At 38.7% G+C, this 144179-nt stretch overlaps 5 protein-coding genes across 12 annotated transcripts; 1 reads left to right on the forward strand and 4 right to left on the reverse strand.

Annotated features, from left to right (window-relative positions):
- Nucleotides 1–11485: 11485 nt before the first annotated feature.
- LOC111142237 (WW domain binding protein 11) lies at nucleotides 11486–27061 on the reverse strand. Its single transcript, XM_022495279.1, has 12 exons — nucleotides 26929–27061; nucleotides 25062–25177; nucleotides 24566–24597; nucleotides 23640–23733; nucleotides 21004–21200; nucleotides 19410–19543; nucleotides 18996–19195; nucleotides 18392–18583; nucleotides 15750–15851; nucleotides 15025–15318; nucleotides 13850–14032; nucleotides 11486–12517 (listed from the first exon to the last, which is right to left on the reverse strand). Exons 2-12 carry the CDS (start codon nucleotides 25123–25125, stop codon nucleotides 12084–12086), a joined length of 1926 nt encoding a protein of 641 aa, XP_022350987.1. The 5' UTR covers nucleotides 25126–25177; nucleotides 26929–27061; the 3' UTR covers nucleotides 11486–12083.
- A 2348-nt stretch (nucleotides 27062–29409) lies between these two features.
- On the reverse strand, nucleotides 29410–63535 carry LOC111141978 (single-pass membrane protein with coiled-coil domains 3). 8 transcript variants are annotated; one of them, XM_022494871.1, is made up of 8 exons: nucleotides 63485–63535; nucleotides 44375–44544; nucleotides 38572–38703; nucleotides 38249–38444; nucleotides 33991–34073; nucleotides 32334–32432; nucleotides 32034–32245; nucleotides 29410–30454 (listed from the first exon to the last, which is right to left on the reverse strand). In XM_022494871.1, exon 8 carries the CDS (start codon nucleotides 30436–30438, stop codon nucleotides 29761–29763), a length of 678 nt encoding a protein of 225 aa, XP_022350579.1. In that variant the 5' UTR covers nucleotides 30439–30454; nucleotides 32034–32245; nucleotides 32334–32432; nucleotides 33991–34073; nucleotides 38249–38444; nucleotides 38572–38703; nucleotides 44375–44544; nucleotides 63485–63535; the 3' UTR covers nucleotides 29410–29760. The 8 variants fall into 8 exon arrangements, with proteins under 8 accessions (XP_022350579.1, XP_022350583.1, XP_022350581.1 ...); XM_022494875.1 differs by lacking the exon at nucleotides 63485–63535 and adding an exon at nucleotides 45749–45779; XM_022494873.1 differs by lacking the exon at nucleotides 32034–32245.
- Nucleotides 39306–42152, forward strand: LOC111141977 (chromosome unknown C12orf60 homolog). Its single transcript, XM_022494870.1, is given in 2 exon segments — nucleotides 39306–41004; nucleotides 41006–42152. Coding segments are annotated over 2 exon segments (741 nt in total). The 5' UTR covers nucleotides 39306–40962; the 3' UTR covers nucleotides 41705–42152.
- Nucleotides 55426–67765, reverse strand: LOC111141976 (ADP-ribosyltransferase 4 (Dombrock blood group)). The gene is made up of 3 exons (XM_022494869.1): nucleotides 67348–67765; nucleotides 63485–64193; nucleotides 55426–55917 (listed from the first exon to the last, which is right to left on the reverse strand). The coding sequence occupies exons 1-3, from the start codon at nucleotides 67426–67428 to the stop codon at nucleotides 55826–55828; spliced, it is 882 nt and encodes a 293-aa protein (XP_022350577.1). The 5' UTR covers nucleotides 67429–67765; the 3' UTR covers nucleotides 55426–55825.
- Nucleotides 67766–111336: 43571 nt separating this feature from the next.
- LOC111142097 (matrix Gla protein) lies at nucleotides 111337–114679 on the reverse strand. Its single transcript, XM_022495048.1, has 4 exons — nucleotides 114541–114679; nucleotides 113082–113114; nucleotides 112162–112237; nucleotides 111337–111717 (listed from the first exon to the last, which is right to left on the reverse strand). The coding sequence occupies exons 1-4, from the start codon at nucleotides 114599–114601 to the stop codon at nucleotides 111576–111578; spliced, it is 312 nt and encodes a 103-aa protein (XP_022350756.1). The 5' UTR covers nucleotides 114602–114679; the 3' UTR covers nucleotides 111337–111575.
- Between the last annotated feature and the right edge of the window lie 29500 nt (nucleotides 114680–144179).

Raw genomic sequence — 144179 nt, forward strand, 5'->3', positions numbered from 1 at the left:
CCTTTCTCTCTGAAGATTCAGAGGAGTCTTTCTGTCTAACCCTGTTACCTGAAGAGCAAGACAGACATGATAGAAAGTACAAAGACCGCCCCCTTCACCACACCACCTCCGCTGGCCCAGGGATTCTGTTTCCTCTCAAATCCTTTCCCTGCTGCAGATTTCTGTCAGTCTCTCACCATTTCTGTTTCACCATTTCTGTTTTTGAGGGGTTTCTAAAACCTGAATAATTTATTGGCAGTTAAAAATGCATACCTCCTGCAAAATCAATTCAGCTTGTGATCCTTGATGAACAAATAGTTCTTGCCAACAAATGATTGTTAATTTAAAAGGACAATATTTCTTCAAGCACAAGACCACGTAGAAGACGACTTAGGACAGAACTGGGTGGGACCTGGATTCTGATTCATAATCCATAGTTGTATTTATAGACACACATAATCTTTCCTGCCAAGATTAAGCCATTTGGGTGGCAGCCTGTGAATTGGGCAGGTTTCGTGTTTTGTTTTTCCTGTAGGGCCAGTCTCGTCTTTGTGTCTCTGAGAACTGGTCTGTTCAGTTTTGTTTGCCTGGAATCAAAAGGTTTAGTCTGGCCCCATAATTGGAGATCCCTGGCCTACTGTATGCAAACTTTTCACAAATGCCCTTGGAATGACATATGCCGTGGTGTCTAAGGACTCCAGCTCTCTGGAACAACACTCAAGTTCAAAGCCATTCTGTTCCCTTACTAGTTAGATGATTTTGGAAATACCACTCAATTTCCTTAAACCTCAGTTTTATTTATAAAGTGGGCATAATAGTAGAGTTTACATCAGTGGATTTTGCAGAGGATTCCTTGAGTGAATGTGAATGCGAACACTAGAGTTTCCCATGTAGAAACATGCTCAGCAAATAGTAACTATTCTTATTTTTATGTGCAAATGGATTTAGAGTGGGTTGCAACAATTCTGGGACCTACTGAAATAGAAAAACATGGCATTCTAGCAATCCTGTGACTTTTCTGGTAGCAAACCATAAAAACAAGTTTAGTGGCTGTTCTACTAATTACAAGATATCCACCACTAATCTGTAACAATAAAGAGAGTAATAAATGGTTTGAGCTTGTTAACCATTCAGGTTAAAACCTTAATTTGCATTTCCCCCCTCCCTAAAGATGACCTAGTTTGGAATTAATGGCTTACCTACACCCATGCAAATTAAAAACGGAAACTCTTGGTTCAACAACGTATTGAGTATATATTATGTGTGAAATCTGTGATGGATAACCAGCTATTTAGAAAAGTGATTATAATAAAAAGGTGATTACAATAGAGCGGGCTACATGTAAAGAAAGGGAGATGCCCAGGGTGTTACAGTGACAGGGAATGGAGGCACCTGTATCACTCGGCCTGCTGGGGAATGGCACCTGAAACAGGTCTAGGTGTGCGAGTTAGCCGAACATGCTAGAGTCTTCTGGGCAGAGAGGCAGGCTGCACCAAGGCCCAGGAATCAAAGGACAATAGGGGCAGTTGGATGCGAGAGAATCTAGGGGATGAGGTCATTTGGGAGTCATAACTAAAAGTAGGCATCCAGAGGGAACATACATACACAGAATATATGTACAGATACGTAAGCGGAGGTGTAGAAAACAGCCCCGCTGCACAGGGGCTGTGAGGATCTCCTGTGATCTCATGGACTGGCAGAGGAAGAGGAACCACTGAGGACATGGAGGGAGGACACGGCCGAAGGAGAGGGTCTGCCAAAGAATGGAGATTTCTCACAGTTTGGATCCCTGCACTCCTGGACACCCCCTAATTTGCTTGTATTGCCGTATAATTAGAAAATGTTCTTTAAAAGTTATTATGTTCTCCGGTCCAAGAAACGCTGACTGGCTGGCTCAGCTTACTAACGGTGTTGGAATGGATATGCATTTTTTTACCCTTTGCATTTTCACTTTGCACATGGAGAAACTCTGGGGAGAAATGGTGACAAGAGCATTTTTTAAAAAAAGCTGAGAACAATGTTGGTAAAGAACCCTTTAAAAATATGTCTTTTATTATCATTCCATTCAGTTGAATAGTTTCTTTTACATGTTTTAATTTTAATTAATTAAATTAAAATTTAATTTTAATTAATTAAAATTAATTTAATTTAATTTTAAAGAAGTTATAGAAACAGTAACTTATTAATTCATAAAACCAATGTAGTTATTTAATTAATTTATTTGCCCTCTCAAGGAAAAATACATTGCTTGTAAATATCATTTGTAAAAAGTTATGGTGAATTTTATTGAGGTGTAACTGACATATAACATTTTCAGGTATATAATATAATGATTCAAGATTTGTTTATATTTCAAACTGACCATCACAATAAGTCTAGTTAACATCATTCATAGTTACAGTTTTTTTTCTTGTGATGAGAACTTTTGAGATTTACTCTCTTAGCAACTTTCAGATATGCAATACAGTATTATTAACTATAGTCACCATGTTATACTCTATATCCCCATGACTTAATTATTTTATAACTGGAAGTTTGGACATTTGACTCTCTTTACCCATTTTGCCCAACTCTCCCAAGGTACCCCCAGCTCTAGCAAACCACCAATCTGTGTGGTCTGTATCTATGAACTTCTTTTTTTTTTTTTTTAATTTCATACATACATGAGATCATACTGTTTTGTCTTTCTCTGTCATATTTCACTTATTATAATACCCTGTAGGTCCATCCAGGTTGTCAGAAATGGCTAGATTTTATTCTTTTTATGACTGAATAATATTCGTGTGTGTGTGTATACTACATTTTCTTTATTCACTCATCTATTGATGGATGCTTAAATTTTTTTTAACATCTCAGCTATTGGAAGTAACACTGCAATGAACATAGGGGTGCATATATCTTTTTGAGTTAATATAATGTAGGTATTTTCAAATTTTAAAACAAGAGAAATTTGACCTGAATAAATAAATTTTTTAAAAATTAGCTAATATTTAGTTTTCCAAGGGAGGTAAATGGATTTAAGAGGAACAGAAAATAACAAACACAAAAACAAAAAAAGGGGAAAAAGAAAGGAAGCCAGTTGGCTTCAGACAGATATGAAATTACCACTGTAAAGCTTTATTTTGTCTTCTCTGTAAGGAGAGGAAAGAAAGTTTAGGTGTTGAAAACAGATTTTAACATACACGTACAGAAAAGAGAATGGCTGCACTCTTGGATGGTAACTCGGGTCCTTGATAATTTTATCAAGCCATGCAGTTTAAAAGCCAGTACTGCTTGACTCTAATTTATGGAAGCGAAGGAGGGTTAAGCCCTATATTCAGTTATCTATTTTTTAAAGACAAATCAGACCAACCAGTCTGCTCATGAGGGTTTATTTGCTTTCTGTTTTAAAGTACTTCTCAGTGAACCGTCTTGTTCATGCCAAAAGCCCATGTAGCAACTGCAACTCTGAAATATCCCTGGTGAGATTGTGTTTATTAGGGAGAGAGGTGTACTAATTCCTATGAAAATGTGAACACATGAAGGAAACAAGCGGTTGGCCTACAGAAGGTGCAGTTTTAGATTGTGATGGCTAGGAAAAATATTCTGTTTTATAAAAATGGATAATTTCTGATCCCCACAGCTTGGCCAGGGGACAGGCATCCCTGTTCATAGGTCCAGACAGACACAACTAAATGGACCAGTTTTCAGGGACACAAAGACAAGAGGGAGGCAGAACTCTTGCTCTGATTTAGAAATGGTGACCCAAAGCCAGCCCCAGGGTCGCTGGTCTGAAGAGCCCTAAGTGTCTCAGCTCTTGGGCGGGGGTGGGAGGGGATGTTAGCTTGAAAACAGACTTGTCAGACTTCTGTCCGCTCTCTCCCTATGGATCGTGTCTCTTAGGACAACACGGAATATCAAATAAGCTAACAAGCAACAAAAGCAAAGGATAGAAGACTAAAGACAAGCTTATCAAAGAACACTAATGTGATCAGACAATCAAAAAAAAAAAAATTCCAAGAGCTCTTCTTCCAGGGGAAACAAAATTAACACTGAAGCTTAAACAAAATATAGGAACTCAGTTCAACATGAACTCACCCCCCAGCCCTGAGCAGGTGGCACCTTACCCAGATGGAATCATGGGAAGTCTCCGATGGGCACCATCTTACTGAGTTAAGTGTCTTGGTCCAAGCAATGGGAGCTTTAGTGGAATCTATACTGCACTTTGGAATCAGTCTGCACTTTGGTCTGTGCCCTCCAGCAGACACCACGAGGAACACACCTGTAGTTGAACAAATTGGGGTTTTGCTCTTTGCAGCTTGGAAGACACACACTGCGGGGGAAATGTGGGGTCTCTAACTAAGAGGATGTCAAAAAGGCTTTATTACAGGTTTTCGGTTTGTGTTCACTGGTTTGGGGGCATTGACTAGGACTGCGTGCTCCTGTGAGTAGGGATTAGTCTATGATTTGGTAGCTTTGTGCATTTAATAAGCTGTACAGAATGAGGTGAGGCCGTAGCTGTGATTGGGGACTCTGACTAACGCACATCAAACTGTTTGGGCATTGCTGTGGTTTGGATAACATTTGTGCTTTTGGGTTCAGAACATGACTCCAGAGTAGTCTTAGTTTTGTTTTGATTTTTCAGGGTCACAGAATGGCCTTGTCTGGTGTTAATGTGCTGTGACATTGTTTGTGTTCCCCAGGACGGCATGGTGTAGCTGTCAGGCCAGCTCCCAGAAGCACCAAGGCCTGGATGATAGTCTGAGCTGGTTACAAGCTGTCATGGGCTGCTCTCCCCTCTCCCAACAGCCAAAAAAAAAATAATGGGACACCCAGAAGAGTGCTTGCTGAGCTGTGGAAGTAGACAAGGACGCCTCAAGACAAATGTTGACAGTGTCCAAGCACCATGCAAAAGAGGGAGCTACTGCCTATAGGTATTTCATTTACATACTTCCAAAATCCAAATCCTCTAATGACATCCCCTTGTTTTCATGTTCATCAAGGAAATTTTTGTCTTGAATTTCTCTTTTTGTGTGTCTCTTTATATAGGGTGAGACTGTTCTGGTTTCTTTAACATGATAATCCATGTATTGCTAATCATAATTGATGTTTTAAATGTAAATTTATGTTATATTTATATATACTTATATATAATTTTTATGTATTTAAATGTATATATTAAGTAAACACCATGATCTTACTTTCCTCCTGTCTTCCAATATGCTGCTGCCCATTGCCCAGCCCAAATACAAATCAGTAAGTTATTCTGATTTGAATTCATGTCAGAAAAAAAAAAAATTCAACCCAATAAAAATCTAGACATTTATCTATAAACTTGCTAAGCCTCTGTTTTCTCATATATAAAAATAGGATGATCAGATCTATGCCTATCATGAAGCAGTTGGTGATGAGTGTATGGTAAGGGCTCAGTAAATTACTGTGATTGTTATGATCATTACCCTACATTTTCCATGTGGCTTTTCTCTTTCCCTTTTGTGGTGCCATGTCTCTGGGTCAGTGTTGATGATCTAGACCCCCAACCTGCCCTCTAAGCTTCATACTTCCTCTGGTTTCCATGAGGTCTTTCTCCCAGGGACCTCAGCCTGAGCCTGTTCCAAACTAGCCCAGTTCCTTTCGTGGTATTCCCCCTTCCCTTCTTGCTACTCCCCCTCCCTAGGTCTGAATTTCTTCTCCATTCACTGTGTACTCTGGACAATGACTTAATCCTCCCATGCCTCAATTGACACATCTGTAAAGGAAAGGAAATGACAGAGCTGCCTCACCAGGTTGCTGTAATGACTGAATACGTTAATGCACTCGAGGCAGAAGGCATTCCAAGGATGCCTGCCACAACGTGTTATCATACGTTTCCTAATAACCTAGCACCACACCCTTTGTAAGTCCCCGGAATAAGGTCACTGCCGCGCAATCAGAGCTGTCAGCTAGGGACTGTGTTCTCATTTCTCAGGCTGCCTCATCCCCTGTACCACACGGATTTTCCAGGGTTGTGCTGTCTGTGAACTAGATCTTCAGCATCTCTCCTCCACTCTCCTGTGCTAGTCCAAGGGGTCTCCTCATGGATCTCCCTGCTCTGGTCTTTCACCCTGAGGCCAGCCTGTCCCCTGCATCACAGCCCTGGTCTCATTCTGAAACCAAGTGTTATTCTGGAAGCGTGTTCTATTTACCATGTGCCAGATGCTGCTCTGAGAGTTTTATGGTGTTACCTCGTTTGTTATCTGTGTTCAGGGACTTTTCCCTCTTTCATATAGTATTTATTTATTCCATAAGTCTATCCAATACATCAGGAGCTCAATCAGCCAGGATCCTGCCAGGAAACAGATGGCATGGCCAAATGCGGTGATTTGAGAAAAGTGTAATAATGGGCTTATTTATAGTGATGTACATAGTGTGCAGGGAAACCACTTGGAAGGAGGTTAGGGACAGCTGGGCTCCATGACCACGCCTAGGTGTGATGGAGTGAAAGGAGGGAGTGCTCACCAGACCTGGTAGGGGAAGGTTGTGTGGAGGGGGCCTGCTTGACTAGAAGAATCAAGGTAGTCTAATCTAAGAGAGCCAAACAGCTTCCCCTGACCTCATTTTCCTCCCTTCCTCCAGTATCTTGCTTCTCACTGGCCAGCTCAAGGGAGAGCCAAAAGACAGAAAAGACCCCCTGATGCAATCTCGACAATTCAGTCTTTTAGGGCTTTCAAACAGAGTAGATACATGTAAAGAGGGGCTCTGGAGGGCCAGAGCTCTTAGTCATCCAAACACTAAGTGAGCAGGTGCCCAGTACCATAGGGGAAGAAAGTAACTGGGCTTTGCTTGGCGTGACAAAGTTTATCCCCCCACCCCCCAACAAAACCCTTGACTTACAGAGAGTGCTAGCAAGAGCAAACAGAGCAGATGAGATCCGCGTGTTCCTGAACCTCTCACAAGAGTAGACCTTAAATGAAATCTATAAAACTTAGAGATCCAGACTGTTCTGCCATTTTTTCATGTACATACCACTCAGCCTTTTGTCCCTTCCAGCAGCAGATGCAGAAGCATAGGAAACTTGCCCACTCTTCTTTGCTTCAGCCCCTTGAGTAGAGCCAGCCCCGTTTCATCTGACTGCAGAGAAGGCTGGAAATTGTAGAAGAATCGTTGGAGGATTTTAGTGAGTACCACTGTCTGTCAGTTTCTCAGAGCAGCTTTTGCTTACCTCCTAGTTCTTAGCTTTGTTCTAGTTGACGGACTCCGGGGCTCTCTTGCAATGTTTTAAGAACAAAAATGACCACCCAGAAAGCCTTTTATCGTTCGCTGGTACACGTAAGCTACCAGCGCCTAACTGATTACCTGGCAGAAGGAGCTTGAGAAATACTCCATTTGTTTTTGTCAAAGGAATTGGTACTATAATAATTTTGTAAGTAGGTTGTGACAGGATACTGGATTCTCTTTGCACTCACGTATGCCAGTTATAAGTTTCTTGCCTCTGAGGCCCACTTTCAAACTTCAGTACCTGCTCTGAGAAAAGAGGCAGAATTCCTTTAATCATTTTTCCATTTTGGTAAGCGTGTTAGTCTCTCAGTAGAAGGCACTAGAAGGACTTTGCAGGAGGAGGGGACAGCTCTTGCTGGCTCAGGCTGCCAGTGGTAGTGGTGGGAAAGTGGTGAGGTGTGAGGTCATCAGATGGCAGTCTACCCCAGCCATGTGTCCAGAATGCGCAGTCTCTCTGTGACCTGGCAGCCCCCACTCACTCTGGGGACTACCTTCCTGCAGCCTCCTACCAGGGAAATCACACTCCAGGCCTCTGGGCTTCAGCAGTGCCCAGACCCCCTTACACCCCCACCTCCCGGAGCTGATCTCCTGTAGTCCTTTCTTTGAGGTCAGGGAGTGTGACAGGCCGCCTGCCTGCAGTGCAGAGTTCACACTATGAAAGCGGTATTGAATCGTGACAGAGACTGTAGGGCTTACAAAGCCCCAAGTACTTCCCATCTGGCTCTTTACACAAAGTTTGCTGATCCCTGTTCTAGTCTAATAGTGGAAACAAATAAAATACAAAATAAAAAGCCGAGTGAACACAAAGCATCTTTTTAAATCACTGAATTGTTCTACTAATTTTTCTTCAGAAATATGGTATTAAGTTTTTTCATGAACATGTATTTTATGATTGAACTCTCAGAGTACAAATACAGATTTTACAATCGCTCCTCCTGTGATGTGGGTTACTCAGCAATAGGAATGGTCATAGGAGATGCTGGATTTGTCCTCTGCCTGCATTTTGATTCTCTTAGCACTCTAAAAAGCCGACTATTATTTGAAAGTATGAAGTTTTTTGTTTTGGTTTTTGTTTTGCAGTAAGTCCCTAAATAGGGCAACCTTTATTAACTCCCAGAAAAGAAGTCCCAACTTTCATAATAGCACAGCCTTTTCATTTGTGGGTAGTGCATTTTATAAAATCAGGTAAGATTTCAGAGCTATCTATATTCATGTTTTCCCCTTCCCTGCCTGAACTTTGGCTATTACCATCTTTCTCTACCTCATTCCCCATTTTATTGGAGCCAAGTTTGCTGGGTGCAGTGGTAAGGATGGACTTAAGTCTGTTTTTCCTCAGACTCTAATTTTTCTTGAGATTCTATGGATACAAACACTATTGGATTCTCATTTTCCTCTGCTATACAAATCCTTAAAACACTTTTTTTTTTTTGCATCTCACTGCATTCTTAAAGTGTTAATTCTCCTATTTCTGTTATCTCCTGTAAATGCAATTCTTAACTAAATTCTTACTAAATAAGGATTCATTAGGGTAAATTGCAATAGTAGACAGCTAATTTTTAGGATTCAGATGCCTAATGAGGGGAAATAACATTTGAATAGGATAACAGGTCAAGGAAAAACAGTGTCTTGGGGGAATCCCTGGTCTTTTCTTTGCAAACTTATTTTTTAATGTTTTCTCTTTGGTTGCAGCACCATTAAGGTCATCGGTTGATATTTCAGAGAAAACATTTCCATTTTTTAAGAACTTTTAAAGGCTTTTAAAATGTAAAAAGACTATAAAGTTCTGATGAATTATGTCTTCACTGGCGGATAGCATATAATGGCCATCAGATTATTATTTTTCCAAATTGTTCACTAGCACAGGTTAAATGAATTAAATTCTTTTAAAAAATTAGCATTGATAAATACTGTATTCAAGTTATGAGACAGAAGTAATATAGACATTGATGCTTATGTCTTGAAATTTACATAAGGACCCTGAGGGTAGGGACCTCATCTGATTCTGCTTGCCACTGTTTTCCCAGCACCTAGCTCACAGCAGGTGCTCAGTGACTATCTGCAGAATAGTTGATGACTCACATGGCTCCCCAAGCCCTCAGGTAGCTCATTCCATCCATCACTCTTTTCATTCTCCAACCTGTCCCTCTCTCCTGGCTAGTAACCCTCAGCAAACTTGAGCATGTGACCAACCAAAACCTCTCTGCTCACTCAGTCCTTAGCCACCTGCCCTCTGTCCTATATACTTTCCTTGACAGCCAAACTCAAAGGCATCCTTAGAAAGAGAACTGTGGTAGGGAGAGTAATTTTGGTCTCACGGAAGTCCTAGCTCCAACCTTTGCTAAAAGCCCTTAATTCCAGGAAAGTAAAGAAGAGGAAAATTTCCCCACAGCTCGTTTATAACCTCCTGAACCCAGGACTGAGTGTGTAGACATTTTATCTACACCTCTGCTCAGTGACAGCTTTGAGTTCTGGAGTTCTGTAAGAAGGCCTGTCCTCCGAACTAGTTCTGGCTGAGGAACATTTTCATGTATTAGGCCTGCTGTAGTTGGACTAGAAGACATGTGTGCAGTTCTGTATGGGGTGGTGATTGTAGTATCTTGTGGCCTGAAGAATTACTTGAAGCAAAAAAAGTTTAGTATTAAAAAGTGTCTTCCAACTATGTATAAATAAAACAAGTTTATGAAGAGCACAAACTAGAATATGCAAGTAAGAATTGAATCTAAACAGAACTTTGGAGGTCATCTAGGGCTTTACGCTGACTCCACACCATGGAAGAGTATTTTTGTGGATCCTTAATTCATGTTTTATACCTTAAAGCCCAGGAAAAAGAGTAAAAGGAATTTTAAAATGACTTTAAGGGGCAATTAATGCATAATAAAGTGACACCTTGAGAAGCAAACAGTATTGATCCATATTATCTGATTAAGGATTTGTATCAAGCTTAGCAGTGATCCATTTTTTTTAAATCATAATGTCAATTACGATCATGACAACAAATGCCTACTCAGAATCTACCCAAATTATGAACTGCTGATTCCCCTTTCCTGTGAATACAGCTAGCATATGAAAGTGTCAGATTTTACAATTGACTTTTCAGAAAATAAAACAAGCGATACTAGGAAATGACTCTATGATAAACCGTGAACAGCTTTCTTAATGTGAAACAGAAATCTCAGAAAAAATGTAAATTTCAGGCAGGAACATTAAAAATATTGCAGACCAAATACCAAAGAATGATTGTTTACATTTAAATTATAATATTGACCTGATGATGTTGTAATTGTGTTCCATCCCTACATCTAAATGGTAAAAAATTCAATTCACTTACTGTCCTGTAAGGATTATACTAAAAAAAAAACCCAGAAAAAAAGAAAAAAATCCAAAATGACCTATAGACTGCTTTGACAGGACTTGCTTTAATCTCAAAGAGTAACTTCCAAGAACAGTCTCATACACAAAGGATCTTAGCACAGAAATCTAAATATCCATCAAGGATAAATAAAAGCAAGAAAGTAAAAGCCTTATTGTGTTATGTACTATCTTTTTAGGATACCATCGATTTTTGATGACATGGGATTCACATGACAGGTGTTTAAGATACAATGGAAAGTAAGACCAGGTAAGCCTCGTCTAAAGCCAATGCACACATTGGCTCGTTGTGCATGTGTGTATGTCTTTGTTCATAAAATATTCACTTTGGGCCACTGGATAATCCACACAAACCATTAGCTTCAATACTTTCATCTGTAAAATGGGGGAGTATCTGTGAAAATCATTTCCCAGGATTACTGCCTAAATGAATTAGTTATTAAAGCACTTTCTAAAGAAAACGGTATCAATGAAAATTAACAGTACTGAGCATTCTTCATTTCAGGTCTTTTAATAAGAAAAGCGTATACAACTGACAAAGTCAATAAAGTAAAAGTAAACTTTTCTGGCTATCCAATAATTTACACATGGTTTAAAACAAGCTTTCCCTGTTAATTAGTGTCAGTTTATAGAGCTCTGGAAAAATAAACAATCTTTAAGGAAAAGATTCATGTTCTATGCAATTAATAACCTCTCAATTTCTCCAAAGCCAGTATGATAATCTTGAAGGAAAATAATTCTCTTTATCCCTTAAAATTTAAAACTTAGTTTTAACCATATTTTCAGTAAGATTCTCATTGTGTACCAGCAATGGTAGTTCCTTAAAACACAATTTTTAAACACTTGCTTTTCTACCCATAACGCAAATACCGTATTTACATATTATCAGTAACACAGAAGATATCTTGGTGTAGAACATTTATTTATTTATTTCACGAAACACTCAAAGTTTAGGTCAGTGGGAAATAATTTTAATCAAAGAATTGTACATTTTCTTCCCACATATCTTGCTTTGTATTAGGAAATGACACTGCGATCCATTTCACTAAAATATTACAAAATATTTACAAGAAAATATTAAAATAACTCAAACACAAAAGGCAAGATGAGATAAAATAAACTGTTTTTTTTTTTTTTTCCAGAAATCTCTACTCTAGTGCCCACTGCACACAAGAAGAGAATCAAAACAAGTAAGTAACAAAGATCCCCCTGATCACAAGTTTCCAAAGAATTGGAGAAGGGGAACAAACGGGATGAACACGGTGGTATGAAAGGGAATGGATATTAGCAGCACTGCTTCAATAACCAATCTATTCTGAATGAAATAATCCTCTCTTATATGTAATAAATTCTGAACAAGGCTAAACTTTAGGATATTCCTTGAACTGAAATTTAAAAATACCCTGACAGTGAAAGCGCTCTTTCACAAAGTTTAGAAAGAGCCTCTTTCCCCACGAACCACTGATATGAACAGAAACCTGCTCTGGCATTAAAAGCTGTTACAGGAGCCCTTCCATCTCTTTCATGAAAGCTTCATAAACATCATCCTTAGTCTGCACTGAGACAGGAACAGATGGACCAGACTTGGGAGCTGCTTTGGCAAGAGGCACAGCAGAATCATCCTCTGACTTTCTTTGGGGAGCAGCAGTGGCCCCTTTATTCTCCCGGCGTACCCTCAACGCAGTGGGCACGAATCGAGTGATCTCTGCCTTGGGATTAGTGATCTGTGGCTTGGCACTGATGGTTGCTGTTGCTTTCTTCTCAATGGTGGCTGCACTTGTATCATCCGCCTTGGGTCGTTGAATCAAGTTGGGTGGAGCACTTAAAACCCCTGGGTTCGGCAATGGAGCTGGTGGGAAAAGCCCAGGTGGGGCAGGTCCAAGTGGAGGCACCAAAGGTGGGCGCATCATGCCGGGACGAGGTGGAGGGATACCTAAATGAAGGAGAAAACGGGCAGACTATAGAAGACTATGAGGATAAATTGTAACTACTATAAAGGATGTGAAAAACAGGTTGACAGTTTTTTAAAAATTGATAATTTACAGAAAATAAGCTAAAACCATGCTGCTTATTACTATCTGAAACTAAGGAATATGTTTTGATACTAAGGAATATTTTATTATGAATTAATATTCATTTTCAATCTGTACCCCTGTACTTAGGTTTTCTTCCTGAGTAATGTACTAAATAAATAGAAAATTAAACAGGGGAGCCTGGGTGGCTCAGTGGGTTAAGCCTCTGCCTTCGGCTCAGATCATGATCTCAGGGTCCTAGGACTGAGCTGTGCATCAGGCTGTCTGCTCAACAGGGAGCCTGCTTCCCCCCCTCTCTCTGCCTACCTCTCCGACTACTTGTGATCTCTATCAAATAAATAAAATGTTAAAAAAAAAAAAAGTTAAATACAAAGTTGACAATACCAACTGGTTTCAAGTATGATTTCAAATTTGTCCAATTTCAGATCTGACAGCCCAAGACTTTATTCTAGCTGTATAGTGCAGATGCCATCAAGGCCAAGGTGGGGGGTTTGATCCTCCTGCATTATTTACTGATTTCTACACCATTCCTCCCCTGAAAAAGGTAACCCAACAGGCAGGAAATGGAATTTTAACCATTAGAGGACACGAATGTAACTAATCATAGTATGTTACCACTACTGGAAAAGAATTCATAACCTTTGATGATTCCGCCATACCACTGTCATTTACCCAGAACTGCAGATTTAATTTTCTTCAAATGCCACTTTTAAGACCAAATATAAAATACTAAATTTCACTGAACTTAAGATACTACTGCTTATACAGACTCATTATTACTCCAGATACCACTAAAAGTCCAAGCTAGGGAGTTTAGGAGGGGGTTTTCACATTAAACTGGGACAGTGTAATGAACTGGAAATACACCTACCACATGTAATAAGAGCACAAGGCAATCTGCCTTTTATTTTCAAACTTTAACTCTGTACTCATGCAAATATATGGAAATATGTGGAATAACTTCACAATTGCTTCCCCTCTCCCCAAACGCTCTACTCAAATGGCGAATTTTATCCAAAGTGGTCTCTGCCTGGGAAAAGTCCCTCACAGGACAGGCAGAATCCAGTGCACATACCCTGTAGAAGAACTCAACTTCAACCTAGGCCAAAAACAATTAAAAAACATCATTTTAGGATACCCCTTGATTTTAGGAAACTAAAATGTGAAAATATGTCTTAGAGCAGATGAAATATATAGTGTCAAGTTTTTGTACTAGAAATCAAAAGGTTCACCTGGAGGAGCAGGGGGAGGTAGCCTTGGTGGGGGTCCCCGAGGAGGAGGGCCAGGAGGCAGACCTGGAGGTGGCCCTGGGGGAGGGCCGGGGGGTCGGCCTGGTGGTGGGCCTGGAGGCAAAAGTCGGGGTAAAGGCCCTCGGAGTCCCGGCATTCCAGGTGGTCTCAGGAATGGAGGAGCTCCTGAAAAGAGAAAAATGACAAATTAAGAGACATACATAGGAAGTCATAACTTGGTATAAAGGTAACTCAAGTGTGGTCTGACTTGGCAACTTGAAATCAGGTAAATTCAAAAACTGATCAAAACGTAGGTGGAAAAAGAATTCATTCAACAAATATCTGAGCACCAGAGACATGGAATGGAATTTGTTACAGATCATTTCTCTTTATTTGCTGGTACTGACAAAAAGCATAGCTGCTGCTGCTGCTACTGCTTCTTTTTTAATAGCTCAGCTCTGCTGGGCTAGGAACTGTATAAAGAAAATAATTCTTAAACGGGCTCTTAAAAGCTGAAAATGGAATATAAAGCAGGGTGCTTTAAGGATTCCCCCTGAAACACAGGAAGACATAGCAAGGATGACTGAAGATGACTTAAGACTGGTAACGTGCTTTTGCAAGACCAATCAGAAAATGATGAACTCAAGTGAAAAAAACCTAACAACAACTATAGGATGAAAGACTATAAAATCGTAAGTAACCAAGAAGTTCAAATTTCAAATAACCTTTTCATTCTTACATGCCAAAGATTATATTAATACTGATTCCTTTTGTTTCTAAAGACCGACATCCAACAACTCCCAACCAAAGAAGGATGCCAGTTAGTATTTACTGTGCCCTCGTCCCATTAGCCATCAATTTAGAATTGGGTCATCTTGTCATATTAAAAAACAGTACTAAAGAAAACACCAGTTTCATATCCAGTTTCTGCCCGTTAACCTCAACTACATGACCCCGAAAAGAGAAGAGCTTTGGAGAAAAAGATGGCTGTCGGAAGTACTATGGACTGTGAACAGTGCTGTAGGAAAAAATGAACTGTACTTCCTTTATCTCTTAGTGACTTATACTAGGAGAAGAAAAAACATCGATACCAATGATGTGTATTTTTGGAATGACTTCATCACTCTGATCACAGGTAGACTTGGTTATTTCCTCACAATGCAGCAGTGCCAACTTACCGGGAGGTGGTCCAGGAGGAAGGCCGGTGGGAGGTCCAGGAGGCCGTAAGGGTGGAGCCGGGGGTGGTCCAAGAGGAGGCGGTCCCGGCATGGGAGGTGCTTGAATCTGAGAAGGAGGAACAGACTGTGGGGGGGCTTGCTGCTGTGAAGAAGCAGTAGATGTGCCATCAGAAAGAGATTCCTCTTTATGCTGTTTTTGTGATTGCTTTTCTGCTTCAGAATCGTCAGAATCATCTTCATCGTCATCCTCTGAAAATTCTTCTACTTCTCGTCCCTCCTCAGGGATTTCCTGACCTAAGAGAAATATTAAACCAGGTAAATGGAGTTGATTCATTTTTTACAGCCCACAAAATAGTGATGCCTGAAGACATGTGCTCAATTAAGTGCTTCCTTAAAATGAACAACTGAAGAGCCTTCTTCAATAAACTACTTGGATGTGGAGCAATCAAACAATATTCTACTCATCTGTGCTAGTGGAGCACAGTGAAACACGCTGGGGCTTTAGAACAAGAAGGACCTGGATTTAAATGCCAGTTTAACCACTTACTAGCTGGGTAACTTTGGGCAGCTTAGTCTCCAAATGTCTCCAAACCATAACTTTTGTAAAATAAGGATTTATTACTCACTTCAGGGTTGCTGAGATACTAAATGGGAAAATGTACATAAAGGAACTGGCAGGAAGAAATACTGGAAAGGTGATTTGATTACTCTTCTCCCTGTCTCACCTGCCATTCGAAGCATCATGGCTTGAAGAGGAGTCAGCTCCTTCATGTTCTTCTTTTTCTTCCTTGATTTTCCAGGCATATCTGCAAATCTTACACTCAGACCTAAGGGGTGGAAGGAGAGAATGGGGTGGATTAGAAACAACAAAATTCAGCAAATGCACACTATATAATACTAGAAAGCAGTAGATAGGACTGCTGCCCACTATTTGGCAGAAATTAAGTGCTGGGAAGAGTCAGCCATATAAAAGATAGTCTAAGAAGTGCCAACTGGTTGGTAAACTGCTATTGTGATTTAAGATCTGTAAAATTCAAAGAATACTATTAATAATTTTATGCCAGTTAAATTGGAACACCCAGATAAAATAATAAGACATTTAGAAAAATATAAACCACAAAAATTGGCCACAGAAGTGATAAAACCAGAACATATAAAATTGAAATGGTAGTTAGAAATCTATTTTTAACCTGGCCCAAATAATTTTATAAGGAAGTTCAGCCAAACATTAAATAGAAATTTCCTGTAAAAAGGCACAGAAAATATGGAATGCAATCCAGAACTAATGAAGCCAGCACAACCTTGATTCCAAAACTAACCTACTGTAAAATACAGTTGACTGTTGAACATGGGTTTGAACTGAGGGGGGTCCACTTACACATGGGTTTTTGTGATAGTATAGTACCGTGACTGTATTTCCTTATGAATTCTCAACATCATTTTCTTTTCCCTAGCGAAGTTTACTGCAAGAATGCAGTATATAATACATGCAACACACAAAACGTGTGTTAATCGACAGTTTATCTTATCTGTAAAACTTCTGGTGAACAATAGGCTATTAGTAGTTAAGTTCTGGGGAACTTGAAAGTTATACATGGATTTTTGATTGTGTAGAAGGTTGGTGCTCCTAACCCCTGTGTTGTTCAAGGGCCAATTTTATAACCATATTGAATCCAACAGTGTTTTAAAAGAAAAACACATCATAAACATTTAGGGTTGGTCCCAGAAATGTAAGATAAGGTTGAACATGAGAAAAGCCATGAATATAGTTCATTATAATAAACAACTTAAAAAAAAACCATAACAGCATCTGAACAGACAAACATATTTACAACAAAAAAAACTTTAGCAAACTAAGACTGGAAGGGACCTTTTTTTTTAACCCGATAAATGAAGCTATCCGCTATTAAACATCTTGCTAAATGGTGCAATATTAGGAGCAGTCTTAGTTGGTAAACATTTACAAAGTTCCACGTGGGCAGGGCTTTAGTTTTCTTTACTTTGTACCCTTTGTCGAGGAAAATTCCTTGCACATAGTAAAAACTCAGTGTAAATATTAGAAAATGTCAAATCCTAGTAGGAGAGCCACATTAAGCACATGTACATTGATGAGTACACGTAAGTAAAAGAAGGTGGCAGAAAGAGAAAAATGAGGCAAAGGATCACACAGTGCCAGAGAAAAACGAAGCTGCTGTGGCTTTAAGGACTTTCTCTTTGTAGTACTGGCTTCTACGTAAGTCCTAGATAATTCTTCATTACCAGCTCTATGCACCCTGTTAAGATAGCTTTTGTTTTGCAACCATGACTCTTTTTTTAAGATTTTATTTTTTTATTTGAGAGAGAGACAGAGCCAGAGCGGGAAGGAGAGGAAGAAGCAGGTTCCCCACAGAGCAGGGAGCCCAAAATGGGGCTCTATCCCAGGACCCTGGGATCATGACCTGAGCCAAGGCAGACACTTAACCAACTGAGCCACTGAGGTGCCCCTGAAACCACGGCTCTTAAGAAATAGCAGGACAAAGATTTGTCATCATTACAAATATGAACAACAGTAGTATTACAAACATAAGTATGGTGGTGCACGCTGCAAAACGAATTTATTTTTTTTTTTTAAATCTTATTTATTTTAGAGACAGAGAAAGCACACACATACATGCACAAGCAGGGGGAAGGACAGAGGGAGAGGAACACTGCGTTGAGGGCAGAGCCCAATGAAGGGCTTGACCCCACAACCTTGAGATCATGACCTGAGCTGAAATCAAGAGTTGAGACACACAACCCACTGAGACACCCAGGCACCCTTACAAAAACAATCTTAAAAGAAACTCTAAGACTACCAAGGTGTGACAGATCATATATTTTGTACTGTTCAGTATCTATTACGAATCTTAAAAATTTTCTTGATGAATGTCATAATGACTTTTTAAAAGTACAAGTAACTCAGTCTGATCTTGTAATAATCAAATGGACATATATCATACATTATGGATGCTTCCATTAGATCATGATTCCACTCGCAGGTGTAGCTAAATTATAATTATGGTCTGGGCTGATGTGAGACACAATGAACACAGAAAATTTAAATGGCTTCAAATGTAAATAAGCAGACTTATCAAAAAACAATAATGTGACTATGGCTTTCTCAATATGGTTATGTGGTTATTCTCCTTTTTTCTTATCGAAACCCACAAACGTCCACGAAGTATTACGTGTCTGGAACTTTTAGAGACCTCTGATGTAAGAATGAACAGAGCTGTGACGCTTCTTTTCAAGGTGCTCAAAATTACTTTCAAAGATGCATTAATAAATCAGAACCTTCAACTTGTGCGCTACTTATGGATCAAGCCATGGAACTTTCATCTGCACATACCTGACTTTTTTTCTTCACTGTTGTCTCTCTCGTTATCATCACGGTGCACAAATTCATCCCCTTCACTTTCTCCATCTGATCGGTCGGTGTCGCTGTCATCAGTGCTGTCGTCATGCTTATCTTGATCCATGTCTTCAGGATACCCGTCATCTTCACTGGTGCTGGAAACATCATCATCATGGCCCCGTTGAGCTGAAAAGGAGAAGGGATCAGGAAACAAAGATGACTGGACCCTGCTCTATATGGTATACCAAAGCAGAGAGAATTGTGCTATTTAAGTCAGAGTAACTTCATTATGTAAAATGATTCTGTATATGACAGTTCGTCACAGTCTGACAATATTTCCATTTGGTAACAGTTTTTTAAAAATCTTTTCTAAAAAAAGAAAAAGCCTAATTTAAAACACAATAAACACTTCTGTACTTCCTTATGTATGCTGCTTTTACTTGGGTGAATTCTATGATTTATCCATCTTGTTAGTATGTGCATGTAAACCTCATTTACTTCCCAAGTTCTGAGGACAGTGAACCAGATGTTAAACAGGACCAACAAAAAAAAGGACAGCGGAAAGGTCACAAGAGCAAAAGGAACAGTCACTCCTTACCAAGTTCCGGGCTATATAACATGTCTTCATCCCGCCTACGAGGGGGAAGATCTAGGGCAAAGCCCACTTTACGGCCATACATTTGCAAGACTTGAGGAGGTGGTGGACCGGGGGGAGGACCAGGAGGTTTTCTGCCAGGGGGCAAACGTGGCACACCATGTCCAAGAAGAGGAAGTATAGAAACTGCCCGTGTTGGAGGTCTGAAAGAAAATTCCACAATAATCACATTCACAGTAATGAGGTATTTATTTCCTCTTCTAAAAATATTCAAGGGATTTCTTACTCTACATTTACTCAAGTGAGGCATTGCTTACGTTCACACTGCCTTTTAATTCCCACTGCAATAATTTTGGCACTGGACAGTTAAAAGGTACTTTTAAGAAGTGTTATTTAATTATGCTACCGCTTCCTTACCCATAGGCTGAAGTCTTTTTAAGGATGGAGGGTGGCTGGGCACCAGGAAGTGGAATGTCCTGGATCAAGATGTTGGAAGGAGCATGTGGCATATCTGGCAAGGGAATGCTCTCCACTTCCACATGCTGAGCATTCTGAAACAGAGAAAAAAGTTTAATAGTATCAGTCCAATCCACAAACTCAACACTAAAAATTCAGTATCTGCTGTTTCATAACCTGGATTTTCTTCCCACCTAACACAAGTATCAGGGAAAAACAATCCAAAGTCAGTCAATGAATGGAAAAAATCCCTATCACCTTTAAAAGAAACAAAACTCAGCTGTTTTACTTCCATCATTAACTTTTCCTTTTGGGTTATGGTTTGAAATAGCTATTTATAGAAATCCAACTGTTAAAAGTGTCTAGGACCAAAGCCACTCTATTAAATATTCTGGATGATAAACAGCATTTATCAACTGACTTAGAAATAGTATATATTCAGTAGCAGAGCTTGGGTTTCTAAAATTAGTCTGCTGAATTTCTGCCACATACTGGCTGTATGACTAAGCAAGTTCCTTAGTTTCCTTATCCGTAAAATGGGACCTATACTACTTACTTTGCAAAAAATGATACAATTAGGTTTATTTTTTTTTACTTTTTTGGACAAATTCACAATCAAATATAAACTGGGTTTTTAAAAAAAATATTTTATTTATTTATTTGACAGACATAGAGAGATCACAAGTAGGCAGAGGCAGGCAGAGAGAGAGGGGGAAGCAGGCTCCCTGCTGAGCAGAGAGCCTGATGTGGGGCTCCATCCTAGGACCCTGAGATCATGACCTGAGCCGAAGGTAGAGGCTTAACCCACTGAGCCACCCAGGTGCGCCTAAATTCTGAGTTTTGACAAATGCATATAGTTCACACTTCTCAATCAATCCCCAAAACAATCCCAAAGCAAATACTTTTGCAAATACTTTCATGTGGGGCACCTGGGTGGCTCAGGGGGTTGAGCCTCTGCCTTTGGCTCGGGCCATGGTCTCAGGGTCCTGGGATTGGGCCCTGCATCAGGTTCTTTGCTCAGCCGGGAGCCTGCTTCCCCCTCTCCCTCTGCCTGCCTGTCTGCCTGCTTGTGAACTCTCTCTGTGTCAGATAAATAAAATCTTTAAAAACAGAACAAAACAAACCAAATGCTTTAATCTATAGTTCTGCCCGTTCTAGAATTTCATACAAATGGAATCCTAACTATGAAAGAAGTTCAACATGCTTTGAGATTTATGTTAAAAAATTTTTTTCTTAATCCCATGTTTTGAGTATTAGTAGAGCATTCCTTTTCATTGCTGAGTACATACAATTTTACAAATATACTAGTTTGTTTATCCATTAGCCTATTAATGGACATCTAGGCTATTTCCAGTTTTTGGCTATTACTGTGTTGGCAGATGGATTAATTGCTCTTTTAAGTACGTATTAAATTTGCTGGTTCATGGGATAGGTTTAGTTTGACAAGAAACTGCCAAGAGGAAGAAGTTCATCATGACCAGTTCTCCCATTAACAATTTTAAGAGCAAATCGAAATATAACATTTTAGTTTATCTCTCTAAAGAAACTTGATTACCTTGACAGCATCAAAATATTGGCTAAGTTGTGCCCTTTTCTGTTCATATTCTACTTCTAGCTTTCTCAGTTCTTTGTAAATATCTGGATTCTCTTTTTCATAAAGTCGTAGAATACGTTCAAAGGTTTCACGTAGCTTTTTACGCTTGTCTTTCAGCACCTTCTCGTTTAACTGTGGTTGCTGCACCGGGTTAAACTCTGAGAGAAAAGAGCAGATATTGAAATCCAACACAAAAAGTCACTTCATTTAGTTATCAGCTCTATCATTTAATAAAATCTCCTATACACTAAAACTTCTAAAAAGGCTTCAGACCAGGTATACACTTTTAAAGTTTTATTAAAAAGAAGTGTAATGGATATTTATTGATACTCCACCCTTTTAAAGATAAGCCATTAATTTTTCTTTCTCTTCTAAGAAAAGTCTAACATTACCTAATTGATTTTCATCATCACTGTAATAAAAATCAATCTTCATTCCTTTACGCTAATAACTTGGTATTATTGTGAGGCTTCAGTCAGACCTGTCATTTAATTCTGAGATCTTGGGCATTTGAATTCAGTGATCTTTAGCTTCTTCATCTGGGAAATGGGGATATCAAGTACTTCACAATGAAACTGATGACTGAACGTGACCACAAAATATCCAGAGGTGTCTAGCTCACCACTTTTAATTATTTTTTTATAACAAACTGCTGTCCTCTAACTACCATACAATCTTTTCTTTTTCCATGTGTTCAACACGGGGCTTAATTTCAGGTCTTTTGCCCCAAAAGGGATTGCTAGCACAACACTCCCAAGCTTGCCTGGTCAATTATACCTTCTTCCCTACATTTCCCTCCCCAGTGACTGACTCAGAGGTCAACTGGCGCACGATCCAAATTGAAACCAGATCCTTTCCTGAGACTTTAAATGTGGATATAAGAGTGAAGTTTTATAGGAGGAAGAAAATAAACCTCAAGCTTGACTTCATTTCCCACTAATTCTTTACCCATTTTCCACTTCCAATCCCAAGAAGTTCATTAGTAATATGCTGAATGAAGCTAATAAGAGATCAGACAAGACAGATGAACAGTCTTAATAATGATACCCGTGCTTGCTAGGAGAGTTTTCCTCTGGGATTTGCCAATTATGGGAGTTAATGTATGTATTTTTTTTTGCCTTAACTAGTTTGAGTTTCATAAAATGTATAAAGTTTATGCAGTATAATTAGAGCCCTGATGAACAGCGTTCCCTTCTCCCTTTTCCCTTTTTTTCTTTCTTTTAACAGATAACAAGTTTAATTATCTTCTTCCCTACCTCCTTCTACTTTGGTGATTTATTCCAAAGGTAGTCTTACATGACATACTATTCTTAGTGTGATTAATAAAAATGTTGAATGCCTGAGTTTTAATCCCAGCTTGCCAATTCCTAATAGCATGACCGTGAGGAAAGTTTCTCTCTCTGTGTCTGAGTTTCCTCGCCCACAAAGTAAGGATAATACACCCATCTAAAAATTGTAACATGTGGAAAAAAAATGGTGCTTAGCAAGACAAGAGCTCAATAAACCCCTGTTACTCCTATTATCTCCTTATAAAAACCACATGAATCAATCTGAAGTCATTTACTAGGTCATTTAATGTCTTGACGTCCCAGGGATAACAACTGCCCATAGTAATATTTAAACAAGAGGCAACAAATGGGATCAGTTACAGCAGAATTGGGAACGATTTGGGATCATGCAATCTGACCCAGAACTCTTGCCTAGGCTAAATGCATGGGCTGTGCTACATTATTTAAGAGAGCACACTATATACTATACACTATAACCCCACATAGCTGAATTTTTTTTTTCAAACACATTTAATATATCACTGAAATCCACTGTACCTCTTTCACTTACTCTCTGATTTTTGGCAAGCCACTTAAACTGAGTAACTTCTGAAAACAAAACTTGCCAAAATCATTTCGTTATGCAAAAAAAAAAAAAGGCAGAAAAAATAAAAATTCTAGTATTAAAAAATGGGTATTTGTGGGTTGCGGTAAAATTTCCAGCAGCAGCATCACACAGATAATTCTCAAGCAACTCAGATGCAAGGAAAGATAACATGCAGTTATCTTGTGATTCCAGTTATGACAAAAGCAGTGATACTGAAAATGCATATGAAGAAACTGAGTAAAATTATTCAAAGAAACGTGAAAAAAGACAAATCCCAATATGATACATATGATATTCTATAAAATTAGATTTTAAGTATTTCATGATTTCTTCCACCACCTTAGTGGGTCAATTGTCTTTGATGTTCGCACAGGAAAAAGTGGGGAATTGATAAATTCACAGTAGTCTAATATTTAGATTTACACGGTAGCTGCCAACATTAAAAAAATAAAACAAAAACTCCAGGTTTCAGTCTTCCCTCAATAACTAATTCAAGCTAAATAACGGCATTCATCTAACTCTAGAGGAGATCCCCAGAGTGCAATTGCTCCCCATCACTCCATTTTGTCTGACACTAAAACTAAATCCAAGTGTCAAACGTTTTCATGCTTTTTTCTGTTTTTCTCATGCCTATGCTGCTTTGTCATTACCTGCTTGCCTGCCTTTGTGTATCAGACTGTTAGTCCTGCTCTAAAATCTAGTCTTTTAAAACAAATTTTTACCCATTTCATCCAATTTCTCCATGTCCCGGATAATCTGCTTGGGATCCTTCATCTTCAAAACTGCAGCTCGTACCATCATGCGCTGTTTTTTGTTCTTAGGAAAAAAAGAGCACTATGTCAAGAAACTGGACATTCCTATGTTTTTATTTCGATTTGCATCAAGAATCTACTGAAACTGAAGTTGAACTTTTCCTTGGTTTCTGATCACTTGTTTCAACTACCATAAGCAAGGCTACATAATTTTTGGCTCTCAAAAAATGTTCTAACTTTACACAAAAAGATAAACACTAATATATGAACTTTCTCAGGCAGGTAGTTCTTTAAATTTTGTGGTATCTTAAGCAATTACTTAAAAAAAATTAAGATTTTTTAAGGGCTAAATTCTAAAATTATAAACTAAAGAAAAGTTTTGCAGGATTTGATGCTAAACAATGAACCAGGAAAACCCAGTTAAAAACTATTAAAAATCTGCAATCTTTCAGTGTTAAAGAATGATACTAAAAAGTAAATACTGCATTATTCTGGGAGAACACTTTGCCACAAACTCAATGGCTACATAATGAGGAAAATGAACCCACAGAGCCATTTAGAATCACATTTATTTCCATTCACTAATTTGGTTGCTTTTAACAAAGCAATATGCTTTAACAGAAAAAAAAAATTCCTTTCAAAGATATTTACTTAACTCAGTGGGAAAGATAAATATATAATGTTATGATAACCATCATGAGCTTATCTGCAAAATTATTTCGGTTAAGTTTCCAAGTATACCATTTTGGCTAAATAAATTTTATTGTTTGTTGTAAAAAGCATGAAGTATCTTTTCTGACAAATAATTATAAATATTGTTTGGAAATCTGCTAATCCCAAATAATAAGATGCGTCAAACATCACTTAAGACTAATAAGATGCTTCTGAAATCCTACCTTCTTTAATTCTCTCTTCCGGGCTTCTTTTCCTTTAAGAGAAGGAGAAAATACAAAACTTTTCAAATCTTGAACACTAGCATTTTGTCCAACTTAATACAGATAACAATAATGTGGGAGGCGATCCTGTGCACTGCAGAATATTTAGCAGCATCTATGGCCTCTATCCACCAGATGCCAACAGCAACCCTTAATTATGCCAACCAAAATCTTGAGATATTTTTGTTGTAAGCTCTCAAAACTAATCTGTCCAAAATTTCAAATACAAAAAGAAAGTTTCAAGCCAATTCCACTTTGCAAATCAATCAAATTAAAAAATGGGTCTTAATTTTTTCACATGCTTAAAGTTTTCATCATGTGCCCACAACAACACTGAATAACTTTATACAACTGACACCTAGAAATGCTGACTTTATAATTAAGACGTAACAGATTCTCTAGTGTTTGCAAATTTATCACTCCTCTTGTTTATCATTCCACACTAATGGACACTTACGGGCTTGGTCTGTGGGGTTCATAAATTTTCCACTCTTGGTGGATGATGTCGATCGCCGTCCCATGTTGACAATTTGTATGGTTTACTTGTTCATTAAAACAGAAAAACAAAAAAACCTGCAAAGACAAAGAAATAGCTATTCTTCTAAAATTTACAGAATTTCTTTCTTTTTATTTTATGAAATTTCTTTCTACCAATCTCTTGAAAAGTAACATTCCTTTGATTATTAACTTTTTTTTTTAATATTTTATTTATTTATTTGACAGAGATTACAAGTAGACAGAGAGGCAGACAGAGACAAAGAGGGAGGGGGAAGCAGGCTCTCCGCTGAGCAGAGAGCCTGATGCGGGGCTCGATCCCAGAACGCTGAGATCATGACCTGAGCCGAAGGCAGAGGCTTTAACCCACTGAGCCACCCAGGCACCCCTGATTATTAACTTTTTTTAATAGATCACGGACTGACTCTGAAATTGAAAAAAAAAAAAATCAGAAAATGCTTCAACAACATGGATAAACCATGAATATGAAAAGCCATTAGTCCTTTCCCTACACCCTGCCTTTATTTACACGTAGGGTGAAAGAGGAATAAAAAGGAAATGGAGGTAGTGATGTGGGTTGAACAATAAATGTCATCCTTGTCCCTCTCTACGGTTTTTCTTCACATGTATTCACAACATCTGTAAGATAGTGAAAACTCATTAATTTAAGCCTGCTTAATTCAAGTTTAGTTCTAATTCACATATAATTCTTGATTCTCAAGAGCGTAAAACATAACTAAAAGTGCAAATATTAAAAATCAAAGTATTACATGAAGGAGTGTCCAAAAACGTCCAGATGCCTATTTTTCTACTAGTACCTACTTGGCTCCCGATTTCTATTTTTTAATGGTAACTGAAAGGGATGACTGTCTGAGAAAAAATGCTTTGCAAGTCTAAATTTTTATTACCCTAAGATACTACTATATTACTCCTTTCTCTTATTTCAATTGTTTAACTTTTAAATACTTATTCTTCCCAATAATAAAGTTGACAAATTTACTTCCTTTTGAAAGTAGACTTTTAAAGGGTGTGAAAGGGAAGATCATGAGGTGTAGCCCGTACAATTAATTATACCTTTCCTTAACGATTTTTGTCAGAAAAGTTCATTAGTTAATGCCTCTTTCAGCAAGCGTTCAAATGCCTTGATTTCTGCTAAATGCTTCGGAGCTGTTCCAGGGGCAACTAATTTATCCTGTCCAGGGTTTCCTTCTTAGAAAACCCGGGGAGTGGGGGAGAAGGGAGACCGAAACACGACTGGTATAAATACAGGCTCTCCTGTCTTTGATGGCCCGTTACCATTTTTGCTGTCCTCTCTCAATGACCCTCGGGCTCCTGTTTTGACCCTCTTCTCCCACAAGGGAAACACAGGACAGACAGGAATTACAGAGAATTTCTACAGAAGACCACGGAGCCTTAGTCTGCACAAACTACTTTTTGCCCAAAAGCCGAAACGGCAGGGAAATCGGGCCACAGAACCGAAGAGGCTGCAGTGGGACGGGGCCCAGATCCACCAAGAGAAGCAACAGCAGCAGCAACTGCCGAAACCATAGCGACGGTTGACCCGGACTCGAGGTACAAGAACACGTCAAATCTAAAGCAACCGGTCAACGAGCACAGGTAGGAGGCGGCGCTAACCGACTCGGGAGAACAGCTGCTTAACTGCTGGAAGCCGCGCGGCCCCAAGATCCCCCGGTCCGTGACCGGGGAGACCCAAGCCGCGAAGAGGAAGAACCGGGCAGAGGGGCCTGGCGTCCCCGAGGCAACTGCGCGGGCCCGGGGCGGCGCGGGAAAAGATGAAGAAACGGAGTGAAACAATTCTGCACACTCACACTTCTGCTGGACTCCTGGCACTGCGAGAAGCGGGGAGGGGACGATTCTCGGCCTCTTTTACCTCGTAGGGGCCTTCACCTCTGTGTGCCGGTCAGCCACCCAGCCACCGCCATCTTGAAAGCTCGCGCCCCTCCGCCATCCTTACGTCACTTCCTATGCCTAGGGACTCAGATCTTAGTGTTTCTCCGCCCTGGCACCATAGAGAGTAACCAAGAACTCTCGGACCAGAGTCTCTTCCGCTGCAAATCAGTACCGAATTAGTTGATTCTCGGCTAAGATCCCGCCCCGAGGGAGCGGAACCACGTTGATTGACACTTCTTGAGATCAATAGAAAGAAGAAAAATGAAGCGGGTCGGATAGGTGATTGGCTGGTGGGAAGACTGCCCGAGACCGTTTGACTCAATTTCCGGAAGTTGAGTTTATAGGGCTGAATGAGTGGCCGATCCCAGTTCGGGAGCGGTTTTGCAGTCTCTGTAGGCTGGAGTTGTATTAGTTTTTGATTTTGTTTTTTTTTCGTGATGTAAGCGAGCGCGATCTCTATCAAACAGATAGTGTCTGTTTGAAAGTGGATCTCTGAATAACATTTGCTACTGCACTTGTTGCGCTTTCCCAACGTCAAGCCCGTCTGGAAGTTTACGGGCACACAGAACATAGGTAGACCTGAGCGAAGAGATCAGGTCCCGTGTTGGAGTCCGAGATTGTTCATCTATGAGAAATTACCGTAATTTCAATGAGTTTTTTTGAGGAGGAGATGTGGGGATACACGTGCAGTCAGTTTTAAATATACGAGTGGCGAGGTTGCTTTATATTGGCTGCTTTTCCCTTTTGGTCTTTTCACCAGCTAGAAGTCCTTTATGATGTCACTGTACGTACATACAGATGATCACTTAGGTCTAGTCTTAGTCCTTCCCTTCTCTTCTGTCCACTTTTAGTCTAAGACTCTTATCCTGTCTTTTCCCCTTAAGGGTAAGTTTAATATTTAAACATTATGCTTTTAAGAGATACCCTTGGTTATTTCTGATCTTAATATCCCTTCTAGGAAACTATGTTAGGTATCGGTCAGTTCTTACTGTCAATTATAAATGCTCCAAAATACTGAAGGAGATACACATTAATTTTTAACAACAGAATATTTTAAATGTGCACTTAAACATTTAAGGTGAGTTCCTTACCTAAACTACCCTTTGTCTTAGAAAATTCTTGATTTGGTTTTAGACTGAATTTCGAGTCCTAGAAAGAGCAATAACAAGGTCTTGTAGTTTAGAACTTGTAAGTTAGGTAATAAAATTTAATTTTGGAGATGAACTAATTTAGTTTTGCAACTAATTTTAAGAAGCAGTGATGAAAGAGAAAAATGAAGAGTACATTTGAAAAATTAGAGTCTTTGATCTAGCTTAATTTTTGAGATATGCTGAGCTTTTAAAATTTCAGCACATTTCTTGTACTAAGATGCAAGAATCAGTTATAACAAACACATTCTTACATCAGCAACTTATTAATGATTATGTAAGTAGAACCCAAGAGTCACAATGGGGAGTCATTAGTTGGTGAAAGATTTAGAAAACACTGTGTCTGCAGAAATTAACTGAACCATTAGGCCTCCTTAGCCTCTGGATTCTTCTGAAATCAGGTATTTGATGAAATGAGGCACCTAAAGTTCTATGTAGCAAGGACAGCTTCATTATGCTAGTGTAGAAAAGGAAGTTTCACTTCTCTGAAAACTCATATAATAAATTATGACTCTCTTTTAAATGACAAATTCCTAAAAGAGTAACAGCTTCCTCCCCTGCATCCCAAATGTATTTTATATATGTGTAGCTGGGATTTGCATATTTGTTTTTTTTTTCAAATGTTCCAGGGTGTTCAAGCATGTTTGTTTGTTTGTTTGTTTGTTTTTAATGTTGCAGAGTGTTCAAACATTCCCGTGAGGAATATTTAAGCATCACACCACAGTTGGTCAGGGTTGATTGCAATTATAGAAACAGAACCTTTATCTGTTCAGTTTTAACTTTTATCTTTTTTTTAAAAGATTTTATTTATTTATCTGACAGAGATCACAAGTAGGCAGAGAGGCAGGCAGCAAGAGAGAGAGTGAAGCAGGTTCCCCGTCGAGCAGAGAGCCCGATGTGGGGCTCCTTGTGGGGCTCAATCCCAGGACCCTGGGACCATGACCCGAGCCGAAGGCAGAGGCTTTAACCCACTGAGCCACCAAGGCCCCCCTTAACTTTTATCTTTTAAAAATCCATTTGCATTTATAGGATGTAATCAGTGGAAGTTACAGAACCCTTGCGTCCTTTGATCATTAAAATAAGCTGTTACAACCCATACTTCAGTCTCTTCTAGTTTATTGAAAATTGAGCTTAAGCTCAAGGTCAAAATTATGGTAGTATTTCCATTTCATTCAAAGGTCCACAGTTTGTGTCTAGGCAGAAGTTACCAAGTACATCCCCTTAGAACTAAATGATGTCTGAAGCTAGTGGTAGGAATGAAAGTTATTCTTTATTCAGAGTAAATTTTAAGAATTTAGGGGAAAAGAAAAGGAAGAAGTAACCCCTAGACTTGCTCTTCTACAATAGCATTTAATGTAATGTTGATCTGGTAGAGCAGAGTAAGAAGGTATCCTGGGATATATCTTTTGCCTCACAGGGTCTAGACCCAACTGATAAAAAACTCTGTGGAGTCCTCTAGTTTTAGCATCTCTTAAACCACCTTGCCAACTTATTAACTATATTTCTGTCCATGTTGGAAACTTAGCGGAAAATGAACCTAATCCAAGAGGCAAAACACTATTATAGAGACATAGAAAAATATTCCAGTGGCACCGTGGCTGTTCATTTCATTTGGTGTTTCACTGTGTTGGTGACCTCAGTAATGGCATGATGATACTTTTCTGAAGCTGACTTGAATTCCACCAGATGCTTCTCATAACTTTTAATGGCTGCTTCAAGCTGCGTTTTCTCCACTGCTCCCAGGATGGCACGGAAGATCATATCTATGCCAAGGCCAAGAACGGCAACTCCTATACTACCAAGGAGAGAAGCACCAATTTGAGCTAACACAGTGACCAGCTTGTTAATGATGCCAGTTGTGATGTTTGAGCCCACAAGTTTAACAGCTACTGCACTGGCTGTGGAAGTAGCTTCTCCCAGGATGACTGAAATGACCTTTTGTACTATTGCAATTTTCTCTGTTTCCCTTTCTTTAATATCCTGAAGTTTTCTGTAGAGGGTTGGCTCTAGCTTATCTTTTAGTGCTTCATCAACCTTTTGTAGTTCTGTTTGGATTTTCATCATGGCTTGGATGATGATATCACAGTTTTCTTTGATGGTCCCATCTCTTTTCATCTCGATGGAGGCCAACTTGCACCCCAAGTGCATGTTTAAGACCTCAATCAGCTTATTAGTAGCATGGAAGCTATCAGATAAACAGTCAAGAAGCTGCTGGTGAAGACGGTTTACTTCCTGCCTTCTCCGTGGATTCTCTGGGTAGAGGAAGTCACTCTGAGACATGTTTCAAATATAATCTCTGAAAAATAAAGTAGTAAATCTTCACTAAAATTTTTGAAAAATACCTGCTGTCTGTGTGCATTTGACCAAGAAATCTTTTACTTTATGAGTAGAAAAATAGCACTGTGCTATCTAAGGAATTCCTCAGAAAATTCAACAGGTTCTTTAAAACAATTATTTTTATGAAACTTAGAGTCAGTGTATGGGAATGTGGGTGACAATGCCACGTACCGATGCAATAAATGAGGCATTAGCTTTTTTTCGTGGTAGAGAGAAATCCTAGATAAGAGAATCTGTGTTTATCAAGCATCTGATTATTAGTAAATAAATGTGATTATTTCTAAGTTGTATTTAATAAGGTTTGACATAGACTACAGTTTGATATGGTTGATTCTTGATTACCAGCACTCCTTAATTTTTCCAGACCCTACTCACCACACTGAATACACCTACCAGATTGATTTCTCTAATACTGGAAGATAAATTAGTAGAGCCAGAAGAATATTAAAATCTCTGAATTTACAGGGTTATTAATGTCTAGTTTTGTTTATAGACTGTTAACTTAATTTCTAATATTAAAGTTACTCTATATGTCTTTACAAACAAATTATTTGTTCTCTAAGCCTAGGGGACATCAAAGGCAACACACAGAATCTTTACAAAAATTTTTCATGTTAAGGGTATCTATTAATTCTTTAGATTAAAATCTCACTAGGGGAGAGAGTGGGCATGGTACAGGGACAGCGCAGTTATGACTACCTCTGTGGTCTCCATTTGCAAAGCTTAGAAGTTAAATTATTTAGACTGGTTTATAATGCACTTGGGCACAGTGAAGATTAGCTAGAATTGGCCTTAGAAAGGAAATAATGCCATTTCATGAAAGTATTAAGAGTAAGTGGCAAGAGTATGCAGTAGAATGAATACAATGAATCAGGCCGGAGCCTTCTTGTGTTTGTTCTTCTGGCTTAGAGTATTATGCAGAGAAAATAGGAACAAGCATGTTCAGAGTTTATTTGGTTAAAAAATTTGAGGACTGTGAGAACAATCTTACAATATGCATACTTCGCATAGTCTTACTATGTGCTTGGCACTTTAATTTTTAGTTGAAACTCTTAGAAGAAAAGAGAGAATGAAATCTCTGTGGTGTCTGGCACATTCTCTCTTGAGTAAACAACATCCTAATGAATTTGGGCCCTATCGACTGAGACCATGGCTTTTAGCCTAGATATGAGGAATCTCACAAGCATAGAATGAAGGAATGATATTTTTCTCTCAAGAAAGTAAACATTCTTTTCATGTCCATAAAGATATAATTTGGAAATAGGAAGGGGATTTTAAATGGATTGGGAACATAATCATTTACGATGTTTAGTTTAGAAAAATGCCTTGGTATCCCTAATAGAATAAACTTATCACAGTCAGAAATTCATTTGCATCTTTGATTCAAATCCAGCACACACACACACACACACATGTGCGTGCACACACACACACACTCACACCCATGTGTTACACAAACTTCCACAACAGTACTTAGAAAATATCTCAATTTCATTTAAAGAAATTGTTGAGGATTTATTAAATATTCCCCAACTCACCATTTGGTGGCAAAACTGTACTTTGATAACCATGAATCTGGACTTTGTTTCTCCTTTTTTCTTCCAGAAATTTTCCATTCAACCTTTATCTTTTTGGTTCCTAGTTTTCAGATATTATCATGAGGTGAAAACTCCAGTTTCTCACTTTGAATTCAGAAGAGCATCAACTACATTCCTATTCAGATATTTAGGTGAGAGGAGTCTTTCTTAGCCTGCAAAAGTGTAAAATATCTCTAGCAGCTATTCATCTGCCTTTATCTGAAGGCATAGCTTCCAGAAAAGGTATGTGGTTCTATTTACCTAAAGATAAACAAATGGAGAGATGAGCCTTCCTCCAGGATAGAAGGCTGAATGCTTCCAAGTGGTCAGTTTCTTCCTAGTTAACTTGTTTTAACACACCTTGACAAATTAATCATAAAAGAAAAAAATCAGGGTGCTATTTACTTGAGGAGAAATGTACCCAGGTCCCACACAGATGTAGAGGACTCCATTTTCTTTTTCTTTTCTTCCAAGAGTTGAAGCAAAATCAAACAAAACTAATAGATGAGATTTCTTTTTTTTTTTTTCAGGAAAGAGTAATGATGGGACTTTATCCTCCCCAAATATTAAAACATCATAAAAATAATATTAGTATTGTACAGGTTGCAGGAGTAGATGGAATCATAGAACAAAATAGTTCTGGAAACAGACTCTTCTATACATTTAATATATGATAAATGTAGACTTTCAAATCAATAATAATTGAAAATGTTCCTGGCACAATGGGCTAGTTTGGGGGGGTTAGAAATTAATTTTATTTTATTAAAAATTTTTTTAAAAAGGATTTTATTTATTTATTTGACAGACAGAAATCACAAGTAGGCAGAGAGGCAGGCAGAGAGAGAGGAGGAAGCAAGGTCCCTGCTGAGCAGAGAGCCGGCCGAAGCAGGGCTCGATCCCAGGGTCCTGGGATCATGACCTGAGCTGAAGGCAGAGGTTTTAACCCACTGAGCCACCCAGGTGCCCCTGTTTTTAAAATTTTTTATTTATTTATTTGACAGAGAGAGAGACAGTAAGAGAAGGAATACAGCCAGGGGGACTGGGAGAGAGAGAAGCAGGCTTCCCACTGAGTAGGGAGCCCAACGTGGGTCTCGATCCTAGGACCACAGGATCATGACCTGAGCCGAATGACTGAGCCCAATGACTGAGCCACCAGGCGTCCCTAGAAATTAATTTTTTTGAAGATTTTATTTATTTATTTGACAGACAGAGATCACAAGTAGGCAGAGAGGCAGGCAGAGAGAGAGGAGGAAGCAGGCTCCCTGCTGAGCAGAGAGCTCGTTGCGGGGCTCGATCTCAGGACTCTGGGATCATGACCTGAGCCCAAGGCAGAGGCTTTAACCCACTGAGCCACCCAGGCGCCCCTAGAAATTAATTTTAAAAAGTTAGTGTAATATTTGTAAAAAAAAAAAAAAGATAAAATAGAAGAAAATTGATAATTTTCAAATGTCTGTATGGAGGAAGGCTTTATAAGCTTAAAACCAAAGGAAAAAAGTCACACAAAAATTTGACAAACAAGGATGACCATGTAAAAAGAACTAAAAAGAAACTGGGAAAAATGCAAGAAAAATGAAGTATGAATTTCTAATGACTGTTGCTATCAATAAGAAAAACAGTAGCTATCTAACAGCTAAATGAGCAAGCAGCTCTGTACAGTAAAAGCATGGTAGCTAATTAACTGATGAAAAGACTTCAATCTTACCAGAAATCAAAGACCCAAGTACATTTTCAATTATATTTTCTTTCTTTTACATCCCCAAGGCCTGACATGTGCACTTTTATACCCTTCCTCCCAGTTTCCAGATAGCAGTCTATAATTCTTTGTCAGTAACAAGTTTGAGTAAGACGTCATAATGTGCTCAGAATTATTTTTCAAATCTAACATAAAAGGACTTGTATTTTTCTGAGTTGGGCTTACCTTCCTAGTTCCTTTTGTGTTGGGGAAGGACTTTGGGAGGATTCCTTACGCCTTCTAGATCTTCAGCAGGCCTGCCATCATACCTTCCCAGGATTGAATACAGTTCAACATTATTTTCATCCCAACAGTGAGATAAACAATAGAGAATTAGGTGAGGAAGAGGTAGGGTTTGAAGGTGAAACTAATGAATTATTTTTGGACAGGTGAAATTTGAAGAGCCTGGTGAAGGAAGCAGTTTAATAATTCAGTAACAATTTATCTAATGGACTAGTACCTTACTATGGATAAGGTAACATGCCGAGCTTTATAGAGCACACAAAATGAAAAGGACATGGGTCCTGCTTTTATGGCATTTTTAATCTAGTTAAATAGTTAAGCCAGACTTCAAACCACTTGTTGAGCTGAAACTATTATGTCATTTGAAATTATAGGGCTCGTGCTTCATTTGTGCAAATTCAAATTTTCAACAATCTGCAGGTTAATATGTATTAACATTAGGGCCATATGGAAACATTCAGTAATTTAGAGAAGGTTAATAATTTGTTCCCTTTCAAACTGTTATTCTTAGATATATGCTTGATACTTAGAGGAGAGGTTATACACCACGCGGAAAAACAGTTAGCAAAGTGCAGCATTTCCAGTATTGCCCCTGACAATTAAGCTAAGCTCTGACTTGCAAAGTGTTTACTTCACTCAGCAAAACAAAAGCCTTGCAATCAGTTAGAGCCACCCTCCTTGAAGATCCTAGTTGTTACTTTGGCAGGCCTTAAGGGATGTCTTACCAACAATATATAATATTTACCTAAAAGATGTCTGGGCCATACATACTTTTCTCTATCTTACAACATTTTCAGGCATGACCTTTTAAATATTGACTTTAAAATTCAGTCTTTTAAAAATCATTTCTTGGGGCACCTGGGTGGCTCAGTCGTTAAGTGTCAGATCCCAGGGTCCTGAGCCTTCCGCCTGGCAGGAAGCCTGCTTCTCCCTCTCCCACTCCCCCTGCTTCTGTTCCTTCTCTCACTGTGTCTCTCTCTGTCAAATAAATAAATAAAATCTTAAAAAGAAAACATTTCTTTTGGGGTGCCTGGGGGGCTCAGTTGGTTGAGTGTCTGGCTCTTAGTTTTGGCTCAGGTCAGGATCTCGGGTTCTTGAAATCGAGCCTTGTGTTGTGCTCTGCACATAACTCGAGATCCACTCTCTCTCTGCTCCCTCTCCCTCTGCTCCCTGCCCCTGGAATGAATAAGTAAAATCTCTAAAAATAAAATAAGAACCTTTTTTCTTTTTAGTTTGGCTCTGTGCCCAACACAGGGATGACTCATAACCCTGAGATCAAGACTCACATGCTCTACTGACTGAGCCTGCCAGGCACCCCTTATAAGTAATTTCAAAGTCACTTTATAAATAAATTTTAAAGATTGGCGCTTATAAGTAGCTAAATGTTATTCTTAATCCAGTTCTTAATACTTGCACCATTGGTGTGATAAATGTGATTTTTACATTGTTTATTATCAGATGATAATGCTCACTGTCTGTGAAAAGTTCACTCTGCACAGTTAGCATCCACTACTGAACTGCTGTGTTTCTACCGTTATTTGAGTATTTTGTTGCCGGGGTTCATGAGGTAGGTCCTCAAGAGCTGTAAGGCAGCCTGATGAAGAATTGCTGGCCAGCAGGTGGCGCTCTTGATCCCCAGCATCCTTATTTCACCCTAGCCTTTGCTGAAGCCCCAGAGCTTGCTTGTTGCTGTATTTGGACTGTGGGTGCTTAAAATTTAATTTAATGAGAGAGTTCTGTTGCCCTGTTGCCAAAGGAAGTTTGGAAATCACATGCACTGTTATTGTATATGTAACATTACTTGTTATTTCAGACAATAAAAGAAACTTGGAAATGCTGATTCCAGGGGTCAGCATATCTTCTGAAACTGTAATGGAAACAAAGACTGACCTGAAATGGATTCTCACTGAAACTAACCTTGTCAATTATTTTGAAATGAGATCAACATTCAAGATCAAAGAGTGTATAAGAAATAGTAGAGATGTATTGATGTATTGTCTCTAAAAGTTAAGATTTATTTAGTGATACTGTAGAGTTGTTTTAGTGTTTTGGGGAAAGGAATCAATTTCCAAAGTGAAAATGTATTGATTATCATATATTCAAATAAAAAATTCTCAGGATAATTTTGTGAATAGCAGTAGCTAAATGTCAAGTGTTATAGAAATTTAAAGAAGGAAATTATATTGAAATGATTAGAGGAAGCTTCGTGGAGAAAGTGACAAGTGATACATGTTTTGAGAGATGGTAGAATTATAACATGAAGAAATTATAGGTAAAAGATTTGATAAAAAAGTACTTTAGGGGCACCTGGGTGGCTCAGTGGGTTAAGCCTCTGCCTTTGGCTCTAGGTCATGATCTCAGGGTTCTGGGATCGAGCCCCGCATCGGGCTCTCTGCTCGGCAGGGAGCCTTCTTCCTCCTCTCTCTCTCTGCCTGCCTCTCTGCCTACTGTGATCTCTATCTGTCAAATAAATAAATAAAGTGTTTAAAAAAATTAAAAAAAAAAGTACTTTAAAGTATAAAGTCAGTTCAACTAATATATAAACACTTTAAAAATAAAGAAAGAAAAAAACCCATAAACCTACCATCTTAAATTTTTTCATTGTTCCTTCCTAAAGTTTGTTTAAATAATATTTTCATCTTACATCAATTTACTTAAACACCTGCCCAAATTCTTAGTTTTCTAATAATTTTATTATATGAAATATTCCATAAGATAGCAACCATAATTTAATAAATACCCAGTTGTTTCCCTATCACAATATTGTAGTGGGCATTTTAATACACAGTTTTTTCCCCGTTTCCAATTATTTTAATTATTTCCTCAGGATAAATTTCCAGAAGAATTGTATAATCCATGAGAATTAAAGTTTTTATTATGTTTATTGTTTTTTGATATGTATTGCAAATTGCATTCCAAAAAGTTTTATACCACCATCAAAAGTAAATTTTTAGAGCAAGGCACTGTGTATGTTTCGAAACCAAAGATAGTTCTGTTAAATATATATTGTTACTTTGGGAAGCACAGAGTTAAATTTCAAAAAGAAGAGTTTTTGCTTTTGTAGAAATACATGGTGGTGTGTTAATGATGATATGATACGCATGATCTCTGAGACTGGCTTCCAAAGAATCAGGAAGGGAGTGTGGAATAGAGTTACAGAGGAAATAAGATCAAGTTTGTTTTGAAAATTTTTGACACTAGGTTATGGGTATATGACAGTTGATTATTTTATCATCTCCACTTCTGTGCATGTTTGAACTATTCCCATAGCAACAATTAAGGGAAAAGAGACAAAGAAAACACATCTCAGCCTCCAGTGTTGAGTCATTCATGCTCTCTGGGTTTTTCCATTTCTCCCTGCTGTCACTTTCCTCACTATCCTAAATTGGGTCCAGCTATCCTGGGAAGTTCACTTATTTGGGAGTTTGGGAGTAGGGGACAGGTGAAACCAGAAGCTTTTCAAGAGAAAATAGCAGTTACTGACTAGTTCTGAGACTCCTCCTTTAATTTAAATCAAACCCCTGGCCTTTAATTAAAACAAAACAAAACCAAGAAGTTGTTGATGGTGGGATGACACTCTTTCTGATGTAAGTTCTAAAGAATGTTTCTGACCAGAAAGCAGAATATCAGTGACATTCATCAGCCTTTGTTAAATGCTCAGGGGAGAATCCTCTACTTCTATGCCTTAAGACATTAGAAAAAAAAAAGAAAGAGTAGACAATGTTCCTTGCCCTCAAGAAGATAACAGTCTATTTGGAGACAGACAGCATTTAAATGTAATATAGTTTACGAGGGAGCAGAAACTCTATAAATTAACTAGTATTAGATTGTACATTCCTTCTTTCACAGATCCTGAGTACTTATATTGATGTTAGAAACATAAAAAGAAATGCTACAATCCATGTAAACAATACACAGGTGTCGTTTTGTCCTCAGTGCTTTCTAAAATTGCTATCTTTACTGCTTTTTCTTCCCCTCTGACTTAATCAGTTACATAAGCTGTTCATTTTCTTCTTTATCTGGTGTCTTCAGAGAAATACTCAGAAGGAAGCTGCCATCGGATCCTCTTAAAACAAAGTTGTTTTGTGACTTTATTATATTTATGGCTAGGATTCAAGACTGACATGTTATTTCAAATACCCTTTAATCCGGAGAAACAGAATATCATACCAATACCAGTAGAAATAGCCATATCGCTTACCTTGCTGTGTTTCTGAGTTCAGTAGTCCTAGTGGTTGTTTAGGAATATTGTCAAAGGGCTTTTTCATCTGGTTTCATCTGGATGTTTCCATGGAATGTGATGACTTACAGCCTTTGCTGGTCTCTGCTGGGTCCCTCTGCCTGTCCGCTTTATTTACTATTTCTGCATTTCCTCATTCTCTGAATTCTTCTATTTCCTATATTAATATAAAATTAGTATGTATTAAGTCATCTAATTTGAAAGGTGAATAAAGCGGTGAGACATGTAACTGTCTATTCCTTAATGGACTTTATGGTTGAAAAGTGCTGTACGACCGAGCTCACCCAGCTCAGCAGAGACGATGGCTCTGCGCAGCTCCCAGGTTCTGCGGTTCTGTCTTGCCAGCTATTCCACACGTAAGTTTCCTTTACCTTCTGTTGCATTCAGACCTCCGTCTGTTGCTGATGCCTTTGTTTCTGTTCTCAAGAGATAAAAACCCAGATATTTGCAACCCAATGTGGTTTTTGTGCGTGCGCTCTTCTTTCCTGCTCTTTATCACCATCTCTCACTGTGTCGGTGAATTCCTTGACCATAGGAAAGCCTTAAAGACTAACTTGACTCCTTTCCCTTAAAGCTTAGAACAGAGTCTTTCGTGCTTTTCCCTCTACATTCAGTCCTCACCTCCATGGATTCCTCTACAGCAGGGACACCTCAAAAGCAAACAATCACCCCAGCCCCCATAACTTAATGGAAAAAAAAAAAGGGCTTTAGAATTGGACAGTCCTGATTTTGTATATCCAAATATCTCTTACTAGCCATGTAGCCCGGAAAAGTCACTTAATTTAACTTTTTTCTTTCTTTCTTCTTTTTTAAATATTTTATTTATTTATTTATTTGTCAGAGAGAGAGAGAGAGATCGCGCACAGGCAGACAGAGTGGCAGGCAGAGGCAGAAGGAGAAGCAGGCTCCCCACCAAGCAAGGAGCCCGATGTGGGACTTGATCCCAGGACGCTGGGCTCATGACCTGAGCCGAAGGCAGCCGCTTAACCGACTGAGCAACCCAGGCTTTCATTGTGTGATGTATTAGTTTGTAATTGATGGGTTGTCATATGCATTAAATGAGATAATGCATGCAAAGAATTTGGCAGAGTGCTTGATATATGGCAAAACCTTCCTAAATGGTAGCCATTTGTCTTAACGTTAACAACAGTCATTTCTGTTGTTATGGGGTGGGTAGAGGATACAACACTGAGAGTCCAGCTAGGAGATATATAAAATCTAAAGGGGCTGTTCTATAGTTTTAAATGAGGACTAAGTGGGGTACGATTTTACTTCCGTCCCAGTGAATCATTTTGCACTTGACATATCCTGGGGCTTACCAGGTACGGGGATAAAAGGGAAATAGGATGTGTGTAGACAGTGTATCTGAAGTAAGTATGGATGGACAAGTAGGATTTCAACAGATGTGTGGGGTGGGGTAGGGAGGAGAGAATGCAGGTAGAGGGAATACTATGAATAAAGGGGCTAGCAAAATGTTGGGAGCATTTTCAGGGCATAAACTTAGTCCATTACACTGGTGGCCCAGGATATACGCGAGAGCAGTGAGGGAAGGGAGTAGTGGAAAATTGAGAGCAGTCTAGATGATCTTAAACGCCATGCCAGCAAGTTGTATCTTATTCACTCGGCAATACTGAATCATTGAAGTTTTTTATTGTGAGATAATATGAGGAGGTTTGGATTTCAGGAAGCTTACTTAATATAAACTATACTAGTGGGTATGACAAGACGCATGTAGTTGAAACACTTAGTGTCAGACCATGGGGTGTAGATGGTAAAAGCCCACTTTGAAGAGGGCAGCTATAGATCTAGTCACTTTTTCTAACTCATAATGTGGGCTTTGTGCTGCCAATTAATCTCATTTTTTTCAATAAGCAATAGCAATCCAGATTTCTATCTTTCAGTTTTTAAATTTAGAAGTTGATACAAGCAATTGTTGGGTCAAACAAAGCACATCTGCTGGTTGGACTTTGCCTGTGGATTTCTGGTTTGGGACATCCTGGGGTTACGTTCGCAGTCCTATCTTTTTATGTCTCCTCCAGAACTCTCCTCGTGAACATTGGTTAGAGACATCAACACTCCTCTCTATGGCAGAAGAGGATGAGTTGTACTGAAAGTGCAGAAACATTCTCAGGCAAGACAGACGTCTTGGGAGTTGGTGTCGGATGGCCTTGATCTTCTTTGAAGTGCAGTACTCCACCTCTTTGGTCTGCTGTTACTCACCTTTCAGAGTTATCTGATGGTTACTTTATTTTTCTGTCCAGGATTTTTAGTTCTACTCCATAGGAAAGATTGTACCGCATCTGCTTGCTCTATCTTAACTGGAACCAGAGCCCTTCTATGTAATTTGTACAATCTTGTCCACTAGATCTGATAGTTATTGAGGATAATGCGTGAGAATTGGTTACTCCGTATATCAGCATATCCAATTGAGGGTCCAGTGCACGATATTCAATCGTGGCTTAGAATCTTTTAATTATTATCTTTGTTGTTATTTTTATTAAAGCACAGGATCAATTCCTGCTCCACAGCTGGTGAAGCTTTCCTACCCTTGACAGCGGTTATTTTCCACATTTAGATTTTAAGATCAGTCTCTTTGCGGTTGACAAATAAATAATTTAAGTTTTTATCCAGATTACTACTTTGTTTTGCAGTGCTGAAACTTTTGTGCTGGAGAAATGTCTTCAGAGTCAGAAAAGGATAAAGAGAGGCTGGTGCAAAGCTGCCAAAACGTTTTTCTTTCACATGCAAGATCTTGTTGCCTTCACTAACACATTTATAGAATCGTTTAACAGCACTATGAATGCCCAGATCCACTCCCTGACTGTGAAGGAAGATGCTAACGTTAAGGATGTCTTTGAACAACTCTTCACAGTCTTTAAGGAGATACAGTGTGTCCTGGAGGCAAAGATGCAAAACGACCAGATGCAAAAGGAACCTTTATGTTCCAAGATTGCAACAGCGATTTGCTCTATGGTTGAGAAGAGAGCCAATGTCAAGGAGCTGCAGCAGTCAGCTAGAGAAAAGTTCAAGAATGTTCAGACACCAGTCATCGTTGCTGCACTGAATAGCAGTAACATCCTTGGCACTTTGGACTCTTCTCTTTCACTCTTGATGACATGTCCTATCATGAAACTTCAGTTAAGTGACCTCTATCAAAAAGACACCGAAGACCAATCAGAGGCCAACACCTCTGAGAAAAACCAAAGTCCAGGTCCATCCAAAATCGGTACAGCAGACATCTTGAGAAAATTGCAGGATGTGTTAAAAGCTGAACATTTCAAGAATACCATGGAGTCAGTTGTAAATCAGTTGGAGCAAATTGGCAGAACTCTGGCACCAATCTTAGAGATCCTCCAAAAAGCCGTAAATATTATGGAATCCAAGATTCCTGTGCCCAAGAAAACCAATGACCAGTAGGAATGCAAGAGGGGCTCATTTCTGTCAGAACATCAGTTCATGTCCTGAGAATTTTGAGAGCATGTTCTAAGACCTTTGCTGCCAGAAAGGTGTTATATTAGGATGTAAGTGCAAAAAGTAGCCACCTGGAAGACCATTTACCTCAAGTTTTGTTTTATTCAAATAAAACTAATCAAAGAAAGCCTGCTTGTCATGGCAGTTACTAAAAATAACATGTTGTTCAGAAAATCAAGGTAGTGTATTACATTTGGGGATGTCTCTAAACATTACATATCATCTTAATGCATAATTAAAATAACTTTAATTTCCACTCTTGGTAAGTCTATTTCTGGATACTACAGTGTGAAGTCCAGGTAAATGTAAACATTATTGTTAGATAATCTGGCAGAAAGTACTGCTCAGGTGCAGGAAACATGTAAAATATCCTTCTGCATTTTTAAAAAGATTTTATTTACTTAAGAGAGGGCTAGAGAGAGAGCGAGAGAAAGAGAGAGCACGAGCAGGTGTAGCAGCAGAGGCAGAGGGAGAAGCAGACTCCCCACTGAGCATGGTACCCGATGTGGAGCTTGATCCCAGCATCCCTTGGATCATGATCTGAGCCAAAGGCAGATGATTAATGGACTGAGCCACCCTACCTTCTGCATTTTTGTCAATCCTATACCAATTTCTGTATCATCAGTGCCTTACCTATCATAGGTAAAGAAGAAGTTAATAAGAACAATGAATGAAGAGTAATAGTTTTCTTGCTTACTTGAATAAGAACAGAGCAGGTGATTTATTCTTGTCTGCCTCCTACTGAGGTCTTATGATTAGGAGCTATTGGAGGTTCAAAAATGGAGGTGTTCTAGCCTTTTACAAATAAAAAACTGCAACATTTGTAGAAGTAGGATTTCTGAGATGTGCTTGTATTGACAAAGAGAGGTTAGATAAATCCCTTTGCCTACCAGAACATCTTTGGCTCTCATGTAACAGGAAAGAGTGTGTGTTTTCACAATTGCTCTATTCTACATGGTAAATAGGAACATTGTTGAGAATAAGACAAGCCATTAATAATTCCAGTTCTTGAGTGGAATTTTTCTTCTGAGAATACCTAAGTTTTGTCCTCCTTGAAACATTTTCTCCTCTAAAGTTTTAAATACCATTTTATCCTTTAAAAATAAGGAGATGCTTATTTCCCTACACTTAAAAATAAGGCTGCAGCATGAGGGGCACCTGGGTGGCTCAGTGGGTTAAGCCTCTGCCTTCGGCTCAGGTCATGATCCCAGGGTCCTGGGATTGAGCCCCACCTCGGATGCTCTGCTCAGCGGGGAGCCTGCTTCCTCTTCTCTCTCTGTCTGCCTGCCTCTCTGCCTACTTGTGATCTCTCTCTCTGTCAAATAAATAAATAAAATCTTTAAAAAAATACGGCTGCATCATGAGAAACTAAGAGACAAATTGTGAGCATTTGATGGTGTGGCGGAAGAAGATAATCGCAGTACTTTTTAGCCTGCGATGCAGTCACATCCACCAAGGGTGCCAGTCCACCTCCCCGGTAGTGGCTACTTTGAAGTTGCACTTTTGCCATCCTGAGTCAGGAGCTCAGCTCCAAAGCCAAGGCTGTCATTGGAATCACCCTTGTAATTTTGAAGTAAGGATCCCTTCCTTGGGGGGCGCCTGGGTGGCTCAGTGGGTTAAAGCCTTTGCCTTCAGCTCAGGTCATGATCCCAGTGTCCTGGGATCGAGCTCCACATCAGGCTCTCTGCTCAGCAGGGAGACTGCTTCCTCCTCTCTCTCTGCCTGCCTCTCTGCCTACTTGTGATCTCTGTCTGTCAAATAAATAATAAATAAAATCTTTAAAAAAAAAAAAAAAAGAATAATCCCTTCCTTGCTCCCTAACAGTTAAGACCTTCAGAGAGTCCTGTAGTAAGGGCCAAGGGGATTTGGACCACTTCCAGGGCTTAGAGGGCTTGGAAAAAAGCTGAGTTTCAATACATGAATTCTGCATTTTCTCTCAGCTCCAAATAGCTGGCTTATTTTCAGGATGTTCTTGAGTGTATCCATTTGCTACCCTGTCCTCAAAACTACACATGTAGAAATGGGAGGTGGAAAGTGCTGCTCTCACTTTGTTACTTTTTCTGAACCTATGTGTGTTTCAGGTTCTCACCTGCCTTCTCTCGGTTTTAAGATTGTGTCCCAGGAGGGGCACCTGGGTGGCTCAGTTGGTTAAGTGTCTGCCTTCAGCTCATGTCATGATCCCATGGTCTTGGGTTAGAGCTCCACTTCGGGCTCCTTGGTCAGTGGGGAGCCTGCTTCTCCCTCTCCCTTTGCCCCCCTCTCTGCTTGTGATCTCTCTTTCAAATAAATAAAATCTTACAACAAACAAACAAAAAAGATTGTGTCCCAGGATATTGCGACAGCTAGGAGAGTCACAGGGAAATGAATGGAACAAGGGCAAAGAAAAGTCCTGGTCATGGAACGCCTGGGTGGCTCAGTTGGTTAAGCATCTGCCTTCGGCTCAGGTAATTATTCCAGGGTCCTGGGATCAAATCTGGCATTGGGCTCATTGCTAAGCGGGGAGCCTGCTTCTCCCCTTGCTTGTGCTCTCTCTCTCTCTGACAAATAAATAGAATATTAAGAAAAAAAAAAAAAGACTGGAGGCATGACTGGGGGCATTTTGAGGGAGGTCCTTACCACACATCAATGGGAATGGCAGCTAGGATGGGCCATGCTTCTTCAGTAACAGCGGGTGGTTTTCAGATGCTCATGGCTCCTCTGAGGCTGATCATCACTGACAGTGCCTCTCACAGACATCTTACCACCGAGCACCACTGATCTGTCCACTCCAATAACTTCTGCCCACCCTGTGGACATACGGACATATTTGGGGGTGAGGGAGCTATACTCTTCTCAAAACCATTACTTTTATTTAGTGTTTCTCTCAAATTCTTTGTTTTGGGTTCTTCTCATTTTCTCTCCCTCCCTTCTGGTTTTGAAAAGCAGAACTCACTAGTTTCTACCTCATATCTAGTTCCATTCCTCCTCCAGAGGCCATGAGCACAGTGTGACCTAACGGAATGAAGCAATAGTGGGGAGTAGAAAGTGAACTGTCAAGAAGCACAACAAAATAAAATGCAAGGGTACTTACTATATGAAGATAAGGAAGGAAGGAAGGGAGGGAGGGAGGGAGGGAGGGAGGGAGGAGGGCAGAGTAGGGGGGAGGGAGGAAGGAAGGAAGGGAGGGAGTCCTGTAATGCTGTAATACCTTTTTTTTTTTCCCACATTTTATCACTTGCCAATGTTTGGCATGTGTTAGTGTCTCTGAAAGCATCCAGTTCAATAAAGGTTTATTGAATTTTACCAAATCAAGATCTGGGTTCATAAAGTGTAAGTCAGTTTGATTCAGGTCATTAGACACCTCAGGCCAAGAATCCTGGCTCTCTAAATAAATCAAGCTCTACAGAAAATTTTTTTCACAGACTTATTATTTTTTAAAGTCAGAGCAAATAGGCATATTAGAACACTGAATCATAAAGATGCAAATAAAACAATAAGTGAAGCCAGAGTATTTTTTTACATACACAAAAAGGAGAGAAGCATTAATAAAAAAAAAAAATTACCACAGGAGATAAATACTCTGCAACTTTATAGGGCTAGCTCTTTTAACCACCCAGGTAAATTTATCCATTTTACCTTCAAAGATATCCCAGAAGGAAAAAGCAGAAATTACAATGAAATTTTTGAAACTGGTCTCCTCTAACGTTTCATGAACTTTGAATCATGTCAATTCTCTATCAAATAATTTAGGAAATCTCTGTAACCACAATAAAAATTTCATTTGATTTTTAAGTTACTTATCTTGATCAACTCTGAAAAAAGAAAAGTTCATGAAAAAACTAAATCAACTCTGAAAAGAAGAAAGCAAAAGATTGAGAATTTACCAAAGTTATAATTACAAAATACAGATTCATGTTAGAGGGAAAAGTAGACAAATAAAAATGGAGCATGTGAAAAAAAAAAAAAAAGAAGCAGCAGCAGGAGGAAAAATTAAGTTATCTTTTTAAAAACCTGGTTTTTCCAGGGGCGCCTGGGTGGCTCTGTGGGTTAAGCCTCTGACTTCGGCTCAGGTCATGATCCCAGGGTCCTGGGATCGAGCTCCGCATCGGTCTCTCTGCTCAGCAGTAAGCCTGCTTCCCCTTCTCTCTGCCTGCCTCTCGACCTACTTGTGATCTCTCTCTCTCTCTCTCTCTGTCAAATAAACAAATAAAATCTTAAAACAAACAAACAAACAAACCTGGTTATTCCTTTACGGATCATAATCCCATCAGTCAAAAGCCTGGAAGCCTTCTTAACACAGGTTCTGGGTTTCTGATTTTATAGATGTGGGATCAGGCCCTAGGGTTCATGGTTCTAACAAGTTCCTACGGGACACTGGTGCTGCAGGTGCTGGGAGCATGTGTTAAGATCACCCAGCTAGCTTCTTACTGAGAAGACTGATTTCTCATGGAGATCCAATGCATTCGGCTGGCCTTTTAGCTTGATCGGGTGGCTCTTTTCTCTCCTGCCCACGTTACAGTTTCACTCTGCCAGATCTATTTCCTGACCCTTGTGTACACCCATCATTCCTATATCCCCTGTCTCTCTTCTACTCAGCTCTCCTTTTCTATCTGAAGCCCTCCGTTGAGCCTTATTTCCAATAGAAAGCTGTATCCAACCATAGGACAGAGGGATCTCCCTTTTCTCGAAACTCTGAGCACTTTTTTTGCGTCCTTTTTGGCACTAAACGCTTGACACATATCTACACTGACTGTCTTCTTCCTCTCACTCCTTGCTCCCACCCCAAGGTCCCAAGACCTCACCCAAATGCTGCCTCCTCCCTGAAGTCTTCCTGGCTTCTTCTTTTGCCTAAGAAGTTCTTTTGAGCTCTCATGAACAGAAGACTTGATAGTCCCTTTTCTTTTGGTATTTCCTCCATCACTTGTTGGTGTTCTGTTCTTCATTTCCCCCAAGAGATCGTAAACTCATGGACGATCTGGCTTGCACTCTTCAACTTTTAATCCCCAAAGTGTTTTGTACACAGTATGGCTCAAAAAGTGCATTTATATGGCACAAGAAAAAAAAAATTTGCAACATGTTCGGAGGCTTTTCTGTTGCCTTGCAAAAACTCACAGCAAACCTCTTCCCAGAGCCATGCTCATGGGATTCTCTGTTCAGTAACCACTAACCTACCAAGGTCCCTGGGCAATAAATCATGAAAATTGTGTCTATGGAAATTTTATGCTTGCCTTATTAGGAATAGAGGTCAATGTAAGCTAGGTGTCTGAGGTGCATGTGGCCCCGTTCTCAAAATTCTGTGGAAAGAATGATATACTAGATGCTCAAATTCTCAACTGAGTGATTATAGGCAGCGAATTCCCCACTGAGTCTCTTCTCTCATGGCACCGTCCCTTTAGAAAGTCCTGCTGGGGTCAAATGAGCAGATTTCACTTTTGTTGTTTCTTACCCAAATCTCAGAGGGGCATGTATTATGGACTTCCATAATTTAAAGTATAGAGCTAGTCCTCCCCTCCACTCCCTGTAGCCCAGTATCAGGGTCTTTGGAAATCAGGTAAAACAACTTCCATTGCCCCATTTATATTGTAGACAACTGAGGGGAGTTGGAGAACATTCCCAGCTGTGAAGTTTGGTGATTTATACTTCTTTTTATTTAATTACTGTCACACAGTGGGGACTCGATTTATCTTTGATATTTACTTGGTTATCAGATTCCACCCCTCATTTTTTCCTTTATATCCACATATATCTACATGCTTTCCTAATAAATGTACCTAAATTTCTGATGACAACTTAAAATCCAATTTGCCATAAAGTCCTTCTATAAATTAACATATGGATTTAAATTCTAACTTTTGTAATATTTTAGAAACATGTGTAGCACTCCCTTACAGCCAGTGAATGAGATTTCACTATCTTTTATTAACTTTCCCTTTTATTTCTCAAGTTTTCATTATTTTCTCCTATCTGAGTCTATACTCGTTTGGTCTTGAATGCTGATAAAAATCTTGGAAGAAAATCTACACTTTAATTATTCCTCTGGGGTTCAAAGCTTTTCCATTTGATGAAGAATTTGTTCTGTGCTTTCAAACTCAAGCTTCTCTATTTGTTCCTATTTGGGCTTGTTAAATAAAAAAAATAAGTATTCATAAATTCTTTGCTTGAGATAGGAAATCTGATTCAAATTATTTATGCAAACATATAATTTATTGATTTATGTAATTTTTAAAAAGCCCAGGATTCCAGTTTCAGGCATAGTTGGATCCAGGGGCTCATATTCTTTCATCAGAACTATTTCTTTTCTTTTCTTCTTATTTTTTAAAAGATTTTATTTAGGGGAGGAGTCAAGATGGCAGAGAAGTAGCAGGCTGAGACTACTTCAGGTAGCAGGAGATCAGCTAGATAACTTATCAAATCAGTGCAAACACCTATAAATCCAACAGGAGATCGAAGAGAAGAAGAGCAGCAATTCTAGAAACAGATCACTTGCTGAAAAGTAGGACTGGTGGAGGAGTGAATCCAAAGCAATGGGAAGATAGACCGCACAGGGAGGGGCCAGCTCCCAGCAAGCGGCAGAACAACCGAGCACTAAATCAGGACTTTTTGCTCCACTCAGGGACATCACTCCAGAGGCTAAACCGGGGTGAAGCCCATGCAGGGTCAGCGTGGCCCCAGGTCCCACAGCGTCACAGAAGGATCAGGGGTGTCTGAGTGTTGCAGAGCTCACAGGTATTAGAGTGGGGAAGCTGGCTAGAGACAGAGCCAAGGAGTGAGCTCTCAGCTCGGGGTTACCTTGAACTGGTCACAGGCTGGGTGAGCTCGGAGCACAGCCGGAGGCCAGGGAGACGGGAGTGATTGAGCACTTTTCTCTGAGGGCGCACTGAGGAGTGGGGCCCCGAGCTCTCGGCTCCTCCGGGCCAGAGACTGGGAGGCCACCATTTTCATTTCTGTCCTTCGGCACTCTATGGAAAGTGTTCAGGGAACAAAAGCTCCAGAAAGCGAACCCGAACAGATTACTTAGCCTGGCCCCTGGTAAGGGCGGTGCAATTCCACCTCAGGCAAAGACACTTGAGAATCACTACAACAGGCCCCTCCCCCAGAAGATCAACAAGAAATCCAGCCAAGACCAAGTTCACTTACCAAGGACAACAGCAGAATTCCAGAGGAGAAAGCAAAGCATGGAACTCATGGCTTTCTCTCCATGATTCTTTAGTCTTGCAGTTAATTTAATTTTTTTTTATTTTTATTTTTTCTTCTGCTAAATTTTTTTAACTTTTACCCTTTCCTGTTTTAATGTTTTTTAACTAGTTCATCTTAACAATACCTTTCATGAAAAAAAATAATAATCTTTTTTGAACCTTCATTATTATAGTCATATTTTATCCTTCATTGTATCTAACTTTATTTTTTGTATACACATAAGGTTTTTTCTTCTAAAAATTTTGGGGTACTTCTTCTAATAGATCAAAATATACCCTAAATCTAGCTCTGGGCTTGTTCTAGTCTCCAGCCTGAGCAAATTCTCTCCACTTTCTTTTTCTTTATTCTCCCAACCAACTTACTTTATCAACTCCTTTTTTAGAAATTAAAAAAGTTTTTTTTTCATCTTTATAGGCATATTCCATCCCTTCATCTTGTTTACCCTTATATATGTTTTTCACTCTTAAAAATTTGGGGAGGTAGTTTATTCTAAGAGACCAAAATACTCCCAAAATTAAGTGGGTGGCCCTGTTCTAGTCACCAGTTTAATATATATATATATATTTTTTTTTTCTTTTTTCTTTATTTGTTTTGTCTTTTTAATTTTTTTTTCTGAACTTCTTTTTATCCCCTTTCTCCACCCCACAATTTGGGGTCTCTTCTGATTTGGTTAAAGTGCATTTTCCTGGGGTCTTTGCCACCCTTTTAGTATTTTATTTGCTCCTTCATATATTCTTATCTGGACAAAATGACAAGGTGGAAAAACTCACCACAAAAATAAAAAAAAAAAAAAAAAAAAAAGAACAAGAGGCAGTACCAAAGGCTAGGGACCTAATCAATATGGACATTGGTAATATGTCAGATCTAGAGTTCAGAATGACAATTCTTAAGGTTCTAGCCAGGCTCAAAAAAGGCATGGAAGATATTAGAGAAACCCTCTCTGGAGATATAAAAGCCCTTTCTGGAGAAATAAAATAACTAAAATCTAACCAAGTTGAAATCAAAAAAGCTATTAATGAGGTGCAATAAAAAATGGAGCCACTTACTGCTAGGATAAATGAGGCAGAAGAAAGAATTAGCGATATAGAAGACCAAATGACAGAGAATAAAGAAGCTGAGCAAAAGAGAGACAAATAGCTACTGGACCACGAGGGCAGAATTCGAGAGATAAGTGATACCATAAGACAAAACAACATTAGAATAATAGGGATTCCAGAAGAAGAAGAAAGAGAAAGGGGAGCAGAAGGTATATTGGAGAGAATTATTGGAGAGAATTTCCCTAATATGGCAAAGGGAACAAGCATCAAAATCCAGGAGGTGCAGAGAAACCCCCTCAAAATCAATAAGAATAGGTCCACACGCCGTCACCTAATAGTAAAATTTACAAGTTTTAGCAGCAAAGAGAAAATCCTCAAAGGAGCCTGGGAAAAGAAGTCTGTAACATACAATGGTAAAAATATTAGACTGGCAGTGGACTTATCCACAGAGACCTGGCAGGCCAGAAAGAACGGGCATGCTATATTCAGAGCACTAAATGAGAAAAACATGCAGGCAAGAATACTATATCCAGCTAGGCTATCACTGAAAATAGAATGAGAGAGAAAAAGCTTCCAGGACAAACAAAAACTGAAAGAATTTGCTAACACCAAACCAGCTCTACAGGAAATATTGAAAGGGGTCCTCTGAGCAAAGAAAGACCCTAAAAGTAGTAGATCAGAAAGGAACGGAGGCAATATACAGTAACAGTGACCTTACAGGCAATACAATGGCATTAAATTCATATCTCTCAATAGTTACCCTGAGTGTTCATGGACTAAATGCACCAATCAAAAGACACAGGGTATCAGAATGGATAAAAAAAAAAAACAACCCAGGGGTGCCTGAGTGGCTCAGTGGGTTAAAGCCTCTGCCTCGGTTCAGGACATGATCCCAGGGTTCTGGGATCGAGCCCTGCGTTGGACTCTCTGCTCGGCAGGGAGCCTGCTTCTCCCTCTCTCTCTGCCTGCCCCTCTGCCTACTTGTGATCTCTGTCTGTCAAATAAATAAAAAAAATCTTAAAAACAAACAAACAAACAAAAAACCAAAACCCATCAATGTGCTGCCTACAAGAAACCCATTTTAGACCTGAAGACACCTCTAGATATGAAGTGAGGGGGTGGAAAACAATGTACCATGCTAATGGACATCAGAAGAAAGCTGGGGTGGCAATCCTTATATCAGATCAATTAGATTTTAAGCCAAAGACTAATAAGAGATGAGGAAGGACACTGTATCATACTCAAAGGGTCTGTCCAACAAGAAGATCTAACAATTTTAAATATCTATGCACCTAATATAGGAGCAGCCAACTATATAAACCAATTAATAACAAAATCAAAGAAACACATCGACAATAATCCAATAATAGTGGGGGACTTTGACACTCCCCTCACTGAAATGGACAGATCATCCAAGCAAAAGATCAACAAGGAAATAAAGGCCTTAAATGACACACTGGACCAGATGGACATCACAGATATATTCAGAACATTTCATCCCAAAGCAAAAGAATACACATTCTTCTCTAGTGTACATGGAACATTCTCCAGAATAGATCACATCCTGGGTCATAAATCAGGTCTCAACTGGTATCAAAAGATTGGGATCATTCCCTGCATATTTTCAGACCACAATGCTCTGAAGCTAGAACTCAATCACAAGAGGAAATTGGGAAAGAACCCAAATACATGGAAACTAAACAGCATCCTTCTAAAAAAGGAATGGGTCAACCAGGAAATTAAAGAAGAATTGAAAAAATTCATGGAAACAAATGATAATGAAAACACAACGGTTCAAAATCTGTGGGACACAACAAAGGCAGTCCTGAGAGGAAAATATATAGCGGTACAAGCCCTTCTCAAGAAACAAGAAAGGTCTCAAGTACACAACCTAACCCTACACCTAAAGGAGCTGGAGAAAGAACAACAAAGAAAGCCTAAACCCAGCAGGAGAAGAGAAATCATAAAGATCAGAGGAGAAATCAATGAAATAGATACCAAAAAAAACCCAATAGAACAAATCAATGGAACTGGGAGATGGTTATTTGAAAGAATTAATAAGATTGATAAATCCCTGGCCAGAATTATCAAAAAGAAAAGAGAAAGGACCCAAATCAATAAAATCATGAATGAAAGAGGAGAGATCACAACCAACACCAAAGAAATACAAACAATTATAAGAACATACAATGAGGGGCACCTGGGTGGCTCAGTGGATTAAAGCCTCTGCCTTCGGCTCAGGTCATGATCCCAGGGTCCTGGGATCGAGCCCCGCATTGGGCTCTCTGCTCAGGGGGGAGGCTGCTTCTCCCTCTCTCTCTGCCTGCCTCTCTGCCTACTTGTGATCTCTGTCTGTCAAATAAATAAATAAAATCTTAAAAAAAAAGAACATACAATGAGCAACTCTATGCCAACAAATTTGACAATCTGAAAGAAATGGATGCATTCCTAGAGACATATAAACTACCACAACTGAACCAGGAAGATATAGAAAACCTGAACAGACACATAACTGGTAAGGAGATTGAAACAGTCATCAAAAATCTCCAAACAAACAAAAGCCTAGGGCCAGACGACTTCCCGGGGGATTTCTACCAAACATTTAAAGAAGAATTAATTCCTATTCTCCTGAAACTGTTCCAAAAAATAGAAATGGAAGGAAAACTTCTAAACTCATTTTATGAGGCCAGCATCACCTTGATCCCAAAACCAGACAAGGATCCCATCAAAAAAGAGTATTACAGACCAATATCCTTGATGAACACAGATGCGAAAATTCTCATCAAAATACTAGCCAATAGGATCCAACAGTACATTAAAAGGATTATTCACCATGACCAAGTGGGATTTATTCCAGGGCTGCAAGGTTGGTTCAACATCCGCAAATCAATCAATGTGATACAATACATTAATAAAAGAAAGAACAAGAACCATATGATACTCTCAATAGATGCTGAAAAAGCATTTGACAAAGTACAGCATCCCTTCCTGATCAAAACTCTTCAAAGTGTAGGGATAGAGGGCACATACCTCAATATTATCAAAGCCATCTATGAAAAATCCACTGCAAATATTCTCAATGGAGAAAAACTGAAAGCTTTTCCACTAAGGTCAGGAACATGACAGGGATGTCCATTATCACCACTGCTATTCAACATAGTACTAGAAAGTTCTAGCCTCAGCAATCAGACAACAAAAGGAAATTAAAGGCATCCAAATCAGCAAAGAAGAAGTCAAACTATCACTCTTCGCAGATGATATGATACTATATGTGGAAAACCCAAAAGACTCCACTCCAAAACTGCTAGAACTTGTACAGGAATTCAGTAAAGTGTCAGGATATAAAATCAATGCACAGAAATCAGTTGCATTTCTCTACACCAACAACAAGACAGAAAAAAAAGAAATTAAGGAGTCAATCCCATTTACAATTGTACCCAAAACTATCAGATACCTAGGAATAAACCTAACCAGAGAGGCTAAGAATCTATACTCAGAAAACTATAAAGTACTCATGAAGGAAATTGAAGAAGGCACAAAGAAATGGAAAAATGTTCCATGCTCCTAGATTGGAAGAAAAAATATTGTGAAAATGTCTATGCTACCTAAAGCAATCTACACATTTAATGCAATCCCTATCAAAATACCATCCATTTTTTTTTCAAAGAAATGGAACAAATAATCCTCAAATTTATATGGAACCAGAAAAGACCTAGAATAGCCAAAGGAATATTGAAAAAGAAAACCAAAGTTGGTGGCATCACAATTCCAGACTTCAAGCTCTATTACAAAGCTGTTGTCATCAAGACAGTATGGTACTGGCATAAAAACAGACACATAGACCAATGGAACAGAATAGAGAACCCAGAAATAGACCCTCAACTCTATGGTCAACTAATCTTTGACAAAGCAGGAAAGAATGTCCAATGGAAAAAAGACAGCCTCATCAATAAATGGTGCTGGGAAAATTGGACAGCCACATGCATAAAAATGAAATTGGACCATTTCCTTACACCACACACGAAAATAGACTCAAAATGGATGAAGGACCTCAATGTGAGAAAGGAATCCATCAAAATCCTTGAGGAGAACACAGGCAGCAACCTCTTCGACCTCAGCCGCTGCAACATCTTCCTAGGAACATCGCCAAAGGCAAGGGAAGCAAGGGCAAAAATGAACTATTGGGATTTCATCAAGATAAAAAGCTTTTGCACAGCAAAGGAAACAGTTATCAAAACCAAAGACAACTGACAGAATGGGAGAAGATATTTGCAAATGACATATCAGATAAAGGGCTAGTGTCCAAAATCTATAAAGAACTTAGCAAACTCAACACCCAAAGAACAAATAATCCAATCAAGAAATGGGCAGAAGACATGAACAGACATTTCTGCAAAGAAGACATCCAGATGGCCAACAGACACATGAAAAAGTGCTCCACATCACTCGGCATCAGGGAAATACAAATCAAAACCACAATGAGATATCCCCTCACACACAGAATGGCTAAAATGAACAAGTCAGGAAATGACAGGTGCTGGCGAGGATGCAGAGAAAGGGGAACCCTCCTACACTGTTGGTGGGAATGCAAGCTGGTGCAATCACTCTGGAAAACAACATGGAGGTTCCTCAAAATGTTGAAAATAGAACTACCCTATGACCCAGCAATTGCACTACTGGGTATTTACCCCAAAGATACAAACGTAGTAATCCAAAGGGGCACGTGCACCCGAATGTTTATAGCAGCAATGTCTACAATAGCCAAACTATGGAAAGAACCTAGATGTCCATCAACAGATGAATGGATAAAGAAGAAGTGGTATATATATACAATGGAATACTACGCAGCCATCAAAAGAAATGAAATCTTGCCATTTGTGATGACGTGGATAGAACTAGAGGGTATTATGTTTAGCGAAATAAGTCAATCAGAGAAAGACAACTATCATATGATCTCCCTGATATGAGGAAGTGGACATGCAACATGGGGGGTTAAGGGGGTAGGAGAAGAATAAATGAAACAAGATGGGATTGGGAGGGAGACAAACCATAAGTGACTCTTAATCTCACAAAACAAACTGAGGGTTGCTGGGGGGAGGGGGGTCGAGAGAGGGGGGTGGGGTTATGGACATTGGGGAGGGTATGTGCTATGGTGAGTGCTGTGAAGTGTGTAAACCTGGTGATTCACAGACATGTACCCCTGGGGATAAAAATACATTATATGATTATAAAAAAAAAGATTTTATTTATTTATTTGGCAGAGAGAGACACATCGAGAGAGGGAACAGAGGCAAGGTAAGAGGTAGAGGGAGAGGGAGAAGCAGACTTCCTGCTGAGCAGGGAGCCCCATGTGGGGCTTGATTTCAGGACCCTGGGATCATGACCTTAGCTGAAGGCAGATGCTTAAAGACCGAGCCACTAAGGTGCCCCAGAACTGGTTTTTTTTTTTTTTTCTTGCATTTTTCAGTTCTTCCTTCATTGTGTTTGCTCCATTCTCAAGGAGATAGAGTCTCCCTTCTTGGTGGCAAGAGCGTGGCTGGCAGCTGTGGGCTCATACTCATTCTGCTTTCATCAATCTCCACTCAGTTAAAAGGCTCCCAACCCACTCCCAAACCCAATTCCAAAAAATTCCCATGACTGTATCTCACTAGTTCTGACTGGGTCCTTTTCTATTCCTGATGAATCTCGGTGTCCATGGAGAAGAAATACACTGAGTTCCAGGTCTGCTCCCAGGCAGTGGGCTGAGCGAGTGTTGCATCAGTTGATAACTGGGCAGAGTGATTCCCCGAGGGTATTCAGGGGATCACTGGCATCAAGCAGAAAGGCACAGAGAAAGCAAAACCCCAAGTTTCCTTTACACTCCACTTTTGGAAGAGGTGACAATACTGGTCAAAAAGGAGAGAGAAGCAATAACCACAGGAGCGGGGTTGTACTTTTTGCTGGAATCTGTAAAAATGAACACAAAGAGAACTTTAAAGGAGTAGAGTTTATTTTTTAAAAAGCAACCTCATTTATCCTTTGATTCTTTTTTTTTTAACTTAGAAAATTCCTAATAAAAATATTTGAAGTTCGCTACTTTAAAAAAGTATCCTCTTAAATTTTTTTCTAACCAGCAGAATTCAGCTTGTTTATTTTGCAGATGGAACAGCACCAAGGAGTTCAGAGATTTACTCCAGGTTCCCAGCTAGTTGGTGTGTGAGATCTCATGATTTTCCATCTTTATTGTCCCCAGTGGCACCATCACCATTTTAATTATCATCATCTTCATCACCATTATGAAAGCTGACATTGATTAGCAACTTACTCTGTGCTGTGGTCTGTTTTAAGTACTTGTTATCAATTAGCTTATTTAATCTTCACAGGAAATGTATGAGGTATTTATTCTCATTATCCTCATTGTCCTGCTGATCAAACGGTGACACAGACATGTGGAGAAACTTACCATTAAGTGCACATCTAGTGTGCAGTGAAGGCAGCATTCCAGCTCAAGCAGTCTGGCTCAACTCTATCTTTTTAGCTACAGTATCATTTCTCCATATATCACAAAATGTTCTAAAGAGAGGGATTTCCTTTTCAACTAGACTTCACTGACTGTTTAAGGTAGAAAAGATGCTTGGGGTCAGGAAGACTTTCAACTCTGTGATTGCCTCAATATTTGAACATATTGCTTGATAGGGTGACTACATGATGGAGAAATATTTTCCCATTACTTTCACATAATAATGCATAAAATCCTTTTAGTTTCCTGGAATTTCTTGGAATTCTGTATATACAAACAATATTTAAAATCCATTTTTACCATTAACAGTAGACAAGGAAAAGTAATAATGCATAATGTTTCTAAACTTCTGTTAAAGTTCCTGTTAAAATTTATTATCTGAATTCTCACAGGGACCTCGAGACCATTAATACCACTTGAGCAGATCATTCACTACAGTAATTCCCAAACATTTTTTGTTTTGTTTTCTCCTCACTGAGGCTGAGATCACAAGGACCTCTGACTCTGTTCTTTCTCACTTTTTAATGGAATATGATTCTACTGAAGAGTTATCAGAGAATATTGACTGAGAATGAAACAATGTAGTGGGTAGAAATTACGGTTACTGGAAGTGATTAGCTTGGGTGTTGAAGCTTTGTCCCTAGCTGACCTTTATGTTAGGTACTTTCACTGGACCTGAGCTTTCTCATCTGTAAAACGAGAGCATCTCATCCAACACTGTTGCAAATTCTAGGATCACTACCATTCCCCTTTACTTTGCTTCATGGTTACTATAATGACTGATGCTCAAATAAGAACAAACATACATATATTACAATTTTGTAGTCATACTCATTCTTCAAAACCACCTCTTCAGCCCCCTTCCTCATAACTAGGATATTAAAAAAGCTTACTTTAATTTTATTTTCTCAGGTTAATGTAACTTTTCTTTCCTCTCTTGTTACTTTTTCTCTTTCTTACAGTCATTAACATTTCTACCTCACACTATTATTATCATTATTTTTACACAGACAATATCTTTCTTTAGGGGAATAAATGAAAAACATTCGTGATTTAAATGTCTATGAAATCTTTCATTTAAGGATAACTCACATTAAATTTACTTTTGCATTTGTTTTTGCTTTTCTTCTAAACTATCTATTTAATGCTTTTTCCCCCCTCTGTATCCTAGTAGAGTATTTTTCAAATTGGAGGTTGTGATGCATTAATGTTTTATTACGACCTTCATTCCAATAATGTGATAAAAAGCATTAGAATAAAAAAACCCTAGAGTTAAACGACATGTGTACTGTGAACGATTGTCTTGTTATACATATGTGTGTACTTGTATGTTTATGTGTGTATGAAGTGAGTTATAATGCAGTTACAGTCACAGAGGATTGAAACGAATAGTAGGTTCCTAACAATATTTTTGAATGGACAAATAAATCTCCTGAAAGCAGTCTATAGAGAACATTGTCCTGGGCTTTTTGTCATAAAACATGGGAAAGGGTCTTACTTTTGTCATTTATAAACTGAATAATCTCATACAGACCATGTAACCTCTCTCAACCTCAGTATTCCCACCAGTATAGTTGGGTCAGTAACCAATGTACAGCATGGTTGTAAGAATTAAACAGATAATGTGTGTGAAAACCTTCTGTGAATGAGTATAATATTTTTGTGGATTATAATTTAATTTGATCAATCTGGTCTTATGGTATATAGTTTAGGGAGAAATACATAATATAGCTTGTATTTCATGAACTCTGTGAAATATCAGATTGTTCAGAAAGAAACACTCAATCCCTTGAAAAAAGCAGAAAAAAGCTAAAACTGACATACAGTATATCTAGTTAATCTGATATTTGGAGGCAAATGCTATCTACAGCCTTTTTCTGTCAAAATGTGGAGATTAATGAGTATTACTCTTTTAGAGAGTTATCTAGGAAATAGTTGGCACTCAGACACTGGTAAACATTGTTTCTTCTGTCTCTTCCTTTGTTTTTTTCGTCACTGTCAATATCACTGAAACACACATTTGTGCCACTGAACTATTATCCCACTTCCACGTGCAAAGTACTTTCCTAGAATTTTTCAATTGTGTTTGAGAGGGTGGATGCCAAGTACTGCCACAATGTTCCCCTTTGCCCCATTTTATAAATGAAGAAACAGGCTCATAGGTTGTTACTCACACAAGGCCACATAGCTACTAACATATATGTCCAGCCCTTCCTGACTCCGAAGTTTTTTCTCTTTTTTCTACCATGCTGTGTGGTCTCCTAGATTCATTCAATTATTCATTCTTTCCTTTTTCTCTTTAAGATTTTATTTGTTTGAGAGAGAGAGAGACAGAGACAGCGACAGAGATAGCGAGAGAGAGCTCGAGCAGGGAGAAGAGGGAGAAGCAGCCTTCCTTCTGAGCAGGGAGCCCAATGCGGGACTCAATCCCAGGACCCTGGGATCATGACCTGAGCAGAAAGCAGACGCTTAACCAACTGAGCCACCTCTCAAATTACTCATTCTTTCATCCATTCAGCTGAGACAGACACTCTACTTCAATGTTAATGTGCTGCCACAACTAGGGAACACTAAGTTGAGATAAAGCCCAGGGGAAGAGAAAACAGGAAACAGGAAGTAAATAAAATAAATAATATGTAACAGTAATAGTAGCCGCAAGTTTTGAGTACTTACTAATGTCAGAATCTGATCTAAGAGCTTTTACATGCTTAAGTCACTTCACACTTGCCAGAATCCTATAGGGAAGGTTTCATGACATTTCCCCCTATATTACATATAAAGAAATGGAGACACACAGGGACCAAGCCTTTGCCCACATTCTCACTGCCAGTAACTGGCAAAGTTAACATATAAAACCAGGCTTACTACAAAAGTTGACAGTATTTTTTCTAGAAACATGCTTAAGAATTTTGATTATGTGAAACATTTCCACAAATAAATCCTTCTTTGTGAATCCAATGATACAGAACAGAGTATGTATTTGTACGTTTACAGATTTTTGGCACGGATTATTTTCCTGAACAAAGCAACATTTAAGGACAAATAACTAACATATTTTGAGTCTTTCAATGGGCATGAAAATATCTGTTTCTATGGTAACCAGTATAGGTCACAAGAGGGGTGAGAGAAGAATTAGAAGGGAGGGCTGTTAGTGTAGAATTTCTTAAACAATTTTTCCTTTGCAAATGCCCTTGCTTAAATATATTATGCTACCAATTTGACCTTTTGACTCTGAAGGCAACAGATTTATGGGTACTCTTTAAAATTGAGAAATGTAGGTTCAAGTTAACAGAACCAATTTCGAAATAAATCGAAGGTCTGGGGAAGCTATACTCTCTAATCTATTGTCTTTTTTTTTTTTTAATCTATTGTCTTTTCATTGGGAGAGTTATGGTGTCTTGGATGACCAATTTTTAAAGTCTTCGTGTTGTCTTTCAAATATCATGTCTGTCAGATTGAGAGGGAACAAGAGAGGAAACAAGTCACTGGCTCAGAGGGACTTTTTAGATGTAGAATAGCTTGGGACTTATGCTTGGGAAAAAAACTGAAGGCATAAGAAAGAGTCTCTTGAGAGGATTCCAGTTTCATGAGAAATTGGATATCGGTCCTCCAGAATACCTTCTGGGAATCCCTAGACTGTGAGGTTGACGGCGGACAATAGCAGTTAGCTAGAAAAGCAGGTCTGGGGAGGGTCCACTGATCTTCCTCCCTCCCAATGAAGGACTCCCAGAAAAGAAAAACACAGCACTTCCCTCCTCCCATTGTTCAGGTATGGATCAACCCAACACTGCTCCAGGATGTTGGGATAAGTAAAGTTGTTATTTGTCAGTTAACAGAAATGTCTTAAGGAAAGTTTCAGAAACCGCTTACTTTTTGAGAAAACAGACACCATTGCAGCAAATAGCTGAAAGCATCATGAGGTTAATCAAACTCTTTTTTTTTTTTTTTTTGGGTAATCCGTAGAGATAGGTGGATTTATATCTCGAGATAATATAGTCTTTTTATCCTCAACTAAAGTGTCTGTGCTAACAACCAGCCAATGGCAGCCTTGAGGCTTCCCTCTTGGGCTTCCATGTGAGGTTTAGGGAAGGCAGAACCGGAGAATGGAGCAGCCTTCTCTGCAACTCTCAGCCAGAGCCAATGAAGTCAGAGGAAGAGTGGCATCCCTGCAGCTCGAGCTGATTCTTCTCCCTCTTTCAATCTCCCAAATAGTTTTGTAGCTGTGCCGGCTGGGAAGACACTCCAGCTCCAGCTCTTGGCCTACCACGTGATGTCTCTGACCAAAATATCACCTTCTACGACCAGGGGTCATTTTCTTCTGCCATTTACAATCTCTTCCCAAGACTGCACAGTGGTGAATTTCCAGGAAGAATTTAGATGTAGTAACTCACATTGCAAATGACCACATTCCAGATCAGTTACATCATGGCTATAGCTCCCTATATTTGACTAAGGGTTGAACTTCCTAGAATACTTTCTCTTTCTAGCAAATATTGAAACTGTTTTTAGTCAATTGAGTTATCTGGTCATCTGACCCAAAGATAAGACCACTTAGAAGCATTGAAAGAGAATGCTTCATCTTTTGCTGTTCAACAAATATAGATTTTTTTTTCAACAAATGTAGATTGAACATTTCTATGTGCCAGGAGACTGAAGTTAATATTGGTTAACACTTATTTACCATTTATTACATGCTAGTTCTTTTAGAAATATTTTTGTATTTTGTTTTATTTTCACAAAAACCCTGTGGGGCTCTATTATGATGCTCTTTACATAGTAGAAGAACATAGGAAGTTTAAACACTGGACTGAGAACACAGCTGGAAAATGGTACAAGTTGGATAGGAATCAAGACAGAGTGGATCCGGGGTCAAACTGCCTGGATTCAATGCCAGACTCTTAAATACTATATCGTCACAGGCCTGCCCACAAAGAACTTACAGAGCAATATGAGTTTACTGACTCCCTTAAGTATGATTTGTGATTTCAAATATCCAGTCAAGACCAGCCAAGCTTCCAGAGTCTAGCAATGTGCATGGCTACTCGAGTTAAGCCTCAACTCCCAGTTGTGTTTGAGTAGCTTCCTGACAGGAAAGCAAAGATCATTAGTTTGGTGGGAAGGGTCTTGAAATAGTTTCCTTTGAGACTTACAGAGTAGGGAATATGGGTAATAGTTTCTATTTTATACTCCTTTCTCTCAGTTTCCTACCCTTTGATGTAAATGTTCTATAACTTTTTACTTAATATATTTTATATTAAATAAAAATATTAAATAAAAATATTGCTCATCAACCCAGTAGAAAAATTTTTCTGTCTCAGCTTCATTCTATGAGGATGAAGCAACAGTATAGTTCTAAAGAACCCTGGAAACTGACTACGAATGTTCTCGTTTGGTATCAAAATCTCACTGTTTGCTTCATACTCTAGTTTTTCATTCTCCTCTGCAAACACTAATCTCTTGGTTCTGTGGAACAGATATTCATTTCACCTGTATTGTTGCCTGCCACACTTCTAAGGACAGGCAGAAAGAGATAAAAGTATTGATAAGTCACCTCTCTCCTGGTCTGGATTTGCAGATAGGCCCAAGTAAGCAGGCCCAAGACCTCAGCGTGGAAGCCAGTTTCAGGATCACTGTTAACACTGCAGCCCCAAAATGCTGAGTAATGCTGATAGCCTGAATTACTAACAGTAGCAATAATGACAGACTAGAGAAAGAGTCAGGGATATTTTTGAAGGTAGACACTGCAGTCAAGTGTGAGTGTGAAGAAATGCATGTGTGGATAAGGACGATCTTCCTTCTGAATCAAACAGGGCATGGCACTTGCCACAGAACTACCATTTTGTGCAGGGACTGTGGCTGGTAACATACAGGGACAGAATGGAGTTGGCTACATATTTTTCTACAAAAGATCTTAGCAATATTTTGTTGTTGTTGTTGTTCTGTGGTATCTTCAGTTTCTCCTGTTTCAGTTCATTTTCCACCATATCATTAGAGCCCTTTCCAAAATACTGATCTAACTGATGTTCCACTCCTTAAAAATTTCCAGTGGCTTCTCATTACCTATAGCATGAAGTTTGAAAGTCCTTAGCATAGAATACAAGAGTTTTAACCATCTGGCCCATCAGAAGACTCTCCACCCCAACCCATCCCCTATTCCTTTTCGACTCCTAGCCTCCTCCCGTGTCCTGTACCTCCTACATTCCAGCTATCCAGAATTGTGGAGATTCCCTAAAGACACTGGCTGTTTGAAACCTCTGTCATTCAGCATATGCTCTTTTCTGCTTGAAATGACTTTTCCTCTCTTCTTTCACTGAAAACCCCCATTCCTACTTCAAGTCCCATGGGGTCCTTGATTGTGAAGACTTTCTCACTTCCTCCAAAGAGAATGAGTAGCTTCCTACACTGAGAAGCCACATCCATTCCTTGAATGTCTGGTGTATTGCTTAGTGCTTTTGAGTGTGGACATTTGCTCATATTTTCATTTCTTATTAGACTAAAACATCTCCTGGGATACTGATTTTGCTTTATTCATCTCATAGCACATGAGGCCTCCCATCCCAGTTTCTGGAACATAGAAGATGGGTAATAGATAAGAGTAAGTGACTAAGTCATGCCTCCTGCTTTACTCACAGCACTCCCTATTCCTGTAATGACCATGACAAAAACAAAACAAAAAACAAAGGAGAGTTTGAGGGTGAAGGTAAAAATGTTATATTTTATATGCTATCTTTTCTAGTAGAGGTTTACTCTCTCTGTGTCTAGAGTGCCCCACATATTAGAGCCACTGAAGAAACACATTTTTTTCCAGAAGTAGTTGAAGAGAAAGAAGGGGAGGGAAACAAAGGAATAAGGCAAGTCTTCTCTAATCTGTCAGTTCCACCATTCCTGAAGGCCAATTTCCATATTTTTGGCCTTCCCCCTAATAAGCCCCACTCAGAAAAATAACTTTTAAAAAAGAATAGTTGTCTGTGATCCTGATAAGAGTAGATTCCGTTTAGATGGATAATATAATACCTTTTAGCAGCTGACAGTTGTATGTGCTCACGTTCCCAGTGGATTGCAACTGCAACCAATTTCCTCTTGGATGATGGCTCATATTTACAACTTTGAACAACTCATAGGGAGGGACCAGGACCTCCTTCTTGTGAGAGTCTTCTGGTATAGGTACGCCCAGGCAGGTAAATATGGTAAATAAAGTTTGGTTCCCAAAGTTCTGTGCCTCTTCTTTTAGGAGAGAGGTGGAGAGGAATTGGCCAAATCGGATGGTGGCACCACTGTAGGCTTCCAAATTGATATTCTTCATCTTATGATACACCTCAAAACACAGAGAGTCATTCTTCATGACCATTTCTTTCCTTAGCAGCTGGATCGCTGAGGTCAGGTAGTAGTGTAAGTACTTGAAATGGAATGAACGTTCATAATGCTGTGGAGACCTCCCAGCATTGGCCATGGCTCTGGTGAAGCTTGTGTGAACACTGTTGTTTGATGTATAAACCAAGATGGCCAGAGCATGTGTAATATTCATGTTCTTGGGGAGATCTTTGGCTCTGTTCAGCCAGGTTAAGTGGGCTTTCTTCCAGACCCCGTGGTAATCTCTATGTGCTTCTATTTCTTTTGTGAAATAATCCCCTTGGCTTAGCTTCTCCATGACCTGTGGGCTACAGCCTTGGTACTGATCATCAAAGGAATCTGGTGCCAAGTCAAAGTCAATGTTAACTGCAACCTATAAGAAAAGAAAAATCTCGATTTTAACTTTTCAAATCAGATGGTGGATGTTCTGGTTGACTTGCTATCCTCCATAAAGCCAAGACTTCTCAAAATGTATTTGCTGAAATAAATTTCACTCATAATCATTACCCTGTCCTAGTACTTCCTGCATCAGTGACCTGTGCCAGAGATTGAATTTGGTTTGATAAATATTACTAAAAGTTCAAGAAACTCACCTCCCCAGGGAGGAAGCGACCCTTCTTGTATAACCAAAACCAGTATTTTTGCATAATACTTTGAAGAAAAAAAATAAAATCTTAAATTTATGTATACTTTCTGTTTCCCCTGTTGAACCCCTTTACATTCTGTCATGGGTATTAATAAATATCTCTTTTATGAATACCTAAAACCCATATTAAATCTTTGAATTTCACTTAAGAAAAAACTTCAGTGATGAGTAATGTTGGGTTCTCCCAAAGGGTCTCCACTAAATAACAGCCTTCTCTTTTGACCAGGATCTGATTTAAAAATTGAGGAAAACAGAGCATGTATGAAGGTTAAAATATCACCTTCATTACTGAATTGTTGGGGCACACATCTTTAGGTCTGATGGCACGTAGACTTGTTAAGACTATACTACAGAACAAGGCAGACTTGCCCACTGAGCTGCAGACAGTATTGGATTGTGGCCTGCCCAAAGATAAGATTCTTGTCATGGAGGAACACAGAGCTCATGCCCTTTTCTGTCAGGCTAACTCCCAGGGGGAGGAAGAACAGAGTCAAACTCAGAATGCTTTGTTATTATTCCTGATATTACCAGTCAACTAAAATTGCCCACCACCAGAGGAGTGGTACAGTGCTCAGGACTGTGCCTAGGACAGTCCCTCCTCTTAGAAATCAGGAATGAGAAAGAGACAATTTCCCATGGGTAGTCAATTGAATGTTATTTATTAATATCTAGTCCATATTTTTTAAATTTTAATTTATTTCTTAAATTTCTTTTCAGTGTTCCAGAATTCATTGTTTATGCACCACACCCAGTGCTCCACGCAATACGTGCCCTCCACAATACCCACCACCAGGCTCACCCAACCTCCCACCCCCCTTCCCCCCAAAACCCTCAGTTAGTTCCTCAGATTCCACAGTCTCTCATCGTTCATCTCCCCCTCAGATTTCCCCCAACTCACTTCTCCTTTCTATCTCCCCATGTCCTCTGTGTTATTCCTTATGCTCCACAAATAAGCAAAACCATATGATAATTGACTCGCTGCTTGACTTATTTCACTCAGCATAATCTCTTCCAGTCCTGTCCATGTTGATACAAAAGTTGGGTATTCATCCTTTCTGATGGAGGCATAGAATATATGGACCACAGAATGGGAGAAGATATTCACAAATGACAGTACAAAGGGCTGATATCCAAGATCTATAAAGAACTCCTCAAACTCAACACACATAAAACAGATAATCATGTCAAAAAATGGGCAGAAGACGTGAACAGACACTTCTCCAATGAAGACATACAAATGGCTAACAGACACATGAAAAAATGTTAATCATAGCTAGCCATCAGGGAGATTCAAATCAAAACCACATTGAGATACCAACTTACACCAGTTAGAATGGCCAAAATTAACAAGACAGTAAACAATGTGTGTTGGAGAGGATGTGGAGAAAGGGGATCCTTTTACACTGTTGGTGGGAATGCAAGTTGGTGCAGCCACTTTGGAAAACAGTGTGGAGATTCCTTAAGAAATTAAAAATAGAGATTTCCTATGACCCTGCAATTGCACTACTGGGTATTTACCCCAAAGATACAGATGTAGTGAAAAGAAGGGCCATCTGTGCCCCAGTGTTCATTGCCCCAGCAATGGCCACAGTCGCCAAACTGTGGAAAGAACCAAGATGCCCATCAACAGATGAATATCTAGTCCATATTAAACTGAAGTTAGAGATTTGAATACAAGTTCATTAAGTATCATCAGTCTATTTTTCAGAGTCATATTTTCAACTATCCAAATTCCAAGATGTTTTCTTCTTGGCAAAGAAACAATGCATTTGTAATAAATAGCACTCCTTATATTAAGAGATACGATTCCATCTAGTCAACATCAAAGATGTTGCAGCTAAAACTCAAAAACACACCATTTGGTGTGTTACTGTTATTTATGATGAGAAGACATCTAGGTGTGTGTAAAATGGAGCAGATTTTTAAGACTGCTTACATGATTTTTGCCAATAACTCTTTACAGAAGGTTTACAAATAGGCCTACAAGAATCTATTTAAGCCAAAACAAAACAAAATCAATCATATCATGTTCTGTTACATCCTGTGAGCTCTAAACATTTTAATATATCACTAGATCTCAAATATGTACTCTGTTATCTTTCAACATTAGGTTATTTTTTATTATATAGAACTTTAAATTATAAACCTTCTTTTGAGTTGATCCCTATGAAATAGTCGAAAGCCAAATAGATTTTATTTTATATCATTTGTCCTACAGAAGCAATGTTTTACTTAAATTTTATGGAGAATCAAGAAAATCACATTATGCCTCTAGCTTCCATTAATGCCAAATTTATAAACTCTAAAGAATTCCACAGTCTTTAAGAATTGCTTTCGGGGTGCCTGGGTGGCTCAGTGGGTTAAGGCCTCTGCCTTCGGCTCAGGTCATGGTCTCAGGGTTCTGGGATCGAGCCCCGCATCCGGCTCTCTGCTCAGCGGGGAACCTGCTTCCTCCTCTCTATCTGCCTGCCTCTCTGACTACTTATAATCTCTGTCTATCAAATAAATAAATAAAATCTTAAAAAAAAAAAAAGAATTGCTTTCAACATCTTCAGTAGCATTATTGGTTAAAAAGTCTGAATGAGGGGTGCCTCCGTGGCTCAGCTGGTTAAGTGTCTGCTTCCTGCTCAGGTCATGATCCCAGGGTCCTGGGATCCAGTCCTGCATTGGGCTCCCTGCTCAGTGGAGAGCCTGCTTCTCCCTCTCCCACACCCCTGCTTATGTCCCCCTTCCATCCCATAAATAAAATAAAAAATCTTTTAAAAAATGTCTGAATGAAATTAGATCCCAAGTGACCAAAGGTCATTTAAAGATTGTCACCAGGAAAGCGCCCCAGTGGAGCTCTGACCATAAAGAAATCACCTCCTCAATTGCGCCCTACCTCAGAACTCCAGGTGGGGGTCTGCAGGCCAGAGAACAGCAGTAGGAGATGAAGCGGCCGGGGCAGGAGCCAGATTCTCATCGTGGGGGCTGCGGTAGTAGTTGGGAGAATCCTTCTGCCTCTGTTGGTCAATGGTCGATATTCGTTTGTGTTACAAATCCTTCCCGCTCTTGCCGCTTCACTGTGAAATAAGGGCTCAGCGTTCTCCTCCGGGATTTCCTTTGGGTGAGTCTCAGCAAGACCTTTCCTTGTTCATGTCTTTTGGAGATTTCTGTTGACCACCTCCAACCAGCAGTTTCTCCGAGGGAAGCTATGGGCTCCAGTTTATTTGCAGAGCTGAAATCTCTGTGAAATAGCCAGATCGCTGCACCAAATAAGGGATTATAAGAGCAAACTTGTTAGTTTCCTATTAAAAAAAAAAAATCCCTTATCTGGTCTGTGTAGGGGGGAATTCCAAAGGCCTGTTAAGGGTCAGGCTCAGCAGTTCAACCCTAACTTTCTCAGGAAGACAGGAAAGGCACACGCTGTACAGTGTTTGGGGCCAAGTGACATTATCTGCAGCTGCAGGTTTCCATTGCGAGTGATGTGATTGGCTCACGCAGGTTGCTGGGGAGATGCCACCTCAAGGTGGGCCTATGTCACTCTCATTTGGTGCTGCTGATAGGCCCTGCCCAGAAGGGGCTGATAGGAAGCAGCACACCTTTTAGGATTACTGTCAGAAAGAAGGTTCTCCTTGCTGCTTTCCACTATTACTTTGAAAGTCTCCATCCCAGAAATTATAACTGTTGGGGTCACAGGTCTTCCCTATTTTCTCTTCGGAAGGCATCAGAGCCTCTGTCCACACTAGTTCAGTCTATAGTGAATCCTAATGACTACTGACAGAAGACAGCCTTGGAACAGCTGACATCGATCAAAAGTGGGGTCCTGCGTGCCAAGTTAATGATGCACACATGCTCTTTAAACACCCTATCTCAGGCACTTCCCTTTCTAGGTTACCACTTCTAGGTTGAATATCCTGCCCCTATCTCCAGTCACTGGGGTAATTGTTTTTCTTGCAAATCTTTCCCAGCTACACTTCCCGATTCAGTATTTAACTATGAAGAGAAACAAAATCCTGTTCTTAGAAATTCTGGCATTTATTTTAGCACCCTAAAAATAGTTTTTCATCTAACAATGTTAGCAGTTCTGTCTCATTACAAAAGTTCAGAATATTCAGGGGCGCCTGGGTGGCTCAGTGGGTTAAGCCTCTGCCTTCAGCTCAGGTCATGATCCCGGGGTCCTGGGATCGATCCCCACATCGGGCTCTCTGCTCAGCAGGGAGCCTGCTTCCTCCTCTCTCTCTGCCTGCCTCTCTGCCTACTTGAGATCTCTGTCAAATAAACAAATAAAAATCTTAAAAAAAAAGTTCAGAATATTCAGACAAGTATTAAAGAGGACACAAAATTACCCATAACCTATCCCCTGGAAAAAGATACTATTTAGATTTAGATGTTGGTGCTACACACACACACACATGCACGTACATGCACATGCCCGCACACACACACATTTAGGACTGAAATAATATAGTATGCGATTTTTCATACTGTTTTTTCCCTTAACATTTTTAATGTAAAGACATCTCCATATAATTTAATAATTACCAAAAACATGATTTTTTTTTTTTTCACTGTTGAACAATGGTCCACCCGAGGGGCTACAGTGCAGTGAAATGTGGAGTGGTTCCATGGAGCTCTCTCAGAAGCAGATGATCAGTGAATAGAACATAATAGCATCTACCTCATTGGATGCTTTGATCTGTTCCTCATTCTTAAAACAGTGTCTTGTACCAAGAAGTAAATGAAATAAATAAATAAATAAGAACAATTATCATTATTTGTACAAAGGTTTATTGAATCAATACACTTAGCTTGATTTCAACTTTGTACTGTTGTAAGTAATGATCCGTGAACATGTTTTGGACATAAATCTTAAAAAAAAAAAAAAATTTTATTTATTTATTTGAGAGAGAGTACAAGCAGGGGGAAGGGCAGAGGGAGAGGGAGAAGCAGGCTCCCTGATGAGCAGGGAGCCGGATGCTGGACTCGGTACTTGATCCCAGGACCCTGGAATCATGACCTGAGCCGAAGGCAGATGCCTAACTGCCTGAGCCACCCAGGTGCCCCTGAACGTACATCTTTGTGCACTTCTCTCCTGCAACTTTAAGACCCAATTCTGGAGATAGGACCAGAGATCATTGAAATGCATGGTTTTTAATTTAATGGAAAACACAGGTAGTATATGAAATATCCTTTTAATCCTTTTAAAATTCTCAAGATTCCTCATTATCAGCTATCCATTTGGGAGATCGAGGTGTGAGGAAGAGCACTAGAATCTGAAAACTTGAATTATGGGCTTAGTCCTACAGCTCGCTGGCTGAGTTAATTAAAGAAAATAAGTAAGCAGTGCTGAGTCTCCATTTTCTACCTTACAGATCTGTCAAAAGTAAATAATAGTTACTTCTTATTGGGAGTGTACTATGCTTCAAGACCCTTTAGTATAGGTCTTATCTCAACGCACAAGACAACTGTGAGAAGGGGATAGTCTAACTTCCCTGTCACAGGAGCATTTCCTGAGGCCATGTGAGGTTAACTAGACTGTCAGTGATCATAGATTCTTTCCTCTCACCCTGTTGGCCCCCTGCCTCCAAAAACTCTAAAGGTTTTAAAGTGTCATTTTATTCCTATTGTTTGTAGAGTTTTGCTAATTTTCCTAATGTGACTGCCACTTATAGACACATAACACTAGGGGGAAGCAGGAACCTTTGTAACCTTTTCATGCAACTGTCCAGAATTTCAAGGAGGAGGAAGAGAGAAAGGGAAAGAAGGGAGGGACAGAGAGACAGGGACAGAACCAGTGAGAGAGAGGGGGAGGGAGGGACGGAGGAAGGGAAGAGAAAATACTGAAGATAAACTGGAATAGTGAAAGACAAGAGGTCTGACATGGGAGTGTGTGTACATTTTTGGATTAAAATGAAAACACTATTTCCTGACAATGTTTAAAGTCAGTAAAAAAAAAAAAATCATCTTTTGCCTTGGGAGCTGTTTTAGGAAAGTTCCCATGTGATAATTTTAATATTAGTTATTTTAAAGCTTGGAGTTCACTCAGGTATCATTTTCTTGATGATACCCAATTCTTCAAAATGCCATCTATTTCTGCTGTCTTGATGGGTAAAAGGGATAAGGGTTTTTAAATTGCACGTAACTGTGTTGGTGTTTTGCCTTCATCTGTTCCTAGTTTTTGTGAATTTGAACAAATTATGTTAGTTTTCAGTCTCATCTCCTTCATAGGTAAAAATGGAGATGACATCACTCTTACAGGGCTAGGACAACAGTGAAACTGAGATACTCTATAAAATATGGAATGGATTCATGAACCATACTGCTTTGGAAGCAGATTGATTAGTGACTAGAGCACACACTCTTGAGACAGACACCTAGTACTACTCAGTCGTTAATGTTTGACCTTGGGCAAGGTATTTTACCTCTCTATTCCTCGGTTTTCTGTTTCCAAGTGCCTCTGATGGCAACTTCTCAAGGCATGTTGGCTCTTATGCTCTACTGACATTTGCAAAGACTAATTCATAGGGTATCCAACAAAGTGAAAGATAATTTTTATTAATGTTTTAAATAAGCAGCTTTATAGGGAAAGATTTTTCCCATTTTCTAGCATAAATTCTAAACATTCTGGACTAATTTTCTACAGCTACTTTTGGAGCATAGGTTGAAGTCATTGCTAGAGGTTATTGTCCAGGGGGGAAATCGTATATTTTGCCACCAGCCTAAAGGTTTTGAAATGGCACTTAGTATTTCCTGTTTGGTTCTCATTTAACTCCTTGTGTCAACTTAATGGGGGTATTTGACTTCCAGAAGTTCTTGTTATCCAAAGGAGTGTTGTTAATAGAGACCCCCAAATTTGGCAATTCAGAATGGTTTTAACATGTTAACTTGTCAGTTCTCTTTTACCCTCAATACCCTTACAAAAGTGAACAAAACTCAATTGCTTCATATTTTTAACAACTTTTATTTAGATAAAATTTTAAACTTACAGAAATGTTGCAAGTTTGTACAAGGAACACGCATACGTCCAAGGAACTCTCATATCCTGTATCCACATTAAATAGCACATATGTTTAGATTTCGAGATTTTGCCCTGCTTGATCTATTATTCTCTCACCTTTTTCTAAACCACTCGAGAACTAATTGCAAGCATTTTCTCCTGGTGAAAAGATAAACTGAGGCATATTAAAATTTTTAAGAGCTTATTTGAGCAAAAATAAATTCAAATCAGGCAGCAGCAGCCTGGAAGTGATTGGGAGAGCTTGCGCCACTGACAGGAACCAAGGGGAAGATTTTTGTAGAGGAAAAAGTGGAAGCAAAGCAAGACATTATTCCATTGGCTGTAGCTCAAACATTTGCCTCATTTAGGGAAGGCTAATTGGCTGCTTGTGATTGGTTGTCTTTAGGTTTTGATTTCTTAACATTGAGGTCTTTAAATGCTTAGGTTTCGGCTTGCTTATGTAGGCTGATAAGGTACTAGTACTATCTCGGTCAAATGGCCTCATTGTTTAATTAACACACTTTAGTGTTAAATACTTAAGAATTTATGTCTTAAAGACAAGGACATTCTTTTATAGAACCACAATACAATTACCGATATCAAGAAATCTAACATTTATAGAATACTATTATCTTACGCATAGTCCATTAACAAATTTCATCAGCCTTTCCTATAATTTCCTTTCTGGCTATTTTCCAGGATCACCATTTGCATTTAGTCGTCAAGTTTCTTTTAGTCTCTTTAAATTGGAACATCTCGGTGTCCATATTGCCTTTTGACCTTGACATTTCTGAAAATCATAGGTCAGTTATTTTGTAGATATCTCTCAGTTGGGGGCTTATCTGTTATTTCTTGATGATTAGATTCAGGTCATACAGTGCTGGCAGGGAAATCACAGAAGAGATGGGCTATCTCAGGAGGCATTTGTACCTGTTACTTCTATATATTTGTAACAAAAGTTGTTAGATCAATCGCTTCATCCTGAAACATGTTATCCAAACTTTCGCATTTCTCCTTCTCCTCTTCCTCTTTCTTCTTTTTTAAGTATAGGACCTTAGTGTTGGGGAAGCTTTATTATCATCATCTTTTACCCACTGTGAATTTCCTCCTCAATATTCTGGACAAAACAACTTCTGTTGTGTGTGTTCCTGTGATGTTGACATGTATAATAAATATATATTTGTTCTTGTCTGTGGTTTGTGCAACACACCTCCTAAAACCTTTGTAATTTCTTAAACGCTAAGAGCTTTAGCAACATCTTTTCCAGTTCCTGAAATAGCTGCAGAGCCAAAAAGAGGAAATGTGTGTGTTTTGTTATTCCAAACCAGCCCCTTTCAACCATACCTAGGTTAAGTTAATGAGGTGGTGCCTTCAAGTCCCTTAGGAAGTTCTGGTTCCAGATGTGGGAAGACTCTGAACTCACCTCCCTCAGGGCACACACCAAACTACACCTATTAATAGGACAGTTACTCCTGAAGAAGTAAGAGCTGACTGAAGAGATCTGGAGCAACCAAAGGTAAGAGAATAGCAAGTGGAACAGCAAGAGAGATGGAGACTCAGCCACAAAAGGAACTCCCACCCCTGAGGCTGCAAATGCAGTGGGGAGAAACAGTACTGAGGACTTGGGAATAGAGCCCTCTGTCCTTGGGCACAGGAAGAAAAGGCCTGGTTTAAAAAAGCAACTAGCATATAAAAACAACTAGCATATAAAAGCACTAGAACTCTGCTGTGGGAAAGCTTTCCAGGTCAGAGGGATTTGGTTTATGTTCTCACCCCACCTAGACAGGAGCAGGGTCTGGACACCGGGGGGGCAGGTCCGCCTGTATCAGGGAGCTTGGGACTTTAGTGAGCCCAGGGTCCACAATCCCACATCAGCACTAACCACGCTGGGGCATAGAAAAAAACCTGGGTTTTAAAAGGTCCAAGGAACTGTGTCCAAGGAGCTCTCCCCAGGCCACTTTATAAGTCTAGAATGGAGCAGGGTCTGGACATCATAAGGCATGGGCTGGGATGCCATAATTAGTGGGTCCTGATGCCATAACTGGTGGGTCAGATTGGCAAAGAAATTTTGCGACTTTGGCAAGCCCGGGGTCCACAAGCTCACAACAGCCCTAGCTGTGCTGGGACCCAGAAAAAAGAGCCATGGTTTAGAAGCCCCCAGGAACTGCAAGAACATTCTCTCTCATCCATCTTAAAAGCACAGACCGGAGCAGGGTCTGGGCACCATAAGGTGCAGGTCTGGTTGCCATAAAAGGCAGATTCAGACTCTGTAATTGGAGGGTCCTGAGGAACTAACGGGTGTGTCCAGACACCATAACTGGTGGGTCCATTCATTATAGAGAGCTTGTAACCTCAGCAACCCCAGGGTTCTTAAGTCCACACCAGCCCCAGTTGTACTGAGGCACAGAAAGAAAGCTGAGGCTTAAAAGGGCTGAAGAACTGTGGGAATGCTCTTTCCTCATCCACCTAAAAAGCGCAGACCAAAGTGAGGTCCAGCTCCCAGAGCACTTGCAACCTCAGCAAGACCAGGCTCCATAAGCTCACCTCAGCTGCCTTGTGGTGTACAAAAAACAGGCTGTGATTTTGTGGCCTTTTAAAATTTTTTAAAATTTTATTTTTCATTCAACTTGCTAACTTTTTTACTTTAAAAATTTGTCTTTTTTTTTGTTTTGTTATTTCATTCTTATTCCTTTTCTTCTTTCTTTTCTTTAAAAATTTTCTTTTCTTCTTTTCTTTTATCAACATCATCATTACTGTTATTTTTCTTTATTCTTTCTGTAAAAAAACATGGTTTAAAAGAATAATTAGCATATATAGCTACAAGTCCAGATAGCCAGCAAAAGTCATCAAGCATACACAGGCTGCACAGGGAACACGATACACAAGGCCACTCTTTTAACTTTAGGAGAAGTAGCCTTTTTACCTAATCTGTAGAAACAAAGAGAGTCAAGCAAAATGGGAAACAGAAGAACATGTTCCAAAAGAAAGAATAAGGAAAAACTGCAGAAAAAGAACTAAGTGGAACAGAGCTAAGTAATACGGCTAATAAATAATTTAAAGTAATGATCATAAAGATACTCACTCACTGGGTTGGGAAAAAGTGGAAGGACTCAGTGAGACCTTCAATAAAGAGATAGAAAATATTTTAAAAAATCCAAAACTGATCAGAGTTGAAGAATACAATAACTGAAATGAAAAACACAGTAGAGGGAATCAGCAATAGATTACAGGATGCAGAAGAATGGATCAACAATCTGGAAGACAGGGTAATGGATAACACACAAGTTAGATGGCAAAAAGAGAAAAGAATTTTAAAAATGAAGCTGGACATTATTTGGACAACATCAAGTGAACAAACATTCACATTATAAGGGTCCCAGAAGAGAGAGAGAAAGTTGTGGAAAGCTCATTTGAAGAAATAATAATTGGAAACTTCCCTGGCCTAGGGACGGAAACAGACATTCAAGTCCAAGAATAACAGAGAATTCCAAACAAGATGAACCCAAGGAGGTCCAAACCATGGCAAGTAATAATTAAAATGTCAATGGTTCAAGATAAAAAACAAATCATAAAAACATCAAGAGAGAAACAAAAAGTTGCCTACAGGGGGAAAACAATAAGGCTGTCAGCTGATTTTTCAGCAAAATTTTGTAAGCCAGAAGGGAGTTGCACAATATATTCAAAGTGCTGAAAGGAAAAAAACCTACAACCAAGAATACTCTATCCAGCAAGGTTATCATTCAGCTATGAAGGAGAGCTAAAGAACTTGCCAGACAGATAAAAGATAAAGAAAGGAGTCTATCACCACCAAGCTAGATGTACAAGAAATGTTAAAGGGACTTCTTTAAATGGAAAAGAAATGACCATATTCAGACATAAGAAAAATATGAATAAAAAGATGTAAAATATGACAACATACTTAAAATGTGGAGAAGGGAATTATAAGGGAAGAGAGGAGGAAAAATAAAAAGAAAGATTTTTTTCTTTTTCCTGTTTTTTTTTCATTTTTGTTTTCTTATTTTAGAATGTGATTGTACTTAAATCATCATCAAAGTAATATAATCTGTTATTTACTTAAGATATTATATTTGAACATCATGGTAACCACAACTCCAAAACCTATGACAAATACACAAAAAATAATGAGAAAGAGAGCCTAACAGAACACTATAGATACTTGATGACCACAAAGAAAGAGAGTAAGGGAAGAAAGAAGGGAACAAAGAAGAACTATAAAAACAACAAGAAGACACATTTTAAAAATGGCAATAAGTACATACTTATCAATAATTAATTGGAATGTAAATGGCCTAAATGCTCCAATCAAAAGACATGGTGTGGTGGAATGGATATAAAAAAAAGAAAAAAAGAGAAAAAGAGAAAACCACAACCTATCTATCTGTTGCAAAAAGGGACTAATCTCAGACCCAAAGATGCATACAGACTGAAAGTGAAGGGATAGAAAAACATTTGCCCTGCAAATGGAAGCAGGAGAAAACTGGGGTGGCAATACTTTCATCAGACAAAATAGACTTGAAAATAAGGACTATAACAAGGGACAAAGAAGGGTATGACATACTGATAAAGGGTTCAATCAATTAAGAGGATAAAGTGATTGCAAACATCTTTGTACCCAACTACATGAAGCAAATATTAACAGACATAAAGAGAGAAATTGATGGTAATACAACAATAGTAGGAGAATTTAACACTCCACTTACAACAATAGTAGATCATCCAGACAGAAAATTAATAAGGAAACAATGTCTTTGAATGACACATAGGAGCAGGCTGGCATAACAGAAATATACAGAATACTCCATCCAAAAAAACAGAATACACATTCTTTTCAAGTAAACATGGAACATTCTCCAGAATAGATCACACATTAGGCCATAAAACAAGTCTCAAAAATTTAAGAAGACTGAAATTAAACCGTGCATCTTTCTTTAACCACAACGGTATGAAACTAGAAATAAATTGTAAGAAAAAAATGGAAAAAAACACAAACACATGGAGACTAAACAACATGATATTAAACAACCATGGGTCAATGAAGCAATGAAAAAAGAAAGCAAAAAAATACATGGAGACAAATGAAAATGAACTCCCCCCAATCAAAATAAATAAATAAATAAATAAAAAACAGTCCAGAATCTCTGGGACACAGCAAAAGCAGTTCTAAGAGGGAAGTATATAGCAACACAGGCCTACCTCAAGAAATAAGAAAAAACTCAAATAAAAACCCTAACATTACACTGAAAGGTACTAAAAGAAGAAGAAAAAATAAAACCCAGGATGAGTAGAAGAAAGGAAATAATGAAGACCAGAGCAATAAAGAAATGATGTAGAGATTTTAAAAAATAGAAAAAATCAATAAAAGCCAGAACTGGTTCTTTGAAAAGATAAACAAAATAGACAAACCTTTAATTAGATTTATCAAGAATAAAAGGAGAGAGGACCCAAATAAATAAAATCAGAATGAAAGAGAAGTAACAAAAGATACCCCAGAAATATAAGAGATTATAAGAGAATGTCATAAAAAAATTATATGCCAACAATGTGCACACGAATGTTTATAGCAGCAATGTCACAATAGCCAAAATATGGAAAGAGCCCAGATATCCATCAACAGATGAATGGATAAAGAAGATGTGGTATATATATACAATGGGATACTATGCAGCCATCAAAAGAAATGAAATCTTGCCATTTGCAACAACGTGGATGGAACTAGACGGTATTATGCTGAGCAAAATAAGTCAATCAAAGAAAGACAATTATCATATGATCTCCCTGCTATGAGGAATTTGAGAAGCAGAGTGGGGGGCTTGGGGGTAGGGAAGGAAAAAATGAAACAAGATGGGATTGGGAGGGAAACAAACCATAAAAGACTCTTAATCTCACAAAACAAACTGAGGGTTGCTGGGGGGAGGGGGTGTGTGGAGAGAGTGGTTGGGTTTTGTACATTGGGGAGGGTATGTGATATGGTGAGAGCTGTGAAATGTGTAAGCCTCATGATTCACAGACTTGTACCCCTGCGGCAAATAATACATTATATGTTAAGGAAAATAATTAGTAAAAAATTTATATGTTAACAAACTGGACAACCTAGAAGAAATGGGTAAATTCTTAGAAAAATACAGTCTTTTGTGGAGTTGTATGTTATCTCTGTGCTGGGACCATTCTAATCTTCTCTTGGTCATTCTAATTTTAGTAGTGAGCATGAAACATACAATCATCCTTTTTTTTTTTCCTTAAGATTTCATTTATGTATTTGAGAGAGAGAGAGAGAAAGCAAGCTGGGGGTAGGGAGAGGGAGAAGCATGTGCCTGCTGAGCAGAGAGCCTGATGTGGGGCTCAATCCCAGGACCCTGGGATCATGACCTGAGCTGAAGGCAATGCTTACCTCACTGAGACACCCAGATGCCCCTAAAATCTTTCAAAACTGAATAAAAAAGAAATAGAAAATCTGAACAAATGGATTACAAGTAACAAAATTGAATAGGTAATAATAAAAAAAAACCTGAAAAAAAAAAGTCCAGGATCAGATGGATTCACAACTGACTTCTACCAGACATTTAAAGAAAAGTTAATACCTATTCTTTTCAAATTATTCCAAAAAATAGAAGAGAAAGGAAGGTCTCCAAATTCATTCTATGAAGCCAGCATTATCCTGATACCAAAACCAAAGACACTACAAAAAAAGAAAACTACAGGCCAATATCCCTGATGAACATAGAAGCAAAAATCCTCAACAAAATATTAGCAAAATGCATAAAACAATATGTTAAAAATGATTTATCACGATCAGGTGAGATTTATTCTTGGGATGCAAGGATGATTCAATATTTGCAAATCAATCAACATCATACACCACATGAGCAAAATGAAGGATAAAATATGATCATTTCAATAGATGCAGAAGTGTTTGGTATGATTCAACATCCATTCATGATAAAAACTCTCAACAAAACAGGGTTAGAGGGAACATATGTTAACATAATAAAGGTTATATATGAAAAACCCATAGCCAACATCGTTCTCAATGGTGGAAAACTGAGAGTTTTCTCTCTAGGGTCAGAAACAAAACAAGGAAGTTCACACTCATCACTTTTATTCAACATAGCACTAGAAGTCCTAGCCATAGCCAATCAGACAAGAAAAAGAAGAAGAGGCATCTGTATTGATAGACGTTAAACTGTCACTATTTGCAGATAATATAGAAAATAGAAAATTCTAAAGTTCCCACCAAAAAACTAGTAGAAGTAATAAACAAATTTATTAAGCAGCAGGATAAAAAATTATTACCCAGAAATTGGTAATGTTTGTATATACTAACAATAAGGTTGCCGAAAGAGAAATTGAAAAAGCAATTCCATTTATAATTACACCAGAAAGAATGAAATACTTAGAAATAAACTTAATCAAGGAGGTGAAAGACCTGTACTCTGAAAACCATAAAATATTGATGAAAGAAACTGAAGATGATACAAATAAATAGATATTCCATGCTTATGAATTGGAAGAATTAATGTCAAAATGTCCATATTACTTAGAACAATCTGCAGATTCAATGCAATCCCTATCAAAATATCAACAACATTTTTTCACAAAACTAGAACAAATAATACTGAATTTGTTTGGAATCACAGGAACCCAAATAGCCAAAGCAATCCTGAGAAAGAACAAAGTTGGACATATCACAATTACAGATTTCAAGATATACAACAAAGCTGTAGTTATCAAAACAATATGGTCCAGGTACAAAAACAGACACACAGATCAAAAGAACAGAATAGACATCCCAGACATAAACCCACATTTATATGGCCAATTAATCTATGAAAAAAGGGGCAAGAACATACAATGGGGAAAAGACAGTCTTTTCAATAAATGGTGCTGCTGGAAAAACTAGACAAGTACATGAGAAAGAATAAAACTAAACTACTTTCTAACACCATACACAAAAATAACTCAAAATGGATTAAAGATCTAAATGGGATGCCTAAAACCATAGAAATCCAAGAAGAAAACACAGGTAGCAATTTCTCTGACATCAGCCATAGCAGCTTTTTCTAGATATATCTCCTAAGGCAAGGGAAACAAAAGCAAAAATAAACAACTGGAACTACATCAAAATAACAAGCTTTTGCATAGCAATGGAAACCATCAACAAAACAGAAGGATAACCTATTGAATGACAGAAGATATTTGAAAATGATATATCTGATAAGGGATTGATATCCAAAATATTTAAAGAACTTATGCAGCTGAACACCCCCCAACCAATAATCTGAAAAAAATGGCCAGAGGACCTGAATAGACATTTTTCTAAAGAAGACATCCAGATGTCCAACAGACAATGTGAAAAAATGCTCAACATCACCAATCATCTGGGAAATAGAAATCAAAACCGCAATGGGATATCACCCGATACCTGTTAGAGTGCCTAAAGTCAAGAAGTCAAGAAAAAAGTGTTGGCAAAGATGTGGAGAAAAAGGACCCTTGTGCACTGCCAGTGGGAATGTAATTATTACAGCCACTGTAGAAAACAGTATGGAAGTTCCTCTAAAAATTAAAAATAGAAATTCCATATGACCCAATAATTCCATTACTAGGTATTTACCCAGGGAAAATGAAAACACTAACTGGAAAAGATATATGCACCCCTCTGTTTATCGCAGCATTGTTTACAAAAGCCAAGATGTGGAAGAGACCTAAGTGTCCATTAGTAGACAATGGACAAGGAAAATGCTCTCTCTCTATATATAGCAATATATATTACATATAAAATATATAATGGAATATTACACAGCCATAAAAAGGATGAAACTGTGCCATTTGTGACAACATGAATGGACCTAGAGGGTTTCATGCTAAGTGAAATATCACATGATTCCACTCATAAATGGAATATTAAAAAAGAAGAATAAATAAAAAGCAGAAATAGAACTTTAGAGAACAAACTGATGGTTGTCAGAGAGAAAGGGATGCATGGGGAGTGAGCAAAATGGGTGAGAGAGGAGAAGGAGATATATGCCTCCAGTTATGGAATGAGTAAGTCACAGGAATAAAAAGCAGAGCATTGGGAATACAGTTTATGATATTGTAATAGTGATATAATAGGACAGATGGTAGCTACCCTTGTGCTATAATGTATAAAATTATAAAATCACTTAGTTGTACATCTGAAACTAATGTAACATTATGTGTTAACTATACTCAAATAAAAAATACAATACTATTAATAGCTACAATAAAGTAAAAAAAAAAAAGAAAAAGCCTTCTGAGTCCAAGTATCTCTTTTATGCAATTGACATTTGGGGAAATTAATATGTCAAAGATTCTAAAACATCGACTCACAGCAACTGTATTAAATATTGTTGCATGTTCTTTTTATAACCACACAAATTAAAGATAATAATTCCAAAATATGTCATTTTTTAAAAAAAGATTTTATTTATTTATTTGACAGAGATCACAAGTAGGCAGAGAGGCAGGCAGAGAGAGAGAGAGGAAGGGAAGCAGGCTCCCCGCTGAGCAGAGAGCCCGATGCGGGGCTCGATCCCAGGACCCTGAGATCATGACCCGAGCTGAAGGCAGAGGCTTTAACCCACTGAGCCACCCAGGCGCCCCAAAATATGTCATTTTTAAATAAAATTATTTATATTGCATTAAAAATAAGCTCCTGACTATGGTTGCCAGGGGAAACAACCAATGTTCGGGGTTGGAACTTTTAGTCCCACTATCTCCAGGAGTAGAAGGAGGCTGAAAGTTAATCACCCAAGGCCAGTGATTTACTGAATCATGCCTGTGTAATGCAGCCTCCGTAAAAATCCACGAGGGTGAATTTGGGAGAGCTTCCAGGTTGGTCCACACATCCCCATGCCTAGATGGTGGTGCACCCCACTTGCATGGGGACAGAAGACCGCTCCGAGGCAGACATGGGTTCAAGGACTACAGTCAGGTCTGTCCATAGCTCTGGGCGCACAATGGGCAGCAGAAGATCCATCGTAACTCCGGGACCATCCCAACACTGGGTGGAACGGAGTGAGAATACCAGGCAAGGAAGTAATCACCATTCATGCACTTGTTTATAACATATTTACTGAGCTCTGTCTAAGGCTCTGGCGTTTTAGCAAAAACCAACCAGATATGGTCCTAGCTCTCAAGAAACTTAGATTTATGCAGTTTGGAAGGTCACTCATAGGTAACAGGGGCTTAACACTTAGGAGAAATTTCAGGCAAAAACCTCCATCTTTCAAAAACCTCCATCTTTCAATCTAATACTCATCAGATTGTTTAGCTAGAACATGTGTATTAGAACTGAGGCATACTCCCCAAACTACCAATTTTTAGTAGGGAATGGGAGCTATAATATTTTGAAGACATCATCAGGATTGAAGGTACTGGAAGTTAATTATAATTCTAGGGAGAGATTTGTAAATTCCAGATAAATCCTTAGAGCTAGTTTCTGGATGGGAGACTGTATCCGACACCAGGACCCAGACCCTAGGTCCCCCTGTGGTCCCCTTATAAGTCTGGCTATATGGCAGTCCTGAAATGAGCGGGACTGAGATTTTCAGAGGTGGAATGAGTGGGATCGTCTGTGGGAAACAGGCTGGCAGAAGTGGAAAAGGAAGCAAGGAAAGAGAAGCGTGATGACAAGAGCAGCACGATGACAAGAGCAGCCTTGCAGTGTCATTCTAGTGAGGTCGCTGGCATTTCTTTTATAAAGTATTTTTTTTAAAAGATTTTATTTATTCATTTGACAGAGAGAGATCACAAGTAGGCAGAGAGGCAGGGAGAGAGGAAGAAGCAGGCTCCCCACTGAGCAGAGAGCCCGATACGGGGCTCGATCCCAGGACCCTGAGATCATGACCTGAGCCAAAGGCAGCGGCTCAACCCGCTGAGCCACCCAGGCGCCCCATTGCTGGCATTTCTACTTGAGGGTTTTAAAAAGTGTGTGTGTGTGTGTGTGTGTGTGTGTGTGTGTGTATGATAACATAATATTTTGGAGGCAAGTATTCTTTTTTTTTTTTAAGATTTTATTTATTTGAGAGAGAGAGAAAGAGAGCACAAGCAGCAGAGAGAGGGAAGGGCGGACTCCTTACTGAACAGGGAGCCCACGTGGGGCTCTATCCCAGGACCCTGGGATCATGACCTGAGCCAAGCACAGACGCTTAACCAATTGAGCCACCCAGGCCCCTCAGAGGTATATTCGTCATGATACACAGTTTTCTATTGACCTAGATGCCATCATTTTCTCCCCTTTCCCCACTTGGGCAATGGTTTGATTGACGTCCTGGTTGTTTCCCAGGCATGTGCAGCTTGCTAAGTATTGACCAAGGCTTCCCACAAAGAGCTGCGACTCCGTGTTCCATGCGTCAGTCGTTGTAAATTCAGTTCCACATATATTTCCCAGACTCCCGGGAAATTAAGGTACTTCTATTTTGGTTTAATAGTTCTACATCCAAAAATATTTTCTTCACACATTTCCATTTTGTTCATTAAGGTCCAAGGAACTAGAAGGTGGGTTTTTTGTTGTTGTTGTTGTTGTTTGTTTGTTTGTTTTACCAGGTTTACATCTGCAGCTTGTGTGGTCAATCCCTTCCTTGTATTTCCTACATGATGTGTCTCTATGGCTGAGAGAAGAAAAGTCTCATTGGGGGAGGATGAATCTTACTTTCTTCCTGATCCTCACAGTGAGTGAATGCTGCTTGTGGTTCAGAAGTCAGCCTCCGAAGTGCTCTTTTAACCCATCGCTCCACCAAAGATAGGGCTTTTGTCCTGTCTCCTGCTTCTCTGGGTTCACAAACCACTCCCTAGAAACAGAATTAACTTCTACTACCTTGAGTCCAGACTCTGTCTTGAAAAATGTGTGGCTTCTGTTTTCTAGTAAAAATCGATGGTCTTTCTCCTCCATCCAGGCATTGCCTGTCTGAGAAGAGAGTTGAATTCTGGGTTCACTGTTCATTAATGTCCCTCGAGAGGTGGGCAGAGTGAATGCTCTTTTCCTGGATGGTGGTGAGGAGAGTGAATTATCCATGCTGCAGCCATTTTTTCCCTAGGTTCTACAAATATCTGAAATCAAATCCACTTTCACAATTTAAAGATCAATTTTCTTTGAAAAACACCTATCTTCTACTTGACAAATTAATGTTTGAGTCATAATATAATATTGGTCTTATTCTATAAAATGCATTATTCTGGTTTTATGCTAACAGAACTCTTGCTCTCCCCTTGCTCTGAGACATGTTACAAATCTTACATTAACTAGTAATGAATGGTACAAATAAACCACATTTCTCTCACTGACCAAAGGAGAAAACATTTCAATCTACTTTACCCCAAATGTAATAACATATTAAATTACACATATTATTACATCAGTTTCATCCATCATTTTGAATGATCTCTGATAGTGGTGGCCAAATTCCTCTTCCCCCATTCTTTTCTAAATTTGAAGATCTTAGCATTTTCTTTCAACATAATCTTTTCTTTTTCCAGATTCAACATTCTGACTCAGCTGTTCCTCAAACTCTCTATCATCCTGGCCATCTTGTTTCAATTCCAGTAACTCAATGACCCCTGTGAAACGTGGCAATAGGACACCACACATGTGTCTAATCAGTGGCACTAAGGCTTCTTTTATTCTGAACACTCTCCTTCACTGTTGCAACCTAATGCGAAGCAGATTTTGGGGGCAATTACATCATTTTTTTGAATCACTGAATTCACAGCTATTAGAAATTATAAGCCATTTGCATATGAATTTCTACTGTTAAGTCGGATATCACCAATGCTATGCACCTGTAAGTCTAAAGTAGATTTAACAAGCTCACTTTTAGGACCTTACATTTATGCACACTTAACCACTGTATTTTAACCTCTCAGTGACTTTGTGAATACTGATTCTGATATGAAGTGTTATTGCAAGAACTCTTTGTTTAATTTCATGCAAAAATTACTACTCTTTTTATATCTTCATCAAAACATTAATTAAACTATTAAAAACAGCACAGGACTAAGTAGAGATTCCTGGGTATGCTAATTGGTGTTTCCTTTTAGGTTGAAATTATGCATTTTAAAGTTCTAAAGTTCTATTTAGTTAGGCATCAACCAGTTGCTTAACCAAGTTTAAACACATCTAATTCTACTAACATCTTAGCCAGGGACCCCAAGTATCAGGTGAAATAAAAAGATATTTTGCATGCATAATATTAATTTTTAGCATATTAAATATTTAGCACACTAAATATTAATATATTTATATTAATATATAATAATTAACATGCATAATATTAAATATTTTAAAAATGGCATTAAGTGAGTTTGTATTCTCCATTTAGCCATAATTCCCACCTTTTACTCTTAGACTAGTTTAATGACATGTATTATGTACCTACCTGGACTCTTCAGACATTTGCATTGGCCAGCCCTATCTGAGTCATTCCAATTAAGATTTAGAAACCTTAAGAGAATATCATTCCCACCCTAAAAATGAAGGAAAAAGCCAGATAATCTACAAAATCATAAATCTCCTGGAATCTGTGGAAGAGCCAAGGTCACATGACAAGCAGGTCAACTGAATTTCAAAGGGTAACAGACCCTCTAAAGAAAGATGGGACACATAAGTTGCCTCATTTTTGTCAAAATAGAGGAGAAAGAGGCAGTTGCCATAAAAGTGGGTAAAAAGCAAACAGCCAAACTTTAACAAATCCTTAAATGTCAAGTGTGGGATAGCAAAACATTTTTTTTTTTTTTAATTTGACAGAGAGCGAGAGAGCACAAGCAGGCAGAGCAGCAGAAGGAGAAGCAGGGTCTCCACTGACCAGGGAGCCCGATGTGGGGCTCAATCCCAGGACCTTGGGATCATGACCCAAGCTGAAGGCAGTTAGTTGCTTAACCAACTGAGCCACCCAGGTGCCCCAGCAAAACAATTTAGAATCTGCTGGAGCCCCAGTGTCAAAGAGCAAAATCTCAAGGTCTTTTCTAAGCCTCCACTGGGTATTGACAAGAAAGAATGGGGACAGGACAGGATCGGAGAGATTCCTCCTCCATGGTAATGAAAACAGGTTCACAACTTCTCTCATTTAAAGCAAAAACCATCCTGTGTTCCCTGCATTTGAGGGACAGGCAGGGAAAACCATCTGGCTCAGGCACCTACAATGACAGAAAGCAGAGATCTACCACCATTGGGAAGGGGCAGGAAACTGTCCATGCAAGACCCTTCATAGATACAAGGCAGAGTTTGACTGCCATGATAGGGGTCAGAGAGGGAGGTTAGAGGACATAGACAGGGTGCTGAGATAGTCCCATCCCAGAGGCCAGGCCAAGAGTCCTTCCTAAGTTTGAGGCTGTGCCAGAAAGAGAGGGAAACCGTCTTCTGCCCCACAAGGGCTTCATTGTCTTAATTCTCTCAAGAATTTTATGAGGAGGTATTATAATCCCTTTTTCACAGATCATCATATTGGGAAGTTAGCCCAACATCGCTGACTTAGAGTAGGGCAAACAAAAGATTTCAACCAGGTCTCCTGACTCCTAGTTAATGAGCGTTTGCACTAAACTGCACTATATTAGAAAATTGAAGGCAACCATCTAAACCAACAAGATCACCACTAACATTTATTTAATACTCTCTGTATGTTCAGATATGTTTAATTTCATTTAATTCTTCCAAATACCCTTTTTGCCTTTTTGGTAATAATATTGTCATTATTCCAAGTTTACTGATTGAACTGTGGTTTAAAGTAACTAGAGTAATGTTCAGTCTTCTTCCATAGTTTCTGTTACCTCTTGTTCTCTAGAGCCATTGTTGGGGTAGGGGGAGTTGGGGACATGTTTGGTTCTTTTGTCTTCACTCTTTTGACTTGAGTTGTTGACCTCTTATACTCTGAATCTTGCTTTCCTGGAGTGGTGGTACAAGCCTGTTTTTTTCTGTTTGATTCTCATCCATATGAAACTGTAGTACCTAGTATCTCCCTTCTGACTCAGCTTATTTCTCTGAACTTGACAGAGTATGTCAGTTCACAAACCATGATGGGCATGGTTTGTGATTCTCTAATCCAGTCTTGATGAATTATAGCCACAGTTTTAACACCTCTTGGCCAGACTTAGAGTCTTGATGTCTAAGTTTGCACTGGCATTATCTCTTTCAAGTTCCTGCAGGATCAAAGGACACAGTGCTTAAGAAACAGGCAAATATAGGCTTCCCTCCTGATTCTGCTTTTCCTAGTCTGATGATACTGAGCAAATTACCCTCTCTGTGTCTCAGTTTACACTTTTGGCAAATGGTGATAATACTACCCATCCCATATGGTCATTATTAGGACTGAATGGACAAAGTTTATGAAATATCTAGGACAGTGTTATACAGGGAACGCTCAAGGAATGACAGTTACTACTGCAGTTTTTATTACTATGATTATTATGGTTTACAAGGAGTTTGCCTAGACCTAAATTGATATCTTTATTTTTCTTAGCACTATAGGTTAATCACCAGGTCAAACCAGTCAAAATAATCTATCTGTGCAATAGTTTCCTGACAAATGAACCTCACTTTTCACATATATCCATGTTTTCATTTGTATTCAGTTGGTTGACTGCTTAGCAAAGACCCTGGGGAGAGGGGATAGAGGGAAGATAGATTAATTACCAGAGAAGGGGCCATTTGGGTTCTTATAAATTTTAAATCACATAATTCCTTTAAGTTGCTCAACATTTTATTACGTTCACTCTTTTTTTTTTTTTTTTTTTTTTTTTTTTTTTAGTAGGTTCCATGCCTAATATGGGGCTTGAACTCATGGACCTAATATCAAGGGTCACATGCTCTACTGACTGAGCCAGCCTAGCACCCCCTCACTCTTCCTTATTTACTTTTTTAAAAAAATTCTGTTTTTAAAAAATTTTATTTATTTATTTGTTATTTGAGAGAGAGAGAGAATGCAGGGGGAGCTGAAGAGGGGGAGGGAGAGGGACAATCAGACTCTGTGCTGAGCCCAGAGCCCAATGCTGGGCCCATCCCAGTACCCCGAGACCACAACTGAAGCTGAAATCAAGAGTCAGATGCTCAACCAACAAAGCCACCCAGGGTCCCCAACACTCTCCCTTTTAAAAGCAATTATGAATGTTATAAAGATTATTATTATTATTTTTTTTAAAGATTTTATTTATTTATTTGACAGGCGGAGATCACAAGTAGGCAGTGTGAAAGCAGGCAGAGAGAGGAGGAAGCAGGCTCCCCGCTGAGCAGAGAGCCTGACTCGGGGCTCGATTCTAGGACCCTGAGATCATGACATGAGCCAAAAGCAGAGGCTTTAACCCAGTGAGCCACCCAGGTGCCCCTATTATTTTCTTATAAAAGTAAAAGATGTGTACATAGTGCAAATAGATGCTTTGTAATTTCAATGTATATTTAATTATAAAAATATTAATTGATAGATACCATGTTATTCAAATGGAGAGAGTAGTGAGAATATTTTAACTGAGATATAACATAGTTTTTCTGGGCCTGGAATCCCATTTCATTGCTTAATTAATATTATTATTTTTCCCTTACTTTAAAAAATATGCCTTCAATTTTTGCTTCAGGCTGGGAGACCTTTGGGTAAAACCCTAATTGCTGTCAAGGAAAACACAATTTTCCGGCCAACTTAATATAATCACACAGTTCTACATTCATGTAGGTTGTGTACAAAAGCAGAACTGTCCTGTAATATTGAGAAGGAAAGTTTTGGTCAAGCTGGTTCCTCTGGATTTTGACTGTAGGCACATAAACATTGACATTTGTGACTAATGACCAGGAAAACAGCTACTCACACCAAAAGTTCAGGATTAGTGTTGTTCACTTACTGGCCTAGAAGAAAGACTTACTATAATTCTCTCAGTTATTTGAATTGGGAGGTCCCAGAGCCAGCTGGGCAGAAGGGGCCAGCAACTAAACACATGAGCTCTCCTTGCTCGCTCACTTGTGCCTGATCTTCCTTAAATTAATCAGGGGGTAGGTTTGCAGACTATAGCTAGGGATTAATCTGAAAAGGTAATTATCTATGAAAGGAGATGCATTGATTCTCATGTAGCAAGGTACATATGACTGACTGCAGGTTATTTTCCAAGGGGAGATTTTGGATTGGAGTATGGATTAAAGGGGCTGGTGCAAGGTTACCCTTTACCTAAAAGTAAGGTGTAGTAGTAGAAGGAAGGGCAAACAAAAGGGAGATGAAAGATGGTGAAGAAAAGCAAACCTATTTTAGGATTTTACCTTGAGTAGGTCCTTTTTTTTTTCTTAAAAAAAAAAAAAACTTAATTGAGATATATTTTGAATACCATAAAAGTTACTCATTTTAAGTGCACAGTTCAATGGGTTTTAGTACATGTATACATTCAAACCAGCCCCACAAGCCAGTTTTTTTTTAAAGATTTTATTTATTTATTTATTTGACAGACAGAGATCACAAGTAGGCAGAGAGGCAGGCAGAGAGAGAAGAGGAAGCAGGCTCGCTGCTAAGCAGAAAGCCTGATGTGGGGCTCGATCCCAGGACTCTGGGATCATGATCCGAGCTGAAGGCAGAGGCTTTAACCCACTGAGCCACCCAGGCACCCCCACAAGCCAGTTTTAAAGCAAGAAAAACTTATATATATGCAAAAATAAAGGTAAAGAGAGTGAAGGGATGGAATATGACTGTAAAGATAAAAATTACAAAAGACTGTAAAAAAGAAATTGATAAGATAAGAATTTGATTGAAAAAAAGAAAGAAAAAAAAGAGGAGAGAATGTGATCAGTCTGGAGACTAGCCATATGTTAGATTTAGGGTATATTTTGATCTGTTAGGAGAAACTGCTTCCCAAATTTTAAAGAAAGGAAAACTTATATGTATAAAAAATATAACATTAAATGCAATGAAGGGATAGAATATGACTATAAAAATGAAAATTAACAAAGAGTTTTAAAAAGGTATTGATAAGGGGCTCCTGGGTGGCTCAGTGGGTTACAGCCTCTGCCTTCAGCTCAGGTCATGATATCGGGGTCCTGGGATCAAGCCCTGCATCAGGCTCTGCTTAGCAGGGAGCCTGGTTCCTCCTCTCGCTCTCTCTCTGCCTGCCTCTCTGCCTACTTGTGATCTCTGTCAAATAAATAAAAATCTTTAAAAAAAAGGTATTGATAAGATAAAATTGTTAAAATAGGTTAAAATAGGAAAGAGAAGACATTAAAAAAATAGAAAAAGAAAAAATAATGAAGATTCAAAACAGTTAACTAAAGAATCATGGGAAAGAAGCCATAAATTCTATGTGCTGTATCCCCTAGCTCTGGAGTTCTGCAGTTCTCATTGATCGATGAACTTGGTCTTGGCTGGATGTTCTTGCTGATCTTCTGGGGGAGGGACCTGATGTGGTGATTCTCAAATGTCTTTGCCTGAGGCGGAATTGCAATTGCACCGCCCTTACCAGGGGCCAGGCTAAGTAATCTGCTTGGATTCGCCCTCGGGAGCTTTTGTTCCCTGAACGCTTTCTGTAGAGCTTTGGAGGATGGGAATGAAAATGGCAGCCTCCCAATCTCCGGCCTGGAGGAGCCGAGAGCTCAGAGCCCCACTCCTCAGTGCGCCCTCAGAGAAAAGCAGTCAATCCCTCCCATCTCCCTGGGTCTCTGACCGTGCTCCGAGCTCACCCGTCTTGTGACCGAACATTTCTGTCTCTGGTGCATGGCCCCATTTGGAGTCTCCAAACCCTCCTCCCAGAGGAGGAAGGTGAGTCTCCCTGGATCTGCCACTTGTGGGGTCATTGCTCAAAGAATAGTGTCCTGAATGTGCCTTGGATTATGGTTTAAGGTAACCCTGAGCTGAGAGCCCACTGTTCAGCTCCATCTCTGTAACCGGGTTCCCTGCTCCAATATCGGGGAGCTCTGCTGCACTCAGGTACCCCTGGTCTTTCTGTGACCCCACAGGTCCTGAGACCACACTGTTCCTGCGAGGGCTCCACCCCCTGCTTAACCACTGGAGCAATGTCCCTCAGTCGAGCAGACTTCTAAAAGTTCTGATTTTGTGCTCCACTGCTCTACCGCTTGCTGGGAGTGGACCCCTCCCCTCGTGGTCTATCTTCCCGTATATTGCCTCAGATCCATTCCCCGCCAGTCCTACCTTCCAGAAAGTGGTTGCTTTTCTGCTCCTAGAATTGCTGCTCTTCATCTCTTTGATCTTCTGTTGAGTTTATAGGTGCTCAGAATGGCACTTGCCAACTATTCAGCTGAATTCCTGGGACCCAGTGAAATTTAGGTCTTCTACTTCTCCAACATCTTGCTCCTCTCTCCTGTATCCCACTCCTCCCTCTTAAAAAAAAAAAAAAAAAGATTTTATTTATTCATTTGAGAGAGAGAGAGAGAGAGCACAGAGAGAGAGGGAGAAACAGACTCCCTGCTGAGCCAGAAGCCTGATGCAGGGCTCCATGTGGGGCTCCATGTGGGGCTCGATCCCAGGGCCTGGAGATCATGACCTGAGCCACCTAGGTGTCCCTTGAGTTGGTCCTTTGTAGATGAAAAAAAGCCTTCCATTATCAGATTTAGGTTAGAAGTACTGAGTTATCAGAAAATGCAGAGATAAATAAATTAGTATTTTTTCACATTTTTTCTGTTTATAACATATAAGAAATTTCTATTTTAAAGATTGGTGTTAGAAATTTTTTAAAAAAGAAAATGAGTGATGGTCTGCTAAAAAGTATGACTTTTATATTGACTAATATATATTTTTATAAGTTCTATATCTAGAAATATGTAATAGTGTAGATAAAAATATCTGAGTCAAAAATTCTTTTTTATGCATGTTTTCCCCCCTCATATACCAAATATACACTCAGCAGTTTAGAAATTTTCATTATCTGATTTAGTTGTATTAAGTGATAAGGTAGATAGAATATACATACATTAGATAGAATATACATACATTATTAGCCTTATTTTACAAAGTGAGAAAACTGGGTCAAATAGGTCAAATGCTTCTGTTAAGTAACATATATTTAGCAGGTGTTAGGATTAGGCATAAGACCTTCATCTGTTGTCTACTGCCTTTTTTTTCCATTTACATTCAAGTTAGTTAACAAATAGTGTATTATTAGTTTATTATATTATATACATAATATATATATTAGATTATTATCATCAGTTGCTTATAACACTCAGTACTTATTATACCAACTTGCCTGTTGTACATAGCCTATACCAAGTGCAGATTGAGCCTCTCTTTAATAAGGAAAAACAAAAGACATGGTATGCATTCCAGGGCTAAATATTAATTGCTTGGCATTCTGTATGTATATACTAGTAAAACATTTTTAATGATTTAAATTTCTTATTGAATTTGCTTTCTTTTGTAGCAATCTAGGAAACTGTATTTTGGAAGATATTTGAAATTATGTAATTCTTGAATAAAATGTTTTTCAAAACTAAAAAAAAAAAAAAGTTAATGGCTGTCACCCAGTTACCCTGTCCTACCACCCACCTCTCCTCCACCAACCCTCAGTTTATCCCTTATACTTAAGAGTCTCTTATGGTTTTCCTCCCTCTCTGTTTTTATCTTATTTTATTTTTCCTTCCCTTCTATGTTCATCTTTTTGTTTCCTAAATTCCACATAAGTGAAATTATATGGTATTTGTCTTTCTCTGAATCATCTACTTCTTAAGATTAGATTAAACCCAGATACATTTCTACTATATCACATGGACCATAGCAAAGTAAAATGTGTAATATATGTTTATATTAGTTTAATTACATTTAAGATTATGAGGCATAGGGATGCCTGGGTGGCTCAGTGGGTTAAAGCCTCTGCCATGCTCAAGTCATGGTCTCGGGGTCCTGGGATCAGAGCCCCACATCGGGCTCTCTGCTTGGCAGGGAGCCTGCTTCCTCCCCTCTCTCTACCTGCCTCTCCACCTACTTGTGATCTCTGTCTGTCAAATAAATAAATAAAATCTTAAAAAAAAGATTATGAGGCACGAGATGTTTAGAGAGTAATAGAAATACTTTTATTTTCTTTCCTCGTCAAACTCTTGAATATTACCCACGTTTGACCACATTTATTTCACAACACAGAGCTGTGGTTACAATGAGACCTAAAGAATTAAATTAGTCATCCAAAAAATAAAGTTCAAGCTCCAAATATGTTCACTTTAAATATATGTTATGTGTGCATGTGAATGAAGAGTCAAGATGTGGGCTTAAAATCCAAATAGTTACTTTATTTCATTATGTGACCATTTGCCAGCCTAATAGCTCAATTGTAATCATTTCCTTTTTTGCCCATTCTCTTATGTTCATTCTGTCTGGCCTGGAGTACCTCACTTTCTTCAACCTTTTTTTTTTTTTTTTTTTTTTTTTTTGCATATTATACTGTATAATCCACTCCCTATTCTGAACAGAATGGGTGCTAACAGCTGATTTTATGGATATAAGTTTTGGCTTCATATATTTCTCCTCTTTGAACATGATAAAAATCAGAGTATTAAGGGGCACCTGGGTGGTTCAGTCATTTAAGTGTCCAACTCTTGATTTTGGCTCAGGTCATGATCTCAGGGTCATGAGATCAATCCCTGAGTCAGGCTCCACACTCAGTGGGGATACTGCTTGAGATTCTCCCTCTCATTCTGCTTCTCTCCCCTACCTCAAGTGCTCTCTCTAAAATAAATACATAAATTTTTAAAAAACAGGGTACTAAGGTTGGAAGTTTCATTTGTTCTAAACAACTAATCTACTCCAGGAATCCCTTTCTTGTTGTCCCAGTCAAGCGGTGTTATTCCCATGTTTAAACACAATCTGTGATGAGAAGCTCATTGTAGCAGCCCTTTTCAAATGTGAACTTGTCTCTTAGATTTTGTGGTTTTCGAAACAAAAATTTTCTCCCTGTCTTTTTTTACCCTCTGTTCATTGTCCTACCCTTAGGATAACAAGAATTTTTCTTTTCCCACATGCCATACCTCTGCATATTTTTACCTAGATGTCATATATACCTTCTCTGCATCAAACAAAACAACACTCATTATGTCAGTCACTGATCATATAGCTTAGTTTTAATCCCTTTACTTTTCATATTTATTCTCCTTTAGACATAATGCCCTTGATATCTAGAGCCTGTTTCTAGGCTATAAAATAGAGCCATAAAATGAGCTGGGACAGAGACAGCCATTCTGATTTAAGGGACATGTACATCTGAGGTTTCTAAGGAGGAGAGGTGGGTTGCATGAAATTATGGCATGAAGAGAGGTCAAACAAAGGGAGGGGTCTGACTTTCTAATTTTGATACTCTTTGGCTCTAATGACTAGGGCACAAGAAGATGAAGAGAGGGATACTGAAATTAAGTTCCAGTTAAGCTTAGAGAGGGAGGTATGGTTGGGGTGAAGGTGACTACATTTCTTGCCCTCTCATGAAGGGGTAAGCTTTCCAATCCACACTTCCCCAAAAGACACATGATCATTAAAACATCAGCCAATGATGAATTATGGAAGAAGCATCACCATCAAATGGGGAACATCCACAAGGCTCCTTTTGGTGCATCTACCCATCTTTTGAATTATTTTGCATTTCATTTTGTAGTTGAAGACAGAAAGAAGGCATTTCACTAATTCTCTTTGAAAGCCAATATTTATGTGTACCAGGATTAGCATAGTTATCTGTTAGATTAACTATACTGCAGGATAGTCTCTCATGAAAGATCTTGGAAAACTGGAGGCTTAAAAATACGGATACTGAAAAAACTTTGAAGTATACATAGGGCTAATTCTAGAGCTTGAATATCTAAATACTTAGCTGATCCTGTCAAGATCTTATTTAGCCTCTGAAGTCATGTCTATTTGTTTTTAATATGAAGGTAATAAATCATGTCATTGTTTAACATTGTAAGGTATGTGTACACAAGGCAGTCACAGAGCTGAGTTATGACTTTGAAGCTTTTTAACTGCAACATTTAGAAACCTAGTTCAGCTTGTGGAAAACCATGGACATATTTTGGTTTGGCTCAGAACCCTCTTTTCATCTTTCAGGTCACTGAGTGCAAAGGGAAAAAAAAAAAAACCCCAAGCTGTAAATATTTTTGAAGTACAGATTTATTTTTCCCTCTTGCAAAACTAACACTGAATTATTTGACTTTGTCCAAGAGATCTAGTTTTTTCCAAGGCAGGGGAATTGAAAAGTGCTTTATCACTGAAAAGTGCTGTTTAGACTGATTGCAAGCATGTGACTTTGTAATTCCCAAGGGAATCTTATCAGAAACTGAAAGATGACTGCAAAGAGGCTTTTTAGTCTCAACATTTCTTCCTGCTTTAGGGTTGGATCTTCTCTTTTCATGCTGTTGAAACTCTGGCCAGTTTGCAAATGTTGTCCATCCTTAGTTTTGCTTTTGCAAAAAAACTCCTTAAGCTTCTCACCTGTAGAAGATATCAAAAATTGAGTTTCAGTGCTGGTTTTGTTTTTAACTTACTTATGACTTTAACCTAGTAATGTTTTAGTTTTCACATCTCTTGATTATGAATAATAACCTCTTTGCCTACAACCTATAGATGCTGTTAATATTTGTGGGATTGATGTATATGTACAAAAGTGTAAAATAAATTTGTTTATAAAAATGGAAAATTAATGCCATATGCCCACAGCTCCTTGGGGGAAGGAAGGGCACAGCTTATATAGAGAAGATCTTGAATTGTGTTTGCACTGAGCTGGGAGAGGGCAGGGTTATCAATCCTAAGATTGCTTCTCTTTTTCTCACGGCATACATGCAGGCATACAAATGCAAATACCATTTCTAGATAAGTCTACACCCGCAGCTGACATTCTAGATATTAAGCTTAGTATGCTTCTCTTTCAAATCAGTCCTGACTTCTTGTATATACCAGGAAAATGTAGGGGCTCCAGAAACGAGTAATTCCCAGGGGGCCAGATAAGACTTAGGTTCCCCCTCACCTAAAGAGCTCCTCAGAAACCACATTAGTCTGGGCCTCTTTTTACCTTACTCTTGATTGACAGCTTGAGAAACTTGTCTAGCTGTTCAGCTGACAAAGAAAATCCTCTTTACTTGTCTGTAGAAAATCCTCTTTACTTGTCCATAGATTACATTGCTACTTTGTAATATGACCTGAGATGTACTCTGGGAGCCATGCAGCAAAACATCTGTGTACAGGACCTTGTCTCCCTGCCTTTAAGGTGACTATTTGAAACACTTTTTTGTGTGTGTGTGTGTGTGTCAACATAGTCCTCTCCAAATTTTGTTTTTAAAACGCAGACATCTCCTTGGAAAGACAAAGGCAAACTTGTTTGGGTCAGTAGTGGGAAGGGAGTAGATAGAAAAAGAGACACTGGAAAGGAAACGTGTGGATGTTTAAGACAATATTTTCTTTCTTTGTCATAGTTCTAGCTCGGACTGACCTGGGCTCAGGTCTTCCTATACCAAAGCACATGTTAGTACTTGCCCAACAAGTACTCAAATCTCTGGGGTGGGGAGGAGTGAGTAAGACCTGGCCTGGGAAATTGTCTAAACAGCACTTCATTTGGAGACTTCATCTGACTCACTGTAAACTTTTAATGACCTTTCTTTGTCTTCTGTCCTTTTGGCCCAGTCAGTGGGTTTATTTGGATTATGTGTTAGCTAATCATTATGCAGCACCTAGGCACATCATTCCCTTGAATGATAAGGGAATAAAGCAAATGGGGTCAAGAGACTGATCTCAGATAGCATATGCAATGAATTTACTGGCCCCCTAAGTCTGCATTGGGATCTCCAATAAAGCGGGCTTTATTAACAAAGATGCAGGCTACAGCAGGTGATGTGATTAGCTTTGAAGTGAATTTTAATGCCAACCTTCTTTCCTATGGCTGCATTATCTCACCCTTTTTGGCTCTTTCCCTCTGAGGAATCTTGCTAATCTTTGTTGGTAAAGATATTTTATTCAAAGGCACAGATGACTTCCTCATCAAATTTTCAGGTGAGTCAGATCTCCAAAAAGAACTAATAAAATAAATGACAAAATTATCTCAACTACTGAATTTAAAGAGAGAACAGTTAAAAAAACAATAAAATATACTTTGCATTTAGATTACAAAATTTACTCAGAAGGACAGGATGGGGGAAGATATGATTTTCTAGCAATTTATGTCAAAAATACTTACAGGCTTTAACAGGGCATGAGAAGTAACCATGAGAGAAATAAATGCAGGCTCTGACTCCCAATAAGGGCAACGAGGGTTGGGTAATGAGCAGTCACAATTAGTTGCACTCTGAAACTATCAGTAATGTTTTGTGCTTCATATTAGGTCCTATAGGACAGATACTGACCAACTAGAATGTATTTGGAAAAAGTTGCTTTGGGGGTATGTGACATAAGCAAGATGGTGAAGGGGGAAGCCTTGGACATGCCTTCTCCCCATAAACACCAATTCAACAACAATTTACAAATTCCCTTTGCGAGTAACCCAGAAACTGATTGACAGATGGCTGTGTCCAGAACAAACATAAAACCAGACTCACTGAAACTGGTAGAAAAACTTGGGATACCCTCTCATTGGAGTCCCTGTCCCTAGCACAGCTGTATAATTGGGAAGAAAGTCTTGGCTCCCACTTTCTCCCAGGGGAAGGAAGGTCTTGTTTTGTACATCCAGCATCCCAACTTTTCTGAGGCAGCTACCCAGAAGACTAGCTTCTGTCTTACCAGTTATGTAATCTGATGGGTTTGGCACAGCCTAGTCATCTGGGGGAAAATGGATATGGCAGCTTGGTCTGGTAGATGTGACAGATTCTTCCCTGTTCAGCACAAAGTGATTAGGATCTGGAAAAATGCCAGCTCTCAGCTATACCTTATGGGGTGGTGGGGGGAGTTCGTGTGTCCAGTGCACCAAATTTCCTAGGGTTGACCAAAGAATTAACATCTGTCAGTCTTGCCAGTCTTGGAGGTCTAATGTGTCTGGCAAAGTCTAGCTGCTGGGAGAGGATGGGGATGGGGGGTTAGGTGTGTGTAGATGAATGCCATAGATTCTCTCTTAGCTTAGCACAGGAGAAGGAGATTAAAAAAAAAAAAAATCCCAGCTCTCAGCTTCCTCCAGGACAGGAAAAGAGTTGATCAATGCATCTAGCATCCTAACCTCTCTGGGGCTTCCCCAAGGTCTGGCATCTATTTTGCCACTCTTGGAGCTTTCATGGGTCCAACATAGTCTAGCCAATGAGGAGGAATGGAAATAATGATTTGAATGGTTAGTCACTATAGTTACACCTCCTTCTGCTTCCCCAACCCAGCACAGAGCAAGAGGACAAAAACCACAGCTCCCTGTTTCTTCCTGAGTAGGTAAAGAGTTAATAGAGGCCCCCACAATCTCTTGCTGGGCTGAGTGATGAAGCTGTTCTTCTGTATGAGGCCTGTCCATGAAGACTGGGACAGGTGCTTGCTTTGTCTAATGTCCAGACACCAACAGAGTATCAAGGGAAATGAATCAGGCAAAGTTTTTCTGAACAAAGAAACAAGATAAATCTTCAGAAACCAACCCTAATGAAATGAAATTATATGATTTACCTGAGAGAAAGTTCAGAATAACTGTCATAAAGATACTCACTGAGGTCAAGAGAATAATGCATGAACAAAAAGAATTGCAACAAAGTGATAGAAAGTATTAAAAAGTACCAAAATAGAAATCATGAAGGTGAAGAACACAATTGAATTGAAAAAGTCACTAGAGGGGTTCAATAATAGACTAGATGAAGTGGAAGAAAAGATCAGCAAACTTGAAGACAGGCCATTGGAAATAATTCAGCCAGAGAAGAAAAAAGAATGAAAAAAGTAAAGAAAGCTTTAGGGAAATAATTGAACATCAAAAGGACCAATATACACATTATTGGAATCCCAAAAGAAGAAGAGGAACAGAAAGGACCTTAAAGTTCATTTGAGGAAATAATGTTTGAAAACTTTCCAAATCTGGGGAAGGACATGGACATTTAGATTCAAGAAGTCCAACAAAAACCTCAAAAAGATGAACCTCAAAAAAATCTATAGATCTTCCTCAACTTATGATGGCATTATGTTTTAATAAAAGCATTATAAGTTGAACACATATTTAATACACTTAACCTGTTGAATATCATAGCTTAGCATAGCCTACCTTAAAAATGTTCAGAACACTTTCCACAGTTTGGCAACCGTGGCCATTGCTGCTATAAACATTGGGGTACATTGACTTGCAGTTGGGCAAAATCATCTAACACAAAGAGTAACAAGTATTGAATATCTCACTTTATTGAAATTTATGTAATTTGTTGAATGCATACTAAAAATGAAAAGAGAATGGTTGTATAGGTACACAATGGTTGTAAATATACTCTTGTGATTGTGTGGCTGACTGGGAACTGTGATTTGCCATTGCTGCCCTGCATCATGAGAGAGTATCATACTATATATTGCTAGGCTGAGAAAAGATTAAAATTCAAAATTCAAAGTGTAGTTTCTACTGAATGTATTGTCTTTGCACCATTGTAAAGTCAAAAAATTATAAGTTGAACCATCATAAGTTGAGGAATGCCTGTATTCTGAGACACATTATAATCAAATAAGGAAGGAATCTGAAATCAGCAAGAGAAAAGAAACTTGTCACATACAAGGGAACCCCCATAAGAGGATTTTTCAGCAGAAACCTTGCAAGTCAGAAGGGAGTGGGAGGATATATTCAAAGCACTAAAGGGAAAAACCTGCCAGCTAAGAATAATATATCTGGCAAAATTATCCTCTGAAAATGAAGGAGAGAAAAAGATTTTCTCAGACCAAAATATATACAACACCCCCCATTAATACATACACAAACACACACACGCGAGGGCATTCATCATCACTAGATTTGTCTCATAAGAAATACTAGAGCATTTTTCAAGTTGAAATAAAAGATGCTAATAGCAACATGCTGGTATAAGAAAGTATGAAATTCATTGGTAAAAGTAAATATATAGACAAGTACAGAATACTGTATTACTGTATTCTGGTTGATAAATCACTTTTAATTCTAGTTTAAAAGTTTAAAAGGAAAAAGTGTTAAAAATAACTAAATAAAAACATGTTAAAAGATACATAATATGAACAGATGAAAATCGTGACAACGGTAACATAAAATGTGTGGAGGGGGAGAAGTTATAGTGTAGGGTTTTCGTATGTGATTGAATTTAAGTTGTTACCAGCTTAAAATAGACTATTATAAAGACAAGATATTTTATGTAAGCTCCAGGGTAGCCAAATATATATATAAATATGTAAGCTCCAGGGTAGCCAAATATATATCCCTATATATATAGATATATAATATCTTTATATGTATATATACACATACATATGAATGTATATATAAAAGTTACACAAAAGAAAAATAGAAAGAAATCAAAGCGGGGTACCTGGGTGACTCAGTGGGTTAAGCCTCTGCCTTCAGCTCAGGCCATGATCTCATGGTCCTGGGCTCAAGCCCCGCATCAGGTTCTTTGCTTGGTGGGGAGCCTGCTCCCCCCCCACTCTCTGCCTGCCTCTCTGCCTACTTGTGATCTCTCCCTCTCTGTGTCAAATAAATAAATAAAATCTTTAAAAAAAAAGAAAATCAAAGCATACCAAGAAAAAAACACATAAATAAACATATACATATAAAATATTATCATATAAAATATTATCACATATATATGCTATATATATATCAACAAACACAAAAGAAGACAGCAAGAGAGGAAAAGACAGACAAAAGAACTGTAAAACCAACAGAAAATACCTTAAGAAATGATAATAGTAAATCCTTCCCTATCAATAATTACTTTAAACACCTTGTCTTAGTCTGTTTGGGCCGCTGTAACAAAATATCTCAGAACGGATATCCATTTTAATTTAACAGAAATTTATTTCTCAGAGTTCTGGAGGCTGGGAAGTCTGAGATCAAAATGCCAGCATGGTCACATTCTTGCAAAGTTTTCTTTCTGACTCATAGCCAGCATTTTCTTGCTGTGTCTTCATACAGCAAAGGGCTAAAGATCTATTTGGGACCTCTTATCTTATCATCTTATCTTATCTTATCTTATCTTATCTTATCTTATCTTATCTTATCTTATATCTTATCTCTTTGGAACCTCTTGGGAGCCTCATGAAGGCTTCATTCTTATGATTTAGCACTTCTCAAAGATCTACCTGCTAATACCATCACATTTGGGAATTAGGATTTTGTCATATGAATCTGGGGGAGGGGATACATTCAGATGATAATATTCACAAATCAGAAGACTTGGAGTGACTGAATGGATTAAAAAAATCCCAACTATATTCTGTTTGTAAGAAGCTCACTTTAGATTTAAAGACAAACTTAGGCTGGAAGTGAAAGGTTGGAAAATGATAATCCATGCAAATAGTAACCAAAAGAGAGCAGGAGTGGCTATACTTATATCAGACAAAAGAGACTTTAGGTCAAAAACTGTCAAAAGAGGTAAAGAAGGTCATTACATAATGACAAAAGGGCCAGTTCAACAGGAAGCTATAACAATTATAAATATATATGAACCTAACATCAGAGCACCTAAATTTATAAAGCAAACATTGACAGAACTGAAAGAAGAAATAGACAGCAATATAATAATAGTAAGAGACTTGAATACTCCACTTCAATAATGGATAAAGCATTTAGACAAAAGATTAATAAAAAGACCCCAGAGGACTTGAATAATGCTATAGATCGATTGGACCTAATACATGTATACAGACCATTCCAGCCACTAGAATACACATGCTTCTCAAGCGTTTATGGATCTTTCACCAAGGTATTAGGTCATAAAACATATTAGGTCATAAAACAAGTCCTAACAAATTTAAGAATTGACAGGTGAATTGATGAAGAAAATGTAGTATACACATCCAATAGAACACCTTTCAACTTTAAAAAGGAAGGAAATTCTGCAATGTACAACATGGATGAATCTTGTGATATTATGCTAAGTGAAATAAGTCAGTCACAGAAAGAAAAATATTGCATTATTCCACTTACATAAGATACCTGAAAATAGTCAAATTCATATAATTGACGAAGGATAGTGATTGCCAGGGGTTGGGGAGGTGGTTTGAGAAGTTATAAATTCAGGGTATAACATTTCAGTTAAATAAGGTGAGTAAGTTCTAGAGATCTGCTGTACAACATTGTAACTATAGACAACAATAATACACTTGAAAGAATTAAGAGGGTAGATCTTAGGTTAAGTGTGCTTACCATAGTAAAATAAAATAATAAAAAAATAATTGTATAGCTTTTCTGTCCTAGAATCATGGTAAATGGAACATACAGCATTGGGTTATTTTTTGCATTAATATAGAAAGAATAGGGGTGCCTGGGTGGCTCAGTAGGTTAAGACTCTGCCTTGGCTCAGGTCATGATCTCAGGGTCCTGGAATTGAACACCACATCTGGCTCTCTGCTCAGTGGGGTGCCTGCTCCCCCCACCCTTGCCTACTTGTGATCTCTCTGATAAATAAATAAATAAAATCTTTAAAAATTATAGAAAGAATATTTCAGTTGGTGAGTGAAATAGAACCCCGTTCCTGAGAGTTGTGAGCTGATGATCAGCTGATGGCTGATATATCAGTTTACCATGCTCATGATAAGAAAATAAATTTATTTTACAAATGAATGGAGTTTGTGTTTCTGTTTGCTAAAAAATAGAGAGAGAGAAAAAAAAAAGATACATGAGAGCATGCATATGTCTGAGTAGCAAATCAAATGTAGATGTTTAAAAAGAAAAAAGATAAGTGAGGCCGTTGAATATATGCACTCTGTTTTATTCTAGAAAGAAGAATTAATGCCAAAATTTTAAAATTGATCCAATATAAGAAAAATTTAGTTTTTTAAAGATTTTTAAAATTTGCAGACGTGAAAAAAACATAGAAATGGCTAATAGACACATGAAAAAATGCTTAACATCACTAGCCATCAGGGAAATACAAATCAAAACCACAATGAGATACCACCTTACACCAGTTAGTATGGCAAAAATTAACAAAACAAGAAACAATAAATGTTGAAAAGATGTGGAGAAAGGGAAACCCTCTTACACTCTTGGTGGGAATGCAAGCTGATACAGCCACTCTGGAAAAGAGTATGAAGGTTCCCCAAGATGTTAAGAATTGAGCTACCCTATGACCCAGCAATTGCACTACTAGGTATTTACTCCCAAAATACAGCTGTGGTGAAAAGAAAGAGCATGTGCCCACCCCTCCCCCATTTTCATAGCAGCAATGTCCACAATAGCTAAACTGTGGAAGGAGCCGGGATGCCCTTCAACAGATAAATGGATAAAGAAGATGTGGTTCATATATACAACGGAATACCCACCATTTGCATTGACATCAGATGGAACTGGAAGGGATTATGTTAAGTGAAGTAAGTCACAGGCAGAGAAAGACAATTATCATATGGTTTCACTCTTATGTGGAACATAAACAGTAGCACAGAGGACCATAGAAGAAGGGAGAGAAATGCAAAAGGGGAGAAATCAGAGAGGAAGATGAACTATGACAGACTATGGACCCCAAGAAACAATCGGGGGGTTTCATAAGGGAGGAGGATGGGGGGATAACAGGGTGATGGTTATTAAGGAGGGCATGTGCTGTGATGACCACTCGGTGTTATACTTAACTAATGAATCATCGAACACTACATCAAAAACTAATTATGTACTATATAGTGGCTAACTGAACATAATAAAAAGAATTTTAAAATTTATTTATTTTAGAGAAAGAGAGAGAGAGAGAAAAAGAGAGAGGTGCCAGCATGGGGAGGAGCAGAGGGAGAGGGACAAGCAGATTTTGTGCTGAGCATGAAGGCCAGCACAGGGCTGATCCCACAACCCTGAGAACATGACCTGAGCTGGAATCTAGGGTCAGAGTCTTGACCGACTCAGTCACCCAGGTGCCGTGGTATAAGAAAATTTTCTATCCTAGCAATCAGTTATCCAAAAAATGAGCTGATAAATCATGTGACCTAGAGAATTTCCTAACAATGCTTTAAGTGCAAATTGATCATTTTCTACTGTGTGGTCATATTATGTGGTATAGAGCAGGTATATAATAAATATTTGTTAAATGTTAAATACATGGTAGGCATGCTATAAAAGAAGAGAGAGGTTGGGCTTGACCAATAATTCTGAAGTAAGTTGTGCAAGATGGTAACCAATACCATTTAAAGAGAATGTTCTATTGTCAAATTATCCCGTGTACCCCTGCGTTAAATAGATTCAAACAGATTCCTTTACTGATGGACCACAGAGAGGGTTTAATATAGCAAATTTCACATAAATACTTATCTCCAAGAGGAGATTATGCAAAAACAATAGAACTTATTTGGGCATAAAACAACTTTTGCTGAGACACTGACTGGAACATCATTCTTTAGGATACTTATTTTGGAAACACTGATCTAATTTGATCCACTTTCTCTTCTAATTCTTTTTTTTTTTTTAAGATTTTATTTATTTATTTGACAGAGAGAGAAATCACAAGCAGGCAGAACAGCAGGCAGAGAGAGGGGAAGCAGGCTCCCCGCCAAGCAGAGAGCCCGATGCGGGGCTCGATCCCAGGACCCTGGGATCATGACCCGAGCCGAAAGCAGAGGCTTAATACACTGAGCCACCCAGGTGCCCCTCTCTTCTAATTCTTAATTCCTTTTATGTTTTCAAAGAGATGGGTGTTAGTTGTCCTTAAACTTCTACTAAACTTTGTAGTTCTAGCCACCTTTTTCTAGATAGCATGGGTGTATATAGAAATGTATTTACCAGCTTAGTGAAAAATTTATCTCCTCTTTTTCAGCTCTATGACATCTTCCTTGGTATACTCTCATGTTTGAGGTCTAATTTACTCCTAGGGGTAAGTCATAGCATTTATGATTTTCTTTGAAAAATTTTTATAATAAAAAATCATTATCTTTAGGAACCTTTTCAAAACTTTTTGTAAAGAGGAAAATTCTCTCTCAGAATATTTAAAAACTGTATCTAAATGTATGCAGATTATTTTCCTATTTTATTATGTTTGTGGTCAAAAGGAGTGGTCATTATCCTTAGATGAAATGGGTAGAGACAAATTTTGTGTATTGTTTTCTCCAAAGTAAAGGAGTCAGAGTGTTTCTAGGCAAGCACCATAAAAATGTCCTGTATTAACTGAGAAAAGAGCACATTTCTTGAACAGTATTTTTCAGAGCTTAACCTCATGTTTTAACAACCCCAGATGATTTATGTTTCTGGGTTTCTTGTTTGTGGGTTAGTCTTCAAAATCTGAGTTCAGAGAAATGAGAGATGGAAAAAACCCCCAACGGGTCACCCAGTTCATTTTTGTAAAGAAATTAACAGATGAGTCTCATAATGTAGTCCCTGGCATCAACTTACTTAAAAATAACTTGAAGGAGGGGGTTTACATTTTTAAATCCAAAAAAACCTGGGGCCAATTTCCATTTCAGGATGAATTTAGAGTTCACCAAGAGATTTCCATATCCTACCTCTGCTGTATTTGTGTGTGTATACATATGTCATAAACTGAGCAATTAAGCCAAATACATTCTGGCTTTGAGCTTGTAGGGGGGAAGGAAAGATAAGAAAGAAGGAATCACACGGTTGAAAGATGCCAGTGTCAGGGAAAAGGGCCTAGCATTGACAAGTTTTGAGATGGGGGCTGTTTTATGAATTGGAGCAAGCTGCTCTTTTTATCTAAGGGCAGTTTTGGGAGATGGACTCAGCTCACTCAAAGCCATCACTTGCTGGCATGTGAGGGAATGAGTGCCTCAGTCCTGAAGGGAACTGAGCAAAACACCATAAAATCAATTACAATTCCCACTTGCACTGTTCCTTCCACTTGTTTCATACAATATGGTCCAGAAATAGCTTCTCCAGGATTCTGGTCGGACTCTTTTCCAGGAAAAAAAATTACAATCTAGTTACCTTTTCCCAGATGCTGTGGCTGTTTAATAGAACTGTGTTTCCCAGTTTTAGTGTGACAGTGATCACCTTTTTCTCAGTTCTATTGTTTCTCCTTTGATATAGTCTCATGTTTGAAATCTAATTCACCCCTGGAGCAAGTTAGAATTTTACAAAGGTTAGCCAGACAAACTGCAGCCTGTGCTGCTACAGCTGGTAATAAAGTCACTACTAACACTGTTTCCCTCTTCAACTACCTATTGCTGATTACCTTACTCTTAGTTAACACATCAGGTGGTCTAGGTGTGTAATTTACTAAGTGAAAGAGATTCCCATTCCTGAGAGTTGTGAGGTGGTCACCATGCCCTTCCCAGACCATGGCTGACATATTATTTGCCCACTTACTCTCACAATTGGGCAGAGAAATGCCAGGAGTTATTCCAATGGATTACCTAGATATCTCATATATTTTTCTTCTTAGATTCAGAAACCCTACCTTCTCCAGATAAACACGTCCAATTATCCCCTTTAGAAAAGACGACTCTGTTACTTGCTAATTGTTCTCTTAGCATGAAGAGACTGATGTGACAGCATCTAGAGCTTAAATGGGACTTTTAAAATGTACTGTGGTAAATTGTTCTCTCTATATGAATCAGAATTTCCAACCCACAGATACTAGAATTGTAAGGAGGGAAAGTATAAACCCTTCTTGTGGGTTACACAATATGATAAATAGAGCCACTCCTGCTTCTTTATCTTAGTTCTCAGACCCATGCAGTCTTCCTACTGGGGACATGCCACTGTATGATGCTTGGTAGTTTAGGGTGGATAACACCTCATGGATAAAGATGCCCCATTCCTGCAAAGAAAATTGAGTGGATTAATATATTCTGTTCTGAATTAACATCAGTTGCTAGGGATTCTTACTGAAGGAGGAGGCATGGCAGAAGATATGCCTAGCAATAGTCAGAGAGGTAGTAAGGTCTGGGCTCCAGAGAAAGGCCATCTAGGATGAAATAGAAATGAATAAAAAAAACAGAGTCAATCTAGGCACAGTTTCAGGGTTCCAAATCTAAATAAGTTCAGTATAGAAGTTTCTCTCATTAGAATTTTGTATTATGGCAAGGAACTGGGCTAGAGTGTTAGAATTGAGGAAGTGAAGGAAAGACTACAAATAATGGTTAATCAAGGTACTCATGAACTCAGATATAGAACAACAGATTACTTGCAGATTATCTTTATTGAAAAGGTAAGTGTAGAGATTGAAATAGTGCTCAAATATACCACTATCACTAGTATTTAAGTATATAACTTTAACTCCATTCTAATATGGATACTTTTATGACTGCGTAAAAATACAGTTGCATGAATTCTAAACCCAGGTGGACACAAAAGCTAAGATAATGAATTTTCCTTAAATGAAAATGAACTTCGCTGGCCAAGGATTCTGAAACTACATGTTTCATCAGCACAGGTAGATATGGCATAGGGGAGAACTGACGAAGAATGGAATAGGTACAAACTGACCTGTGCTATCAACAGTTTTTGGCCGTAAGTTCTGCTGGCTGCTTTCAAAGTATCCCCAAAGAAAAATCATCCTGCCATTTCTTAATATCCAGAATGAGTACATTACAGTAATAGTAATAATACAATAGAAAGCAACAGTAGAAATAGCTAACACTTATTAAGCACTTATGCTATGCCAGTGTTTTGTGTACATCACCTATATTTCATTTATTTAACATTTACAGCAAGGTTAAGGTGAGTACTAGAATAATCTTATTTTACAAATAGGGAAATTGAGATTAACTTGCCCAAGAATTTCATAGTTCTAAGTGGTGAAGCTAGGAGTTCCAAACTCCTTATTCTCAAACATTTGCTAAAACAGAAGATGGATTTTATGGGGTGGGAGAAGAGCATTCTGACTGTGTTTAATCACTCTTTGGTTCCCAGGATGTACTATTTCATGAAAGGCCTTACCAAGATCATGAAAAGGGAAGAAAATAAGGCCTGTGACCCATCACTTCATGTGTCTTAGCTCTGAAACACCAAAGTATACCAAAGAAAGAAACAGAACAGAGAAGGTGGATAGATAAAATTTTGACTGACCTGAAACTACATGAAAACTAGCCTCATCAGATTGGAAAGTGTGACTGAATACAGTAAAGGTTGGTACCAATATATGGACCATTTGTACATAATACTTTCTAAAAACTGGCTTAAGGAATTAGATTTTATGAGGTCAGTACAAGTGAATTTCTCAGGAGAATAAAATCACCTGTCCTTGGAACATTTAGTCTAAGCTACTCAACATGAAATGAGGGGATTGAATGAGGTTTTTGCTGAACTCCTTGTCAGGTCAAAAGCTATAACTCCAGTACTGTGCAACTGATAAAACAAGAGGTTTGGAGCAAGAAGACCCCTGTCCCCCTATTTACCAACTGAATGATGGTCACAGATCTGGTTCCTGGGAAGCAGACTCTAAGAGTTGGATATTTGTGTGCAAATGGTTTATAGGGAAGTACTCTTGAGTACAACATGGGAGGGGGTGAGGAATATAGGCCCAGGCAAAGTGAACATTTGAGGTGTCATACAATTCCAATAAATGCCTTAGCCAATTCTAGGAGGAAACTCTGAGGCTAAGATGGCCATTCAGAATAGTCCTGTCTGATATGGAGTCTCAAATGGGATTTACCCTTTCTTTAGAAATAACTAAAGAAAACAGATGACAATACATATGAAACAATGATTTTCAAGACACTGGACATCAATCAATGAAAGATGATGGTGATCCCTAAGAGATTAGAAACAAACAAAGTGAGTCTTGTGATTGCCTCAGTTTATTGCCTTAAGAGAGTTTCCAGGCCATGACTCAGGGAGGAGGGAACCAAAGTGAAATATGGTGAACATTTTGTGTTGAGATGAGTTGAAAGTCCTAGGAGACTATGGTGGTTATAATTTACATGGCAAAATACTGGAGAGGAAAGAGTTACTGAGAGAGGGATCTCTGGATATCTGGATATGTAGCAGAGTATTGATTGGCACATAAATATAAGAAAATAATCATCCAAGAGGAATAAAGGGAACAGTGGCTGGCACTAACTCAGGGCTGGGATTATTGTCTCTTCCTACCACCTATTCAAGGGACATTGGGTACAGTACTCAGAGGGTCTTTCTTCAGTGTAGGGGAAGCAACTTGTCCTAGACTAACTACTGAGTTGGTCTCATTTTAAAAGCAAGATGTAAAACAATGAAACTTTTCCCAGGTGATTTAACTGTCCCAGAACAAAGCTCAAGAATACAAAAACAGTAAAATTCACAATATCTGGTGACAAATAAAAGATTAGCAGGAATTCAAAGAACTAGGAAATTAAGATCCATAACAAGTAGAATAATCAACCAATCAAAACCAATGTGAAAGTGAGACAGATATTGGAATTAGCAAACAATGACATTAAAAAAGTTATCCTGACTGTATCAAAGATGTTAAAAAAGTTGAGACATAGAAAATATAAAAACATCCAAATCAAACTTCTATAGGTGAAAACTGTAATGTCTGAAATGAAAAATGGACTGGATAGGATTAACAGTAAATTAGATGTTATTGAAGTTAACAAACTTGTAGACACATTAAAATAAACTGTTTTCTTTTGTGGAACAACTTCAAATGCACATAGGTGCAGTCTCCAAAGGAGACAAAGGAGTGAAGGAAGGAAAATATTTGAAGAAATAATGATAATGAATAAGATATAATGAATAATGATAAAAAATAATGATATTTTCTAAATTTAATGCAATCCAAGAAGCTCAGTAAACCTTATGGACAAGAAAAATGAGGAAAACCACACAAAGATACATCATAATCACTTTGGCTAAAACCAATGGTAAAGAGAAAAACCTCAGAAGCTGCAAGACATAGAAGACACAGTAGAAGATACAAAAGAATAAAGGTAAGAATGACAACAGATTTATAGCAAGAACAATGAGAACCATAAGACAGTGGAACATCTTAAAATAATTAAAAAAACCTGGCAACATAGGATTTGCTATGGAGTGAAGACATATTTCAAATATGAAGGCAAAATTTCAAAATTGAAAGAATCCAGCAGACCAGAATTGCAAGTAATATTAAAGGAAGTCCTTCGGGCAGAAGGAAAATGAGACCAGATGGAAATCTGGATGCATACAGAAGAAGGAGGAGCTGTGAAAATGGAAACTACATGAGTAAATACATGAGATTTCTTTTTTTGTATTATCTAAACATTTTAAAAAATAACTGACTGTTTAAAGCAAAAGCAAAAACATACAATAAGATCTTAACGTATGTAAAGGCAAGAAAATAATTGCCATTTACATATACATTAAGCCATTTACATATAGTGAGATTTCTGTGGTAGGTTTAAGTCTATCATCTTGCCATTTGTTTTCAATTTTTGTTCCCCTTACCCTCTATTTTTGCTTTCTTCTGTAATTCTCAACACTGATGTAAATGAGGATGAGTTTGATAATTGCCCCAGCTTCTTGGAAAGTTTTCAGCCATAGGACAAACAGTAGAACTCAGCAGAGCCTCTTGGCTTTCCTAAACTGAGGAGACAGAGCTGGGAGTCCAGAGAGGTGGCTGGTGATCACAAAGAAGAGTACCAGAGAGGAGAGAGATGCACACAAGGGAGAACTCTAGAGATCTGTAGAGAATTGCGCTCAAGTCATAAACTGGGAACCATCAGCTGCCATTGTATCTGGTGGTCAGGGGAATAATATCTCAGACTGAGTAACACACCACTGCATTTACTACAATGTCATTAGGAAGTTACTTCTCTGAATCTCAATTTACCATCTAATAAATATTACCCATCTTCTAGGTGGTTGTAAGACCCAATAAATTATCACATGCAAAATAGCTTAGAAAATGCTAAAATGCTCATCATCATATTACTATGATGATGGTTTAAATTATATAACACACATTATTGTATGAATGTAACAGTTTCAAAATTGGGTGATCACTCCCTTGCATGACTAGTCAATCTGTTTTTATCCATCTTTCATTGAAAACCCTTGTGAACAGAACATATTACTAAGCCTGTAGAGAAGAAAAGAAATTGCAGTTTCTTCCCTTAATGTTAGCCAAGGAGATATGCATAAAAAGAAACTTTAATCAAAATATGAATTGAATAATATTATTGTACTTGACTCTACATATATTGTTGAAAGATTAGACACTGGTTTGAGTAGTGTGATAGGAGGTGGGTGGATTTAATCATTACTGATTTCATAAAGTACTTGAGTTTTGAGCTGAATTTTGAAGGATTAGAAAGATTATCCACTAAGGAGATGGAGTCAGTGGGCCTACCAAAAGGAATGGATGTAAAAGTTGGACATGGATGGGTTCTCATGGCAGGAAGAGCAAAGTCTAAAGTGGGATTGAGAAGTCCTGGGCTCTGTCTTGAACTACCAAGCAGGAGACTCTGGAGCCTCATTTCTTCATTGGCAAACCAAGCTTGAGGGAATGATAGCATTTTGCCTGGTTCCCAAATTCCAGGACTGAATTGTTTAAAAAATCTCTGGTGATTGTGAAAGTGACATATTCTTGGCCCAAGTGAGTTAAAACTGTGACATCTTAGGAAATGATAACTCTCAAGACATTATGATGAGAGTGATGAGCCAGGATAAAGCTTGGAATCCACACGAGGGAATTAGGGCCATTTAAAGTTTGGGAGCAGGAAAATCATATGATTAATCACCTATGAGGTTTGAAAACCCTAGAAAACATATAACAGGAGGCATTCACTGATCCCAAGGTAGAGTCTAGACATATTATGGCTGAATGTCTTCTAAGTTTCATTCTTGCTATGTAGATATGTTTTTAATGAGCACTAGAATATGATTAACAGAATTTCCTATTCTGGGTTAGATGGATCATGGTTTAAATATCTTAGCACTTTTTTTCCAGAAGAAATCAGACTCACAAAATGAAAGTATCCAACCAACAGTTTATTACATAATAATCACACATCTTAACTCCCTCTTGACCTTTCACAACATTGCACTTACACTGTGTATCAGCCTGGGATCAGGAAGGAGAGCAGCAGCCAGACAAGAACATTTAAGAAGTAAGCAATTCTTATGTTTTTATGTAGTTCGATGATGCTACTGCAAAGGAATACAAAACCAGACACCAGGCTCTGGAAAGAAAGAGACTTTTTCTAATCTCATTTGCTTCCTCGGCGCCGCCGGAAATAGTGATTGTAGGCAGCGTCGTATCCATAAACCAGGGCAAAGCGTTCGCAAAGCTTGAAGTCATCACAGGCTTCCCGATTGATCTCATAGGCAGGCTTGGTGCGTTCTCTGATCCTAGAATGTTGGTGGTGGGGGGGTAAAGAGGCCCAAAATGAGAAGCATAGAGTGGGGAGAGGGGGGAAGAAAGGGAAAAGAGGGGGAAGAAAGAATAAGAAAATATAGGAGAGAGATCCCATTCATCCCCCAATATTAGAGACACTTAATAGGGGGAAAGGTGGAACAGGGTTTTTTTTTTTTTTGTTTTTTTTTTTAAGTGAAAACAGAAATTTTCTTTTTGTCCTCCTTTTCTCTTCTCCTTTTCTCAGTTTTCTGGGTCTTTCACAAATTAGTCTTCCTGAAATTCAGTTATTTTCTATACACTGTTTTTAATTCTTTGATTTGGGGATGCAATTAGAAATGATACACATGATTAAAAAAATGGAATGTTTCTCATTCCATTCAGATCAGGGTGGCTACATTGGGTAAAATTACCTCCCCTCATCAAGTTTTGTTACTCACCTCTCTTGGGCTTTAGCTCTCCATCTCTGTTGCTGGGACATAAAAGTATTAGCATTTCTCCTGTTAATGAAGGGATCTTCAAAGAAAAAAGAAATAATTTCAGTTTCAGAGAAGCAGTAGTTGGAGATATTTCCATGAATATTCCCTGACATAAATACATTTGAAAACTCATTAACTCATACATTTCATGTAACTAGCTATCTTATGAAACTCAGAGGGAAAGGTAAAGCAGATTTTATAAACTACCTAATCAAAAGAAATCAGTATATTTTTTTTAGAGGTTTGTTACATAGGCCACAGTTATTTTTATTTGTTTATTTCACCTTTGGGCAATTGCTTTGCCTTTCTCAATTTGGTATTCCTAGTCGTGTGTTTTTAATTCCTGTGAGGAGAAATTCTCTCTGTCCTGAGGACTTGTGAAGCATAATTTTAGATCACTAGAAATGGACAGTGTAAATATTATGAAAATAATGAACAAACTGGAAATGAGGGTGATATATTCCTTCTTCTTGTACTCAGTCTTTGTTAAGACTAGATACTCAATGGCATTCAACATAATGCTGACAACTGTGGTTTCCCAGCTGACTAGGCCTCTAATTCCATACTTCGCCATACTTCACCATTTGTCATTACTCCTTGTTTTCCATCTGTGTAGCTGATGTGGTGCCAGCTTAAAATTTCCAAATGCCTCCAACTCTGCTGAATGCAGTTTCAAGGCCATATCACACTATTTCAAGCCTAAACCATTGTGCATCTGGTGATTTTTATAGTTGTTAGATTCTTAAATTTAGTTTTCCAAAAGAGGCCCTCTTTCCCTTCCCTATATGACCTCCATATATTATCATTTTGTCTACTTAAGAATAGGAAGAGAGATTCATTAAAACATGAGATTTAAATAAGGAAGTCAAATGTTCACTTACTAATTTCATAGGATTCCATGCTTTCATGAGATTCTGGAATTTAAAAAAAGTTTCCATTGATTATTATTTATCACACATGACAATGGTCTAAATTGAAGGACGGAAGGAGAGAAAAGAGTCAAAAATATGTAAAGAATATAGTGAGCAGTGTGATTATTACAAATTTCAGGCATTTAGGATTGAGGAGTTGTTTCTCTAGCTCTGTCCTTGGTGTAGAGATCTCTACACATCAGTTTTTTCTGATGAGGAAGGAGCCAGTGGTTACAGTCTTGGCTATAAGTTCCCAAGGGCTGTGAGGTCTTCAGGCTAGTGAAATAAGCTGATTTATGTGCTACACACAGATTTCCAGAGAGGCTTCTTCTCTGATTCATTTGGAACCTGTCCAAGAGCAGGGTTGAGAAGGACAAAGGGGTCCAGAAAATAGCCCAGGTCCTCCAGGCAGTGTGGGGATATGGTCAACCAGGATCTACCAAGATAGGTTTCTAAGAGGTTCTGAAAGCCTCTTAAGAACCTGTGTGAACTTGGCAGTCACAGAAAACTGGTTCCAGGTGACATCTCCCACCGGGCTGAAGCCAGTTCAGAGGAAAAGCTGAGCTGATGCCAAAGCAGAAGTTTTCTTCTTTCTACCACTTTTCTGTGCACAGTAGGTAAATTTGGCAATAAGGGTTTATATTTGTAAGCAAGTGATTTTGTTTGAAAAACCAAAGAGGAGATGAAGAGATCAAATCCTCTGATACAGAAACCATGTGAATAATTTCAAGAGTCAGAAGAAAAGTACAAGTGGTTGTTAATATAATTGAGGTTCAAGGACATCTAAATATCTGGATAATTGAAGCATAAGATGGATTGAAAATAATCTTACTTCAGATTCTCTTTCATAAGTTTTGAATAGACACAGGTATAGTTAGCAGCATAGAGAAACCAGATGGAATTTATCTTTTGACAATTGGAATTATACACCCATTTTTCTCTGAGATTCTTTAAATGTAGAACTCCGTTTTTAAATTAATTCACTGAAAAAATGTAGGAAGTTCATGAGATTGTTCTGTCCCTGCATAAGGCTAAACTTAACATTTCATGTGATAACTGGTTTTCTTAAAGGTGAGTGATTTAACTAATACGTTTAACCAACTGTTATCAAAGTATAAATAAACATCCCTAAAAATGAGAGCTTGGCAGCTGGGAATTTGATATCTTTCTGAAACAGCAAAATTTCTAGGTGTATAGTGACTTACCATAGACAGGACATGCTTGTTAAGTCTGGAAATTTCAGATGTAAAGAAGATTTGATGGGACAAATCAGTGTCCATAGGGCTTAGGAAATGTTAGATTGATGGTACTTTAAGATTCTATTAGAGAAAGGGGGAAGAAGAGGAGGAGGGAAGGGGAAAAATAAAATAAATTGAAATCAGAGGCAGAAAAGAAAAACCAGAAAAGTGGCAGAAGAAAGTTTTCTCACCATAGCACAGAGCTGCCACGGCCAAGGCAGCCAGGATGGAGAGAAGGAGCAGGCTCTTCATGGTCTCTCCGTGTCCCGTGGGTTGGTCTCACTGGCTTGTGCAGCAGTAGACAGAAGAGAGCTTCTGCGGGCTGTTAGTGAAAGGCTGTGGAGTTTTTATAAGAACTAGAGCAGCTGAAAGGGGAGGAACCAGTGGGAGGGGGCCAGAGAAGGTGGAGACTGGTTGGCCCTAAACTAGCACTGGGACTTTTCCCAAATCCTCATTCCTTCCAGATATTATCTGCTCTGGGTGGGCAGTTTTCCCTCAGTCCTTGGCCAGACTGTGCTACAGCAGGACGCTGCCCTGCTACGGACGTTGTGGCCGCCCTGATTTTGGGGCCAGACCTGGGCAAAGGTCCACGGAGAAGGGAGTTGCCACAAACACGTGTTTGCCTTTCTAATTCCTTCTCCGATCCACTTTCCTGGCCCTGACTGCATGTCTGGGGTGCAGACAGAGCTGTAGTGTTCTGCTGGCTCCCCTGATGGATGGATGAAAGGTTCTGAGGGCAAAGGACTTCCCTTCATAAACTGGTTCTAATGTAAACTTATTTTCCCAGTAGGGTTGAACTATCAATCCTAGACCAATTGCACATGTGCCTGGTGATAGACAACTTTTGCATTTTTGCTAGTGCTCAGCAGGGCAGAGATGCCCAGTGATGCCATGAGTTGTGTTTCCTCAACTGGCTCCAACGTAACTTGTCCATCCAGTTTTGTGTCTTGAGTCCAATCCTGTGCCTCACGGCTCTCTTAGGCTGGATACCACTCATCTAAGGGCAGCAAAGACAAGAGGGTGCCCACCTCTCATTTTCTGAAGACATTGTCCTGATAATGATCTAATCCAATATGCTCTTAGCAAGTGACACATGAGAGGCAAGGAACTGTGCTAGGTGCTGTGGGAGATCTAGAGACAAACAAGACACGTCCCTAAGGAGGTAAGTAATAGCAACTTACTATATTCATTTTGTGCTTTAGCTGTCATGTGTCCTCCAACATAGATTTTCACAAACGTATGCTTCCATTATGCCATTATACTTTCAGTGGCAGAAGTGCTATGTCTTTTCTTGCAGGAGGAGGATTGTAATATGGTGCCTCTGGCTATGTTGTAGACAGAGTTTTTTTTTTTTTTTTCCTTCTTGGACAATCAGAAAAACTTTTCTATTAAGATGTGTCTCGGCTATCTGTTACCCAAGAGTCCTGTTGGAAGACAGATTTGAGTCACAGAGAAGCAGATTGTAGGTGAGCTGGAGCTACAGGACCTGTCACTTGGCTGGAACAGCAAAAGAGTTGGCATGGGAGTGGTCGGTATAGTTTTCAATAATTTATTTCAAAGAGCAGTACTGGACAACCAGGTAAAGCTACATGCCTCATTCTTTTTGTTTTTTGGGGATGCACTTTCCCTCCCAGCCTCCACCTTCTGAAGAGCTTTTATAAATACTAAAGGATTCCCTGTTAAAGGAAATAGGTTGGAATCCTTGTACTCTGCAGGAATCACGAGTTGTGAAGGACCAATAAAATTCAGGGTTTCCCCCCAGATTTTTTCACATTAAGAGGTAGATTCTTTGTGATAAAACCTTAAGGAGGACCTCAAAGAGAAGACAACATATGTTCAACCCTGATAAATTCATCCATTGTGATTTCTAGTCACAAGATTGGTGGTTGTCTCCCTCTTTAAATTACAAACTTGGTCTCGGGATTGGCTTCAGTGCCCTTTTTCCAAGATAAATCATCCAAATCATTATATTTGCAAAAGACAGTTTACTACACTGCCTTTAGAACATTTACTACATCGCTTGTTTTGGGAAAAAAAGGCTAACTGTGGCTTGTTCATGTAGCATTTTGTATCCACTCAACTCAGTTACTAACCCCCAATTTATAGGAGATGAAGCAAGTTTGGTTTCAGTGTCTCATCCCTAAAATGAGTAGGATACTCCACCCAGCCCACCCCCCGCCCCGCCCATCTCCGGAATTAGAGAAGTCTCTCTTTTCCAGCTACAAATATGCGCTTTGAGATGTACGTTAGCTTGGTCTTTTCTGGCCAGATTCTGTATGCCTCCTCCACTCCCAGGTTCAAATGGCAGCTATGCTGTGTCTGCCGTCTGACATTACCGTTGTTTATTCTTACACTCTCTGAATCCAAGCATGAAAATCTTACACTTCTCTTTCCAACCTAAGCTCCACCTTTCATCACAAGTTGTTTTCATCACTGCTTCCACTGGCTTTCCTAAAGTTTTATTTGTTTATTTAAAAATATTTTCTTTATTTATTTGAGATATATATAGAGAGAGGCAGAGACAGCAGGAGCAGGGTAGGGCAGTGACAGGCAGAGGCAGAGAGAGAAGCAGACTCCCTGCTGAGCAGGAAGTCAGATGACATGGGGATCATGACCTGAGCTGAAGGCAGATGCTTAAATGACGGAGCCACCCAGGTGCCCCTTTCCTAAACTTCTAAGCATGTTTCCTTATCATCTTGCCTTTTGCAAGGCTAACACTTTCTGTTGGAAACTGCCTCACTTTCACCACTCATCTTCCCCTTCCACTGTTTTCCATTGATTTGTGGGTTCTCCTATGACAAATACCATTTTTATATAATTTATAAAAATTAATAATGTGTGTGAAAACTCCAAGCCCTTCTTTTTCTTTTTTCCCGTACCACTCCCTGTCTTAAAGATATTTTTGTGGCAACTCCCATCACGGGTGTTTATGAAGAGGATCCAACTAACTTGATGGGGGCTTTGTATTAATAAGAAAGGGTTGAGATTGACTCCTTGGAAAAAAGAGAGAGAGAAAAAAATGGAGGTAGAAAAAAGTGGAAGGAGAGAAATGAGAAAAGCCTTATAGATTTGGTTTGCTGGATGGGGAAGGTTTTGAGTAGAGCTGAAGTTGTAGAGAGAAAAGCTTTGAGGCTGCTGTAAGATGTGAGAGCTGAAGTTGTAGAGAGAAAAGCTTTGAGGCTGCTGTAAGATGTGAGAGAAAAGCTTTGAGGCTGCTGTAAAGTGAGACATGGGAAAAGACAAATAAGATGCTTTGGTTATGAATATGCTTGTTTGAGATTGTAAAAGATTGAGAAGTGCCAGGAAATATTAAAATTGTTTTTAATTAATGCTGGCAGCTTTTTTTTTTTTTTTTGAGAGAGAGCTTGCATGCACTTGTGTGAGAGCATGCATGAACGGGGGAGGGGGAGGGACAAAGGGAGAGGGAGAGAGCATCTCAAACAGGCTCCGCACCCATCACAGAGCTTGAGGCCAGGCTTGATGTCACGACCCTGAGATCATGACCTGAGCAGAAATCAAGAATTGGATGCTTAACAATAAATGGAGCCACCCAGGTGCCCCTAATTTGTATTTTCTTAATTAAAATATCTTGTAAAGATTAGACCACATGAAGCTCCAACTTATATTTGGATTTTAGATAATTTTGAAAAAGACATATACATATATTTTCCCCTAACTAAAGAGGAGTGTTCTTTAGTGGAGAGACTATTTACAGATACTCCTAGGAGTGACAACAAAGGGACTGAAGAGAAAGGACATGACTGGCAGTGTTTTCAGACTGTACAGGGATCTCCCATGGGAGATGTTATAACCCAGGCAACAGGAGCCACGGAGCCACACAGGATCTCCTCTTCCACCTGCCCTCAGGAGGAAAGAGAAGCATGAGCATGTCCTCTAGGGCCAGAAGTAGACTCATGCTTTAGTCATTCTTTCATCCATCCACCCATCAATCCATTTTACAAATGTATCAAGCATCTTCTATGTGCCGACTCTAAACTGGAAACAGAATGGAGAAAACCACAGATAGGGACCCTACTCTCATGGATCAAGTGTGATCTTAGATCACAGATTTAATTAGTGGTTCCTCTTCTTTACAAGTGTTTTTTAGGCAGCCAACTGGCCTTAGAGAGGTCTACATGATATGCTTTCTCATTGGACTGACTTTTTATAGATACCAAGGAGCATCTTTATTTGAAAAACATTGCAGAAAATACTGATGACAAGGTCAGATAAATTCTCAGTTCCAGGAAAGAAGGGAGGAGAAGGAAGGTTGGCAGATCTTGGCATTGTAACGTATTTCCCACAATTCTACTTCCTCTGTCTGTCCTTGCTTATCCGTTCTTTCTTTTTCAGACTACTAGGTATTTTGTCTCCTTGAGGAATTTTCCTGGCTCCAGTCACACTTTTTTTTTTTTTTTCCTGTTCCATGAGATTCCACTTTATTTACAGAATGTTGGTTTTATGAGTTCACAGTATTATTTTCCTGGCAGCAGTAAAACCCTCAGTCTTGCCATTAAAGAAAAAGGCAAAGGGGAGAAGAATTAGAAAGTAACAGCCCAGAAAATAAAAACAAAAATCTCGGGCGTTTGGGTGGCTCAGTGGGTTAAAGCCTCTGCTTTCTGCTCAGGTCATGATCCCAGGGTCTTGGGATCGAGCCGCACATCGGGCTCTCTGTGAAGCAGGGAGCCTGCTTCCCTTCCTGTCTCTGCCTGCCTTTCTGCCTCTTTGTGATCTCTGTCTGTCAAATAAATAAATAAAATCTTAAAAAAACAAAAACAAAAAACAAACAAACAAACAAAAAAACCCAAAAATCTCTTTCTAGGACAACAAAGGGCAATGAAACAAGAGACAAAAACTTAGCCAGCTTCCTAGGACAGTGCTAACCTCTTAGTTCTGTTTTTTTAAGGGAAGCCCCTTGAGTGGATTTTACATCTCAGATTCCTTTCTTTTTAAAATTTTATTTATTTATTTGACGGAAAGTGCACAAGCAGGGGGAGTGGCAGGCAGAGGGAGAGGCAGGCTCCCCGCTGAGCAAGAAGACTGATGTGGGTGGGATTTAATCCCAGGACCCCTGGATCATGACCTGAGCTAAAGACAGATGCTTAACCAGTTGAGCCACCCAGATGTCCCTACATCTCAGATTCCTTAACTGACATAGCTTCCCAAGCACTGAATCCCTGAGATCTTTCTTAATTTGTCTCAAATGAACTAAGTGAAATTAAATGCTTGTGAAACTCAGATATAGGAGGGACATCTAGGAAATCCTAGGCAGAAATGTCTGGGGAAAGGCAGAAAAGCCTGGATAGTAAATAAAGTGGTCTTCTGGATGGGAATAGCTGCCTCATTTTTTCCCCCTTCTCATATAGATCATATCCTCTACCCCTTTCTTTTCCATTAAAAGCCTCAAGTTTTAAATAACATAGTGGATGTGAAATAACAATTATACAACGATCCAAGTAATATTAGCATGTATCATATAGGTACTATTATAAACACTTTTTATTCATTATGTTATTTACTTCTCATAATAATCCTACAAACTGAGTATAATTACCCACATGGTATATATGAGAAAATTAGGGCTCAAAGAGGTTATGTATTTTTTCCAAGTTCACATAGTAACTAAATGGCTAAAGGCTGTTTGATTTCACAGAAACACTGGGTTACACAACTTGAATCACTTGATATAACCACACACTAGTCCCCAAGGTTTTGACACCTGCTTAAAGAATTCTGTGATTGTGTCCCCAGGGATTGCTGAATGGAAAATTTCAGAGATAAAGATAAAATTATAAAAAGATACACATATTTTAAATGCCAATTTCTTTAATGATGAAATAGGAGAATAGAAATTAAAGATTTTCCTTTTGTCACTTACACCCGGATAGTTAAATGATTTATAAAACCAGAGAAAGGGATGAATTTGGTATCCGAACACAAGTCCCCCATTTGTTTGTTTATCCAGTACTCTGCACACTAAATCACCTGTCCAAAGAAGCTCCCATTCAAATATGTTGCTTTCTAAAGCCTTTCAGCTTACTTTAGAAATCACCATGTGCGCTATCAGCAGACACCAACTGTAGTCTGGTATAAGAATACTGTCTCTTCAGTGTCTAAAAGTCCATTTCTACAGTTAGTTAGACCGCAAGCAAAACTGGAATCTAGACTCAATGTTCAGCCTGCTCCTTCAACTCAAAACAAAACAGAGAACAGGTTCTGTGTCTCCTGCCTTGGCTGGGCATGAAGTTAGGAAAGGTTGGCCATTTACTCATTAGACTCTCGCTGCTGCTTCTGAGTGAGGTGTGAAGGTGAAGCCTGGGGAGTTTCTCTCACAGCACCATGACGGGTGTCCTTTCCGAGGAGGGGGAGGAGCCCTTTCTGATCTCTTCTGCTGTCATCCCACACTTGCCACATCCTTGTATTTGCCTCTCATTATTCCAACTCACCAATAGAAAATATCCCTTCCTATGTTCAGGAAGTGTATAACAGCAAGCAAGGGACTCGAATCATTTATAGGAGTTGAAGAAGATATTGGTGACTCATAGAACAGGAGACTCGAAGGTAGAAGGAATGAGCTGATGTCTGCATGAGTGAGGTGGAAGGAGAAGTGGAGTATAGTTAACATTTGTCAAGACATGACAGCTTTGCTCATCCATCATGGTATACAGGAACTTGGGAACACAGTTGGAAGTTGTAAGAAGTTATTTTGGAGGAAGATAGGACAAGAGCTGTAAAGGACAGCAAATGATGTAATAGAAATTTAGTAAGCATAACAACAATGACATTAGTTATTAAGAGAAACTAAAAAATAGTTGACAACTTTTAAATTTGACATGAGAAATGAAATAGGCTCTTTGACATCCTTCAGTTATAGATAGATATCTGGATGGATCCTGTATAATCTGAAGGTACTTCATTTAAATGAGGATTTAAACCATTTTAAAAGTGATTTTAACTTTAAGTAACATATTGACTGGAAGAGAATCTAGTGGCGAGTTGCATGAATCAAACCCGCCGAATTCCTTTGTACTTTAGCACATTTCACCTGCTCCTCCGTCGGCCTGTCAAACAAAACAAACGACAGATTGGGTGTGTGTGAGCATTTCACACCCTTATTCCATTTTCTTACTTCCTCCATACTTTTGGTACCCCTCTCAGACGAAAAACAATCACATAAACTAGAAAGGACTCTACAGAAAGAGAGTCAATTATCATATGATTTCACTTACTTGTGGAGCACCAGGAATAACATGGAGGACATTAGGAGAAGGAAAGGAAAAGTGAATTTGGGAAAATTGGAGGGGGAGATGAACCATGAGACACTGTAGACTCTAAGAAACAAACTGAGGGTTTTGGAGGGGAGGGGAGGTGGAGGGTTGGGTGAGCCTGGTGGTGGGTATTGGGGGGCATGTATTGCATGGAGCACTGGGTGTGGTGCATAAACAATGAATCTTGGAACACTGAAAAAAAAAAGGCTCTGTAGGAAGTGAATAGCTCTTCTGGTTGAGGGATATGCTTTTTGGAATAAGGAAGCCCATGGAAACAGTCTAAGTGTCTGTTGACAGATAAATGGATAAAGATGATATGGTAGATACATAACGGAACATTATTCAGCCATAACAACCATTTGAGACAATGTGAATGAAGTTGGAGGACATTATAATAAATGAAATAGGTCAGAAGCAGGAAAGACATATACTGTATGATCTCACTTATATGTGGAATCTAAAAAAGTTGAACTCACAGGAACAGAGAATGGAATGGTAATTGCCAAGGGCCAGGGGCAGGAAACGGGGAGATGTTGGTCAAAGGGTACAAACTTTAGTTATGAGATAAACAAGTTTTGAAGATTTACTTATTGTGTAGCATGGTAAGTATCGTTAACAATATTGTATTATATACTTGAACTAATTCAAGTTCAAGTTGCTAATCAGCTTTAGTGTTCTTACTACATTAAAAAAAGATAACTACAGGAGGTGATGGATATGTTAACTTGATCATGGTAATCATTTCACAATGTGTTTGCATATCAAGTCATCACATCTCAAATAGATACAATTTTTATTTGTCAATTATACCTCAGTAAAACTAAAAAAAAAAAAAAAGGGCCTGGATTTGAATTTGAATTCTGGTTCTATCTCTTACCTCATTGTGTGATATTTGACAAGTTAAAATTCCTGAGCCTCACATTTCTCAGCAACACAATGAAGGTTTATAAAACCTGACTCACAGGACTGTTGGATGAATTAATAAGACAGTAAGTGAAAAAACAAAAAAGAAAAGAAGACAATAAATGTAGAGCTCCTTGAGTAATGGCTGGAGCGCAATGGTGTACACGCATTTAATAAATGTGATTTCAAAAAAATTGTTTGAACATCATTGCTTTAGTGTTACGATCTTCCCCAGGAGCCAAGGAATAGACCCCTAAGGATGGTCAAAGCAGAGGCATGAATGCAAAAGCGGGTGCGGCTGAATCAGCAAGGGCGCTGATGGGAACCGAACTGGGAGATGGCGGAGCAGTTTAATCCTGACACAGCCACGTAATGTCTATGTGACTTTTGAACGGATACTTTAAATCTCTTTTCCAGCATGAGTTGGAATAGACTGGTGTAATTTTGTGCTTCCAGATTATTTCATCCTTGAAGTAAATAAACAGGATAGAAATGATTCTATATTTCAGTGTTTGAACAGAACAATCTGTTCTTCATGCTACTTCGCTGGTGATGCTTCCCAGGCTGACTGGTGTTCGGATGTCAACCCCTTGGTCTGAAAACCGCTAGCTAGATGTCTTGTAGAAGTTCCATTCACATAAATCACTGCCTGCCACAGGCCCTGTCAGCTGCTATTTCCCAGTGTAGTCCAATATCTTCCTACCTTTGCATTAGATGTGGATATGCTTTGAAATCTTTGGGACAAAAAAGATTTCTCTTTTTCCCTGGCCAGGGGTTGGTCAGTGAGACAAAAATCTCATGGAAAAGATGTGTAATTCTGCAATTTCTCTCCTTTGTTTCATCACCTCGTCCTTGCCAACCCTGGAAATAGGATGACATTCAGAAGAAGGATATTTAGAGAGGACACAAAGGAAAAACGTCAAGATTAATATGAGGGAGAGCACAGTGCAGAACATGCCCTTGTTGATCAAGCTAAAAAGTGAACTGGCTGCGAAATGAGAGATTGTTTCCACATACGATTTCTCCCTGATAGCATCGTTATGGAAAACAGTGCGTGAAATGTGGGTTGGGACGACCAGCGGAAATCCAATTCAGCCCTGCCTGCCGGGGGCGTTCACCGAAGCAGTCCTATAACCAGCGCTTATCTGAATCTTGGTTGCCTCACCCCGACTCTGTTTCTTCCAATTTATCATTCTCTGTGTTTCCTGTCTTTCTCATAAGCCTAGATTATTTATTTTCTGTCCCTAGGGAATTTGGAAAGAGACTTTTATTTTGTTGAGGGAACGAATGGACTTTTCACCTACGTTCTTCCTCTGGCTTTGGGTAAGAGAAAATGAGTGGGTGTTAAGAATGGGAGCCCAAGGAAAAGGAGATTAACTGAAAAACAAAACAAAACAAAACAACAAGATGGAATGAAGTTTTTTGTTCTGTTTTGGGAGAGCAGTAGAAAGGCAGGTGAAATGGGTAGGAGCTTGGGTGTGGGCTTAGTGATGATGAGAGTTCAGTGTGAACACTTACTTGCCTTGCACTTCCTCCAGATTTCGAGGTGTCTGAGGTTGGCCTCTGGATCTTAGTCATCTTAAAACATAGAGCAGTGGGCAAAGGAAGCCAATACTCCTATCGCATGGGTCCCCAGTTCTGTCTGATGACATAAAACAGTGGACAAGAGTATGAGCTTTGGAGTTGATGGGGCAGGATGTGAATTCTGCTCCAACACTTAGGGATCTCTGTCATTTCCCTAATTCTCATTTTCTTTATCTTAAAAAAAAATGGAGGTGATCATGGAAAATAGCTTATACAGCTGTAATGGGGATTAAATGAAATAATGCGTGTGAACATCTAGCTGGTATAGTGCTGGCACATAGTAAATATACCATGAAATAACTATTATTATCATTATTTCAAACTAGCTATGTGACTCTGAGTAAGTCATTTCCTTGCTGTAGCATGTGAGGGATGACAGTTGTTCCATTAACTGTCGTGCAGATTTAATGAGATAATGCTTGTAAAATACTCAGTGTCTGTGACATAGTAGTTGGTCATTAAATGTTTGTTCTCTTTCCTCTCCTCCTGGTTGGTTGTCTTTTCCATTCTTTTCCTTCACTATTTCCCTGCGTGTAACCAATACTCTAGCCAAATGAAGCAACTTGTTCCTGAGATGTCCCTCAACGTTAGCTATCATACCTATGCTCATTTTATTGTTTACTCTCTCTCTCTCTCTCTCTTTTTTTTTTTTTTTTGCTTTTCTGTCTCTGTCTCTAGCAAAATTGGGCATCTTTTGAAGCTAATCTCAAAAACCACTGACTTAATGAGTCAAGTCAAACTACTTAAGTTAGCTTCCACCTGGGCTCTTTTTCTTTCCTTAAGCACTTCCTTATTTCTTTATTACTACGTATCTTCTTTATTTCTTTATTACTACAGGCAAATTTTATCTCTTTATTACTACACATCTTCCTTTTTCTTTTTTTAAAAAGATTTTATTTTTATTTATTTGACAGATTACAAGTAGGCAGAGAGGCAGGCAGAGAGAGGGGGTAGCAGGCTCCCTGCTGAGCAGAGAGCCTGATGAGGGGCTCGATCCCAGGACCCCAAAATCATGACCTGAGCTGAAGGCAGAGGCTTAACCCACTGAGCCACCCAGGTGCCCTACGTATCTTCCTTTTTGAGTTAAAGGCATTCCTGTTCTCCATCTTGCTACTTACCCTCTCCCCAGCTGTTGAGGGTACAATCACTGGTCTCCAGACCATTCATCTACCAGACTGTACCTGGTCATCTAGGAAACTATCATTTCTAGAAAACAGAAATCTTTCCAAAAGAAGAAAGAATTCTCTTGCTGAATTCACGCATTGAGTTGAATATCTCTTGTATGTTCTCACAGTAACCTTATGACATCCTTTCATAAATCTTATCTGATTTGATTACAGAATACTGAAATTGTCTATTTACATGATTGTGTTCTACACTGAATTTTAAGCTTTTCAAGGGAAGTCAGGGTTTGTGTCTTGTTCATCTTTGTAATGCTAGTTCTGTACTTGTCACCTTACCTGCAAACCTAGTACAGTGCTTGAAAACCACAAGAGCTCAATCAAGTTGCCCTTAACAGTTCACTCTAACAGTCTCATAACACGTACTTGGAATATCCCTGCCCTTTAAAATATAAATTTAGTTCTTGTGAAGACAAGAAATCTATATAATTTGAAACATTGAATAATTATACAACATGCTAAAAAAAGGGCAAATGTGATTTCACTCCTGTTTTTTCTACCTTTGTGTTATGTAACAACACAACAATTGAATTAGTTGATTATCATCTTTATGAAATAGCAGTATTCTTGAAGGGTTTCCAGATAATAACATTGTAAAATTAAATTACAGCATAAATACATGAAAAAGTACATTCTTTCTTCAAGAGAAGTCCCTTGAAAAGCAAGAGTTCCTATGGAAGAATAAAATAAACAATGTACCCTTGTTGTGTGTGAAATGTAAGCTCTGCCCTTATGTGCTTTTCCTTCAAAATTTTTACACATTGATCTGTTGGAGTATGCTGGTACTTGCAACATGAAATCAGAAAAAGAAACTTGACTCCATGTTATAGCACCAGAATCTTGCCAATTATGGGTATAAGAAGTTCGATGGAAGGAAATCAAGAATATGTGAAATATTGCCAAAGGGCAGAATTGATTAGTTAATTAATTAAATACCCTTTTCCCTAAATTAGAAGTGGATAACATTTATTGAATAGTATGTCATTTCTTTCCTTTCTCCATTTTCCTTTTTCTTGGTTCACCAAAACAAGTCTCTCATCTATGCCAAATACCTAAAAACAAAGCACAATTTTTAGCTTGAAAAAGGAAAAGATAACTGACCTATCTATAGTTAATTTACAGAAAGTTAATTTGGAAAAGAGGGAGAGTTAGGCTATCCAAAAGCTTCTCCTCTACCTCGATAATGCAAATGTTTTGTATTCACTGATCATTTTACTGGATAGCTGAAAGGAAGGCACTTTTGGAAAGGAAGGCACTTCTGTATCATTTTCCCTTTTCCCAGAAGCTGTGCTGTATTTATTGGAATGAATTTCAGCACTTTCTTCCCGTTTTCAGATGATTATGACCTATGAACTTTCTCACAAGGTCAGCAAGCCAGGGCTGGAGGATTTGTGGGGATTTGTGTTTTGAGGCCAAAGATTCTTGGGGACAAGAAGAAACTGAGTTACAGATATTGGCTGTTCTCTAGGCTGTTTACTTTCCAGAAAAGCAGTTTTTAAAATATTTAATATTTTTTGTGCCAGAAAAAAATGGACAATGCTGCAAAAGTAAAAATGTTCCTGGAATAACTGAAGGCTTTCAACCCTAGCCAGTCTGGCAACTTTAACTTGGATTTCTCAGGCCCCACATTTGGTCTTCACATTGTGCTCTATACCTGGACTGACTGCTTCCAAGCCTGGACAGAGTTCATCTGGCTGCATTTTTTTCTGCGAAGGCTCAAAGATTAAGTAAAAAAGCAGACTCGTTGTTCTTCCCAACATGTTTCTCTGTTGCCTCAAACAAAGCAACAACATAGGCTGTCATGAGTAGATTTCGCAATGCTTGCTTGTAGGAATGATTTCCATATGGCATTAAGATTAATTACCCAAACACAGGACAGTTGAAGGACCCTAAGGCATTTTAAGTATCCTGAAAGAAAAGATCAAGCAAGGAAAAGATATGGAGACATTGCAGTGATTCTCTAAATAAATGTACATAGGTCACGACACGTAGTAAACTAAGCTTTAAATTATGTTTCTTCTAAAAAAAGATTTTATTAATGTATTTGTCTGAGAGAGAGAGAGAGGGAGGGAGGAGAGGCACAAGCAGGAGGAGGAAGAAGCAGGCTTCCTGCTGAGCAAGGAGCCCAGTTGGGACTCCATCCCAGGACCCTGGGATCTTGACCTGAGCCAAAGGCAGACACTTAACCAAATGAGGCACCCAGGCATCCCTTAAATTATGTTCTGTGGAAATTTTTTTTCCTTATCATGTTATATTTCATTTCAATATTATATCTCATGACACAAAGGAAGCTTTAGTCAAAGTACTGATATTATAGATAGGCTGCATTTTCTGATTATGATCCAATAAAATTAGAATTTAAGGTCAAAATGTTAGCTAAAAAAAAGCAAAATATTTAGAAATCAAAAATACATTATCAAATAATCCTTGGGGGGGGAAATGAAATAAAGGATTAAAGGACATAAAGCAATGCTTAGATCTGAATAATAAGGAGAGCACTACATATCAAAATTTGTAAGAGGTGATCAAAGTAGTACTGAGAGGAAAATAATTAATAATTAACACATTATTTATACATTAATCAGAAAAAAAGGAAAGTTGAAAACAAGTGAGCTAAGCATGCAACCCAAGCTGGAAAAAGAACAAGAGAAACAACCAAAAAAAAGAAGGAACAAAGTAATAAAGATACAATAAAAATATTGGTGAAACACACAACAAAATGTAATGTAGTAGATATGTATACAAACTTACTATTTGAAAGATAAATAAATAAGAGAAATATCTCTGCAAAAGCAAAAGTAGTAAACCCAGGGGTACCTGGGTGGCTCAGTGGGTTAAGCCTTTGCCTTCAGCTCAGGTCATGATCTCAGGTCCTGGGATCGAGCCCCGTATCGAGCCCCGCATCGGGCTCTCTGCTCAGTGGGGAGCCTGCTTCCCCCTCTCCTGCTCCGCCTGCTTATTCTCTTTGTCAAATAAATAAATAAATACTCTTTTAAAAAAAAGTAGTAAACCCAAAACTGGCAAAAGAAGAAGTAGAAAATTTGAACAGATCATTAAACGTCAAAGAAATAAAAATGGCAACAAAATACCTCTCCTCCAAAATACCCCCTGTGCAGATGGCTTTCTAGTTCAGACATACAAATCCTTTGAAAAGTAGTTTCTATCTTATGTAAGTTGTTAAAAATGTTAAAGATATGTAGCTCATTTTATGAGACAAGTGAACTCTTGTAAGTTGTAAAACTGGATAAAAACTACTGAAGAAAACATTATCAGGCCTATTTTTATGAATGTGGATACTAGAATCCTAAATAAAATAGTAGTTAACATAGTCTGAAAAATATTACAAAGTCTACATACTGATCAAGTAGGTTTGTACTTACAAATGCAAGTACAAGCAAGCATTTTTAACATTAGAAAATATATCAGTGTTATTCATCATAATAATAGACCAAAAGACAAAAACCGTGTCATTGTCTCAATAGATGGAGAAAAAGCTGCTGGTGATGTATATCTTTTAATTTTATATGTATTTTATGCATTAGTTTTGTATTTATATATTTAGAAATACAAATATAATATAAATTTTACATCTAAATATATATACATATATCCAAATTAGAGAGAGAGAGGAAATTCCTTAAATTGGTAAAAGTCATATGCCAAAAACTCACAGCAAACTTTCTTCTTAATGGAGAAAGTTAAAATGCATTTCCTTGGGGCGCCTGGGTGGCTCAGTGGGTTAGGGCCTCTGCCTTTGGCTCAGGTCATGATCCCAGGATCCTGGGATCGAGCCCCGCATCGGGCTCTCTGCTCAGCGGGGAGCCTGCTTCTGTTTCTCTATCTGCCTCTCTCTCCGCCTGCCTCTCTGCCTACTTGTGATCTCTGTCTGTCAAATAAATGAATAAAATCTTAAAAAAATAAAATGCATTTCCTTTAAAACTAAGGATAAGAAAAACATATTTACTGTTATCACTATTATTTATCATAGGACTGGAAAGCCTGACCAGAGTTATACAGAGAGAAAAGAAGTAAAACAAGGACTGAAAGGGAAGAGAAAGAGAAAGAACCTTGTTTTGAGACAGTATTATCTAAAAAACACAAAAATAATCATCCATCCAACAGACTGTTAGAATCAGTGAGAGCTTAGCAAACTTGCCTATAAAAGATCAATTGAGAAAGTACAATTTCTTTACATCAGCAATAACTGAAAAAAATAATGAAATAGGATACATTTCACAATGCCAACAAGAACTGTTGCATATCTTTGAGTTAACTAAGAACACATAGACTCTCTGTGAAGAAAACTCTAAGACTCCAGCAAGAGCGATTGGAAGATAATCTAAATGGATGGGTGTAACTTCCATGCCCGTGGATAGGAGGATTTCCCACCATAAACATATCAATTTTCCTGAACTTTACCTATAAACTCAATGCAATCCCAATACAAATTCCAGTTGTAAATTTTGAGATGTCATAAAGATAATCTCTCAAAAATTCCACTTTTTATTTTTCACATTTAGATCTTTTAAAAAATATAATTTAATTTTTTTATTGATTCATAATTCATTGTTTATGCACCACACCCAGTGCTCCAAGCAGTAAGTGCCCTCCTTAATACACCCACCACCAGGCTCACCAAAACCCCACCCCTCTCCCCTCCAAAACTTTCAGTTTGTTTCTCAGAGTCCACAGTCTCTCATGGTTTGTCTCCCCCTTCAATTTCCCCCAACTCACTTCTCCTCTCCATCTCCCCATGTCCTCTGTGTTATTCCTTATGCTCCACAAATAAGTGAAACAATAGGATAATTGACTCTCTCTACTTGACTTATTTCACTCAGCATAATCTCCTTCAGTCCCGTCCATGTTGAAAAGTTGGGTATTCATCCTTTCTGATGGAGGCATATTTAGATCTTTAATCCATCAGAAATATTTTTGTTCTGGTTCCTTTTATGTAATAGGTCATCTTTTCCTCATTGATTTGCAATGTTCTTAAGCTCCCATTAAAGAGGAACTGTTTTTAGTTTCTGTATTCTGTTCGATAGTTGTTTTTCCTAGCCATAGCAAATCTAATTTCCCAAGACAACTAGTATTTTGCTATCTGGAATACTAAGTTTTTCCCTTTCCTTAAAATTATTTTGGCTATGCTTGGCTTTTGGCTTCTATGTTTTTTTTGATTAGCTTGCCAAATTTTATTTAAAATCTTCTTGGGTTTTTTCTTGGAATTACATTTATATTCGTTGAGGAATTTGGGAAGAAATGACATCTTTAAAAAATTGAATCTCTCCACCCATGACCATGACATGTTTTAAAATCTCTTTAGTTGCTTTATATTTATCATCAACATTTTACATTTTTTATGCAAAGATCTTGCATATCTTTTGATTTATTATGACTTTCAGTGTTTTTGTGGGTGGCATTTAAAAAATTATTTATATATATTCTCTACTGGTGTATTTAGGAACACTGAGGATTTTTAAAAACCTGTAGTTTATAACATGGTAATCATATAGAACTCCCATATTGATTGAAAAAATTTTTTCTATAGATTCCTTTAATTTTCTGTGTAGGAAAATATATAAACAGTAAATATCGATAATGCTGTTTTTGTGTATTCTTTTCAAAAATATATTTTATATTTTTTGTTTGTTTTATTGCATTGGTAGGAATAAGGTAGACAGCAGGTATCCTTACCCTGTTCTTGACTTGAAAGGAGATGATTCTTGTGTTGCCCTTGATTATAATGTGATATATTTATAGATTTTTAAATGAGTATCCTTTATCAGGAGAAAAATATTCTCTTTTAATCTTAATCTTCTAAGAGTTATTATTTTTAAAACCAAGGGGGTGTTAAATTATATATAATGTTTTTCCATCTGTTGTAATATCACTGTTTTTTCTCTCCATTAATCTCTCAGTATGGTGAGTTACAATAATAGATTTTCTAATGTTGGCCTTATTAAATTACTCTACTTTCCTTGATTATTAAGTTATTTCACCATTAGTCACTGTTACCATTAAAGTGTTATACAGCTATTGTTTGTTTTGACTTACACACTTGTTTACAAAACTTCTTGCTTTTAGTTTCTTCTCTTTGTACAGTTTTCTGAAGTAAATCCATTACTAACAAGTTACAGTGTTTGTTTAAAAATATATTTATTTTGGGGCACCTGGATGGCTCAGTTGCTTAAGTGGTTGACTCTTGATTTCAACTCAGGTCATGATCTTGGGGTCATAAGTTGGAGCCCCGTGTGGAGCCTGCTTGTTCCTTTCTCTCTGCTCCCCGCAACCCCACCCCATTTGCAAATAAATAAATAAATAAAATCAATCTAAAAATATATTTATTTTGTCCTTCCTCTGAAGTGATAGTTTACTTAGAAATAAAAATTTTAGTTTGAAATTTGCTTTCCTTAGTACTTTCAAAATGTTTTTCCATTATCTTCTGGCTTCTTCTGACATTGTTGTAAAATCTGAGGTCAGTCTAACAGTTGCCTTCTCTCTTTAGTGATTTTAAGATTTTTCTCGTAATTCTTTGGTGTTCCATGTTTTGCTAGGGTATGGGTAACTGTGGCTAGATTTCTATTTACATGGCTCAGGACTGTGCTTCTGTAATGTGATGAATTCATGTCTTTCTTCCATTCATGCATTTTCAAAGACAGTATTTCTTCAAATATTGCCTCTGCCACGCTTTCTTTAACACCTCTTTCTTTAGCTTTTACTAATTTGTGTTGGACCTTCTCATTTTATCCATGTGTCCTAATACTCTTTCATACCGAATTCTGAGTAGTTTGCTAAAATATTTTCTCCTATTCACTAATTTTCTCTTCTTGATTTTTACGTTGATGAGTTCCCTCATATATTTTGTGTCTCTGGATAATGAGTTTATCTTAGTTAGGCTGCTATTTGTGGGAATCCTAAACAACCATGTCATTAGATTGTCCAGAATTGTTCTGCTTTTTATGCAAGTGCCCAAGGGGGCAGAATTTTGTGCTAATTTATCAACTTGAGAGTTCTTGAATACAAAGTTGGTATATATTTAGAATTCAAACCCATCTTCAGAGTAAGCCTAACTTTTTGATTTCTCATGGGAGACTTTTTTTTTTTTTAAATACACAGACACCAACAATCACTCATGTAATCTCTCTGTGCTGCTGGATGAATTTCTTTCTGGCCCTTTATTAACTCATTTATCCAACAGCATTTATTGCATATTAACTGTGTGCTATACACGGTGCTAGATGCTGGCTCCTTTTGATACAAAGATGTACCTGCTACAGTTCTCAAAACAACCCAGAACGTAAAATGGCTCAGTTAGTCACTCAAATGTAACAGTAGCAAAAATGTAGGCATTCCTGCATTTTGAGACAGTAGAACCTCCTCAGGAGTTAGCCAGGTTCAGCCTGCACCAGGGCACAGACACTACACTTCCTACTTCGGATTCCAGAACAAGGAAGGTGTTTTGCTTTGTTTTGAACACTTCTCAATGGAAAGAATGAATGACTCATTGGCATGAGTCACCTTGGTCAGTCTGTACTTCTCATTTTTCTAGCCTCTGAAAACCCCCAAAACTCAACCAAGCCTAGAATAACGACCTCAAACTTTCTCCTAGTTCATAGGTCTGCCATAGATAGTGAGGGTTTCATGATTTCAGCTGCTTAGAATATATAAAGCGGGTAGAACCAATATTTAAGTCTCATTCTTCACGGAAGAGTTTACATGGGGTGAATACAAGATTTATCAGCTTCTTATTCTGTCTGCTCATTGTTAGTTTTACCGCTTATTAAAATAGCAATGACAGGGGCACCTGGGTTGTTCAGGGGGCTGAGTGGCTAACTCTTGATTTTAGCTCAGGTCATGGTCTCAGGGTCCTGGGACTGAGCCTGGAGGTGAGCCCTGCAAGGGGTTCCCGGCTCAGCGAGGAGTCTGCTTCAGGAAGACTTCTTCTCCCTCTGCCCCTCCCCCTCACCTCCCACTCATTCTCTCTATTTCTCTCATAAATAAATAAATACATACATAAACAAACAAACAAAAAACCCATAAACAGAGGTTTACAGAGATGCATTTGATGACTGTAATCATGTGACCACGCCTGCTGTTCTCTCCATGGCTCCCTCTCTTGGTGTTCGTTCCCACTCTCAGTCATACATGTTACTCTTAGACACTGACCACCCTCACACATTTATACTGACTTCTAATTATAGACATAATTTCCTTCTTCCCTGGGGCACAAACTCATTTTTATGGCATGAGTATTTCTTTTGAATTGATTCATGCATTTTTTTTTTCATTTTAATGTGACATTCACTTTCATTCATTTTTCAAACCATGTATTCATCAAGTTGATACTATGTGTAGGTCTCGGTAGCAGAGGGAACAAACAGTGAACTAATAAAAAGTAAGTAAATAATTTCATAGGAGCTAGTGGTAAATGCTAAGAAGAGATGGAAGGATTATAGGATTACTTTGAGGGTCTACACCTATTTACAGCATGATCTGCAGCTCACTTCTTTATATTTGAATGTTCCTTTGGGTTAGGTCACCCCATCTACTCCTAACACATGCTTATTGCAGTGTGGGGCTATGCTAATGAGAAACTCCTAACACATGCTTATCGAAGTGTGGGGCTATGTCCCTACCCTGTGGAACATGTAGTCTTGTTGAACCAGATAATCAGGAAATGCATAATTATAAACTTTAATAAATATGATGAAGGAAAAATACTTCAATTAGGAAAGTATGTGACAACGGATCCAGACTTGATTTAGGAGGTTAGGAAAAAATTGCTTGAAGGAGAATGTTTGGTCTGCAATTTGAGGTATAAATAAGAGTTAAATTTATAAAGGGGGTGGTAAAAACAGGAGGAGAAAAACTGCGGTACAGTCACTGTATACATTGTAAGGTAGAATGAGGCTTTGTGTGTTCAAAGACACAAGATCTCAAGTGTTCTCACTGCACACACACACACACACACACACACACACACACAAAGGTAGCTATGTGAGGTTATAGATATGTTAATTGACTGTGGTAATCATTTCACAATGTACATTTAAGTCATCATCTTGGACAAGTTAAAAACACATTGTACAACCCAAATATATAAAATTTTTATTTGTCAATCATACCTCAATAAAACTGAAAAATAAAACCACAAGACTTAGGAATTAGGCAGGACTATGTGAAAATACCAAAGATCTAACATTTTAAAAATTTGTTTTAAAGATTTATTTATTTATTTGAGAGAGAGTACATATGGGGAAAGGCAGAGGGAGAGGGAGAAAGAATCTCAAGCAGGCACCTTGCGGAAAACAGAGCCTGATATGGGGCTCGATTCCATGACCCTGAGATCACAACCTGAGCCAAAACCAAGAGTTGGACATTTATCCCACTGTGCCATCCAGGGGCCCCCTAAAATTTTTAAGTTTTAAAGCTAATTGAAAACCACTGAAGAACTTTAAGAGGGAGGAGGGAGACATAATAAAATATTGTTTCAAAAACATGACTCTGGCTGCCAAATAAGGAATAGATTGAAAAGGGGCAAGAGGTAATGTAGGAAGAACAGTTAGGGGGGCCATTGTTGTAGCCCAGTGCTGGGTGATGGTAGCTTTATCTAAGATGATATTGAAAAGAAGGAAAGAAGGAGGGATATAAAGTTGCTTAGAAGGTAATGTTGAACCAGTAAATGTAGAGGTAAAGTGTGGCACAAAAGCACTGGGTCCTTTGTTTCTGGATTATACAGGGTTGCTGATCTAAAGCAGTTCACAGTCTTAAAGTGAAATGAAAATGAGTTGAGATGTTTTTGTGATCTCTAGATAGAAATGTAGAGCATGCAGTTGGTGTTCAGTATCTGATCTGCAAATGCAAATTTGGGAGTCATTAGCCCATATAAACGAAACACATTTATTTTTCAAAATAAGTGAAAAATATATCTCTCCCTAAATGTGTTCCCAGCTGCTCTCCTCCACAGAACAAGGTGCTTGTTACCCAGGAATGAATGAAGGAGATAAATACTGTCAAATCCTTTTGCTTACTATTTCCTATCTCCTTCACAGGTTATAGTAATAAAACCAAACAATAAATATATTGTACAATATCAACAAATAGAGTAACACAGAGAGGGTTTAAACACACAAGTTCATCGGGATGATTTGCTCAGAGTAGGCGTTCGATACATATTTGTTGTTTGAACAAGTCACACTAAAATATTGCTAAATCATTTTTTTTAATGATGGCTTATTATTGGGTTTGTTGTAAAAAAAAAAAAAACATGACTATGACCATAAATACTCCTCTGTAAGAAGACAAGAGAAAGCCCTTCCCTCTCTGGAGAGGTTGACTTTGGCTACACAGTTCAAGTGACCTAGCGTAACCTAAGACCCAAAGTTTCAGTCTGTCACTTAGCCTTTGGTGGGCCATGGGCCTTCTCAGCTAATATAATTTGGCAAATAGGAAGTGTTTTATGAGAGAAGCAGTGTGGAAAGAACTCTATAATTCTGTAAAAGATTTTGCCAACATTTTTACCCACTCTTCTTCCTAAATGCTTTGCCTCAGTCAAATTAATTTGCAAATATCTTGTATTTTCCGTGTCTTTTTCCATTCCCTCTCTGAGGACCAAATAGTCGGCATGAATCCTGGCTGTAATAGCCTCATGCGATCAGGCTGAGTAATCATCTGGATAGACCAGAAAAAGTTGCTATTTATTGGTCAAGTTTAAGTTACTATCAAGGAAAGGGAAGGCATGGGATAGAACCGGAGGAACAATGTTAAATGTGTCCCAGGGGAGAGTTCCAGGCTCTACATGGAAAATGCAGTAACCAGTCAAGAGATCAGCTGTAGGTCTCCGAGCCTTGGGCAAGGATATGAGAGTAAAAGTTCCAGAATGGAACTCTGAATAAAGCAAGGGTGGCAAATTTTCTCCCATGGTGGCTGGGCTGTGTTTGAGGGCTCAGGATCATCTCAGACACCTGTGTCCCTTTGCTGCACACTACTCCTGTCTTTTAGAATGCTTTCCTCTCCCTCTGTCTATCTAAATCTTGTCTGTTTCCTTTGGACCAGTCCAAGTCCTATGTGGCACGTGATCACTGATATAGTATTTAATTAGCCTGAGAATAACCAGGCAAAAATCTATTTCCCAATAAAAATGCCAAGTCATTGCAGTACATTTGTTTTTGGGGGTAAATTTTGCAACCTTTTATGTGTCTTTAAGCATTTTGCTCTCATTTCCTCAACATTTTCAGAAAGTTTTTCTGAAATTTTTTTCTGGTTTTATTGCTTATAAACCTTTCTGAGAGTAAGAATCATGTTTTACTTATATTGCTTTATATACTTTGTAATAATAATGATAATAGGGATGTGTGACTGGCTCAGTTTGTACAACATGTGACACTTTCTTTCTTTTTGTTTCTTTTTTTGAGCATAAGACTCTTGATCTTGCAGTTGTGGGTTTGAATCCCACATTGGGTATAGAGATTACTTAGTAATAATAATAATAATAACAACAACAACAACAACAATAATACTTGTTATTTTGAGATACTTCACTATATTATTTCTAATTTTCATAAAAACCCTCCCAGGTATGTATGTTATCCCCGTTCTGGGTTTGGAAAGGCTAACCTCCTCAAAGAACGAGTAAATGCTGGAGCTGAGACCAAAATTCAGATTTGAGTTTTCCATTATTCTAGACTGCCTTTGAATATCTGTTGAATTGGTCAACCTGAATTGTTGGTTACAGAGTTTATGTGACCCATCTCCTAGGGCTTCTGTGGCCATCTATCAAGCCAGTAGACACAGGAACCAGAGAGAGAGAGAAAGAAATGATAGATAGATAGATAGATAGATAGATAGATAGATAGATAGAAAGAGAAGCAGAAGAGGACCACGTTTTGTGCCTCTTCATTTCGCATGGGAAAACCTCCAATGTCATTTTTCTTTTTTGGTTTTCATTTTTCTTTCTCTTTTCTTTTTTTTTTCTTTCTTTTTTTTTTTTTTTGCCTTTGCTTATTCTTTTTCCTTTTTCTTGACCACATTTACTTCAAAAAAAAAAAAAAGAGTTTTCTTATATCATACTTCAACACTTTCTCCCACCTCCCTGATTTAATTTTCCATCGGTAAAATGTCTAATTTATATGTATAATTTTCCAAAAGCTCTTAGGTACATAGCTAAATTCCAAAAAGTTAACTTGTCCAGCAGGGGCTAATTTGTATGGTCTTCCTCAGGAGGATAGGGGGTGGAGGAAATATATATATATAGGGAGAGAGAGAGAGAGAGATTTTCTAAGAGAAGAAAATCAGCACGTTCCAGCAAATTTATTCTTGGAGGCAACTTAGTTTTCTACACTAAAAAGACGAACTCTGGGCAGTCTCTTTCTGACTGGCCACTGTCACATGCTCATGTATTTTCAGATTAGCACAGATGTGGTGGAAAGAAATGATTGACAACAGGTTTTGGATGAATCCAAGAGATAGCTAAACTTTGTAATGACTTCTCCTGTGTGCTATATGCTCATTTATTTTTTTCTATTTATTTGAGAAACAGAGCACAAGCAGGAGGGGTAGAGGGAGAAGGAGAAAGAATCTCAAGCAGACTCCATGCTGGATGTGGAGACTGACTCAGGGCTCCATCCCACAACCTGAGACCATGAGCTGAGCTGAAACCATGAGTCTGGCCCTTAACTGACTTGTGCCATCCAGGTGTACCTATGCTATATTTTTTTAAAATAAAGTTAGACATGTATGTCAATAATAGTGGCAATAAGATATGATCACTGCTGTATTAGTTGATATCACTGCTGTATTAGATCACCCCTGTATCATGTACTCGGAGAGCCCTTAGGCCCAAGGGGACCTCCAGAAAGACCCATCTGAGTGTGGCCCTAGGTGGCTAACGAGGAGCTGCCAACCAGGAAAGGTGCAGTGGATATTCTAGGTAGAATGAATACCTAGTACCTTAGTACAAACTAGGAAGGGGTGGGGAGGAAAAGCAAAGAAAGCTTGTGAAGTGTGTGTCTGACCACTTGGGGTATTCCTCAGGGATTAGAATTGATGCTTGCTCTGTGCCAAGTGGTGTTCCAAGTCCTCAGCATGTGCTATTTCATTTGCTCTTCACAATAAACCTATGATGTTAGTCTGTTATCATTCCCATTTTGAACTGTAGGAACTGAGACACAGAGGAATTAGGAAACTCGTAAACACACGGTTCATACATGGTAGAATCACACTGTCTGACCCCAGAGCCTGTGTGCTTAACAACCAGGATATATTACCTTCTACAAGGCCCTTCCAAATGTTTGCTGCAGAACTAGAAATAATTATTAGTGGGACTCCTGGGTGGCTCAGTCAGTTAGGTGTCTGCCTTCAGCTCAGGTCATGATCCCAGGGTCCTGGGGTCGAGTCCCATGTTGGGCTCCTTGCTCACTGGAGAGCCTGCTTCTCCCTCTGCCCACCACTCTCTCTTTCTCTCTCCCTGACAAATAAATAAAATCTTTGTTTTTTTTTAAAGAAATAATTATTAGTATGATGTCTTTTGCAAGTCACTTGTGAACCTCACTAATCATAAACCCCTATATTTTAATAACACTTCACAAAATTCATGGGGAGAAAAGGAAGAGACAGACTCACAAGGAAAGGAAAACCCCTAAAAGGTGGAAAAGAAGGGGCTGAACCCAACCCTGGATCTCACGATAGAATCTGGGACAGGAAATGATAAAGACCAGCATCCTTAGTTAAAGCTAGAAGGCTAGTGAGTGCCAAAAACATAGAGTGGGAGATGAAGATAAAAATGGGTCTCACTCACTGGGATTAATGTGCCAGCTTTTATAAAAGGAAGATAAAAGATCCTACCAGTGTTCAGTTAATTAATTTTTTGTCCTGTCCAAATTTTATTACTGTTAACTTCCCTTAAGACCTTCTTGTGTTCTTGGAGCTCTTATTCATGAAGTGGTCAGGGGTTCATCAGGGATCTGGGGCAATAATCACGCAGTGGAGCCTGGATTCCAAAAGCTTTGGGAGCAGATTTGTGAGGAAAGAGTGAAAAAGAAACAAGAAAGAGGATGTTTATTTTTAATAAAGAGACCCTCCCCTAACTTCCTGAACTCAAACCAGTCTAGACTTGTTTTTTTTTTTCCATTTTACACAATGTCCGCAACAACAGAATAAATTTATTAAAACCAAACAAACTGGGGGTTGAGCTTTGGCACCAAAAGTTAGACAGAAATAGAATCAGCTGCTTTTGAGTTGAGTCTGGTGACTGATTTTCAAACCAGTGGGAGATTGAGCCTGCATTGGCCTTAACTGAACCAAAGTTATTTTCCTTATGAGGAGACAATGGTGAGGTAGAATGTCTGGCCTGGCGCCCAGGACATGAACTGGTCAGTTCTGCCCTTCTTTTCCTCCAATTTTCAAAACCTCAAGTACTGGAGTTGAAAAGAAATTTTATGGCCATTTTCTTCATCATGTTTTTTTTTGTGATGGAGGACACAGAGACTCTGAGGCGTCAGATGGCCTCCCACCCCTGAATACCATTAGATTAGAACAGTGCGTCGCTACACTACTGGATGGTTCCTGCAAATGAGGAGATTCCATTTGGGTTCTTCTGTGTTGGGAAGATGAATGTGGAGACAGTTCATCTAGCACGCGTGTGAGCAGAAATCCAGAGTTGACTGTATTAACGGATAGACTGTGTGGGCGGTTGTCCAGCTTCCTCCCCTCTCCTCAGCCCTGTGGGTCTGTCCTTAGTGGTGCTTCAGCATCCCACGCAGGTGTGCATGGAGGGGTTGGGGTGCGCTTGCTCAGAAGAGTTTCTGGGTCCAGGCCAGAGTCAGTGTGTATTTTTACAAATCAGAATGCTTCCCCATTCCTCACTTCATGCTATCTTTGCTCTCTATTTGCAAGGAGATAGAAAGTTAAAATTAACTCCACTTCACATGTTAATGGAATGGGAAAGTGAGGGAAAATGATGGGAAAGGGAAAAATGAGACACAGGGACGTTCCCAAGGGGACATGCTAAATTTAATGGAGAAGTCAGAACTGTTTCAGTTTTCCTAAGAATAGGGCCACACTCTCCCCCCATTCCTCCATTAGTTTGATTTAGAGAAGTTGTATGATACATAAACACTGGGAGGTATCTGTGTTTCTATGTTCATTTTTACAGAAAATGCTTCTAGTTAATTTGCTTCAACACATTGGGCTAATTTTGAAGAGATGTGTGGCATTTGGAACCCATATGCCACTTTTTTTTTTTTTTTTGGGTCCCATTACTTTAAAATTTAACTCTCCCTGTCTAAAGAGGCAAATCCTTTCATCGGGCATTTGGGGATGAACTGTATACCATGCTGGACTTCTCTCATGGACATTTTCCTATGACACATTCTAAAAGACTAGATGTCTTAAATAAATGAAACCTTTTAACAGTCTCTGAAGTGCAGAGCAGAGAACTGATGTAAGAGACAGTTGCTTGGAGAAATGGATTTTTCCTTAGATTTCCCATTCCCTTGATATTTCTTCTCTTTCCTACAATGATGGCCACTTTGCTCCAATCTTAGATGCTTGCCCTCTCTTAAGGGGAAAAAAATGAAGGCTTTAATCTTGATGGATTTTTTGGAATCCGTTTATTTAAGGGATGTGTCCTTTACAGAAACATGGCCAAGAATTCATAGAGGTGCCTGAGAAATTAATATTAGCTCTGCAAACAAAACAGCTTTTGCTGTGGTTTGGGTTGTATTCTGTTTGGTGACTAAGAACTGTAACTAATATATGGCCTCTTCCCAATGCTTCCTTTTTAAGATCACGCTTGATGGTTATCACAGCTTTCCTCCTTCATTCATTAGTTATCTCATGACAAGGTCCTTTTAAATTTATTCTTGAAATTTCTATCTCTTCTTGGAACTTGAAAACACTGTGCTTAAAACCAAACATTTGAGAGCCATGTGGAAATTGTGTTTTGTGACTTGAGCTTTCCAGAAATCATTATGCTAAGACACGAAGATATAATTAAACTCACACAGATTGGAAAATGGTGAATTTTCTCCTTCAGGAAACCCTGGTGGACTTGAATATTCTATAATTTAGCAAATTGGAAAATGAGAAGGTAGAAGGAGAACTAGAAGGTCATAAGCTGATGACAGTTCTAAAACTGTAGCCCTTAGTAAACTGCCATTTTAACACTTGGTCTGGCTTCCATAATTATATCCAGCCTTAACCTCACTGGCTACCAGTCTTTCCTAAACACCAACTGGCCCCAAGAAAGCAGTGGCTCTTTGACCCTTCGCCCACATCCTACAAATCAACATTACCATTCTTATGTTTGCCGTAGTTTCACAATCATGTAAATACCTTCCCACAAACTACCTGCCTGCTGTGAACACCCTATATTTCCACTTATTGACCCTGGAAGTCCTCCCCTCTCCTCCCTTCTCCAGCCCTGGCATATCGTTTGTGGCGTTGAAGGAAAAGAGCACGTGGAGTGACCAGAATGAGTCAATCCAAGAGACGCTGCAGGTCCAAGGAGTTAGAGCACAAGTAATTATTTCCTATCTTCATTCTGTGGCATGTTTGCCCAAGTGTGGTGGAGTGAGAGTTACTCATTCTGTAGCATGTTTGCCCAAGTGTGGTTGAATGCCCTTTGGGACCAGTGAAAGTCTCCTGGTCCTGATGTAGTGTAGAGACTTCAGGACAGGGCCACGATGTTCAATACACTGTTCAATGGATACCACTTCCTTCCATACTTCCTTCCCTGACCATAATCTTTTGCGCAGCCCTGATGCATAACTCAACCTGCTTCAACCTCTGCCCCATGTGGCGACCTGGAGCAACTTTCTCAGATGAGGTGAAGATGGAGCAAGAAGTAGAGACAGAGACCATGAATTGGTAGTAAAGTTATAAAGGATGGACCGCAGGGTAGTAATTATTAGCAAGAATGTTGATGTGCCAGAGGGAGGAAGGAGCAGGAAGGAGAGATAACAGGATAAGGGTAAAAAAGCCTGGTCCCCATTCTCCAATCTGAGACAACTCCAAGCAAGGACACCTCAGCACTAAATATCCCTATGGGGTAATCTAAACCTTAGTTGTGACTATGTCATAGCCCACTTTTCCTCCCAATCCTACTTTCTTCATTTCCCCACAGTCCCAAGAGTACTCTCCAATAAACTTCCCACAAGGAAATTTAGTCTCAGAGTCTTCTTCCTGGGAAACATAACCTCTGACACAACATGTTTGTGAATTTTAAAATTCTTACTTCACCACTGTTAGAATTATGTCATATCTTGTCTATTTTTTCTTCCTCAAGCCTAGGCTAACACCATGTTCCCATATTAAGACCAGTGGGCCTAATGTAGAAATTGAATCCTGCTACTAAGACTGAGTGCAGCCAAAATAACAAGTGTTGGGGAGGATGTGGAGAAAAGGGGACCTTCCTGCATTGTTGGTGGGAATTTAAGTTGGTGTAGCCACTATGGAAAACAGAATGGCGGTTCCTCAGAAAATTAAAAATAGAGTTACCCTCCAATCTAGATATTCTACTTCTAGGTATTAATCTGAAGAAAATAAGAACGCTTATTTGAAAAGACATATGCATCCCTATATTCACTGCAATGTTATTTGCAGAAGCCAAGATATGGAAGCAGCCCAGTTGTCCATGGATAGATGAATGGGTAAAGAAAACGTGGTATATATAATGGAATATTACTCAGACATTAAAAAAGAATGAAATCTTGCAATTTACAATAGCATGGATAGACTTAATGGGTATTGGGTAAGTGAAATATGTCAGGCAGAGAGAAACAAATACCATTCAATTTCATTTCTCTAAATCTAAAAGATGGAGTAGATGGGAAGGATGGATAAGATAGGTGAAGGGGATTACGAGGCATAATCTTCCAGTTAGAAAATGAATAAGACATGGGATGTAAGGTACAACATAGGGAATATAGTTAATAATATTGTAATAACTCTGTATGGTGACAGATGATATGTAGAATTATCGTGGTGACCATTTTATAATGTATATAAATATCAAATCATGATGTTGTATGCCTGAGACTGAAACAATATTATTGTATGTCAATTATTCTTCAATTAAAAAAAAGACTAGTGAAACTATCTGGACAATGAAGCATTAATGTCTGGATTTTACACTTTTCATAACCTGTAGAAGTAACCTAACCCCTTGTCCTCACTCTTCCCTCCTTACCTTTACTCCCGATGTAACTCAGACATTTGATTGTCAAACCCATGGGAGCAATGACAGAATGGAAAGAAAAGAAGGACACACTGGCCTCTTGTGGAAATAATTTGAAAGAGGGGCACTCTCTTTCAAACTTATATGAGTAGGACTTTAAAATTCATTTGTTTGTTTGATTTCTAGAATACCTGTTCTCCAAAGGTTCAAACTAAAAAGAGGTTTTTACTTCCACTTTTTTCTCTTCTCCGAAATGTAAAAGTGCTGTAATTAGGGGCATGGTTCTGATACATCCCACTCCCTGTTTTATTTTTCTTTGCTTAGAAAACCAGATATTTTCAGAAAGGTAAAATAAATAGGGCTGGTTCCAAAGTCATTGTGAAATAGTTTGTCCATGATGAGCCTCTTTCCCTTTGCAGTCAACTATTTTCCCTGTGGCTACTCTTCCCCTAACTCTGAGACCTCTGTGGTTTGTTTCCAGCTTCCTGTCCATCCCTCTCCACAGTGACTCTCTTCTTCATCCAGCTTTCCCTGTTCTGTTGTTCCCTGACCGTGACCCACGGTCAGTCTGATGGTAACTGAAATGCCCCCTTCTACAGCATCTTCATCCAAGGCTAAATTTGCTCATTTAGGAGGCAATCTTGTTTGGCACACTTATAATTGATTAGTAAGTATTTAAATAAATGGATGAGAATACGAATCAATAAACTGTTCCCTCATAA

Source organism: Enhydra lutris, unplaced genomic scaffold (assembly GCF_002288905.1).
Source record: "Enhydra lutris kenyoni isolate GAN:26980312 unplaced genomic scaffold, ASM228890v2 scaffoldscaffold7, whole genome shotgun sequence".
Classification (NCBI taxonomy): Eukaryota; Metazoa; Chordata; class Mammalia; order Carnivora; family Mustelidae; genus Enhydra; species Enhydra lutris.

Bases quoted from the DNA above. Each gene is read 5' to 3' on its own strand.
- LOC111142237 (XM_022495279.1), bottom strand. From the start codon at position 25,125: ATGGGACGGCGATCGACATCATCCACCAAGAGTGGAAAATTTATGAAC. The intron at 21,201-23,639 runs GTAAAAATTTGT...CTTTTCTCTCAG, and splicing joins GGAGAAATTGGATGAAATGG to AGTTTAACCCGGTGCAGCAA. The intron at 19,544-21,003 runs GTAATCAAGTTT...TCTCTGTTTCAG, and splicing joins AATATTTTGATGCTGTCAAG to AATGCTCAGCATGTGGAAGT.
- LOC111141978 (XM_022494874.1), bottom strand. From the start codon at position 30,438: ATGTCTCAGAGTGACTTCCTCTACCCAGAGAATCCACGGAGAAGGCAG.
- LOC111141976 (XM_022494869.1), bottom strand. From the start codon at position 67,428: ATGAGAATCTGGCTCCTGCCCCGGCCGCTTCATCTCCTACTGCTGTTC. The intron at 64,194-67,347 runs GTAGGGCGCAAT...CTTTTCTTATAG, and splicing joins CCCCCACCTGGAGTTCTGAG to GTTGCAGTTAACATTGACTT. The intron at 55,918-63,484 runs GTATTATATTAT...TCATTTTTACAG, and splicing joins CAACTGTCAGCTGCTAAAAG to ATTCCAGCAAAAAGTACAAC.
- LOC111142097 (XM_022495048.1), bottom strand. From the start codon at position 114,601: ATGAAGAGCCTGCTCCTTCTCTCCATCCTGGCTGCCTTGGCCGTGGCA. The intron at 113,115-114,540 runs GTGAGAAAACTT...TTTAAATTCCAG, and splicing joins CGTGGCAGCTCTGTGCTATG to AATCTCATGAAAGCATGGAA. The intron at 112,238-113,081 runs GTAAGTGAACAT...TTTTCTTTGAAG, and splicing joins CATGGAATCCTATGAAATTA to ATCCCTTCATTAACAGGAGA.